Source organism: Coregonus lavaretus (assembly GCF_964263955.1).
Source record: "Coregonus lavaretus genome assembly, contig: HAP1_SCAFFOLD_79, whole genome shotgun sequence".
In the NCBI taxonomy this organism is placed as follows: domain Eukaryota; kingdom Metazoa; phylum Chordata; class Actinopteri; order Salmoniformes; family Salmonidae; genus Coregonus; species Coregonus lavaretus.
The window spans coordinates 1430741-1574919 of NW_028157882.1; the positions used below are offsets into that span (position 1 = coordinate 1430741).

General features: G+C 42.7%; 3 protein-coding genes, 1 long non-coding RNA gene and 1 pseudogene across 5 annotated transcripts; 1 reads left to right on the top strand and 4 right to left on the bottom strand.

The window, feature by feature from the left end:
• Window positions 1-7090: 7090 nt before the first annotated feature.
• Window positions 7091-7549, top strand: LOC311124723. Its single transcript, XR_014612809.1, has 2 exons — window positions 7091-7246; window positions 7330-7549. It is a non-coding gene; the product is annotated as an uncharacterized lncRNA (long non-coding RNA).
• Window positions 7550-23475: 15926 nt separating this feature from the next.
• Window positions 23476-41838, bottom strand: LOC311124716 (myosin heavy chain, fast skeletal muscle-like; annotated as a pseudogene). Its single transcript has 39 exons — window positions 41623-41838; window positions 41126-41272; window positions 39423-39579; window positions 39074-39101; window positions 38520-38634; window positions 38330-38422; window positions 38098-38158; window positions 37583-37681; window positions 37293-37396; window positions 36732-36870; window positions 36299-36417; window positions 35997-36146; window positions 35732-35902; window positions 35200-35503; window positions 34457-34521; window positions 34276-34363; window positions 34042-34159; window positions 33526-33649; window positions 32949-33085; window positions 32082-32337; window positions 31615-31857; window positions 31090-31266; window positions 30848-30993; window positions 30589-30679; window positions 29590-29979; window positions 29342-29468; window positions 28723-28841; window positions 28381-28577; window positions 28059-28242; window positions 27776-27941; window positions 27336-27460; window positions 26823-27131; window positions 26388-26591; window positions 26118-26243; window positions 25809-25979; window positions 24439-24543; window positions 24247-24342; window positions 23795-23926; window positions 23476-23496 (listed from the first exon to the last, which is right to left on the bottom strand). The product of its transcript is annotated as a myosin heavy chain, fast skeletal muscle-like (transcript).
• Window positions 41839-58952: 17114 nt separating this feature from the next.
• On the bottom strand, window positions 58953-69490 carry LOC311124687 (uncharacterized protein). The gene is made up of 3 exons (XM_084198791.1): window positions 69441-69490; window positions 68537-68936; window positions 58953-61574 (listed from the first exon to the last, which is right to left on the bottom strand). Exons 2-3 carry the CDS (start codon window positions 68928-68930, stop codon window positions 60310-60312), a joined length of 1659 nt encoding a protein of 552 aa, XP_084054917.1. The 5' UTR covers window positions 68931-68936; window positions 69441-69490; the 3' UTR covers window positions 58953-60309.
• A 20766-nt stretch (window positions 69491-90256) lies between these two features.
• On the bottom strand, window positions 90257-98922 carry LOC311124688 (uncharacterized protein). The gene is made up of 3 exons (XM_084198792.1): window positions 98848-98922; window positions 97940-98339; window positions 90257-92505 (listed from the first exon to the last, which is right to left on the bottom strand). Exons 2-3 carry the CDS (start codon window positions 98331-98333, stop codon window positions 91241-91243), a joined length of 1659 nt encoding a protein of 552 aa, XP_084054918.1. The 5' UTR covers window positions 98334-98339; window positions 98848-98922; the 3' UTR covers window positions 90257-91240.
• A 17279-nt stretch (window positions 98923-116201) lies between these two features.
• On the bottom strand, window positions 116202-129594 carry LOC311124698 (uncharacterized protein). Its single transcript, XM_084198801.1, has 3 exons — window positions 129525-129594; window positions 128259-128820; window positions 116202-117894 (listed from the first exon to the last, which is right to left on the bottom strand). The coding sequence occupies exons 2-3, from the start codon at window positions 128806-128808 to the stop codon at window positions 116606-116608; spliced, it is 1839 nt and encodes a 612-aa protein (XP_084054927.1). The 5' UTR covers window positions 128809-128820; window positions 129525-129594; the 3' UTR covers window positions 116202-116605.
• Window positions 129595-144179: the final 14585 nt, after the last annotated feature.

The window sequence follows — 144179 nt, forward strand, 5'->3', positions numbered from 1 at the left end:
ACTCCAATCACTGGTAAAGATTAGTTACATTGTTACATCAGCATAGCTAACGGTTAGTTAGCTAACTCCAATCACTGGTAAAGATTAGTGACATTGTTACATCATTATAGCTAACAGTTAGCTCGCTAACTCCAATCAGGTAAAGAAGAGTTACATTGTTACATCAGCATAGCTAACAGCTAGCTAGCTAACTCCAATCAGGTAAATACTAGTGACATTGTTAAATCAGTATAGCTAACAGTTAGCCAGCTAACTCCAATCACTGGTAAAGACTAGTTACATTGTTACATCAGCATTGCTAACAGTTCGCTAGATAACTCCAATTACTGGTAAAGATTAGTTACATTGCTACATCAGCATAGCTAAAAGTTAGCTAGCTAACTCCAATCACTGGTAAAGACTAGTTACATTGTTACATCAGCATAGCTAACAGTTAGCTAGCTAACTCCAATCACTGGTAAAGACTAGTTACATTGTTACATCCCCATAGTTAACAGTTAGCTAGCTAACTCCAATCACTGGTAAAGACTAGTTACATTATTACATCAGCATAGCTAACAGTTAGCTAGCTAACTCCAATCACTGGTAAAGACTAGTTACATTGTTACATCAGCATAGCTAACAGTTAGTTAGCTAACTCCAATCACTGGTAAAGATTAGTTACATTGTTACATCAGCATAGCTAACGGTTAGTTAGCTAACTCCAATCACTGGTAAAGATTAGTGACATTGTTACATCATTATAGCTAACAGTTAGCTCGCTAACTCCAATCAGGTAAAGAAGAGTTACATTGTTACATCAGCATAGCTAACAGCTAGCTAGCTAACTCCAATCAGGTAAATACTAGTGACATTGTTAAATCAGTATAGCTAACAGTTAGCCAGCTAACTCCAATCACTGGTAAAGACTACCGTATTGGTCCGAATATAAGACGACCCTGATTATAAGACGACCCCCCGTTTTTCAACACAAACATTTAGAAAAACAGATTTGCAGACTAGATTTGCCGAACAAAGAACTTCATTTTATTTTAAAATAACAATATTAAAAACACAGTGAATTAAACACAAAGGCAAACTATGTACAGTATGATTCAAAATTAATATCAAGCAATAATAAAGCAACATTTTTAAATAACAGAGAAAATACAGGCCACACATTTAACTAAACTTAACAAAAATTCGCCAAACTTCTCCTCCGATGTCTCTCTATCCCTCACACACGTCCTCTGCCCCGCTGTGTTCGCTCTCGCTGTCATCGCTCCCCAGCTGCTCCGCTTCCACCGGCTCCTCCCAAAGCACGTCGTCCTCGCTGCCGTCCAATGCATTTGAGATGCAACATTTTTTAAAGCCATCGATGATGCTCTGTGAGGGAATAGCATCCCATGCATGCAGGATCCATTCACACAGTAGACGGACTGACGGCTTCTGTATTTTCCCGGTCGGTGTGAGTGCGTGGTTGCCAGACAGGAGCCACTCTGTGTATTTTTTTCGCAGGTTATCCTTGAAAGGCTTGTTCACAACTACGTCCAACACCTGTAGCTGGCTTGTCATTCCCCCTGGTATGATCACAAGATCCCCGTTCATTGCTCGCACCTGACTTTTCACGGGCTCAGTCAGATGTCCGCGGAACGCATCCAGAACGAGCATGTTCCTCCTCTTCCTCAGTCCCCCGTAGCGTGCGCCCCACACAACCTTTAGCCAGTCCACTACAAGCCCCGACTCCATCCAGCCCTTCTCCTGGGCGCGCACAATAATGCCAGCTGGCATTGGGTCCTTTGGCACAGTCTTACGCTTAAGAATGACATACGGGGGGAGTTTGCTGCCACCAGCGAGACATGTCAACATGACAGTGACGCGGCTCTTCTCGTTGCCCGTTGATTTCACCAACACAGACTTTTCTCCCTTTCTATTGACAGTCACCGATGTTGGCATGTCGAAATAAACGGGTGTCTGATCAGCATTGCCGATCTGATCCAGCGGGTAGGAGTGCTTCTTCCTCAGGTTGATAACAAAGCGCTGAAACGAAAGCAGCTTCTCTCCGAAGTCTGACGGCAGGCGTTGGGCCAAACTCGTTCTCCGTCTAAGTGACAGTCCATTACGCCGCATCATCCTACGACACCAGCCGAGGCTGGCTTTAAATCCAGTGATGTTGAGCTCTCTGGCGATTTCCAGGGCCTTAACCTGGATGACAGCTCTGGTAATGGGCATTCCCTCACTTCTTTTTTCCCTGACATATTCAAAAACCCTCCGGTCAACCTCAATGAAACGACCACTTTGAGGACCACGGAAGGATTTTCGCTGACTGTTAGCATCTTTTAGACGTTGTTTTTCTGCTCGCCATCTTCTTACATTACACTCAGTGACCCCGAATGTCTTGGCAGCTTGGCAGTTGTTAGATGACTCTGCCTTATTGACAACCATTATTTTGAAATTGGCATCATAGCTCCTCCGCTGTTGTTTATTGACCTGGCCCACTTTTGAGCCACTTGTCTCTAAATGGTCAGCCTGTCTTTCCATCTTTAAACACCGGTAACGGGCTGGTTGTTAAGGACGCCTCTTCCCTCCGTCCGGAACGAATTTTTGGCGCCATCTGTGCCCGCGAATGTGTATTGACATTTAAAGGGAGCGCCGAAGAAGAGAAACTGCGCTCTGAATACTAGACCCCGAATATAAGACGACCCGACTTTTTTGGACCTATTTCGAGGGGAAAAAAGGCCGTCTTATATTCGGACCAATACGGTAGTTACATTGTTACATCAGCATTGCTAACAGTTAGCTAGATAACTCCAATTACTGGTAAATATTAGTTACATTGCTACATCAGCATAGCTAAAAGTTAGCTAGCTAACTCCAATCACTGGTAAAGACTAGTTACATTGTTACATCAGCATAGCTAACAGTTAGCTAGCTAACTCCAATCACTGGTAAAGACTAGTTACATTGTTACATCAGCATAGTTAACAGTTAGCTAGCTAACTCCAATCACTGGTAAAGACTAGTTACATTGTTACATCAGCATAGCTAACAGTTAGCTAGCTAACTCCAATCACTGGTAAAGACTAGTTACATTGTTACAACAGGGACATGTTTCTCTAAACTCCAAACTTACTCTGGGCAGAAGTTACCCTCTGGGATAAAACTGACCTTAGATCAGTGGCAGAGGAATATGTACACCTGTCATACCCAACTAGACAACTGTGATTTTTGAGTTTACAGCCATGGGTCTCCTCACAATGCAGTGAACACTGTATCGAGATCAGGGCTGGGGTCATTTCAGGTAAATTCAGGAAGTGAACTAAAATTATTTGTCATTTAAAAGTATTGTGAAACATTTGAATTTCAGTTTACTTCCTGAATTAACTGAATTGTATTTCTAACATACCGAACCTGATTTCAATAAATTAATTGCTAAATTAAAGATGATGTTTAGTATGATGAGTTTCTCAAACAAACTGTATTAGGACGTTTTCTATATGACTGACTGGTATAGGATTTCTGCTGCCAACATGGCGAATCGGCAAGAATAATGCATTGAGGAGATGGAGAGGAGGAATCCAGGTTTAGGGTATTTATTAAACACATTTGAACACTAACCCAGAGCACATGGTTAGAGGGTTTGGAATGGAGTTTCATTAAGGTTTGGGGTTTCAGAGTTGGAGGTTGAAAGGCTGGTAGGGAGGTTAGGTTGTGGAAGGATGTGGTGGTCTGGAAGGGATTCAAGAGGGAAACATATTAGGAACACATCAACATAAAGGTGAATGAATGACCTGGTAGTGCCAGGTGACCAGGTAAAGGGAATGGATGTAACATATAGCTACACATTTAGGAGACTACCAAGATAAACCTAAGAAAGGAGCAATAGCATTTAGCATAAACTGAGGGCATGAATGTAAGAATTAACATATATACATACATCTATCTGTGTCATTATAGCATCTGTGACAGCATGCACAGCGCCATTGAGGCTATATCTATTTTAAAGTATCAGTTGTATTATTCTTCATTGGCTGATGGCTCCCAACTCATAGGAATCCCCACCCAGTTGACTACTTTAAAATGGTGGAAGCTCTCAATGGCAATGTCCATGCTAAAACAGGTTACATCCATGATGAGTCCTCTATCTATCTCTATGACAACAGGCACAACTGAAATGCCACATGCGTCCACTTATATCAGGGCGTTCTCAACAACCTCACCATTACCAAACTTTTATTAGATCAAATAAGCCTTACGTAGCAAATGATCAATTCCATGTTTTGTTGACCAAATCCAACACTCTCTCATTGACCTCCATTCAAAAATGATTCACATTGTGGGCTTATGTTCATGGGCATATTTTGAGAGGAGTAAAACCTCTCACTTCGCCACTTCCTCTCTGATTTAGCTGAACCCACTGTGTTAGAGCTGGGGTGGAACAAGAGCCTGCACGCCATGTGGATGGGCTGTCCAGAACAGGAGTTGCAGGCCCCTTATATACTGTTATTAACTAACAGATGTCATTAAGCAGTTGAGTAAAACTGTTATTGTACATTTTAAATGTATTTTAGCAGGGCCTTGGGAGGAGCGGACTCTTGATCCAATACATTTAAGGGTGCTTTAAATGACCGCAAAGTAGTTTTATCACCACAGGCAGGAGTTTGCCTGAGACACCCCAGAGCCTTTGCTCACATCAGTATTTTTTTTCTCCATGATTCAACTCATTAAAATGTCACAGCCAGTAAAAATCTAAATCTGGAAATGAAATGTCACATGCTATGGCATGGATCCACAAAACAACCAATCTTGGCTCAGTTAATACAGATATTATTTCCCAGATCACATATCTTGCTTTAAATATATTACGACGTCAGCAATGTGAGAACCTCATGGTCGACTAAGAAGGTCAAAATAATGTACTGGCCTTTATCGGATCTCTCTGTGGTCCACAGTATAGGTATGAGATCTTCACCTTTCAGCATGCAGTGTAAAGTTAATGGTGGGCTAAATGTAATTGTCATCTAATACATTTACAAGGATAAACACTTGGATCAAATGGGGAGCTGTTGTGTTTTTCAGCAAGCTTTACAGATCTTTGGACAAACAAATAGTCAAAAGGATTACCCTGGCCATGATCCGAAACTAGGTGTCAGAAATACATGCAGCCTGAAGTCGTTTAGGATTGGTTTATGACCCTCCGTCATAGAGATGGTATTAAACAGAGTTAAATAGCAGAGTTACAAGAAGCGTGCCAAAGCAACAGATCATTTCCAAGTCCAATATGGCCATGTTCAGAAACGGGTGTGTCAGAAATACATGCAGCTTCCATAGCAACATATCTAAAGTAATTTGGCTTTGCTTTATTGGCAGATATGATGCCATTTGAGCTGTGCACCAGAGGATATGGCCATATACGAAACAGACTGCTTCTTTTTGGACAGCTTTATTTTTAGACTTTCAAATATAAAAACACAGAGGTTGCAGGAAGACACAGTCAAGGACAAGAAAAGTAAAGTCCATAACAGAGAACATGCTAGCTGTACCACTAGAGATCCTGGTTCGAATCCAGGCTCTATCGTAGCCGGCCGCAACCGGGAGACCGCACAATTGGCACAGTGTCATCCAGGGTAGGGGAGGGAATGGATGGCAGGGATGTAGCTCAGTTGGTAGAGCATGGCGTTTGCAACGCCAGGGTTGTGGGTTCGTTTCCCACGGGGGGCCAGTATGAAAAAATTTAATAAAAATGTATGCACTCACTAACTGTAAGTCGCTCTGGATAAGAGCTTAAATGACCAAAAAAAGAACGTCAATAAAACTGGGAATCCCACACCCTCCCTTCAGCTGCAGCTGTTGGAACACAAGCGTCTCTGGGGGAGCAGGGAACTCGTCCTAGCCAAGCCTTTTAGAACAGAAAGGACAAGTGACCGCCCAATCCACTAGATGGCCCCACCAATGATCAATGTTTAGAAATGAAAGACTTCACATTCAGTCACACAATTGGAAAACTGATTTAAATCATGGGAAAAATGGAGTGTTCCTGTCAGCCTGTGAATGAGTTGAATAGAAGGTTGTCCAGTTTAACTGCTGCTTTGATAATAGCCTTGACCTCTATGGCAGCTGTTATATCTGGGATGACTGAAGACCTGATGATAGGAGCCTCTGCTTTATAGTCCTGCAATTTATCCCACAGACAGCACCATGTACCAAAAAGTCATAATACTGTATGTCAAACAGTCATAATAACAGTCACCTTTAATATCAATAATATTAAATGTAATTTGTTGGATCAGAATCAGGGTTGTGTTCATTAGGCACCCCGTAACAAAATATTAAGAAGCCGGCAGCCACCGGCTTTGATCAATGCTCAATGTTAAATTCAAGTCTTTCTACCATCACATCTAAGCCAATATGACAACAATTTAAATGTAACTTCGCCAATCAACTTGAATGGAAGTACACAACGCACCCCCACCTCTCGTCATGTTCCGTTCAGCCTTTACTGAATGTTCCAACTTCAATTAGTTATTCTCAATTATGCTTTAAGATACAAATGTCAAATATATGTCAACAATCCTTCTTCCAAAGGACCCATCTGTGGATTAAATGTCATGAAAATCTATATTTGTTCAAGTTTCAGGAGGAATAGCTTTATAATAGCTACAATAATGTGGCATACAAGACTGTGACTTTCTAGCTAATTTTCCTTTCTCAATTAGATCATGTTCCCTCTTTCAGAACCTATTCATAATCCACTTCCCTGCCGGTGACAAGCATATCCATAACATGATGCTGCCACCACGATACTTTAAAATACAAAAGGAATCAACATCATTGCATTTACTCCATATTACCGGCCTGTATGACCAGTGGTGTAAAGTATTTAAGTAAAAATACTTTAAAGTACTATTTAAGTAGTTTTATGGGGGTTATCTGCGCTTTACTTTCACTACATTCCTAAAGTAAATATTGTACTTTTTACTCCATACCTTTTCCTTGACACCCAAAAGTACTCGTTACATTTTTAAATGCTTAGCAGGACAGAAATATTGTCAAATTCACGCACTTATCAATAGAACTGTTAGGCCTACTGCTGCTAGGTAGCTCTCTCTGCTCTTCCCCTCCCCTCTGTTTGTCCTTGATTGCAGGAGTGAAGTCTGGTGTGCGGGAGTCAGGGTTCCAGCTGCAGCTCATTCACCATAATCACCTCAGCCCTTTAAGACCCGGTCAAACTTGCCACTCATCGTCAGATCATAGTCAAGACAACCATGTTAGTCTCGCTGCCGACTCAACCTGTCTGTTTTCGCTCTTGTGTTTTTGGCCTGTCTATTTACTTTTTCTCCTGTGCCACAGATATTTGGAACCTGACTCCTGCCTCCGCTTCACTCCTGCCACCACCATCCTGCTCTCCACTATCGGACCTCTCCTTTGGACTCACCACGGACACTAGGACATTACGGTACCACACCTGCCCTGACCTGGATCTGTTACCCTCCCTGTAACCTGGACTTGCTCTTCCCCATTTATTGGAAACCTGGACTATTGAACATTATAATAAACCTGTTAAAACTTCTCTGGCTTGGTGTACTTGTCTGCATTTGGGTTCTATCCAGTTAAATCATAACAAGAACATCCCTGGTCATCCCTACTGCCTCTGATCTGGCAGAGTCACAAAACACACCTGCTTCGTTTGTAAATTATGTCTGAGTGTGCCCCTGGCTATCTGTAAATATATATATATATATATATATATACACAGTGGGGAGAACAAGTCTTTGATACACTGCCGATTTTGCAGGTTTTCCTACTTACAAAGCATGTAGAGGTCTGTCATTTTTATCATAGGTACACTTCAGACGGAATCTAAAACAAAAATCCAGAAAATCACATTGAATGATTTTTAAGTAATTCATTTGCGTTTTATTGCATGACATAAGTATTTGACACATCAGAAAAGCAGAACTTAATATTTGGTACAGAAACCTTTGTTTGCAATTACAGATATCATACGTTTCCTGTAGGTCTTGACCAGGTTTGCACACACTGCAGCAGGGATTTTGGCCCACTCCTCCATACCTTCTCCAGATCCTTCAGGTTTCGGAGATGTCGCTGGGCAATACGGACTTTCAGCTCCCTCCAAAGATTTTCTATTGGGTTCAGGTCTGGAGACTGGCTAGGCCACTCCAGGACCTTGAGATGCTTTTTACGGAGCCACTCCTTAGTTGCCCTGGCTGTGTGTTTCGGGTCGTTGTCATGCTGGAAGACCCAGCCATGACCCATCTTCAATGCTCTTACTGAGGGAAGGAGGTTGTTGGCCAAGATCTCGCGATACATGGCCCCATCCATCCTCCCCTCAATATGGTGCAGTCATCCTGTCCCCTTTGCAGAAAAGCATCCCCAAAGAATGATGTTTCCACCTCCATGCTTCACGGTTGAGATGGTGTTCTTGGGGTTGTACTCATCCTTCTTCTTCCTCCAAACACGGCGAGTGGAGTTTAGACCAAAAAGCTATATTTTTGTCTCATCAGACCACATGACCTTCTCCCATTCCTCCTCTGGATCATCCAGATGGTCATTGGCAAACTTCAGACGGGCCTGGACATGCGCTGGCTTGAGCAGGGGGACTTACGTGCTCTGCAGGATTTTAATCCATGACGGAGTAGTGTGTTACTAATGGTTTTCTTTGAGACTGTGGTCCCAGCTCTCTTCAGGTCATTGACCAGGTCCTGCCGTGTAGTTCTGGGCTGATCCCTCACCTTCCTCATGATCATTGATGCCCCACGAGGTGAGATCTTGCATGGAGCCCCAGACCGAGGGTGATTGACAGTCATCTTGAACTTCTTCCATTTTCTAATAATTGCGCCAACAGTTGTTGCCTTCTCATCAAGCTGCTTGCCTATTGTCCTGTAGCCCATCCCAGCCTTGTGCAGGTCTACAATTTTATCCCTGATGTCCTTACACAGCTCTCTGGTCTTGGCCATTGTGGAGAGGTTGGAGTCTGTTTGATTGAGTGTGTGGACATGTGTCTTTTAAACAGTTAACGAGTTCAAACAGGTGCAGTTAATACAGGTAATGAGTGGAGAACAGGAGGGCTTCTTAAAGAAAAACTAACAGGTCTGTGAGAGCCGGAATTCTTACTGGTTGGTAGGTGATCAAATACTCATGTCATGCAATAAAACGCAAATTAATTACTTAAAAATCATACAATGTGATTTTCTGGATTTTTGTGTACCTATGATAACAATTACAGACCTCTACATGCTTTGTAAGTAGGAAAACCTGCAAAATCGTCAGTGTATCAAATACTTGTTCTCCCCACTGTATATATATATATACAGTGGGGGAAAAAAAGTATTTAGTCAGCCACCAATTGTGCAAGTTCTCCCACTTAAAAAGATGAGAGAGGCCTGTAATTTTCATCATAGGTACACGTCAACTATGACAGACAAAATGAGAAAAAAAAATCCAGAAAATCACATTGTAGGATTTTTAATGAATTTATTAGCAAATTATGGTGGAAAATAAGTATTTGGTCAATAACAAAAGTGTCTCAATACTTTGTTATATACCCTTTGTTGGCAATGACATGGGTCAAACGTTTTCTGTAAGTCTTCACAAGGTTTTCACACACTGTTGCTGGTATTTTGGCCCATTCCTCCATGCAGATCTCCTCTAGAGCAGTGATGTTTTGGGGCTGTCGCTGGGCAACACGGACTTTCAACTCCCTCCAAAGATTTTCTATGGGGTTGAGATCTGGAGACTGGCTAGGCCACTCCAGGACCTTGAAATGCTTCTTACGAAGCCACTCCTTCGTTGCCCGGGCGGTGTTTGGGATCATTGTCATGCTGTAAGACCCAGCCACATTTCATCTTCAATGCCCTTGCTGATGGAAGGAGGTTTTCACTCAAAATCTCACGATGCATGGCCCCATTCATTCTTTCCTTTACACGGATCAGTCGTCCTAGTCCCTTTGCAGAAAAACAGCCCCAAAGCATGATGTTTCCACCCCCATGCTTCACAGTAGGTATGGTGTTCTTTGGATGCAACTCAGCATTCTTTGTACTCCAAACACGACGAGTTGAGTTTTTACCAAAAAGTTATATTTTGGTTTCATCTGACCATATGACATTCTCCCAATCCTCTTCTGGATCATCCAAATGCACTCTAGACAACTTCAGACGGGCCTGGACATGTACTGGCTTAAGAAGGGGGACACGTCTGGCACTGCAGGATTTGAGTCCCTGGTGGCGTAGTGTGTTACTGATGGTAGGCTTTGTTACTTTGGTCCCAGCTCTCTGCAGGTCATTCACTAGGTCCCCCCGTGTGGTTCTGGGATTTTTGCTCACCGTTCTTGTGATCATTTTGACCCCACGGGGTGAGATCTTGCGTGGAGCCCCAGATCGAGGGAGATTATCAGTGGTCTTGTATGTCTTCCATTTCCTAATAATTGCTCCCACAGTTGATTTCTTCAAACCAAGCTGCTTACCTATTGCAGATTCAGTCTTCCCAGCCTGGTGCAGGTCTACAATTTTGTTTCTGGTGTCCTTTGACAGCTCTTTGGTCTTGGCCATAGTGGAGTTTGGAGTGTGACTGTTTGAGGTTGTGGACAGGTGTCTTTTATACTGATAACAAGTTCAAACAGGTGCCATTAAAACAGGTAACGAGTGGAGGACAGAGGAGCCTCTTAAAGAAGAAGTTACAGGTCTGTGAGAGCCAGAAATCTTGCTTGTTTGTAGGTGACCAAATACTTATTTTCCACCATAATTTGCAAATAAATTCATAAAATATCCTACAATGTGATTTTCAGGATTTTTTTTCCTCAATTTGTCTGTCATAGTTGACGTGTACCTATGATGAAAATTACAGGCCTCTATCATCTTTTTAAGTGGGAGAACTTGCACAATTGGTGGCTGACTAAATACTTTTTTCCGCCACTGTATATATATATATATATATATATATATACAGTTGAAGTCGGAATTTTACATACACTTAGGTTGGAGTCATTAAAACTCGTTTTTCAACCACTCCACAAAATGTATTGTTAACAAACTATGGCTTTGGCAAGTCGGTTAGGACATCTACTTTGTGCATACAGATTATTTCACTTATAATTCACTGTATCACAATTCCAGTGGGTCAAAGTTTACATACACTAAGTTAACTGTGCCTTTAAACAACTTGGAAATGTCCAGAAAATGATGTCATGGCGTTAGAAGCTTCTGATAGCCTAATTGACATCATTTGAGTCAGCTGTGGATGTATTTCAAGGCCTACCTTCAAACTCAGTGCCTCTTTGCTTGACATCATGGGAAAATCAAAGGAAATCAGCCAAAACCTCAGAAAAAAATGGTAAACCTCCACAAGTCTGGTTCATCCTTGGGAGCAATTTCCAAATGCCTAAAGGTACCACGTTCATCTGTACAAACAATAGTATGCAAGTATAAACACCATGGAACCACGTAGCCATCGTTCCGCTCAGGAAGGAGACGCATTCTGTCTCCTAGAGATGAACGTACTTTGGTGCGAAAAGTTCAAATCAATCCCAGAACAACAGTAAAGGACCTTGTATAGATGCTGGAGGAAACAGGTACAAAAGTATCTATATCCACAGTAAAACAAGTCCTATGTCGACATAACCTGAAAGGCCGCTCAGCAAGGAAGAAGCCACTGCTCCAAAACCGCCATAAAAAAGCCAGACTACGGTTTGCAACTGCACATGGGGACAAAGATCGTACTTTTTGGTCTGATGAAACAAAAATAGAACTGTTTGGCCATAATGACCATTGTTATCTTTGGATGAAAAAGGGTGAGCCTTGCAAGACGAAGAACACCATCCCAACAGTGAAGCACAGGGGTGCTTTGCTGCAGGAGGGACTGGTGCACTTCACAAAATAGATGGCATCAAGTCAAGGTATTGGAGTGGCCATCACAAATCCCTGACCTCAATCCTGTGGAAAATTTGTGGGCAGAACTGAAAAAGTGTGTGAGAGCAAGGAGGCCTACAAACATGACTCAGCTCTGTCAGGAGGAATGGGCCAAAATTCACCCAACATATTGTGGGAAGCTTGTGGAAGGCTACCCGAAACGTTTGTCCCAAGTTAAACAATTTAAAGGCAATGGTACCAAATACTAATTGAGTTTATGTAAACTTCTGACCCACTGGGAATGTGATGAAATAAATAAAAGCTGAAATAAATAATTCTCTCTACTATTATTCTGCCATTTCACATTTTTTAAAGTGGTGATCCTAACTGACCTAAGACAGGGAATTTTTACTAGGGTTAAATGTCAGGAATTGTGGAAAACTGAGTTTAAATGTATTTGGCTAAGTTGCATGTAAACTTCCGACTTCAACTATACATGGTGCCGTCTGGTTTGCTTAAAATAAGACATTTGAAATGATTAATACTTTTACTTTTGATACTTAAGTATATTTTAGAAATTACATTTAATCCACTCCAAATAATCAATTATGTTTGCAACAAGGCTGTTAAGTAGTACTGCAAGACAATATTTTTGGCATATATAAAAAACTACAAAGTTGGGTCAAATCCAATCCAACACAACAAAGAGTGAAACACTTTTCAAGTATAGTGGTGGCAGCATCATCTTATGGGTATGCTTGCCGTTGGCAGGGAGTGGGCAGTTTGTCAGGATTCAATGAAATTTGAAAGGAGCAAAGCCCAGGTAAAAAGTTAACAGCCTCAGTCTTCTGAAAACCCTGGGATAGTTTTATTTTTCAGCGAGACAATTACACAAATGTTTTTGCCAAAGATGCCAAAATGGATTTCGTAGAGGTGTCTCAGTCCTGACTTAAATTTGCTTAAAAATCAGAAACAAGGCTTGAATATTGCAATCCATCAATGATTCCCAACAAAATATATTGAGCTTGAGCAATGTTAACAAAAACAATGGATATATGTAACCCTAAGAGTTGTGCAAAGTTGGTAAAATCTTATTCACAGCTGTAATGGCTGCTAAATGTGCTTCCACCAAATATTAACTCAAATTATGATATTTCAGTTATTTTTTCTTAATTTTGTAAGTTTTATAACCTTTTCACTTAGTAAATGTTAAGTAGGTTGTGTAGATCTGTGGGAAAAATAATACAATTTAATATTGTTTCTGTTTAAAATTTAAGACAGCAAAATGTGAAAAATAAGTTAAAGGGGTGTCACGATCGTCGTATTGAACAGACCAAGGCGCAGCGTGATGAACGAACATGTTTAACTTTATTATCTTTAGTGATAATAGAACACAATCAACAAAACAAGAAACGACTCGTGAAGTCCACGGTAACAATGACCGAACACGGAACAAAAACCCACAAACACAAAGTGAAACACAGACAGTTAAATATGGCTCCCAATCAGAGACAACCAGCCAACAGCTGACACTCGTTGCCTCTGATTGGGAGTCACTCAGTCAAACATAGAAAATGACGAACTAGAACCCCCAACATAGAAAATAAACACATAGAATGAACACACCCTGGCTCAACAAATAGAGTCCCAGAGCCAGGGTGTGACAGTACCCCCCCCCTAAAGGCGCGGACTGCGACCGCGCCTAAATACGAGCAAAACAGGGGAGGGCTGGGTGGGCATTCCTCCTCGGCGGCGGTTCTGGCTCCGGGCTTGCCCACCACCCTCCAACAAACCCCCCATAGCACCCCTGGTCCGGTCTGGCCCCGCTGGCTGGAGCTGGACTGGACGTAGCAGGAGCGGTAGGCTTCAGCTCCTTAGTGGAGCAGTTGAGCGGTACCTGAATTGGCACCGATGACCCAGGCACGGGTTGTGCCGGACTGACGACGCGCACCTCTGGCTTGGTGCGTGGAGCAGCAACTGGCCGGACCGGGCTGACGATGCGCACCCTTGGCTTGGTGCGTGTTGCAGCAACGGGCCGGACCGGGCTGACGATGCGCACCCCTGGCTTGGTGCGTGGAGCCGGAACGGGCCTCACCGGACTGACGACTCGCACCTCTGGCTTGGTGCGTGGAGCCGGAACGGGCCTCACCGGACTGACGACTCGCACCCCTGGCTTGGTGCGTGGAGCCGGAACGGACCGGACCGGGCTGACGATGCGCACCCCTGGCTTGGTGCGTGGAGCCGGAACGGGCCTCACCGGACTGACGACTCGCATCCCTGGCTTGGTGCGAGTGGCAGGAACGGGCCTCACCGGACTGACGACTCGCACCCCTGGCTTGGTGCGAGTGGCAGGAACGGGTTGGACCAGGCTGACGACTCGCACCGTAGGCTTGGTGCGAGGGGCAGGAACAGGCTGGACCAGGCTGACGACTCGCACCGTAGGCTTGGTGCGAGGGGCAGGAACAGGCTGGACCAGGCTGACGACTCGCACCGTAGGCTTGGTGCGAGGGGCAGGAACAGGCTGGACCGGGCTGGCGACGCACACCGTAGGCTTGGTGCGAGTGGCAGGAACAGGCCGGGCCGGGCTGGTGACGCACACCGTAGGCTTGGTGCAAGGGGCAGAAACAGGCCGGGCTGGGCTGGCGGCGTGCACCTTACACTTAGTGCGGGAAGCAGGAACGGGCCGGACCGGACTGGTGACGCACACCACTTGCTTGGTGTGAGGAGCGGGACTGGGTTTCGTCATAACCCCCCACTCCCTCAGCTGCCTACCGAGTTCCTCTCGCCGTGCCTCATTTCTCACCCTTTCCCTTATCGCCTCCAAATGCTCCATCCTCTGCAACACTACCTCCTGCTCCCTCGTCGCCCCTGCCGTGTGCCCCCCCCCCCTAAAACATTTTTGGGGTTGCCTCTCGCCTGTCCGACGTTGACCCTGCTGACGCCGCTGCTCCTCTCTCCGTCGCCTCTCCACCGTCTCAATCCATGGCCGGCGATCCATCCCGGCCAGGATTTCCTCCCAGGTCCAGGACCCTTTCCCGTCCAATATCTCCTCCCATGTCCAGGCTGCCTGTTCCTGGACACGCTGCTTGGTCCTGGTACGGTGGGTTTTTCTGTCACGAACGTCAGGGAGAGACCAATGCGCAGCGTGTTGAAAGAACATGTTAACTTTATTTAATAAAGCACGAACGAAAACAACAAACGACTCGTGAAGTCCACGGTAACAATGACCGAACACGGAACAAAAACACACAAACACAAAGTGAAACACAGACAGTTAAATATGGCTCCCAATCAGAGACAACCAGCCAACAGCTGACACTCGTTGCCTCTGATTGGGAGTCACTCAGTCAAACATAGAAAATGACGAACTAGAACCCCCAACATAGAAAATAAACACATAGAATGAACACACCCTGGCTCAACAAATAGAGTCCCAGAGCCAGGGTGTGACAAGGGGGCATTCAGGGCACAGAGAGCAGTGCTGCCTATCTTTAGATCCTATCAGTATCGACACGTGCCTCAACAATGCACTTTACAAATATTTTCTCTTCGTGGTGTTTAGGGAAACGCATGTTACATCTTCGGCCGTTGTAAGAAAGATGCATTGTTAAAACACTCCTAAGCAGACATCGTGACGTATTTCATTACCCATTAAGTCATCTTCACAAAGTCTTGCACCGCCACTGAATGGAGAAGTGTAGTGTTTGTAACGCAAGATGGAGGAGAGCCTGTCTCTCATCAGAGATCGCATTTATTTAGGGAGATAGCAAAATATAACCTTTTAATTCAAGACAGGATCAATATATTGTTTCAGATGATAATAAAACATGTTTTGTTTAGTTACTTTTTCATCAACTTGTTTCTCTAATTTTATTGCAAGTCAAACTAGCTTGCAGTGCAGAGTAGCTAGCTAGCTAAAGGCTAGGTTGAAGGTAACATTGTAGCTAGCAACCTCCACCTAACAATTATAATCAAAACAAACATCATCACCATCACAATAAACTTCAACGGGAGGCAACAGTCATAATATAATTGGCTTAAAAGCCAATGTGTATTATTTAACACTACTATTAAAATACTAACTTATAGGAATGGGTAATTGTTTACAAGTTGCTAGCTATCTCATAAAGCCATCACCGAAAACCACATATTTTAATCTTCTCTGTATTGGTAACTTCCTGTTACTGGACTGCAGACGACCTAAAGTTAGAAAAATGCCAACGTATGCAGTGTCCGTCTCGCAACGGAACCTTGAACCACAAGGGGGCGTGGTGTTTTCACTCTGTTGTGGAAGTCTCAATTGAAATGCATGACATCCAGCGCAACGACACGGCTTATGGGTAATGTGAACGAGGCTTAAGTTCCTGTGAACGAGGCTTAAGTTCCATCGCTATTGATTACCGCTGGAATCCGTGTAGCGAAACAATGTAAGCTTGTGAGACTTCCAGATGGTTGTACAACCTTAAGTAACCTATGCAGTGGCATGCAAAAAAAGGCCCTTTGCGTAGCCTCTTCTAGCCTTGGCGTTTATTCCCCTTTATTGGAGAATAGCTATACTACATGTTGTTTGGATATTTGCTATACACGTTTTTTTTTTATATTTGCAATACACACCTACGTATTTATTTGGACAGTGAAGCTAAGATGTTTAATTTGGCTCTATACTCCAGCATTTTGGATTTGAGATCAAACAAAACTGCGGCAACAGTACAGAATGTCACCTTTTATTTGAGGGTATTTTCATACATATCTGTTTTACCGTTTAGAAATTGTCATGGAAATTAACATCAGGGACACCTGAAGTCAATCTTAAATGAATCTTGTTCTCTTATATACTACTTACACAGACAAGTTATATTTGCATGATTTAGCTTATTCATTATTCATAATTAATTCATCATTAACGTTTGGTTCATGCATGTGACCGACCAATAGCTGAGACCTTGAAACTGAGACACCCCTTTCGGTCATCAAAACAATGTTCTGGGCGTACGGACAAATTGCTTATACTGATAGTAAGGATTCCTCCCAGGCACGATCAATCAGTCCTTTGCATGAGCCCAGTCGAATTGGTTATTAGAAAAGCTCAAACATAAAATGTTCCTTCACAAAATGAAAGGACTTTATGTATCGAGTCCTTCCATTTGAAGGTGTCACTTACAGTATATGTGTATTAAAGTAGTCAAAAGTTTAGTGCTTGGTTCTATATTCCTAGCATGCAATGACTACATCAAGCGTGGGACTCTACAAATTTATAGGATGCATTTGCAGTTTGTTTTAGTTTATATTGTGCCCAATATAAATGAATGGTAAATAATGTGTTGTTTCATTTTGGAGTAACTTATTGTAAATAATAGAATATGTTTCTGAACACTTCTACAGTAATGTGGATGCTACCATGATTACAGATCATCCTGAACAAATCGTGAATAATTGTGAGTGTGAAATTTACAGAGGCACAAAGATCATACCCCCAAAACATGCCAACCTCTCACCATTACCAATAACAGGGGATCCCCAAGACATGCTAACCTCTCACGATTACCAATAACAGGGGATCCCCAAGATGGAGTCTTACCCCGCTACTGAACGGACAAGTGTAGTGTTTGTAATGCAAGATGGAGGAGAGCAGGTCTCTCATCAGAGATGGCTTTTATATTGGGAGATAGCAAAATTGATATTTTAGGATGAATTTAAATGGTACAAAGATCATACCCCTCACCATTACCAATAACATGGGACATGCTAACCTCTCACCATTACCAATAACAGGACCCCCAAAACACGCTAACCTCTCACCATTACCAATAACAGGGGATCCCCAAGACATGCTAACCTCTCACCATTACCAATAACAGGGGACCCCGAAGGAATGCTAACCTCTCACCATTACCAATAACAGGGGATCCCCAAGACATGCTAACCTCTCATCATTACCAATAACAGGGGATCCCCAAGACCTGCTAACCTCTCACCACTACCAATAACAGGGGATCCCCAAGACATGCTAACCTCTCACCATCACCAATAACAGGGGATCCCCAAGACATGCTAACCTCTCACCATCACCAATAACAGGGGATCCCCAAGACATGCTAGGGTCTATAAGGGTTTAAGCTCTGGTACTATTCAGCACTTTCACTTAATAATATGTTCATTTGTTAAAAACATTCTACATGTAAAAGGTATTTGATTGCTTGATTGACAATCTAATTCATCATTAATTACTATATAATTGCTTTAACATTTAAATTTTTACTCCAATGCTGTGATCATTACCATATGTCATGTGTTACACACAGTTACTGTTCCACATGTTAACTGTTCCACATATATTAATTGTTCCACATAGTTGTATAGTTTGGTCAGACAGCCTACTTTCCAATCCCCGTCCTCCACACCTGCTACACCTGTAAAGGCCCTTTCTCACCAAGTCAAACACAACTCAGTTGGTGTGAAAAGGCCTTAGTAACCTGTTAAACTATTAGCAGTTGTTTTGAGCCCTGTACAGGGCCCGTTGAGTTTGAACTTTGACAGTAGTAGCTTCTGTCCTCCTCTGGGTACATTGACTTCAATACAAAACCTAGGAGGCTCTTGGTTCTCACCCCCTTCCATAGACTTACACAGTAATTATGGCAACTTCCGGAGGACTTCCTCCAATCTATCAGAGCTCTTGCAGCATGAACTGACATGTTATACACCCAATCAAAGAATCAGATAATTAATTTAGTACTGAAAGCATACGCCACAGCTAGCTAGCACTGCAGTGCATACAATGTGGTGAGTAGTTGACTCAAAGAGAGAGAAAGACAATAGTTGAACAGTTAACAAATTAATTTCTTCCAAAATTAAGAAGAGAGAGAGAGGGAGAGATAGCTATATTTGGTTGTAAAAATGTTTTGTTTTACTTTCACTTAGCTAGCAAATGCAGCTAGCTAGTTTTGCCTACTCAAACACCCGGCTCAAACAGAGAGGGATGTTATGTTAGCTAGCTGGCTATGGTTTTTGGTTTTATTAATTTATTGCCACCGGGGCCCGCCGGTGTAACTGCTAAACTGCTTTCTGACTGTACACTGTACTGCATGATTGTAGCAGGTTTACTAACGTGTTAGTTCTAGTAGACAATGATGTAGGCTGTGTGTAGCGGTTAGTAGTCATCATGAGGGTTTGCCTTGGAAAGGTTTTTTCGCCTGGTCATAGACAGCTGATGTGTTGTGCACTGAAGTCCACAAGCGAAGGGAAAAGGTGAGAGGAGGAGAGCGCGTAGATAGTTGCGAGAATGAATTCTATATACAACAAGCAAAGTGATCGTTCTGTTTTTAAGTGGCTGCTATGAAAGTGAACTGTTTGCGTGTGATCAGGGGTGTGTTCATTCCGTCGATTCTGTTGAAAAACGTTTCTTAAACGGAAGCAAATGAATGGAGGGGGAAAGTGAGCAGCAGCTACATAGAAAATGTACGTAGAGAATCCCGCACAGAAGCTTCGGTGTGGCTTGTGATTTGGACGGAGTCAGGCACAGGAGGGTAAATCACAGAATAAAGGTTTATTCCGTATACATGTCGATACAAAGTACAAGAAGCTCCACCGAGCTCATATAACCTCCACAATAAACAATCACACACAGAGACAAGGGGGCAGCGGGAACACTTATACAGGTACTGATGAGGTGGATCTGTAGCTAGTACAATCAAAACAGGCCCAAACGGTAGAGGGTGAATTCCATATAGCTAGTTAGCACAAACTACTTTATAGAGTGGTTTTCTAAAGTTGTTCGCTACCTAGCTAGTACAAGCTATATTACATCAGGGGTTGGAACTGGTTCGGTGAACAGAACCGAAAACTGGAAAATAAATAAATGTTTTGAGGAACAGAAAACAGAACCGGGAACGGCAGTGATCTATAATGTTCTTCAATAGAACTGTTATTTTAAAAGCATGAGAACCCGTTAATAACGTTATTTTACTTTCCAGGCATTTTTTTTTAACAGTCTGTTGGTGAACCCATAATTAGGAGAGGGAGTACAAACCACCGACGCTTAGACAGAGAGGAATTTGCTTTAAGCAAAAGGCAGTTTATTAAAACAGAGATAGCTGGTACTACTCAAGCTACATGCATGGACCCAACCAATTGCCTCTTAAGGAGACAGTTGAGAAGGGCCCTTAAAAAGAGTTTACATCATTACTTTATACAATGTAACATAAAGGAAGGGGTCCTTCTTCTAGTCCCTTGATTGGTTCCCGAGGCGTAGGAGGCGGGTCTGCTCTGTCCAGAGCAGAAGCCCCATTGGTGCACGGCAGAGTCCTCTGGCCTTGGCACCCGACCAGTAGACAGGGGAGTGGAGAATGAGTGTGCATCCACAGTGAAATGTCTGTGTGTGTCAAAGAACTTGTGAGGCATGAGAATGAGTGTGCGTGCAAGTGAAATATTGGTGTGTGTCAAGGGAAGGTGGTGGGGAGTATCTGGTGGTTTATGGCCGGAGAGGGGGTGTTGTCCTATTATCGCATTCCTAGGCCAGATTAGGCCATCTGGTGTTCTGTTCTTTGTTCGCTACTAAAATGTTATGCACAGACAACTAACACACTGTTAGTATCAGACACATGACACAGAACATTTATCGCAAACAAGCTCCTAACACAATTTGTCTTGCACAACCTCTTGCTCAGATCAATCTATAACATTTTATATTTACTACGACAAGTCCCACAGAAAACACAACAAAGTAGGCTTCCCGAGTGGCGCAGCGGTCTAAGGCACTGCATCGCATTGTTTGAGGCTTCACTATAGCCCCAGGTTCGATCCTAGGCTGTGTCACAGCCGGCTGTGACCGGGAGACTCATGAGGCAGTGCACAATTGGCCCAGTGTGGTTAGGGTTTGGCAGGCCTGGATTTCCTTGTCTCACCGCGCTCTAGCAACTCCTCGTGGTGGGCTGGGTGCCTGCACGCTGACTCTGTCGCCAGTTGTGCGGTGTTTCCTCCGACACATTGGTGCGGCTGGCTTCCGGGTTAAGCGAGCAGTGTGTCAAGAAGCAGTACAGCTTGGCAGGGTTGTGTTTCGGAGGACGTATGGCTCTCGACCTTCACCTCTCCCGAGTCCGTAGGGAGTTGCAGCGATGGGACAAGACTGTAACTACCACTTGGATATCACGAAATAGGGGTAAAAGTAACAATAAAATAAAAAGTATAAATAAAAAACCGAACAAAGTGCCCATGCAAAGCCCTCACTCTGTCACTCAGAAACGTCTTCCAGTGTCTGCCTGCCAGTTGAACATGTTTGCCTGTGTGTGCATGTAGGCTACCTGTCCTCCGTAGCATAGGCTACTGTAACTGATGTTACAAGCGTGATTCAGAAGACAGGGAGAGAGATTTTTGTATAACTGAAGAATTGATTAACTTTTTCAATGCTAGTTAAGGATACTATAGTTATCATGTTTCACGTTGGATTTAATAACTACAAAAAGGAAATCTGGTGCCGCTCTGCACACACAAGTTTGTTAGCTAACTAGCTCTGGTCCAGCGTTAAGCCAACTCTCGGAAGTTCAAAGACATTCAAAGTTCCTTCGAAGAAGCTGCTCCTCCGTAGGTATAATTCTGTGGGCCAAATTCAGATAATGCATGTCATTATAAGATGCTCAGTGCTTCCAGCCAAGCCTCCTCCTCCACCCTCTCTCCCAAACTGTACAATTTCAGTCGCATCTAAAGGGCTAAATGTAAAAAAAACGTTTGATTTCAGGTTAAAAAAGGAACAGAATGAAAATAATGGTGGTACAGTATTGAGGTGGGTAAGTTGAGTTACCGTTGTTTCCTAGAACCCATACACAAAATTCATAATTTGACCAAATCATTAGGAAGAGCTCATCATTTCATGGAGTCTGTGAAGGTAGAAACCACATGGAAAAAGTGGTAAGTAAGTTATGTCCGAAAAAAACAGATTTTCACCAAGTTAAATTAATAGAAATGTTAGGTTTCATGATGGTTGTATCTAAACCAAAGTAGATCATTTTAAGATTGTTCTATAAATCAGTTGGGGACTCTATAAGCTTCTATATGAGGTCTTAAACCTGGCATGAAAGTGCATCCTTGTAGCTGTGTGGGCTAATATAGTCAAAATGTTTGCCTTGGGGTAAGTTGAGCCAATGGCCATGTTTCACCTGTCTTTGTGATTGTCTCCACCCCCCACCAGGTGTCGCCCATCTTCCCCATTATCCCCAGTGTATTTATACCTGTGTTCTCTGTTTATATGTTGCCAGTTGGTTTTGTTTCAAAAAGCCGACCAGCAGTTTCCCCCTTGCGCCTGTCTTTGTCAAGTTCCTGTTTTGACCATTCTGCCTGATCCTGCCTGCCTGCCGGCCGGCTGTTCTGTACCTTGTCACACCACCCTGGATTTTTGACCTCTGCCTGCCCTGACCCTGAGACTGCCTGCCGCTCTGTACCTTTTGGACTCTGATCTGGATTACTGACCTCTGCCTGCCCTTGACTTGTCGTTGGCCTGCCCCCTGTTTTTGTAATAAACTTTTGTTACTTCAACGCTGTCTGGACCTGGGACTTCTCCTGAAACATGACCGTAATAATATCTGTAATAATGTGAATTTCACCACTAGTAGGCAGGAGAGGAACTCTAATCATTATGGGGGTGTATAGCTGCCAGAAATCTATTGGAAATGCAAATTGGCTAATGATAAATCAATATCACTTTTGTCATTTCTTTTCCCATTTATTTGCACACATCGGTTCAACCAAGAACTAAAATGTGTTATTTTGTCAGATGATCGATAACCATTTTTTAAAATGAAGTCTGTCCATGAGAGGTTAATGTGCACATAATCTGTGACAAAATTCAAATGCAAATATCCTGTTGATTCCTGATGTCACGATCGTTGAGGAACGGGTCAGACCAAGGTGCAGCGTACATATATATTAGTGAAGATAAACACTTGACAAAGCAACGAAAACGTGGAGTCCTCTGGGCTATAATCACAACAAGCCTATCAGGAACACAAACTAGATCCCACAACTAAGGGAGGCAACATGGCTGCCTAAGGATGATCCCCAATCAGAGACAACGAGGGACAGCTGCCTCTGATTGGGAGCCACACCCTGCCAAATATAGAAATACAATACATAGAGTTTCATACCCTGACCAAACTACCTAGAGAATAACAGTCTCTCCAGGTCAGGGCGTGACACCTGAGAACCTTTCTCTGACAAGCGTTCCTTTTTAAACTGTTACCATGGTTATGCATATGCTTCTCATTTATTTTTTATTTTAGAAACGTTTAAATTTGGGCCTGTCCATATTGGCCAAATCCTCCAAGTGTAAAGAATTAAAACTATAATTTTGATGTTCTGGATGGTCAGTCTGTACATCCATAGCTCAGTCTATGAATTTGAGAGAGGTTACATTTCTCCCTCAGCTGATGTGACCACATTGTTGTTGTTGGAATCCCAGATTGCTCCATTAATTAAAGTACAATATTTGTATGGTATGAAAAAGCTGTTTGCTTTTTCATAAGTAATAAGTCCACAGTCACGAAGGAAGTGTATGTAGGTCTACATGTTTTTAATCAATGCTCAACATTTCACCATGAAAATCATATTTTATGCAACACAGGAAAATGATAAGACTTGGTCTTGTTTATTCAGCAACTTCTTTGCCCTGTAAGAAGAAAGAATGGATCAGTATTAATAACAGACATGCTAAATATATGAACACTTGGAAAGAATATAATGGATCAAGCATTTTCAAGCTCAGTGCTCAGCTTGGATTTCAATTTTGAGGTACTAACTTGAAATAATGTTTTTTGTTATTGTTGCCCTACCTTAAAATGTTATTCTCAGAGATCTTAAATACAGTTGAGTGAGTGTAAAAGGTCTGTGTTGACCTCTGTGAAGACTGAATCATAGGTGGTGTTTATGTGGTCATATTTGAACATGAGTCAGCAGCAGTTCTGTACCTTTCCAGTGTCACGGGTCTTGGCTCTGAGCTTGTTGACCTGAGTCTCAGCGATGTCAGCACGCTCCTCAGCCTCCTCCAGCTCATGCTGAACCTTCCTGAACTTAGACATGTGCTGGTTTGCTGCTTCCTCCTGGGTGAGGAAAATACAGGGAGAGCAGAACATCAGTATTTACACTTTAAAATTAAAATATACATTTTTAAAGGTATTTTCAACAAAGCAAATATTGGCTGATTTAGGACAGCAATGTATATAGGGAGATGGATGATACAGCAGAGAAAGTGAGTGGAGGAACAGGGGATCAAACCGCTGCCTCCAACCCTACCACTAGACCAGCCCCCAGTACAGCAATATGAAGTAGCAACACTTTTTCAACTAAACTGTATGGACATTAAGTTTTGTAGGGGGATTAAATTTTTCTCGAATTAATGCTTTCAGAATATTTCACTCACCGCTTCCTCAGCCTGCCTCTTGTAGGCCTTCACTTTCAACTGCAGCTTATCTACCAGGTCCTGAAGTCTGCTAACGTTCTTCTTATCCTCCTCAGTCTGTGGGAGAAGATCAAAGAATCAATGTCAATATAGTTTTATACACAAACCTGTCTGTGTTAGTGTCAAGTGAGTGAAGAAGGCACTTTCTCTTACCTGGTAAGTGAGCTCCTTGACTCTGCGCTCATACTTGCGGACTCCCTTGACTGCGTCTACACCTCTTCTCTGCTCGGCCTCCACCTCAGTCTCGAGCTCACGCACCTTTGTGGAATAAATAAACGTATTTGTTTGAGGTGGTGAAATCAGACGTAACAAATCTTTGTAACCCAGAGGTGTAGTGTTCTACCCAGTCAAGGAGGCACAATTGTTATCTGTCCCTATGTACTTTTAAACATTTAATTGAAGGGGTCTGTAATAATAACAACAACTTTTCATTATTTAGGTCAGTGGTTCCCAAAGGGGAATTTACATTTAAATGTGTTTATGAATATTTCTAGCAAGAACAGATTAAACTACCAGTGATCTGTGGACAAAGTTTAGAGAGTGCAATACAGTACAATGTAATATTAGTAATCCACAATTTACGTTCTTCACCCTTAGACGCACAACGTGGTTCTGGGAGGCTCACAGTGATATTGGTATCCACAGTACTCTATCCATGATCCATTTCTTCCAACTCAATTCTTCTTGTATTTCTATGTCCATTCTGGAAAGCTTTTCTAAGTGTATGGTGCAGTACCAGAATGGCCACTAGAGGCCCCTACTGCTTTTCTAAGTGTATGGTGCAGTACCAGAATGGCCACTAGAGGCCCCTACTTGCCTGAACTCATTCTTTACTTATAGATTTGTGTGTATTGTTGTGAATTGTTAGATACTACTGCACTGTTGGAGCTAGGAACACAAGCATTTCGCTACACCCGCAATAACATCTGCTAAATATGTGTATGTGACCAATAACATTTGAATAGATTTGCAGTTTAGAAGTCTTCCACGACAACTGTACAAGCCTGAATGAAGCAACTGGATAAATACTTTTTTATATATAAGGTCTTGGCTCCAATTCTTCTCAACACAACTACTTAAGTATAACAATTTCCCCAAATGTTTTGTATTGAATATAAATGCACCGTAATTTAAGCTTTAAAAATGTTCTCTCCGCCCCATGGCAAAATGTGTAGAATTACAGGAAATTAGCTTTAAAACTGTAGAATGTTGTTTCTGGTGCCAAAAGGTGACTTTAAAATGTTATTTCCCAGGGGCCGAGACTTGATTAGTCCAGCCACGCACTGCAGAAGTCATAGTAAAACTAAAGTAGGAGTTGTGTTCTGATATTATGAGGGGGTCCCTGATGAATTCTTTATCACAAAAGGGGTCCGCGAAGCAAAACTGTTTGGGAACTCCTGATCTAACTGGGTTATTGAGAGAAAAAGTCATTAAACAATGATCCTGTGTATTTTTATATGATCAAATACATTTCCAGCAATCTGTCTTTCAATCCACTCTAATCCATCCTGCTGTTAACTCACCCTGGACTCCAGTTTCTGGAGCTGCTTCTTGCCTCCCTTCATGGCCAGATTCTCAGCCTCATCCAGGCGGTGCTGGAGGTCCTTGACTGTGACCTCCAGGTTCTTCTTCATCCTCTCCAGGTGAGAGCTGGTGTCCTGCTCCTTCTTCAGCTCCTCAGCCATCATGGCCGCCTGGAAAAGTAGTTTGTTTAATTTATGCACCAATTGGCACCAATCATAACATTCCTCTGAGATCTTTGTTGTTCTTAACCAGCCCAGCTACAATTGGACCTTGGGGACAAATCAAGTTGATGTAATTCCAGGACTCACGTCAGTGATGGCCTTCTTGGCCTTCTCCTCTGCATTCCTGGCCTCCTGGACGATGTCGTCCACCTCTCCCTGCACCTGCACCAGGTCAGTCTCTAGCTTCTTCTTAGTGTTCAGAAGGCTGGTGTTCTGAAGGAGGAAACATGACGATTTGTTTGACTCACAAGTCACAAGGCTGAAATTATGAAAATCTAAAAGCAAGCAATGTCGAATTCCAGGTGTGTAAACAGTATGCTTGGTTGAGTTTCATTGGAAATGGCTTTTGACCCATACCTGGGAGTGCAGCAGTCCAACACGCTCGCTGGCGTCTACCAGCTCAGTCTCAGCCACTTTGCGGCCTCTCTCTGTCTGCTCCAGAGCAACTCTCAGCTCCTCGATTTCAGCCACCATCAGACCGTTTCTGCGCTCCACCATGGCTGCCTGTTCCTTCATGTCCTCTGCGGCGCGGACGGCATCATCAAGGTGCACTTGGGCATCCTGGATTTCACAATGACATTGGTTCATTAGGACTTGTAGTTTAAAGTTTCAAAGTTTTAGTGGAAGTAGGGGCGAAAGGATTGGTGATAGAAATGTTAATTGGAAAGAGTTTACCAAATATCTCAACCTTTAGTACATAGTACACTCTATTCAAGTCCTCTGTTCTATTATTTTTTACAGATTCACAAACAAATCCCTCTCCATGTTCAGATTTTTAAACATTCCCTTTACCTTGAGCTGTCCCTGGACATTCCTCAGCTGTTTCTGGGCCTCAGCGGCCTGCCTGTTGGAGTGGCTCAGCTGGATCTCCATCTCATTCAGGTCTCCCTCCATCTTCTTCTTCACCCTAAGGGCATCATTCCTGCTCCTGACCTCAGAGTCCAGGGTGCTCTGCATGGAGTCAACCACCCTCTGGCTGTTCCTCTTGATCTGCTCCATCTCCTCGTCCTTCTCAGCCAGCTTCCTGTCCACCTCACCCTTGATCTGGTTCAGCTCCAGCTGCACACGCAGAATCTTGGATTCCTCGTGCTCCAGTGTGCCCTGGACAAACAGAAGCAGTCAGGTGAATTGTTCAATATATTTGGATGTGTACAAGGAATTAAATATATATATATATATATATATATATATATATATATATATATATATATATATATATATGAACACCAAAGCAGGGAGCATTAGACTGTAGCTGGCATTGCTAGTGTAACACTGCTTTTCCCATCAAACAGCTGTAGTTTGTACCTCAGCCTCCTCCAGAGCGGTCTGGATCTCAGACTTCTCTGTCTCCACGGTCTTCTTGGCCTTCTCCAGCTCATGGATGCTCTTGCCAGTCTCTCCGATCTGCTCAGTCAGGTCAGAGATCTCCTCTGCACACACACACACACCGGTGCAGTTTAGACTTGGGAGATTTTCAGTGGATATCGCCAATGCATTGAAGTTGACATTGAATCATGATAACAGTTAATTAATTAACAGCACTTCATACGGTCTTACAAATCTAATTGCCCTCAACTTCCTTGGGTTGTTAAAAGCAATAGCAATTACATGTTCCATTTATATATTTTTATACTGCACATGAAAACTCTGAAATGGTTTAATAGTAGTTTTGATGATTACAGTTCCCTCCATTTTCAAAACACTAGTCAAACATGAGCCAAATAGAATTGCTGTCAAATGCTCACGTTGCAGGTTCTTGTTCTCTCTCTTCAGAGTCTCCAGATGATCCAGAGCCTCCTCGTAGGAGTTCTTCATCTTGAAGAGTTCAGTACTCATAGAGCGAGCCTCCTTCTGAGCTCCTTCCAGCTCAGCCTGACCCTCCTCATACTTCTGCTTCCACTCTGCCAGAACCTAGGGAAACACATGGGATTTTCATTAGAAGTCATAGATGAAAAGTTTTGAATCAGAAACATGCTACAATTATACTTCAATTGATTATGTAGCAGAAAATTAGGTTTTCATTTTTACCTTGTCAAAGTTCCTCTGCTTCTTGTCGAGGTTGGCGGCCAATGCGTTGGCTCTCTCAACGTCAATCATGAGGTCCTCCACCTCTCCCTGCAGCCTCTGCTTGGTCTTCTCCAGGGAGGCACACTTGGAGTTGGTCGCCTCAATGGTCTCCTCAGCCTCCTGCAGACGCTGGGCCAGCTTCTTCCTGTTGTACAACAGAGGGTGGTTTTTCGGTTTGAAACATATGTTACAATATATTTTGACGTAACATTTTCTCAGATCCCCCTACCCTCCTCACCATCCACACCCTATATTTGAGTTGTTGCTGTTGCGTGCGACTCACTTGGCCTCCTCCAGTTCCTCTGTGCGCTGGATGGCATCAGTTTCATACTTAGTCCTCCACTGAGCCACCTCACTGTTGGCCTTTGACATGCCGCGTTGCAGCTCTGCCTTGGCCTCCTGCTCCTCCTCAAACTGCTCCCTCAGGAGGTCACAGTCATGACGGGCAGACTGAACACCGTGGGCCAGTGCGTTTTTAGCCTGTGAGAGAGAAAGAGACCAAGAGAGATTCGAGAGATAGTCCAACTAATCATAGTAGAAGACTCTAAGGGTGGCATAGTCACCATCTAAATGAAGATATGGCTCTAAACTCTGTGGTCGGTGGAGTCCATTTTGGGTCCCTTACCTTGACCTCCTCCTCAATCGCCCTCTTCAGCTCCTCCACCTGCTGGGTGAAGGCCTGTTTTCCTCTGGTCAGCTGAGACACCAGGGCTTCCTTCTCCTCCAGCTGGCGGCCAAACTCTCCTGCAGGGATAGAGGGATATCTAGTTAATAGGGTCTCTGTTCTCTAAGATTGAAAATGTATTTGGAGGTATCATAGGGCAATGTTAGGTGGTGTCTCCCGAGTGGCGCAGTGGTCTAAGGCACTGCATTGCAGTGCTAGCTGTGCCACTAGAGATCCTGGTTCGAATCCAGTCGTAGCCGGCCGCGACCAGGAGATCCATGGGGCGGCGTACAATTGGTCCAGGGTAGGGGAGGGAATGGCCGGCAGGGATGTAGCTCAGTTGGTAGAGCATGGTGTTTGCAACGCCAGGGTTGTGGGTTTGATTCCCACGGGGGGCCAGTATAAAAAAATTATGTATGCACTCACTAACTGAAAGTCGCTCAGGATAAGAGCGTCTGCTAAATGACTAAAATGTAAAATGTGAATAGTACAGTAGAAATTATGTGGATACAGCCCCCAACACATGTTATTGTGTTCTACTGAAGGAAAGCATTGGGTTGTAGTTAATTGTTGATGGTACCATTTTCTGTCAGGAGTCTGGCCCTCTGTCCGCTGATGTCGTTGACCTGGCGAACATTCTCATCATTCTTAGTCTTGAGCTCGCTCAGCTGGTCCTCAAGTGTACGACACATCTTCTCCAGATTGCCCTGTTAGTGAAACATGTACCATCATTACTTCATATATGGGACTCCTGTTAACTTCAGTTCACTTGAATGGTAATGTAGTTGACACTCCTCAACAATGCTTGACCAAAACATCACTACTCACCTTAGCCTTGGCGACGGCCTCCATGTTGCTGGAGAGGTCATCAATCTCCATCTTGTACTCGCTCTTCTCCTTCTCCAGCTTCTGCTTGACGCGCTGCAGGTTGTCGATCTGCTCCCCGAGCTCAGCCACACTGTCGGCCTGCTTCTTTCGCAGAGCGGCGGCTGTGGCCTCGTGCTGCAGGGTGGACTCTTCAAGATCACGACGCAGCTTCTGGAACTCAGCCTCACGCTTCTTGTTCATCTCAATCTGAGCAGCAGTGGCGCCTCCGGCCTCCTCTAGCCTCTCGCTGATCTCCTCAAGTTCCCTGGAGAGATCGGCCCTCTGCTTCTCAACCTTAGCCCTGGCAGCACGCTCAGCCTCAATTTCCTCCTCCAGCTCCTCAATACGGGCCTAGAACAGGGGGCAGAAGCAGGGGGGATGAACACTACAATACAGTTGAAAAAATTGATTCTCAAAAAATAATAATAGTGCATTCAGAAAATATTCAGACACCTTTACTTTTTCCACATTTTAATACGTTACAGCTTTATTCTAAAATGTATTAATTTTTATTTTTTCCCTCATCATTCTACACACAACACCCCATAAAGACAAAACAAAAACAGGTTCTTTGATATTTTTTTTGCAAATGTATAAAAAAATAAAAATAACTGAAATAGCACATTTACATAAGTATTCATTCAGAACCTTTACTCATTACTTTGTTGAAGCACCTTTGGCAGTGATTACAGCCTCGAGTGTTCTTGGGTTGTTCGATCGGGTTCAAAAATGACTACTTAAAAAACGGAGATTCCTATTCTGTCACAAACGCCATAATGGCACAGACACAAAGATGAGTCCTCTATCTAACTCGATGGAAGCACCATCTTTACAATGGTAGGAAATGTCAGCAAGAAACACCTACCGAGCCATCAGAAGTCACATGGACAAATGTGTCCGTTTATTTCAGGAAATTATTCAGTGTGTCTGGAGCTTAGATCCTTATATCCTGTACTGTACCTGGAGTTCCTTGATCTTCTTCTGCAGCTGAGCTCCTAGAGACTGCTCATCCTCAATCTTGCTGAGGAGCTGAGTGGTCTCAAACTCCTTCCTAAAAAACACAAACACGTTGATTGCAGAGTTGGATTAGGTTTGAGAGTGTAAAAGGAGTCTAATACCATTCATGTTGCTTTTAAGAATCACATGCAAATGCTAATTCATAATTAATCAAGAACAACCATTATAGCAGCTGATACTGTAGTCATTTGTTTGTGTTTACTTCTTGATTTTCTCATCAGCCTGCTGCTTGTCATTCTCCAGGTCCATTATGGACTCCTGGGCCAGTTTCAGATCTCCCTCCAGCTTTCTCTTGGATCTCTCAAGGTCCATACGGAGCTTCTTCTCTTGCTCCAGAGAACCCTCAAGCTATAAGATAAAAACAAATATATTGTTAAAATCTAAACAAATGAAGATAATATCATCTCGCACACTATCATGGCCAAAATGTCAAACTCCACTCACGTCGTCCACTTGCTGTTCCAGCTTGGTCTTGGCCTTGGTCAGAGTGTTGACTTTGTCCTCCTCTGCCTGTAGGTCGTCCAGTGTCTGCTGGTGGGCCTCTTGGAGGGCTTTCTTCTCCTTGGTCAGCTTGGCAACACTCTCATCCATAGATGCCATCTCCTCTGTCAGGTTTTTAACCTGAAAATGGTCACAACATAATTATACTTCACCATAAAGGGGAGATTTAGTTTGTTATATATTGCATTCATTTAAATTAGAAATGTGTCAACAAGTACTGTACTATTGATTCAACACTAGATGGCAGTGTACACCATGCCTGTGTCCTGAGTGGAAGTCATAAATGAGTGGGGAGCAGAACATGCAATGAATGTGGTTGAGTACCCCGCAACTGAAATTCCACTGTTGTGTCTTAATTTTTCCTGCACCCACAATACAACTTGAATTCCATTATTGTTAAGCTATGTTTTGAGTTGATTATTGTTTGAATTATTGTTTGGTTAGACTGTCTATGGTAAGACACTCAACCTTGTTTTCAGTGGCGTGCTTCTCCTTCTCCACTTTGGCCAGGGTGAGCTCCAGGTCATCAATGTCCTTCTTCAGCTCAGAGCACTCATCCTCCAGCTTCCTCTTCTTGGCAGTCAACTCAGCATTGATCTCCTCCTCATCCTCCAGCCTCTCGGTCAGCTCTTTGAGTTTGGCCTCCAGCTGGATCTTGCTCTTGATGAGCCCCTCGCACCTTTCCTCAGCATCGTTCAGATTTTCTGAATCCTGGTTTCAGAGCAGGAGAAAAGATATGTGGCCTCACTTTGTGTATCAAAATATACACTTTAGTCAAAGAGGTCAGAGCAAATCAATAGAAATTCATGAAATATATACAGCATATTACATTGGCAATAGAAATGTTTGCCACATACTTTACAGTGTGTGTGTGTGTTCATGTGTGTATTCATTTGTGTGTAAATGTACCCATATGAGGGTTGTTGTTCACTCACAGATGCAACTTGGAGCGCCAGGTCATTCTTCTCCTGCACCAGGGACACCAACTTCTCCTCCAACTCCTTCTTCTTGGCCAGAGCCTTGGCCAGGTCTGTCTTCATCTTCTCATAGTTCTCCTTCATGTTGGCCAGCTCCTTCTCAGTCTCAGCGCTCTTCAGCAGGGGCTTGATCTTGTAATAGACCTTCATCCATGGCCAGTGTTTCACATTCATGAATGAGCGGACGTTGTACTGGATGGTGTAAATGGATTCTCTGGTCGACAGAAAGGATAGGGTGGCATGGTGAGTGACATGCTTAAAGCTACATTCAGGGATTAGAAGAACAACAAAATGGAACACCCTGAACTCTAGATGCAAGGATTAACAGGTCATGCATGTTAAGCTCATGAGGCATTTTATGTTCTTCAAGAATGAATAGGTAAATACCACACATTTAAAAGACAATTGAACAGCTTGCTAAATGCCAAACTGAAGCTATAAAGATATAATCCTTCATTGCTACATTTTGGATTTATAAATTAATTAACCCCAAATATAAGCTTGTTTTACTACAATGTTTGCAAACAATGTAAATGGAAACAAACACTGTATGGACTCAAAACAAGCTTAAAACTATCACCATATCTCTGTCTACCAATTAGAGAATAGTTGCAATGCTCCAGGCCCATCCCACAGCTTTATACCAAAACAGAGGCGGGGTTGCCACTTTGTTAATGTTTCAATTAAGGATTCTAGCTTTAATAGAGCATTATAAGATGTACTTTCTTATTCTGAACAACTCACAGCATATACAGCATGTCATCATAATGCATTAGATACAGGTGGTTGACAGAAAGCTTTGCCAAGATGTCCACTATTCCTCACCTCCTCTCCATCATCTTGCTAAACTCTCTCCTCATGAGGAATCCACGGCTGAGAGCCTGGAGCATGCCGACCAGAGAGGCCAGCTTCTCATCTCTCATCTCCTCCAGGACACCCAGAAGACCGGCTTTGAAGAACACCTGAGACACAGGTTAACATGGTCAATGGAACCACAGATGGTGACAGATAGAAAGAGTTGAATCAAAAGAGGGGAACAACTCCACTAGATAGTTTTGAACAACATTAACTTTGCAATGGTTACAAACTAACCATGGGATAGGATGTTTCTAAGTTGTTAGTTATTGTACAGTTGTAGATTAATAATGTCCACAGATACAGATAACTGCAGTCATACCCCTCTAACACAATGCACATGATAATGAGTTTAGTTTCTCTTCTATACTTGTATGACTTTGAAGACAAAAACACTACAATGTTTTTCCACCTTTCCTTTAGTTAAATGAAGAAGAAAGAACAAAAGGATGGATAGATCATCTGGAGAGATTTTATATGGTAAGGGTTTAAATGATAATTTAAGTAGTATTTTGTTGTCAGCTTTTGCTGGGGGTATTTGACTGACCTTGGTGTGTCCAAACTTGTAATCTTCGTGATTCACATCAATGGAACCAAGCAGCTTCTCAGAAGCCTTCTTGTTGTCCATGAACTGGCCCTCGGGGATGACACTTGCATTCAGTACTTTGTACCTGAATGAGGAGACAGTTTTAAAGTATGCCAAGCTGTAATAGGTTGGTTATACAGTGAGGTCATAATTATAATTATTACAGTGAGGTCACCCTTGATGAAGATTAGCAAAAAACACTAAACAAATCAAACAAAATTATATTATTTTAAATCTCTTTCTCTGAACAATTGTATTAGTATAAAATAATATAATTGTCACAAATGTTTGACCATACAATATAGTTCAGTATCTTTATTATACATTTGATACCAGTCTTTCCTGCTCATCTTAGCAAGAGTGCCAGTCATTTTGGACCTGACTGTATTACTTATAAGGGAAGACTATTCTGATGCTGGAAAACCCTTGGAGAAGATCTCTCTGTGATTTTGCGTATTTGTGTTTAAGTGCGTGTACCTCTGCTTGAAGTCAGCATAAAGGATTCTGCTGGGGAATCCCTTTCTGCAGATCCTGATACCCTCCAGTACACCATTACACCTGAGCTGGTGGATAACCAGGAAGTTCTCCATCAGACCTGGTAAAACAAACCAAGTCTCTTTTAATACTCATAAACAGGTTAAAGATTGAGATTGTTAAAGTCACTGATACTGTACTGATAAGATGTCATATTTAACTAAATATTTCTTGTACCTGGAGTCTTTGACTCGTTGGGGATCAGGCAGCGCACAAAGTGAGGATGAGTGCTCCTCAAGTTGGTCATCAGCTTATGTAAGTTCTCCTGTAAGAGGGTTACAAACCATTTTCTCAGACATCATTTATGATATTCAATGCACCTTTTGAAGGACTGAATACACACATTTCAAAAGCTCACCCTGAACTGGGAGGACACAGTCTGCATGGAACCACCCTTCTTCTTGCCTCCTTTCTTGCTTGTATCTGTTCAAATGGGGAAAAGTTCAAGATAACTAGAAAAGTACATTTCCTAGAGCGGGTGGAATAAATAGAATAATAATAAGAGTATGTAAGAAAATCTAGAGTGGTCTTGTCTTCAGCAAGCACATTAATTATAAACCAGAGAATCTCTGGTTAACTTATCACACTTATCTAGATGCAAATGCGACCAATGAGATTTGTGTAAAATAACACCTATTATATAATTAAATTAAAGTTGCACTATGCAGAAATCTCTCCGCCATTTCCTGGTTGCTAAAACCTATGTGAAAAAAATTAACTAGCATAGTTTAGAGAATCATTGTACCAGCTAAACCGCTGTGAAATATATTTTCATTAACCAAAAATATTGTTGTTTCAGCTGTTTGAAGCTGGTGTACAAAACTGAAAGTAAAAGATGCAAAAACAAAACTTAATCTATCGCTTCTTAGACTTGCTTTCAAGTAGAATGAGAGATCTACAACTCACATTTCTATGTGAATTTGGTGGGGCTGCCCAAAAAGTTACATATTGCCACTTTAACCGAGAGCATGAATAAATTAACCCAGTGATAAACCCTGAGAAAATTGTGATACAATTGTGATACATTCAAAGCTATTTTAAAGAAAATGTGGGTCTGAGTTGTAGCTAGTGCCTTGTTAAATATTTTGACCTGATACTTACCCTCTGGTGGGGCAGCGGGATACAGGGCAGCCAGGATTTTGACTCCAGACTTCCCGTATAACTGACAAACTGAGTCGTTCAGGGGGTCCTTGTTCTTCTCCAGCCAGCCAGTGATGTTGTAGTCCACAGTACCGGCGTAGTGCACCAGGGAGAAGTGGGCCTCTGCCTTGCCTTTGGCAGGCTTGGGCTTCTCAAACGCCTGTGTTTTTCCAAGATGCTGGGAGTACAGCTTGTCCTTGAAGGTAGTGTCTGAAGACTTGGGGAACATGCACTCCTCTTCAAGGATGGAGAAGATGCCCAATGGCTTTACGAAAAGAGATGTATATCAAGTTAGTGATATTTACATTTAGGATCACATTTATTCCTTTAGTAAACATGCTATTATAGGATTGTATTAATTTAGAGGCACATAATAGGAAACATATTGAGTTCTCAACAGTCAGATGCGTTGTCAAACTGTGATAATGTCTCACACAGCGCTCCCTATGAGCTTTGCTGTTGCGGTCCAATATAATCCTCACAGACAGTTTACCTTCTCAATAAGCTCAATGCAGGCAGCCAAGTCCATGCCGAAGTCAATGAAGGCCCAGACGATTCCCTCCTTCTTGTACTCCTCTTGCTCCAGGACGAACATGGTGTGGTTGAAAAACTGTTGCAGTTTCTCATTGGTGAAGTTGATGCACAGCTGCTCCATGCTGTTGTACTGTTGATGGAATTTTTTAAGAGATAATTTCATCATACAAGGCTGTAATCCATCTAAATCACAACTAATTGTCTTGTTCTGGTCTCATACTCACATCAAAGATCTCAAACCCGGCAATGTCAAGCACACCAATATAGAACTGCCTTGGCTGCTTGGTGTCCAACATTTCATTGATACGGATGACCATCCACAAGAACATCCTCTCATAGATAGACTTGGCCAGAGCGCTGACTGAGTTATTAACCTGCAATGATAACACCTCAAATTAATACAGGAGATATTGACCATGTCTAGTGATATGGTGATACGAGCTTGGGAAAAACAAAAGCAATGCACTTGTCCCCAAAATAATTCCGGTCCACAGAGAATGGTGGATGCTGTGTTTGGCCGCCTTACCTGAGCCACAGTCTGTCCCTTGGTCACATACTCGTTGCCGACCTTCACTCTGGGGTAGCACAGAGCCTTCAACATCTCAGCTGAGTTCAGGCCCAGCAGGTAGGCGATTTTATCAGCCACTGGAGAGAGAACCAACAACAACAGAATCAGAAACACAAGATCACTTGTTTTTAATGTCACACTGACAAAATAGTTTGTGAGTTAGGTTTTGATTCACTCACATCCATCATTTCAAATCATTTCTGGAGGTTGGAATTTGTTCTCTAGAAATGATCTCCTGCCTGACTTTCATGTGGCACTGTCTGTCTTACATGTTCTATTTCTATGTTTGGGACTGGGAATGGGACTAATGCTGTACATATTGTATATCTATGAGTGGGACTGGGAATGGGACTAATGCTGTACATATTGTATATCTATGAGTTGGACTCACCCTCTGTGCCGTCTGGCTCGGCCTGCTCCTCACGCTGCTTCTGCTTGAATTTCATGTTGCCATGGTGCACTACAGCTCCTGTCAGCTTGTAGATGCCAATCTTCTCATCGTTACTGAAGCCCAGGATTGTAATGGCATCCTGACATTAAAGAGGAAGTACAACAGTGATAAACTGAACGGTAGTTTTCTCAGTTACACTACAGTTCTGTGCTGCAGAACAATGGGATGGATAGATTTGACTGTCTTCTCTGTTCCACATGATAACGCTTGGCCAACACACTAGTAGATGACAGCACAAAAGGAGTTTTACACAGTTCCACAGGAAACTTAGTGGTGCTCTCTTGTGGATGTCTTACATGTATTAGCCTCAAGGCTAAGTGTAAAGGCATGAAGAGTTCCTTGAGGCACATGCCTACTAACACAAGGCATTAAGAATCAACCAAAAACATACATTAATATTCCCAGCTGCCACCAAGTTGGAATGTCACAGTGCATTCATTTGTGTATGGTGGTCATTACCATTCTATATCTAGAGTTTGGTTAACCCTTTGTTTGACTCACGTCTGTGGCATCCAGCTCTTCCTTGTCGTCGATGCTGGCCACAGCGATCTGACCCTGGCTGCACATGGGGAAGTCGTAGGGGTTGGTGGTGATGAGCGCCATTTCTGTTGACAAGAGAGAACGGCTTGTATATATAAACAGCATCAAAAGAGGGGACTGAGACTTGGCGCATCACTTGATAGATCTTTCCCAAAGATGTTAATAGTTGTAAAGGTATGGAGTATTAATATTTTTTATAAATTTCACAGATGGGGTGGGAAGAATTTCCCATGAACCTCTTCTTTTCGTACCAACTATCTCAGGTTTGTGGCCTGTCATCATCTGGAGAAGATGTGGTAGCCTCTCTCATCGGGCAGCTGGAAGGGACACTCTGGACTTCTCCAGCAGGTCTGAGAGAGAGAGAGGAGAGAGAGACAGAGACAGAGAGAGAGAGAGAGAGAGAGAGAGAGAGAGAGAGAGAGAGAGAGAGAGAGAGAGAGAGAGAGAGAGAGAGAGAGAGATTGAAAGAGAGAGATAGAGAGAGGTGAGAGAGAGAGAGAGAGAGAGAGAGAGAGAGAGAGAGAGAGAGAAAGAGAGAGAGAGAGAGAGAGAGAGAGAGAGCGATTGAAAGAGAGAGATAGAGAGAGTGAGAGAGAGAGAGAGAGAGAGAGAGAGAGTGAAAGAGTGAAAGAGAGAGAGAGAGAGAGAGAGAGAGAGAGAGAGAGAGAGAGAGAGAGAGAGAGAGAGAATTTGAATATGTGATCCCAAAAAAAGATTCTGTGAATTTAGGAAAGAAAGCATTGAGAAACAATCAAAACCAACTCACAGGTCTCAATGTCAGCTTTAGCCAGTTTACCACCTTGGAAGTGAATCCTGATGAATTTACCCTATAGTAGAGCATGGGGGTTAGAAATAGGTCAACAAATAAATCTAACATTTTACTTTGATAGACCCCTTTAAATGTTACAGTTTGTTGGACAAATATTGACATAACTATAGGGAACTATTAAAATTTTTCCAATATAAGGTCACTTCCACAGTATGCCCTTCATACTTACAAAGCGAGACGAGTTGTCGTTCCTCACTGTCTTGGCATTACCGTAAGCCTCCAGCAGAGGGTTAGCTGCAATGATCTGATCCTCAAGAGACCCCTGATTGAAACAAACACAAGTTGCTCAGAAACTGGTAAAGTAATTTTGTCTTGATTGCTTGAAATGTGTTAAAAAGGCAAACATGAGCACAACCTACCTGCATTTTGCTGGGGTCTGCTTCCTTCTTCTTCTCTCCTCCAGACACTGCAATGGTGGCGAAGTACTGGATGACACGCTTGGTGTTGACAGTCTTTCCTGCACCGGATTCTCCACTGGTTTATATGACAGAGAAAGAGGGAGTTTAGGTACATGTTTGAGTGTCAGATTGGCTTTCATTAAGAAAGCATAGAAAAATACACTGTTGACCTGTTTTCTAACATAAGAAAATCCTGTGTGGCTTATTTGGTAGAGCATGGTGCTTGCAATGCCGGGGTTGTGGGTTCAATTCCCACGGGGGAAAAGTATGAAAATGTATGCAGTCACTCTGGATTCTAAATGACAAAAATATAAATGAACTAATATTTATTACTAAGCCTAATCGTCATTTATTTTCATCCCATTGGGAACGGACATCAATTCAATGTCTGTTCTACGTTGGTTCAACGTAATTTCATTGAAATGACGTGGAAACAACGTTGATTTAACCAGTGTGTGCCCAGTGGGAAGAGATCCAACATATTTCTAAAAGTGACATTTTTGTAAACAACTTACGTAATCAGGACGGACTGGTTCTCCTTATCTGTAACCAAAAAACATATTGCTTATCATACTCAAGCAACATAGCAACATTATGGGGACATTATTTCATTCATGGCATCATCATGCATTTCATTTTGGAACATTTTCCATTCAATGGTAGTGAAAACAGATATTCCCAGCAAACTGTTATTACCTAGACTAGAAAACAGTAGATACCTCTCTAAAGCATATTTTCACTTCCATTCATCCATCCATCCATAAACACTTATGGACTTTGAGATCCATATGCAATCATGGACATCCATCCATCCAACCATCCACCCCTCCATCCATGCATCCATGCATCCATGAGAGCTCGTACCAATCAGCATGAACTGAAAGGCATTGTCAGAGACGGAGAAGATATGGGGTGGAGCCTCCACCCTCTTCTTCCCTCTGTAGGCGTTGACAACCTCTGCGTCGTACACGGGGAGCCACTTGTAGGGGTTCACCGTTGCACAGAAGAGTCCAGAGTAGGTCTGGATGAAAGTTATTAAATTAAATTAGGGGATTAATAAAGTCAGATGGACTTTTATCTGGATTTATGTGAGGATGTGGGTGTACTATGTATTGATTTGGTTTGGTTTCTACCATTAATTTATGTATAGTACTGTATGTGTGTATTTCTTCTGTTCATATACAGTACCAGTCAAAAGTTTGGACACACCTACTCATTCAAGTGTTTTTCTTGATTTTAACTATTTCCTACATTGTAGCATAATAGGGAAGACATCACAACTATGAAATAACACATATGGAATCATGTAGTAACCAAAAAAGCGTTAAACAAATCAAAATATATTTTATATTTGAGATTCTTCAAATAGCCACCCTTTGCCTTGATGACAGCTTTGCACACTCTTGGCATTCTCTCAACCAGCTTCACCTGGAATGCTTTTCCAACAGTCTTGAAGGAGTTTCCACATATGCTGAGCACTTGTTAGCTGCTTTTCCTTCACTCTGCGGTCCAACTCATCCCAAACCATCTCAATTGGGTTGAGGTCGGGGGATTGTAGAGGTCAGGTCATCTGATGCAGCACTCCATCACTCTCCTTCTTGGTCAAATAGCCCTTACAAAGCCTGGAGGTTTGTTGGGTCATTTTCCTTTTGAACAAATTATTGTCCCACTAAGCCCAAACCAGATGGGATGGCGTATCGCTGCAGAATGCTGTGGTAGCCATGCTGGTTAAATGTTCCTTGAATTCTAAATAAATCACAGACAGTGTCACCAGCAAAGCACCATCACACCTCCTCCATGCTTCACGGTGGGAACTACACAGGCGGAGATCATCCGTTCACCTATACTGCATCTCACAAAGACACAACGGTTGGAACCAAAAATCAGTGTTTCTTGGCACAAGCAAGTCTCTTCTTATTATTGGTTTCCTTTAGTAGTGGTTTCTTTGCAGCAATTTGACCATGAAGGCCTGATTCACTCGGTCTCCTATGAACAGTTGATGTTAAGATGTGTCTGTTACTTGAACTCTTTAAAGCACTTATTTGGGCTGCAATTTCTGAGGCTGGTAACTCTAATGAACTTATCCTCTGCAGCAGAGGTAACTCTGGGTCTACCTTTCCTGTGGCGGCCCTCATGAGAGCCAGTTTCATCAAAGCGCTTGATGGTTTTTACGACTGCACATGAAGAACTGTCGATGTGCCCTTGAGCAAGGCACTTAACCCTAATTGCTCCTGTAAGTCGCTCTGGATAAGAGCGTCTGCTAAATGACAAAAAAAAAAAGAACCTTTTCAAAGTTCTTCACATTTTCCGGATTGACTGACCTTCATGTCTTAAAGTAATGATGGACTGTCATTTCTCTTTGCTTATTTGAGCTGTTCTTGCTATAATATGGACTTGGTCTTTCACCAAATAGGGCTATCTTCTGTATACATAGTTTTTATGTCTTCACTATCATTCTACAATGTGAAAAATTGTAAAAATAAAGAAAAACCCTAGAATGAGCAGATGTGTCCAAAGTTTTCACTGGTACTGTATATGTGTGTGGTTTGTATGTGCAGGTTTCTTACATAGATCATCCATGCTGCATAACGCTCTTTGAGGTTATACAACACAGAGGCTTCATTCAGGTAGGTCATCATGGCCATGTCCTCAATCTTGTCATACTTAGGGGGGTTCATCTCGTAGATGTCTGCATCTTTGAACTCTTTTCCTTCCTGAAACAGTCAGAAATCTAGATTACATATAGATCAAAGTGGACATGACTGAATGCGTTTTGCTCATGACATCCAAGTTGAATCATTTAAATAATGCATATCCACATTTAATCAACTACTTTGTTATCTGCCACTGACAAATGACTGGTGATTCTTGACTAGTCAATACAAATGATGTGTTTTAAGGATATACACTGCTCACAAAAAAAACAATTAAATGATTCTTAATCTATCTTTTGTTAATTATGTCTTATTGCCTATTGGCATTTTTTCATATAACTTAGATGATTTTTGAATAAATAGAGTAATTGCACAAACTTGAACTTGAATACTTTTCAGATCAGGCTTACCTCCTTAGTGCCGTCAGGTTTGGTGACTGTTACAGTACACTTCCCATCGGCCCTGGCAGTGATCAGACCCTTAAGGTACAGCTCCGCCTTGTCTGTCACATAGCAGGAGTTCTTTGAATCAAAGGGCGTGGCTTGTGCCTCCATCCTCTCCTTCTCAGACTTACGGAGGTATATGGCAGCCTTGCCGTAGATTTCCATCTCAGCGTCCGTACTCATGGTGACGGATCACTAGGAAAGAGATGAAACATGATTGACTCTGTGGTGCTTCCTCCCCAGTCAACAGAGTTAGGTGAGCGGTATCTCTCAGAATATTCTCATCACTTTTTATGTGAAGACTCAAACCATGTCTCACCTTGTTTTTCCCCTCCTACAGATGAATGTGTACTTCTTAGAGGACCCTGTCAAACATTAGGGTGTTGTGAAAACACACAAGTCTAAAGCCCTATCATTTAGCACCCAAAGGGCTAGAAAACATTTAACTCAATCATTACTGCCATGTCAAATTCAACTACACGTGGAACTGATAACTTTTATTTCCCTAATGGCAACTCACTTTACTTCACATTCTGTCAATAATTCAAATATATACCCCTGAAAACCCAGTTACATTCTAGAGCACACCCTCAATTTACATACAAATGCAGGAGCACCACTTTTGACCGTAAATAGAAGTTACAGATTTGAATTAAAACGTTTAAAGTAAAACACATTTCAAAACTACATTTAAAACCAATACCACTTGATTACATATTGTCGAATCTTACAAGAGACATGCAGAACTCAATTCAAACAGTGCATTAAGCTAATGCCACTGAGTACAAAGATGAGACAAATGTAAAAAATTAAAGATGAGACAAATGTAAAAATCTAAGGAGGTGGAGAGGTCTTACCACAGAGGAAGAAGGTATCTGACTTATGGATGCTGGGGCCCCAGCCTCCTTATATCTGGTTGGAAGTGCCAACCAAGCAGAAGTTAATTATGGACCACTCTGGGGAAGGACATGGACTGTAGGAGAGACCTCCCCCCCAGACCTGTGTGTCTGTCCCTAACTAGCACCTCCCACTTCCAGGACCACCACACTCCCATTACATTACTTTTTAATGTCATATTTTTCTCTGAATTGAATTTCACTGAATTTTCATAAGAGAGATTTCATTACTAATAGTTATAACAATATCAGAAGTTTGATTTATCAAATGTATTCCAATGTTACTACCACTGACCCTCAAATACTGTAATGGAGTGAGTCCATGTTGCCCCACTACCACTAAAATAGTTTTCATGAATTCTAATTTGACCTTATTTAGTTCCATTTTAGTGGCATTAATCCTCATCAACAACTTTTTATATATGTTCACCTATTATGAATATTATTTAGCTTGTAAACACAAGACATCTGAACTGTCTCCTCACCTCACGCTTGTGACAGAGTTGGCCTTTACCTCGTGCTTTGCTTAGTTTGATTAATTACCCTGGTAGAACCATATTAAATAAAACTAGAACAGATTTTAGGCTTTCAATAACAGCTTATAAAACTGTTAAATCTAATGTGTATTTATGTACAATATGATCTAATGAAGATTCAGGAGGAGCTTTTATTTGTCTCACATTTCAGTTGGCTAAAATAGTCCAGTAGGATTCTTATGACTTACATAACACCATACCAGTATTTCAACCATCTTATCCATATTGCTGACAGCGATATAACTGCCTCAAACTTTAATTACACTCTGAAGTAAACCGCTTAGCAGCTGAGCTGGCTTCAATAAAACTGATATAAAATTAATTGGGAATAGTTACAATAAAGTAACAGATTCCTTTACATTTACATTAAATTTCAATGAATCCCATTAGGCAGGATTAGGCTGCAGATTGACGAGGGCGGCATTTTCTAAACCGACCAAGATGTACCTTCAACTACACATAAAACCTCACATAATTCTGCCCAAAAACCATGACAATTTCTCTCAACCAGTGGCATATGGGCTTTTTAGGTGAGCGTTGCTGGTCCATTCCCAGCGCGCCTCTCCGCGCCTCTAAAAATGTTTATCTAACATAAATCATGTAGCAGATAAAGGATATGGTAGAAAGAGCATGTGGCCTTTTCTGTAGCCTACAGGCTGGAGATAAAATGAATGACAATGTAATGAGACAGACACTTTTTACATCATGCAGGTTTCTCCGATCAAATAGCCTAACCTAAATGGCGCTCAAAATGATCTGTAATGTTAACAAACATATCCTATAAACAGGACTGTTCAAAGTAAAATGGACAATATGCAATGGACAATCACAGGAGTTTCACCCCATTGTCATGATCAGTTTTCAGTGGTTTGGACTAGCTGATCATAGCAAATAAGAAAATACTTTTGCATTTCCCGCTGTGTAAACACATTGCAAATAGGCTCATGATGACTCCTGATAAAGTTGGGTAGTTGATATTCAGAGCTTAAATAGCCAAATTGATTAGTCACAGGAACCAGGACTAATAAAGCCAATGTAACGGCCTGTTTTACAAACGGATGGGCATTTATAAAATCCTATTGCTGGCCGACATGGTAGGCTACATCCCAGCAAGCACGAGCCAACATCTTTTGGATGACTTTTTTTTGGTCCTGTCTGGATGTCGTTTTTTGGTGTTTTACAAACGGTAGACTTACTACTGTTGAAGTCGGGAGTTTACATACACATTAGCCAATTTAAACTCAGTTTTTCACAATTCCTGACATTTAATCCTAGTAACAATTCCCTGTCTTAGGTCAGTTAGGATCACCACTTTATTTTAAGCTCACACACGCTTTTTCAGTTCTGCCCACACATTTTCTATAGGATTGAGGTCAGGGCTTTGTGATGGCCACTCCAATACCTTGACTTTGTTGTCCTTAAGCCATTTCACAACTTTGGAAGTATGCTTGGGGTCACTGTCCATTTGGAAGACCCATTTGCAACCAAGCTTTAACTTCCTGACTGATGTCTTGAGATGTTGCTTCAATATATCTATATCATTTTCCTTCCTCATGATGCCATCTATTTTGTGAAGTGCACCAGTCCCTCCTGCAGCAAAGCACCCCCACAGCATGATGCTGCCACCCCCGTTCTTCCCGGTTGGGATGGTGTTCTTCGGTTTGCAAGCCTCGCCCTTTTCCCTCCAAACATAACGATGGTCATCATGGCCAAACTGTTCTATTTTTGTTTCATCAGACCAGAGGACATTTCTCCAAAAAGTACTATCTTTGTCCCCATGTGCAGTTGCAAACCGTAGTCTAGCTTTTTTATGGCGGTTTTGGAGCAGTGGCTTCTTCCTTGCTGAGCGGCCTTTCAGGTTATGTCGATATAGGACTCGTTTTACTGTGCATATAGATACTTTTGTACCTGTTTCCTTCTGCATCTTCACAAGGTCCTTTGCTGTTGTTCTGGGATTAATTTGCACTTTTCGCACCAAAGTCAGTTCAATGCCTCCTGTAGCTCAATTGGTAGAGCATGGCGCTTACAACGCCAGGGTTGTGGGTTCGATTCCCACGGGGGGCCAGTATGAACAATGTATGCATTCACTGACTGTAAGTCGTTCTAGATAAGAGCGTCTGCTAAGTGACTAAAATGTAAATGTACAAATGTTTAAAATAAATTTGTAGAGTGGTTGAAAAACTAGTTTTAATGACTCCAACCTAAGTGTATGTAAACTTCCTACTTCAACTGTACATATATGGGCATTCATAAAATTCAATTTCAGGCAACACTGTAGGCTACACCTCAGTAAGCAGGGACCGAAGTTTGATGGCTTTTGGTGCAGTTCCAGACTGGCCTTGATTTCCACATCCACAGACATTGGTTCCTGGTCTGCTCCGGAACAAATCTGAACCAATCATAGACGGCTCTGGTCTGCTCCGGACCAAATCTGAACCAATCATAGACGGCTCTGGTCTGCTCCGGACCAAATCGGAACCAATCATAGACGGCTCTGGTCTGCTCCGGACCAAATCGGAACCAATCATAGACGGCTCTGGTCTGCTCCGGAACAAATCGGAACCAATCATAGACGGCTCTGGTCTGCTCCGGAACAAATCTGAACCAATCATAGACGGCTCTGGTCTGCTCCGGAACAAATCTGAACCAATCATAGACGGCTATGGTCTGCTCCGGAACAAATCAATCATAGACGGCTATGTTTGGTTCAGATTTAGTCTGGTCTGGACCAGCCTTGATTTGGCCCAAACACAGACATCTATAAATTATTGGAGTTAGCTAACTAACTGTTAGCATAGCTAACAGTTAGTTAGCTAACTCCAATCAGGTAAAGACTAGTTACATTGTTACATCAGCATAGCTAACAGTTAGCTAGCTAACTCTAATCACTGGTAAAGACTAGTTACATTGTTACATCAGCATAGCTAACAGTTAGCTAGCTAACTCCAATCAGGTAAAGACTAGTTACATTGTTACATCAGCATAGCTAACAGTTAGCTAGCTAACTTCAATAAGGTAAAGACTAGTTACATTGTTACATCAGCATAGCTAACAGTTAGCTAGCTAACGCCAATCAGGTAAAGAGTAGTTACATTGTTACATCAGCATAGCTTACAGTTAGCTAGCTAACAGTTAACTACCTAACTCCTTAGCTGATTTATATAATCTACATTCACTATTTACTATAAAAACAAAGAAATGCATTGTGAAGAACAGGTATGACTGTCTGTCAGATAGAATAGGGAATCATGTCAGCTCTAGTCAATACATTTCTATCAGCAATGTTCAGAACATTTCACCTCACTGAATACACCCTGTTTGTTTGGGGTGCAGTGTCCACCCAGCACATCAGTGTCCACCCAGCACATCAGTGTCCTCCCATTACATCAGTGTCCACCCAGCACATCAGTGTCCACCCAGTACATCAGTGTCCACCCAGCACATCAGTGTCCACCCAGCACATCAGTGTCCACCCAGTACATCAGTGTCCACCCAGCACATCAGTGTCCACCCAGCACATCAGTATCCACCCAGTACATCAGTGTCCACCAAGTACATCAGTGTCCACCCAGTACATCAGTGTCCACCGAATACATCAGTGTCCACCCAGTACATCAGTGTCCACCCAGTACATCAGTAAAAGAAGCCCCATATGGGGGAGTTACTGGATACTGGCTGGCTATCTGGAAGGACCCCATCAAGGCCTTTTCATTTCTTGGACTGTGCTCTCGTCTTCACTGCAGCCAAGGTTTATTGTTTGGTATATCTGCCAACACAGCCTAATACTGGCACCGATGCCACTGTTATTAGACCAGATATTTACTTGCCGTGTTTGTGGGTGGAGAGAACATTCGCACCATGCAGACTAAACATGAATGATATTGATTTTAATGTGCAAAGATCTTGCGTGATATATGACTTGTGTTTTTTTTATTTGAGGGACATGTTTCTCTAAGCTCCAAACTTACTCTGGGCAGAAGTTACCCTCTGGGATAAAACGGACCTTAGATCCGTGACAGAGGAATATGTACAGCTGTCATACCCAACGAGACAACTGTGATTTTTGCCTCAAAGACCTCAACTGACTTTACAGCCATGGGTCTCCTCACAATGCAGTGAACACTGTATCGAGATCAGGGCTGGGGTCATTTCAGGAAGTGAACTAAAATTATAAGTCATTTAAAAGTATTGTGAAACATTTGAATTTCAGTTTACTTCCTGAATTAACTGAATTGTATTTCTAACATACTGAACCTGATTTCAAGAAATTAATCGCTAAATTAAAGATGATGTTTAGGATTATGAGTTTCTAAAACAAACTGTATTAGGACGTTTTCTATATGACTGACTGGTTTAGGATTGTTGCTGCCAACATGGCGAATCGGCAAGAATAATGCATTGAGGAGATGGAGAGGAAGAATCCAGATTTAGGGTGTTTATTAAACACATTTGAACACTAACCCAGAGCACATGGGGAGAGGGTTTGGAATGGATTTTCATTAAGGTTTGGGGTTTAAGAGTTGGAGCTTGTAAAGCTGGTAGGAAGGTTAAGTTGTGGAAGGATGTGGTGGTCTGGAAGGGAAACAAGAGGGAAACATATCAGGAACACAGGTGAATGAATGACCAGGTAGTACCAGGTGACCAGGTAAAGGGAATGGACGTAACATATAGCTACACATTTAGGAGACTACCAGGATAAACATAAGAAAGGAGCAATAGCATTTAGCATAAACTGAGGGCATGAATGTAAGAATTAACATATATACATACATCTATCTGTGTCATTATAGCATCTGTGACAGCATGCACAGCGTCATTGAGGCTAAATCTATTTTAAAGTATCAGTTGTATTATTCTTCATTGGCTGACGGCTCCCAACTCATAGGAATCCCCACCCAGTTGACTATTTTAAAATGGTGGAAGCTCTCAATGGCAATGTCCATGTTAAAACAGGTTACATCCATGATGAGTCCTCTATCTATCTCTATGACAACAGGCACAACTGAAATGCCACATGCGTCCACTTATATCAGGGCGTTCTCAACAACCTAACCATTACAAAACTTTTATTAGATCAAATAAGCCTTAAGTAGCAAATGATCAATTCCATTTTTTGTTGACCAAATTCAACACTCTCTCATTGTGGACTTATGTTCGTGGGCATATTTTGAGAGGAGTAAAACCTCTCACTTCGCCACTTCCTCTCTGATTTAGCTGAACCCACTGTGTTAGAGCTGGGGTGGAACAAGAGCCTGCACGCCATGTGGATGGGCTGTCCAGAACAGGAGTTGCAGGCCCCTTATATACTGTTATTAACTGACAAATGTCATTAAGCACTTGAGTAAACTCTCATTATAAATCTGTTATTGACATTTTAAATGTATTTTAGCAGGGCCTTGGGAGGATCGGATAGTAACTCTTGATCCAATACATTTTAAGGGTGCTTTAAATGATCGCAAAGTAGTTTTATCACCACAGGCAGGAGTTTGCCTGAGACACCCCAGAGCCTTTGCTCACATCAGCATTTTTTTCCTCCATGACTCAATCCATTAAAATGTCACAGCCAGTAAAAATCTAAATCTGGAAATGAAATGTCACATGCTGTGGCATGGATCCACAAAACAACCAATCTTGGCTCAGTTAATACAGATCTTATTTCCCAGATCACATATCTCGCTTTAAATATATTACGGTGTCAGCAATGTGAGGACCTCATGGTTGACTAATAAGGTCAGAATAATGTGCTGGCCTGTATCGGATCTCTCTGTGTTCCACAGCATACAGTGGGGAAAAAAGTATTTAGTCAGCCACCAATTGTGCAAGTTCTCCCACTTAAAAAGATGAGAGAGGCCTGTAATTTTCATCATAGGTACACGTCAACTATGACAGACAAAATGAATTTATTTGCAAATGATGGTGGAAAATAAGTATTTGGTCAATAACAAAAGTGTCTCAATACTTTGTTATATACCCTTTGTTGGCAATGACATAGGTCAAACGTTTTCTGTAAGGTTTTCACACACTGTTGCTGGTATTTTGGCCCATTCCTCCATGCAGATCTCCTCTAGAGCAGTGATGTTTTGGGGCTGTCGCTGGGCAACACGGACTTTCAACTCCCTCCAAAGATTTTCTATGGGGTTGAGATCTGGAGACTGGCTAGGCCACTCCAGGACCTTGAAATGCTTCTTACGAAGCCACTCCTTCGTTGCCCGGGCGGTGTGTTTGGGATCATTGTCATGCTGAAAGACCCAGCCACATTTCATCTTCAATGCCCTTGCTGATGGAAGGAGGTTTTCACTCAAAATCTCACGATACATGGCCCCATTCATTCTTTCCTTTACACGGATTAGCCGTCCTGGTCCCTTTGCAGAAAAACAGCCCCAAGCATGATGTTTCCACCCCCATGCTTCACAATAGGTATGGTGTTCTTTGGATGCAACTCAGCATTCTTTGTCCTCCAAACACGACGAGTTGAGTTTTTACCAAAAAGTTCTATTTTGGTTTCATCTGACCATATGACATTCTCCCAATCCTCTTCTGGATCATCCAAATGCACTCTAGCAAACTTCAGACGGGCCTGGACATGTACTGGCTTAAGCAGGGGGACACGTCTGGCACTGCAGGATTTGAGTCCCTGGTGGCGTAGTGTGTTACTGATGGTAGGCTTTGTTACTTTGGTCCCAGCTCTCTGCAGGTCATTCACTAGGTCCCCCCGTGTGGTTCTGGGATTTTTGCTCACCGTTCTTGTGATCATTTTGACCCCACGGGGTCAGATCTTGCGTGGAGCCCCAGATCGAGGGAGATTATCAGTGGTCTTGTATGTCTTCCATTTCCTAATAATTGCTCCCACAGTTGATTTATTCAAACCAAGCTGCATACCTATTGCAGATTCAGTCTTCCCAGCCTGGTGCAGATCTACAATTTTGTTTCTGGTGTCCTTTGACAGCTCTTTGGTCTTGGCCATAGTGGAGTTTGGAGTGTGACTGTTTGAGGTTGTGGACAGGTGTCTTTTATACTGATAACAAGTTCAAACAGGTGCCATTAATACAGGTAACGAGTGGAGGACAGAGGAGCCTCTTAAAGAAGGAGGTACAGGTCTTCACCTTTCAGCATGCAGTGTGAAGTTAATGGAGGGTTAAATTTAATATTAATCTAATACATTTACAAGGATAAACACTTGGATCAAATGTGGAGCTGTTGTGTTTTTCAGCTTTAAAGATCTTAAGACAAACAACTCCAAAATGATTACCCCCTGCCAGTGACCTTTTCCAAACATGGCCATGTTCCAAACTGGGTGTCAGAAATACATGCAGCCTAAAGCTGTTTTGGATTGCTTTATTACCCTCCGTCAGAGATGGTATCAAACCACATCTGCTGAGCGGTTCTTGAAACTCCAATTTGTTCCCATACAGTCGATAGCAGAGTTACAAGAAGCCTGCAAAAGCAACAGATCATTTCCAAGTCCAATATGGCCATGTTCAGAAACGGGTGTGTCAGAAATACATCCAGCTTCCACAGCAACATATCTAAAGTAATTTGTTTTTGCTTTATTGGCAGATCTGATGCCATTTGAGCCGTGCACCAGAGGATATGACCATATACGAAACAGACTAATACCTGATATGGCCATTATTAAACAGACCAGTCAAATACCTGCTTCTTTTTGGACAGCTTTATTTTTAGACTTTCAAATGTCACCCCAACATAGATTGCAGAAAGACACAGTCAAGGACAAGAAAAGTAAAGTCCATAACAGAGAACATCAATAAAACTGGGAATCCCACACCCTCCCTTCAGCTGCAGCTGTTGGAACACAAGCGTCTCTGGGGGAGCAGGGGACTCGTCCTAGCTATTGGAAGACTGATTTAAATAATGGGGAAAATGGAGTGTTCCTGTCTGCCTGTGAATGAGTTGAATAGAAGGTTGTCCAGTTTAACTGCTGCTTTGGTAATAGCCTTGACCTCTATGGCAGCTGTTATATCTGGGATGACTGAAGACCTGATGATAGGAGCCTCTGCTTTATACTCCTGCAAATTGTCCCACTAACAGGGTCATATACCAAAAAGTCATAATATGTCAAACAGTCATAATAACAGTCAACTTTAATATCACAATCATCTCAATAATGTTAAATGTAATTTGTTGGATCAGAATCAGGGTTGTGTTCATTAGGCAAACCGTATCATAACATTAAGAAGCCGTCAGCCACCGGCTTCTTAAATAAGCATTGATCAATGCTCAATGTTAAAGTTATTTCTACCATCACACCTAAGCCAATATGACAAGAATGTCGATGTAACTTCAACAATCAACTTGATTGGAGGAAAACAACACCCTCCCCACCTCTCGTCATGTTCCGTTCAGCCTTTACTGAATGTTCCAACTTCAATTAGTTATTCTCAATTATGCTTTAAGATACAAACGTTAAATATATGTCAACAATCCTTCCTCCAAAGGACCCATCTGTGGATTAAATGTCATGAAAATCTATATTTGTTCAAGTTTCAGGAGGAATAGCTTTATAATAGCTACAATAATGTGGCATACAAGACTGTGACTTTCTAGCTAATTTTCCTTTCTCAAGTAGTTCATGTTCCCTCTTTCAGAACCTATTCATAATCCACTTCCCTGCCGGTGACAAGCATATCCATAACATGATGCTGCCACCACGATACTTTAAAATACAAAAGGGATCAACATCATTGCATTCACTCCATATTACCGGCCTGTATGACCAGCGGTGTAAAGTATTTAAGTAAAAATACTTTAAAGTACTACTTAAGTAGTTTTGGGGGGGGTTTCTGCACTTTACTTCACTATTTATATTTTTGACAACTTTTACTTTTACTTCACTACATTCCTAAAGTAAATATTGTACTTTTTACTCCATACCTTTTCCTTGACACCCAAAAGTACTCGTTACATTTTAAATGCTTAGCAGGACAGAAAAATTGTCAAATTCACGCATTTATCAACAGAACATCCCATGTCATCCCTACTGCCTCTGATCTGGCGGACTCACTAAACACACATGCTTCATTTGTAAATGATGTCTGAGTGTGCCCCTGGCTATCTGTAAATTAATATATTTATATGGTGGTCTGCTTAATATAAGACATTTGAAATGATTTATACTTTTACTTTTGACACTTAAGTATATTTTAGCAATTACATTTACTTTTGATACTGAAGTATATTTTAAACCAAATACTTTTACTCAAGCAGAATTCTACTGGGTGACTTTTACTTCAGTCATTTTCTATTAAGGTATTTTTACTTTTACACAAATATGACAATTGGGTACTTTTTCACCACCTGTGTGTGACAAAGTGAAAAGAAAGAAAAGTGTATTAAAAAAATTCACTCCAAATAATCAATTCTGTTTGCAACAAGGCTGTTAAGTATTACTGCAAGACAATACTTTTGGCATAAATATAAAACTACAAAGTTGGGTCAAATCCAATCCAACACAACAAAGAGTGAAACACTATTTTCAAGTATTGTTGTGGCAGCATCATGTTATGGGTATGCTTGCAGTTGGCAGGGAGTGGGGATTTTGTCAGGATCCAATTAAATATGAAAGGAGCAAAGCCCAGGTAAAAGGTTATAGGAAAACCAGCCTCAGTCTTCTGAAAACCCTGGGATAATTTTATTTTTCAGCGAGACAATTACACAAATGTTTTTGCCAAAGACGTCCAAATGGATTTCGTAGAGGTGTTGAGTGTTCCTGAATGGTCCAGTCTCAGTCCTGACTTAAATTTGCTTAAAAATCAGAAACAAGGCTTAAATATTGCAATCCATCAATGATTCCCAAACAAATATATTGAGCTTGAGCAATGTTGACAAAAACAATGGATATGTGTAGCCCTTAGAGTTGTGCAAAGTTGGTAAAATCTTATTCCAAATGATTCACAGCTGTAAGGGCTGCCAAATGTTCTTCCACCAAGTATTAACTCAAATTATGTTATTTCAGTTATTTTTTCTTAATTTGCTAAATTATAGAACCTTTTCACTTAGTAAATGTTAAGTAGGTTGTGTAGATCTGTAGGAAAAATAATACAATCAAATAATTTTTCAGATTAAATTTTAAGGCAGCAAAATGTGAAAATAAAAGTTAAAGGGGGCATTCAGGGCACAGAGAGCAGTGCTGCCTATCTTTAGATCCTATCAGTGTTGACACGTGCCTCAACGATACACTTTTCAAATGTTTTCTCTTCGTGGTGTTTAGGGAAAAGCATGTTACATCTTTGGCCGTTGTAAGAAAGATGCATTGTTAAAACACTCCTAAGCAGACATCGTGACGTATTTCATTACCTATATCAATGGACAAGTCTAGTGTTTGTAACGCAAGATGGAGGAGAGCCTGTCTCTCATCAGAGATCACATTTATTTGGGGAGATAGCAAAATATGACCTTTTCATTCAAGACAGGATAAATATATTGTTTCAGGTGATAATAAAACATGTTTTGTATAGTTACTTTTTCATCAACTTGTTTCTCTAATTTTATTGCAAGTCAAGTTAGCTTGCAGTGCAGAGCAGCTATCTAGCTAAAGGCTAGGCTAGGTTGAAGGTAACATTGTAGCTAGCAACCTCCACCTAACAATTATAATCAAAACAAACATCATCACCATCACAACGGAAGGCAACAGTCATAATATAATACGCTTAACTGCCAATGTGTATTATTTAACACTACTATTAAAATACACCTGAAGTCAATCTTAAATGAATCAAGTTCTCTTATATACTACTTACACAGACAAGTTATATTTGCATGATTTAGCTTATACATTATTCATCATTAATTCATCATTAACGTTTGGTTCATGCATGTGACCGACCAATACCTGAGACCTTGAAACTGAGACACCCCTTTCGGTCATCAAAACAATGTTCTGGGCGTACAGACAAATTGCTTATACTGATAGTAAGGATTCCTCCCAGGCATGATCAATCAGTCACTTGCATGAGCCCAGTCAAATTGGTTATTAGAAAAGCACAAACATAAAATGTTCCTTCACAAAATGAAAGCACTTTATGTATCGAGTCCTTCCATTTGAAGGTGTCACTTACAGTATATGTGTATTAAAGTAGTCAAAAGTTTAGTGCTTGGTTCTATATTCCTAGCATGCAATGACTACATCAAGCGTGGGACTCTACAAATTTATAGGATGCATTTGCAGTTCGTTTTAGTTTTGCTTCAGATTATGTTGTGCCCAATATAAATGAATGGTAAATAATGTGTTGTTTCATTTTGGAGTCACTAATTGTAAATATAGAATATGTTTCTGAACCCTTCTACATTAATGAGGATGCTACCATGGTTACAGATCATGCTGAACAAATCGTGAATAATGGTGAGTGTGACATTTACAGAGGCACAAAGATCATACCCCCAAACATGCCAACCTCTCACCATTACCAATAACAGGGGATCCCCAAGACGTGCTAACCTCTCACGATTACCAATAACAGGTTATCCCCAAAACATGCTAACCTCTCCTAATTACCAATAGCAGGGGACCTCCAATATATGCTAACCTTTGACCATTACCAATAACAGGGGATCCCCAATACATGCTAACCTCTCACAATTACCAATAGCAGGTGACCTCCAAAATATGCTAACCTCTCACCATTACCAATAATAGGAGATCCCCAAGACATGCTAACGTCTCACCATTATCAATTACAGGGGACCTCCAAGACATTCTAACCTCTCACCATTACCAATAACAGGGGATCCCCAAGACATTATAACCTCTCACCATCACCAATAACAGGGGACCCCAAGATATGCTAACCTCTCACTTTTACCAATAACAGGGGATCCCCAAGAGATGCTAACCTCTCATCATTACCAATAACAGGGGACATGCTAACTTCTCACCATTACCAATAACAGGTGACCTCCAAGATATGCTAACCTTTGACCATTACCAATAACAGGGGATCCCCAATACATGCTAACCTCTCACAATTACCAATAGCAGGGGACCTCCAAGATATGCTAACCTCTCACCATTACCAATAACAGGGGATCCCCAAACTATGCTAAGCTCTCACCATTACCAATAACAGGGGATCCCCAAGACATGCTAACCTCTCACCATTACCAATAATAGGAGATCCCCAAGACATGCTAACGTCTCACCATTACCAATTACAGGGGACCTCCAAGACATGCTAACCTCTCACCATTACCAATAACAGGGGAACCCCAAGACATGCTAACCTCTCACCATTACTAATAACATGGGATCCCCAAGACATGCTAATCTCTCACCATTACCAATAACAGGGGACCACCAAGACATGCTTACCTTCCACCATCACCAATAGCAGGGGACATGCTAACCTCTCACCATTACCAATAACAGGGGATCCCCAAGACACGCTAACCTCTCACCATTACCAATAACAGGGGATCCCCAAGACATGCTAACCTCTCACCATTACCAATAACAGGGGATCCCCAAGACATACTAGGGTCTATAAGGGTTTAAGCTCTGGTACTATTCAGCACTTTCACTTAATAATATGTTCATTTGTTAAAAACATTCTACATGTAAAAGGTATTTGATTGATTGATTGACAATGTAATTCATCATTAATTACTATATAATTGCTTTAAACATTTTTACTCCATTTCTGTGATCATTACCATATGTCATGTGTTACACACAGTTACTGTTCCACATGTTATCTGTTCCACATATTAACTTTTCCACAGAGTTGTGTAGTTTGGTCAGACAGCCTACTTTCCAATCCCCGTCCTCCACACCTACTACACCTGTAAAGGCCCTTTCTCACCAAGTCAAACACAACTCAGTTGGTGTGAAAAGGCCTTAGTAACCTGTTAAACTATTAGCAGTTGTTTTGAGCCCTGTACAGGGCCCGTTGAGTTTGAACTTTGACAGTAGTAGCTTCTGTCCTCCTCTGGGTACATTGACTTCAATATAAAACCTAGGAGGCTCTTGGTTCTCACCCCCTTCCATAGACTTACACAGTAATTATGACAACTTCCGGAGGACTTCCTCCAATCTATCAGAGCTCTTGCAGCATGAACTGACATGTTATACACCCAATCAAAGGATCAGATAATTAATTTAGTACTGAAAGCATACGCCACAGCTAGCTAGCACTGCAGTGCATAAAATGTGGTGAGTAGTTGACTCAAAGAGAGAGAAACACAATAGTTGAACAGTTAACAAATTAATTTCTTCCAAAATTAAGAAGAGAGAGAGAGGGAGAGATAGCTGTATCTGGTTGTACATTTTTTTTGTTTTACTTTCACTTAGCTAGCAAATGCAGCTAGCTAGTTTTGCCTACTCAAACACCCGGCTCAAACAGAGAGGGATGTTATGTTAGCTAGCTGGCTATGGCTTTTGGTTTTATTAATTTATTGCCACCGGGGCCCGCCGGTGTAACTGCTACACTGCTTTCTGACTGTACACTGTACTGCATGATTGTAGCGGGTTTACTAACACGTTAGTTCTAGTAGGCAATGATGTAGGCTCTGTGCGACTTACAGTCATGCGTGCATACATTTTTTTTTGTGTATGGGTGGTCCCGGGGATCGAACCCACTACCTTGGCGTTACAAGCGCCGTGCTCTACCAGCTGAGCTACAGAGGACCACCTCTCTCTTTTTAAGTGGCTGCTATGAAAGTGAACTGTTTGCGTGTGATCAGGGGTGTGTTCATTCCGTAGATTCTGTTGAAAAACGTTTCTTAAACGGAAGCAAATGGAACGAAACGGGGATGAACATACCTTTGTCCAATAGAAACTCTAATTTGCAATTGTTGGACTAATGAGTAATGATTACACCATAGATCAGCTAGATGCAGGCAAGTGTGCAATGCGGTATTGAATGTGTCACTGTCTGTCACCTTGATTACTCTGAATTATCTATACCTGTGCACCTATGTTTTAAACTTTCATTCAGAGGCCAGGTTGTAGCAACCTCATGACGCGTATAGTGAACATTTTTGTATCATGTAGCAGCCTAAACCTATCGAGGTTACATTGATCTGGGTGAATGGAATATGAATGACAGTCATCCAATATGCTGTAATAGAAATAAAGCCATGCTTATAAAAAATTATCATCCTTATCTTAAACAGCACTGACCGCCACTGCCTTAGAGTGTACAGTGGGGGGAAAAAGTATTTAGTCAGCCACCAATTGTGCAAGTTCTCCCACTTAAAAAGATGAGAGAGGCCTGTAATTTTCATCATAGGTACACATCAACTATGACAGACAAATGGAGAGAAAAAAAATCCAGAAAATCACATTGTAGGATTTTTAATGAATTTATTTGCAAATTATGGTGGAAAATAAGTATTTGGTCACCTACAAACAAGCAAGATTTCTGGCTCTCACAGACATGTAACTTCTTCTTTAAGAGGCTCCTCTGTCCTCCACTCGTTACCTGTATTAATGGCACCTGTTTGAACTTGTTATCAGTATAAAAGACACCTGTCCACATCCTCAAACAGTCACACTCCAAACTCCACTATGGCCAAGACCAAAGAGCTGTCAAAGGACACCAGAAACAAAATTGTAGACCTGCACCAGGCTGGGAAGACTGAATCTGCAATAGGTAAGTAGCTTGGTTTGAAGAAATCAACTGTGGGAGCAATTATTAGGAAATGGAAGACATACAAGACCACTGATAATCTCCCTCGATCTGGGGCTCCACGCAAGATCTCACCCTGGTGGGGTTAAAATGATCACAAGAACGGTGAGCAAAAATCCCAGAACCACACGGGGGGACCTAATGAATGACCTGCAGAGAGCTGGGACCAAAGTAACAAAGCCTACCATCAGTAACACACTACGCCGCCAGGGACTTTCAGTGCTGGATGTGTCCCCCCGTCTGAAGTTTGCTAGAGTGCATTTGGATGATCCAGAAGAGGATTGGGAGAATGTCATATGGTCAGATGAAACCAAAATATAACTTTTTGGTAAAAACTCAACTCGTCGTGTTTGGAGGACAAAGAATGCTGAGTTGCATCCAAAGAACACCATACCTACTGTGAAGCATGGGGGTGGAAACATCATGCTTTGGGGCTGTTTTTCTGGAAAGGGACCAGGACGACTGGTCCGTGTAAAGGAAAGAATGAATGGGGCCATGTATCGTGAGATTTTGATTGAAAACCTCCTTCCATCAGCAAGGGCATTGAATATGAAACATGGCTGGGTCTTTCAGCATGACAATTATCCCAAGCACACCGCCCGGGCAACGAAGGAGTGGCTTCGTAAGAAGCATTTCAAGGTCCTGGAGTGGCCTAGCCAGTCTCCAGATCTCAACCCCATAGAAAATCTTTGGAGGGAGTTGAAAGTCTGTGTTGCCCAGCTACAGCCCCAAAACATCACTGCTCTAGAGGAGATCTGCATGGAGGAATAGGCCAAAATACCAGCAACAGTGTGTGAAAACCTTGTGAAGACTTACAGAAACGTTTGACCTGTGTCATTGCCAACAAAGGGTATATAACAAAGTATTGAGAAACTTTTGTTATTGACCAAATACTTATTTTCCACCATAATTTGCAAATAAATTCATAAAAAATCCTACAATGTGATTTTCTGGAATTGTTTTCCTCATTTTGACTGTCATAGTTGACGTGTACCTATGATGAAAATTACAGGCCTCTCTCATCTTTTTAAGTGGGAGAACCTGCACAATTGGTGGCTGACTAAATACTTTTTTCCCCCACTGTATATTATACTTACAGTATAGCCTACCTGTAAAGCACCAGAAATAAAGAACCTTCAACCCTCCATAATAAAGTGAGACAGGAGACTGAGCTTAGTAATTGAAATACAATATGTTTATTCATTTTTGGTTATTTTCTGCCATTTAGAAGTTTTTGTTGCATATATTTGTGACTAAATTACATTTTATTATTTTAGCTTTAGGAAGAAAAAAAAGATTATAGAAATCCAACTAGAAGATATTAGCTATGGATATGATGTCTGATTACTGAGGATTCTCTATGGACAGATATTAGCTATGGATATTATGTCTGTGATTACTGAGGATTCTCTATGGACAGATATTAGCTATGGATATGATGTCTGTGATTACTGAGGATTCTCTATGGACTGATATTAGCTATGGATATGATGTCTGATTACTGAGGATTCTCTATGGACAGATATTAGCTACGTATATGATGTCTGTGATTACTGAAGATTCTCTATGGACAGATATTAGCTATGGATATTATGTCTGTGATTACTGAGGATTCTCTATGGAACAATATTAGCTATGGATATGATGTCTGTGATTACTGAGGATTCTCTATGGACAGATATTAGCTACGTATATGATGTCTGTGATTACTGTGGATTCTCTATGGACTGATATTAGCTATGGATATGATGTCTGTAATTACTGAGGATTCTCTATGGACTGATATTAGCTATGGATATGATGTCTGTAATTACTGAGGATTCTCTATGGACAGATATTAGCTATGGATATGATGTCTGTGATTACTGAGGATTCTCTATGGACTGATATTAGCTATGGATATGATGTCTGTAATTACTGAGGATTCTCTATGGACAGATATTAGCTACGGATTCCACAACGGCAAATACAACTTCACTGAATTGTCCGTTGTGGGCGCGTCCTCTAGAAAATCAACTGGATGTCTGCTGAAGGTCTGCTGTTATAGAAGTATTGCATTCCAAAACAGACAGCTGTTTAGTGGAAATACTGACAATGACAAACCATGTCCCCTAATCACCAATAAAACAGATACAGTTTCTGTAAAACCGCCTTTTCTCTGCAGTGCTGCCTTTTTGGTGATTCCTGAAATAGTGATATGTTCACAATAAACCGTTATCATCATACCAGCTTTATTTCAATAAACAATATTGAAACGCCAGAACATGGTAAGGCTTCTCTCTGGTGCGAGTTAGCTGGTGTTTCTTTATGTCTCCTACGCGACTGAACCGTTTCCTCATACAGAGCAGTGGTACGGTTTCTCAACTGTGAGAGTTAAATGGTGTGTCTTCAAATTTGATGACTGACTGAAGCTTTCCACAAAGGGAGCAGGTTCCACACTCCTTTGCATTTATTTAACCAGGTAAGTTATTGTTAGTCATAATTAGTTGGTATTTTTTGTTATTAATATAAACTGGTGAAACTTTACCCACATTGATAGCAGAGTTAAGGCTTCTCCCCTATGTGAGCAAGCTGGTGTCTTCAGATCTGATGACACAGCTTTTCTCCTGTGTGAGTTCTCTGATGTTTCTTCAAAGTTGATGATTGACTGAAACTCTTCCCACACTGGGAGCAGCGGTGAGGCTTCTCTCCTGTGTGAGTTATCTGATGTGTCTTCAGAGTTGATGAATGACTGAAACTCTTCCCACACTGGGAGCAGTGGAACGGCTTCTCTCCTGTGTGAGTTATCTGGTGTGTCTTCAGGGTTGATGATTGTCCGAAACTCTTCCCACACTGGGAGCACTGGAATGCCTTTTCTCCCGTGTGAATTAGCTGGTGTTTCTTTAGGAAATATAAACTGGTGAAACTATCCCCACATTGAGAGCAGTGGTAAGGCTTATCTTCTATGTGAGTTATCTGGTGTGCCTTCAGTTGATATAACCTGGTGAAACGCTTCCCACATTGAGAGCAGTGATAAGGCTTCTCTCCTGTGTGAGTCAGCTGGTGTTTTTTCAGTGTTGATAACTGACTGAAACTCTTTCCACATTGGGCGCAGTGGAACGGCTTCTCTCCTGTGTGAGTTCTCTGGTGTGACTTTAAGTCTTTTGGATGACTGAAATCCTTCCCACATTGAGAGCAGTGGTATGGCTTCTCTCCTGTGTGAATTAACTGGTGTGTCTTTAGGTGGTGTAACTGACTGAAACTCTTTCCACAATGAGAGCAGCAGTAAGGCTTCTCTACTGTGTGGGTTAACTGGTGTCTCTTTAGGTTTCCTACCAGACTGAAATTCTTTCCACATTGAGAGCAGTGGTAAGGCTTCTCCCCTGTGTGCGTTATCTGGTGTGTCGTCAGGCTGTGTAACCAACTGAAACTCTTTCCACACTGAGTACAATGGTAAGGCTTCTGTCCTGTGTGAGTTCTCTGGTGTGTCTTTAGCTGGTTCGACTGACTGAAACCCTTCCCACAAACAGAGCAGTGGTATGGCTTCTCTCCTGTGTGAGTTCTCTGGTGCGTCTTTAGTTTGCTTGGTGTTTGAAATCTCTTCCCACATTGACCACATAGATACATCTTCCTTTTTTGAGTATGTTTTGATTTGAGGTGAGTTGGACAAATAAAACTGCCTCTGCAATCTGAGCAGGGGTGGGGCCTACAAGTGTGCCTTCTCAACTCCTCTGGCTCATAGAAACTAGTGAAGCAGTCCATGCAATGGTGATGTTTCTGTCTTGAGTTCCTCTGTCTGTGTTGTTTATGGTTTCCTGATGCTGTGGAACTGGGCTCACTGTCTGAACCTGGGTTGGAGGTCTCTCCTGTGGTAATATGAACAGATATGGGGTTAGAATCAGGAACAGCATTGAAACGGTCTTTAAAATACTTGTTTAAAGGCCCAATGCAGCTGTTTTAATATCAATATCAAATAATTTACTGGGTAACAATTAGGTACCTTACTTTAATACACTGAACAAAAATATAAAACGCAACATGCAACAAATTCAAAGGTTTTACTTCGTTTCAGTTCATAAGGAAATCAGTCAACTGAAAAAAATTCATCAGGCCATAATATATGGATTTCACATGACTCGGAATAAAGATATGCATCTGTTGGTCACAGATACCTTTAAAAAAAAAAAAAGGTAGGGCCGTGAATCAGAAAACCAGTCAGTATCTGGTGTGACCAGAATTTGCCTCACGCAGCGCGACATCTCCTTCGCATAGAGTTAATTAGGCTGTTCAAATCAAATCAAATGTTATTGGTCACATATACATATTTCGCAGATGTTATTGCGGGTGTAGCGAAATGCTTTTGTGTTCCTAGCTCCAACAGTGCAGTAGTATCTAATAATTCACAACAACACACACAAATCTAAAAGTAAAATAATGGAATTAAGAAATATATAAATATTAGGACGAGGAATGTCGGGAGAAGCATTTACAAATACAGTAGAATAGAATAAAGTATATACAGTGAGGGAAAAAAGTATTTGATCCCCTGCTGATTTTGTACGTTTGCCCACTGACAAAGAAATTATCAGTCTATAATTTTAATGGTAGGTTTATTTGAACAGTGAGAGACAGAATAACAAAAAAGAAAAAGAAAAACGCATGTCAAAAATGTTATAAAATGATTTGCATTTTAATTAGGGAAATAAGTATTTGACCCCCTCTCAATCAGAAAGATTTCTGGCTCCCAGATGTCTTTTATACAGGTAACGAGCTGAGATTAGGAGCACACTCTTAAAGGGAGTGCTCCTAATCTCAGCTTGTTACCTGTATAAAAGACACCTGTCCACAGAAGCAATCAATCAATCAGATTCCAAACTCTCCACCATGGCCAAGACCAAAGAGCTCTCCAAGGATGTCAGGGACAAGATTGCAGACCTACACAAGGCTGGAATGGGCTACAAGACCATCGCCAAGCAGCTTGGTGAGAAGGTGACAACAGTTGGTGCGATTATTTGCAAATGGAAGAAACACAAAAGAACTGTCAATCTCCCTCGACGTGGGGCTCCATGCAAGATCTCACCTCATGGAGTTGCAATGATCATGAGAACTTTGAGGAATCAGCCCAGAACTACACGGGAGGATCTTGTCAATGATCTCAAGGCAGCTGGGACCATAGTCACCAAGAAAACCATTGGTAACACACTACGCTGTGAAGGACTGAAATCCTGCAGCGCCCGCAAGGTCCCCCTGCTCAAGAAAGCACATATACAGGACCGTCTGAAGTTTGCCAATGAACATCTGAATGATTCAGAGGAGAACTGGGTGAAAGTGTTGTGGTCAGATGAGACCAAAATGGAGCTCTTTGGCATCAACTCAACTCGCCGTGTTTGGAGGAGGAGGAATGCTGCCTATGACCCCAAGAACACCATCCCCACCGTCAAACATGGAGGTGGAAACATTATGCTTTGGGGGTGTTTTTCTGCTAAGGGGACAGGACAACTTCACCGCATCAAAGGGACTATGGACAGGGCCATGTACTGTCAAATCTTGGGTGAGAACCTCCTTCCCTCAGCCAGGGCATTGAAAATGGGTCGTGGATGGGTATTCCAGCATGACAATGACCCAAAACACACGGCCAAGGCAACAAAGGAGTGGCTCAAGAAGGAGCACATTAAGGTCCTGGAGTGGCCTAGCCAGTCTCCAGACCTTAATCCCATAGAAAATCTGTGGAGGGAGCTGAAGGTTCAAGTTGCCAAACGTCAGCCTCGAAACCTTAATGACTTGGAGAAGATCTGCAAAACAGGAGTGGAACAAAATCCCTCCTGAGATGTGTGCAAACCTGGTGGCCAACTACAAGAAACATCTGACCTTTGTGATTGCCAACAAGGGTTTTGCCACCAAGTACTAAGTCATGTTTTGCAGAGGGGTCAAATACTTATTTCCCTCATTAAAATGCAAATCAATTTATAACATTTTTGACATGCGTTTTTCTGGATTATTTTGTTGTTATTCTGTCTCTCACTGTTCAAATAAACCTACCATTAAAATTATAGACTGATCATGACTTTGTCAGTGGGCAAACATACAAAATCAGCAGGGGATCAAATACTTTTTTCCCCCACTGTACATATGAAATGAGTAACGCAGTATGGAAACATGATTAAAGTGACTAGTGTTCCATTATTAAATTGACCAGTGATTCCATGTCTATGTATATAGGGCAGCAGCCTCTAAGGTGCAGGGTTGAGTAACCGGGTGGTAGCCGGCTAGTGATGGCTATTTAATAGTCTGATGGCCTTGAGATAGAAGCTGTTTTTCAGTCTCTCGGTCCCAGCTTTGATGCACCTGTACTGACCTCGGCTTCTGGATGGCAGCGGGGTGAACCGGCCATGGCTCGTGTGGTTGATGTCCTTGATTATCTTTTTGGCCTTCCTGTGACATTGGGTGCTGTAGGTGTCCTGGAGGGCAGGCAGTGTGCCCCCGGTGATGCATTGTGCAGACCGCACCACCCTCTGGAGAGCCCTGCGGTTGTGGGCGGTGCTGTTGCTGTACCAGGCGGTGATACAGCCCGACAGGATGCTCTCAATTGTGCATCTGTAAAAGTTTGTGAGGGTCTTAGGGACCAAGACTAAATTATTCAGCCTCCTTAGGTTGAAGAGGCACTGTTGCGCCTCCTTCACCACACTACCTTGTTAATTGTACGTAGCTTATGCCTGCCCATACCATAACCTCACCGCCACCATGGGGCACTCTGTTCACAACATTGACATCAGCAAACCGCTCGCCCACACGACGCCGGTACAGTTGAAACCGGGATTCATACGTGAAGAGCACACTTTTCCAGCGTGCAAGTGGCCATCGAAGGTGAGCATTTGCACACTGAAGTCGGTTACGACACCGAACTGCAGTCAGGTCAAGACCCTGGTGAGGACGATGAGCATGTAGATGAGCTTCCCTGAATCGATTTCTGACAGTTTGTGCAGAATTCTTCAGTTGTGCAAACCCACAGTTTCATCAGCTGTCTGGGTGGCTGGTCTCAGATGATCCCGCAGGTGAAGAAGCCGGATGTGGAGGTCCTGTGCTGGCGTGGTTACACATGGTCTGCAGTGGTGAGGCCGGTTGGACCTACTGCCAAATACTCTAAAACAACGTTGGAGGCGGCTTATGGTAGAGAAATTAACATTAAATAATCTGGAAACAACTCTGGTGGACATTACTGCAGTCAGCTTGCCAACAGCATGCTCCCTCAAAACTTGAGACATCTGTAGCATTGAGTTGTGTGACGAAAGTGCACATTTTAGAGTGGCCTTTTATTGTCCCCAGCACAAGGTGCACTGTGTAATGATAATGCTGTTTAATCAGCTTCTTGATATGCCACACCTGTCAGGTGGATGGAATATATCTTGGCAAAGGAGAAATGCTCACTAACAGGGATGTAAACAAATTTGTGCCCTAAACTTCAGATAAATAAGCTTTTTGTGCATATGAAACATTTCTGGGATCTTTTATTTCAGCTCATGAAACATGTGACCAACACTTTACATGTTGCGTTTATATTTTTATTCAGTGTAGATTTCCATTAAAATGGGAACAAAATTGCTTTTTAGCAAAAATAACTTTCTCCAGCAAGAATTTTGTCACAATTTACCACATGGTGATATCACCATGGAAAGCTTAAACTCCAGTCCACGCAAGTCTGCTGATTAGAAGGTTCTGTGTAAATTGTATTTTCAACCAGCAACTATCAGGAAATAACTGATTAAAAATCATTATTTTACAGAGTTAGTGTCATCAGCTGTCGTACAATATGATATAAAACATTTTTGCACTTTGTCTTTAAAGCTAGAATCCTTAATTAAACAATAACAAAGGATCACCCCATCTCTGTTTTGGTAAAAATTCTGAGGGATGGGCTTTGAGATATGTAACCACTCTCAAATGAAGACAGATAGTGGTAGGCTACACAAGTTCACAGAACAGGACCGCCTAGTGCTGATGTACGTAGCGCGTAAAATTAATCTGTCCTCGGTTGCAACACTCACTACTGAGTTCCAAACTGCTTCTGGAACAATGATCACCATGCGCAATAACAAGTGTCGGCTGGGGTGGTGTAAAGCCTGCCGCCATTGGACTCTGGAGCAGTGGAAACTTGTTCTCTGGAGTGATGAATCACGCTTCACCATCTGGCAGTCCGATGGACAAATCTGGGTTTGGCAAATGCCAGGAAAACGCTATCTGCCCGAATGCATAGTGCCAACTGTAAAGTTTAGTGGAGGAGAAATAATGGCCTGGGGCTGTTTTTCATGGTTCCAGTGAAGATAAATCTTAATGCTACAGCATACAATTACATTCTAGACAATTCTGTGCTTCCAACTTTGTGGCAATAGTTTGGGGAAGGCACTTCCCTGTTTCAGCATGACAATGCCCCTGTGCACAAAGCGAGGTCCATACAGAAATGGTTTGTCGAGATCGGTGTGGAAGAACTTGACTGGCCTGCACAGAGCCCTGACCTCAACCCCATCGAACACCTTTGGGATGAATTGGAACGCCGACTGCGAGCCCGGCCTAATCGCCCAACATCAGCGCCCAACCTCACTACTGCTCGTGGCTGAATGGAAGCAAGTACCCGCAGCAATGTTCCAACATCTAGTGGAAAGCCTTCTCAGAAGAGTGGAGGCTGTTATAGCAGCAAAGGGGGGACCAACTCCATATTAATGCCCATGATTTTGGAATGAGATGTTCAGACGAGCAGGTGTCCACATACACTACATGACAAAAAAGTATTTCAAGGCACTCTCAGCAGACCACTTGAAACCCCTTTATTCATCGGCTACTGGGCTACTGGCCAGGATAAAAAGATGCTCCTATCCGATGCTGCTAAACCAGCCATGATTTAGGAGGAGGGTAGGCTATGCTTGGTTTTTAATCAAATTAAACAAAATGGGGGAAAACCAATCATTTTTTGATGTTCCTAAATATGAGATTCACCAGCACAAATTGAACATCTCTCTTCCATGGGCACTGTGTGTCATGGCTGGATAGGCTGCGCTTCCGCTCTCCAAATCAACTGCGTTACCTAGAAGACCTGCTGTTTGTGGGTCTTAAACGTTCCCTTTAGCGCTGCATGAAACTGTCCATTTTGCATGTGTTTTTAAAGGACACGCCTCAAATAGTCACCCCTCCCACCTTAGCGCAAGTGAGCTGATGTTAGACAGGTACACTACCGTTCAAAAGCTTGGGGTCCCTTAGAAATGTCCTTGTTTTCCAAAGAAAATCACTTTTTTTGTCCATTAAAATAACATCAAATTGATCCGAAATACAGTGTAGACATTGTTAATGTTGTAAATGGCTATTGTAGATGGAAACGGCTGATTTCTTATGGATTATCTACATAGGCGTACAGAGGCCCATTATCAGCAACCATCAGTCCTGTGTTCCAATGGCACGTTGTGTTTGCTAATCCAAGTTTATCATTTTAAAAGGCTAATTGATCATTAGAAAACACTTTTGCAATTATGTTAGCACAGCTGAAAACTGGCCTTCTTGAAACTGGTTGAGTATCTGGAGCGTCAGCAATTGTGGGTTCAATTACAGGATCAAAATGGCCAGAAACAAATACGTTTGTTCTGAAACCCATCAGTCTATTCTTGTTCTGAGAAATGAAGGCTATTCCATGCGAGAAATTGCCAAGAAACTGAAGATCTTGTACAACGCTGTGTACTACTCCCTTCACAGAACAGCGCAAACTGGCTCTAACCAGAATAGAAAGAGGAGTGGGAGGCCCCGGTGCACAACTGAGCAAGAGGACAAATACATGAGTGTCTAGTTTGAGAAACAGACGCCTCACAGGTCCTCAACTGGCAGCTTCATTAAATAGTATCCGCAAAACACCAGTCTCAACGTCAACAGTGAAGAGGCGACTCTGGGATGCTGACCTAGGCAGAGTTGCAAAGAAAAAGTCAAGTGTCTGTGTTCTTTTGCCCATCTTAATCTTTTCTTTTTATTGGCCAGTCTGAGATTTGAGTCTGAGGCTTTTTCTTTGCAACTCTGCCTAGAAGGTCAGCATCCCGGAGTTTCCAGCTATAATAGCCATTTACAACATTAACAATGTCTACACTGTATTTCTGATCAATTTGATGTTATTTTAATGGACAAAAAAATTGCTTTTCTTTCAAAAACAAGGACATTTCTATGTGACCCCAAACTTTGGAACGGTAGTGTACATTGCCGAACCTGGTGTTAGGTCTGGAAAATGTCAGTGCTCATGTTTTTACATGACGAAATTCCAAACTAACGTGTGTTTGACACTTGGGCCTCCTAACCACCAGCTGAAAACAGAACCCAGAATGTTAAAGCCCCCATGCAGTACTTTACATCATCACTGTATGTCTAATATATCACTGCGTGTGTATATTTCATGAAAATAACTCCAAATATATTTTTTATCATTTATTTCACTTAGCCTCCTTTAGCCATTGAAATGCTCAGTCTGATCTTGTGGGCATATTGATACAAATGAACATATATTTACATACACAGCCCTGAATGGTGGATAGGATCGTCTAGACTCGAGAGCCTACCCCGCTAACCCCTTCAAAGTGATCTGGGCCAAAAACTCCATCCCAACTGAACAGGCTGAAATTCCAGGAATTATTTTCGAAACAGGAACATCCCGTTTTTTAACTGCACTGCCCCTTTAAAATTAGGTGAAACCATGTTACTCTTCAGAAAAAGGCACCAGATTGGTGGAAAGACCCAACAATAGTTATGGAATCCCCTGTGTCTGACAATGCACCAACCTCTCTCCATCCTAAACAACTTAACTTACCTGGGTCAGTGTTACCATCTACTTCTTCCTCCTCTTCCCAGTTCTCCACTTCTGTGACTGCTCTCTCCTCCACCTCCTCTTTGAATGCTCTTTCCTCTGCCTCCTCTTTGAATGTTCTCACCTCCACCTCCTCTTTGAATGCTCTCTCCTCCACCTCCTCTTTGAATGCTCTCTCCTCCACTTCTTCTTTGAACGCTCTCTCCTCCACCTCCTCTTTAATCCCTAGCTCCTCTTCTTTGACTTCTCTCTCCTCCTCTTCCTCTTTGACTATCACATTGAGTTCCAGTGGTTGACTACAGTCCTCCAGCTTCACTAAGACCATCTCTGGACCCCACTGTGAGCTTCTCTGTGCTGGAAGACCACAGTAAGAAACCGGGGACTTGGGTTCAGACATGGAAGGCTATACATGGATTCAAAAGAGGCACAAACAAAATCGTAAGGTGAGTTTCACAAACAGGGTGAGTTTCACAAAATACTGGAACAGCTTAGCTAATAAAGGAATAGAACGAAATATTCCATCCACTAGGAATCTACTAATAAATGTAGCTAGCATTGCTTTGGCGATGGTACAGCTTGCGTTAGCAATATTGAGCTAGTTGGGTTAGATTTAGCTTACTGACTAATTTTACTGTCACCTTTCTCACTAGGATGAAACGATCTAGCTAGATAGCCAAATTACCAACAAGAAGTTCGTTTGAAGCAATGTTTTGAAGATAAACAAACTTGCTTGGTATGATAGACAGATAGCTAGTTAGCTTGGCTAGCCGTTTTAATTGCCAATAAGCAAGCTAGCTAACGTTAGCTCAAATGGCTATTGTTTACACATGATGACGTAGACAAATAATCCGACTACTAATGGTTATTCATGGAAACGTTACAGAATTGTTAGAAATCTTGATTTTACCTTGACACCTGACTTTGAATTGGCAGCTCTTGTTGTTCTAGCTAACGTAACTTCTTATTCGGTGGGGTTTTCTTCTTCTTCGATGAGGTTTAACGGCAGTTGGCAGCCAATAAATGTTGCACTACCGCCACCTATTAGATTGGAGTATAACGCCTATATACAACAAATACCCTACCATCTACTACCACACTCACAAAAATTTTTTAAAAAAACATTCTGATAATTATAACTACCATACTCCACTATTTAAATATATGTATTCCTACTTCAGGCCAACAGCCTGAAGGGATGGGACACCACCACTTAACACACCCTTTAACTCTTCTGATGTCAAGTCTCGCACACCCAAATAACTCTCTGCAGCTGCCACCACAACCTCTATTTTCTGCGACTTACATTCCACCCCTGCAGTACAGTTGATAACCATTGCTATAAATGACAAAAATCCAATCTTACTGGAACATATATCAGTTGTTGGTTTATCCCTCTGTACTGGTACATCTCTACTACTCACACCGTTCTTCTCAGGATCCCTCCCCCTTGACCCATCTTCCTCAACGTTCTTCATTGCCTCAGCATATGACAACTTCTGCACTACTCTAACCCTGAAAACCTCAACCTGCCTCTTTCGCACCGGACATTTCGGATCCCCAGCCCCATGGGCACCCCTACAATTAACACATACCAATACATTTACATTTTACATTTTAGTCATTTAGCAGACGCTCTTATCCAGAGCGACTTACAGTTAAGTGAGTGCATACATTTTCATACTGGCCCCCCGTGGGAATCGAACCCACAACCCTGGCGTTGCAAACGCCATGCTCTACCAACTGAGCTACATCCCTTTCCCCAATGCTACACATTCCTTTGTCTCATGCCCTTCTGCACACCTAGGAACCTCCCTGCTACACACTGCTGCCACATGCCCATAAGTTTGACACCTGTAACAACGTAATGTATTCGGCACAAAAGCTCGTACCGGATAACTTACATATCACTTTGTCGGGCAAAGACTCAACATCAAAACTCAAAAGAACAGACAACGACTCTTCTGTTTCCTCACTCACATCACCCTGTCTGCGTCGCACCAAACGACGAGCATCACAAACACCGGGAATCTTCCCCTTCAGTTGGTCAGCTTTCACATTTACCGCTACCCCAGTAATCACTCCTTTCAATCAAATCAAATCAAATCAAATTTTATTGGTCACATGCGCCGAATACAACAGGTGCAGACATTACAGTGAAATGCTTACTTACAGCCCTTAACCAACAGTGCATTTATTTTTAAAAATAAAACAACAACAAAAAAAGTGTTGAGAGAAAAAAGAGCAGAAGTAAAATAAAATAACAGTAGGGAGGCTATATATACAGGGGGGTACCGGTGCAGAGTCAATGTGCGGGGGCACCGGCTAGTTGAGGTAGTTGAAGTAATATGTACATGTGGGTAGAGTTAAAGTGACTATGCATAAATAATTAACAGAGTAGCAGCAGCGTAAAAAGGGTGGGGTGGGGGGGGGCAGTGCAAATAGTCCGGGTAGCCATGATTAGCTGTTCAGGAGTCTTATGGCTTGGGGGTAGAAGCTGTTGAGAAGTCTTTTGGACCTAGACTTGGCACTCCGGTACCGCTTTCCGTGCGGTAGCAGAGAGAACAGTCTATGACTAGGGTGGCTGGAGTCTTTGACAATTTTGAGGGCCTTCCTCTGACACCGCCTGGTATAGAGGTCCTGGATGGCAGGAAGCTTGGCCCCAGTGATGTACTGGGCCGTACGCACTACCCTCTGTAGTGCCTTGCGGTCGGAGGCCAAGCAGTTGCCATACCAGGCGGTGATGCAACCAGTCAGGATGCTCTCGATGGTGCAGCTGTAGAATTTTTTGAGGATCTGAGGACCCATGCCAAATCTTTTCAGTCTCCTGAGGGGGAATAGGCTTTGTCGTGCCCTCTTCACGACTGTCTTGGTGTATTTGGACCATGATAGTTCGTTGGTGATGTGGACACCAAGGAACTTGAAGCTCTCAACCTGTTCCACTACAGCCCCGTCGATGAGAATGGGGGCGTGCTCAGTCCTCTTTTTTTCCCTGTAGTCCACAATCATCTCCTTTGTCTTGGTCACATTGAGGGAGAGGTTGTTGTCCTGGCACCACACGGCCAGGTCTCTGACCTCCTCCCTATAGGCTGTCTCATCGTTGTCGGTGATTAGGCCTACCACTGTTGTGTCGTCGGCAAACTTAATGATGGTGTTGGAGTCGTGCCTGGCCATGCAGTCATGGGTGAACAGAGAGTACAGGAGGGGACTGAGCACGCACCCCTGAGGGGCCCCCGTGTTGAGGATCAGTGTGGCAGATGTGTTGTTACCTACCCTTACCACCTGGGGGCGGCCCGTCAGGAAGTCCAGGATCCAGTTGCAGAGGGAGGTGTTTAGTCCCAGGATCCTTAGCTTAGTGATGAGCTTAGAGGGCACTATGGTGTTGAATGCTGAGCTGTAGTCAATGAATAGCATTCTCACGTAGGTGTTCCTCTTGTCCAGGTGGGAAAGGGCAGTGTGGAGTGCAATAGAGATTGCATCATCTGTGGATCTGTTGGGGCGGTATGCAAATTGGAGTGGGTCTAGGGTTTCTGGGATAATGCTGTTGATGTGAGCCATGACCAGCCTTTCAAAGCACTTCATGGCTACAGACGTCAGTGCTACGGGTCGGTAGTCATTTAGGCAGGTTATCTTAGAGTCCTTGGGCACGGGGACTATGGTGGTCTGCTTGAAACATGTTGGTATTACAGACTCAGTCAGGGACATGTTGAAAATGTCAGTGAAGACACTTGCCAGTTGGTCAGCACATGCTCGGAGTACACGTCCTGGTAATCCGTCTGGCCCTGCGGCCTTGTGAATGTTGACCTGCTTAAAAGTCTTACTCACATCGGCTACGGAGAGCGTGATCACATAGTCATCCGGAACAGCTGGTGCTCTCATGCATGCTTCAGTGTTGCTTGCCTCGAAGCGAGCATAGAAGTGGTTTAGCTCGTCTGGTAGGCTTGTGTCACTGGGCAGCTCGCGGCTGTGCTTCCCTTTGTAGTCTGTAATAGTTTTCAAGCCCTGCCACATCCGACGAGCGTCAGAGCCAGTGTAGTACGATTCAATCTTAGTCCTGTATTGACTCTTTGCCTGTTTGATGGTTCGTCGGAGGGCATAGCGGGATTTCTTATAAGCGTCCAGGTTAGAGTCCCATTCCTTGAAAGTGGCAGCTCTACGGCGCCCTTTTCTTGAGAGCCGAAACAATTCACAATTCTTTCCCCCATTTGTTTAACTCTGAGCGCCTTCCCCCTCTGACCAGCAGAAACACAAACAATTATCACTAGACCACTTCTGGTTACCGATTCCAAATACATTTAAACTCAGTTTTCAGGTCTGTAGTTATAATGGGGGTTGCACTCACAGGTTATACACTAGGACAACCTGTAGACACACTAGTTATACACACTAGTTATACACACTGGTTATACACACTGGTTATACACACACTAGTTATACTAGTGTAGTCACACTCACTCAGGTAACATTATCACACAGTGTCTAACCCAACTCGGTTTTCACCCACCCTGAAACCACAAATGAATCAGCCAAAAGGCAAGGGTCCACTTTTTCCAAAAACTTCACTCCTACTGTCACAGACTCATCTTTATCCTGACCCTCGGTGCAAGCCTCGGGCTCCGAGAATTTCACCACACCTACCACCTCCAATACTTCGCCCTCATTCACTTCCATTTCTCCCCCTGTCTTCAACTCACTCTGTTTACACTTTCTACAATTCTTCTTTAACAAACTATCTCCCTTTTGTATTCCATTTTTAACTGACTCAAGCTCACCCTCTTCCTCTCTCTCTCTTAGACCTCCTCTGCCTCTCTTTTTCCCTCCATTCCTCCTCTGTATTCCAAGTATATCTCTCCTTATGATAGTACCGCACCTCTCCTGACATACATCTAGTTCTTGCCTTGTCTAGGGACAACATTTCTCCTCCAACTCCCCCTACTCTTCCAATTTCCCCCACGTCCAACACTTCCAATACGTCATGTGACGCGCATCAATGTGGCCCAATCCAATTTTCGTCAGCCAACTGTCCCAGCTATTGTCAATCTGGATAGCTAGCTAGCGAAATTTGCCCTTTTTGTCTTGTTTAAGCATATGTAAGCTTCCACTTGGTTGCCAGGTCACGAAGAAAAAGGACCAATCAGGTCCGGTGGGGTTTACTTTTACTTTTACGTCTTCTTCTTCTTTTCTTCTTCTATGATATAACGGCGGTCCGCAAACAATCGTTTAAGTGCATACCGCCACCTACTGTGCTGGAATGTATGATCAATCATGATCTGCCGAATTCTGTACTACCATGAAAATACAATTCAAAAATAGATAAATCCCTAACTTCTACCAATATAATGTTGCATCACCGCCACAAACTGGACCGGAGAATAAATCCATTAAACTTTTTTATAGAAAAATAAAAATGTACCCTGCCAACATGGAAACCATGATGTATTTGATACCATTCCGCTAATTCCTCTCCAGTCATTACCACGAACCCGTTCCCCCCAATTAAGGTGCCACCAACTTCCTGTGAACCCTACACTCCTGTGAACTTAAAAAAACACCCCATTCCACTAATGTAACTTTATGTAATCCTACACCAGGCTGGCGACCTGAATGGGACACTACTATTCAACGCCCCCTGTAACTCTTCAGAAGTCAAATCTCGTAATCCCAAGTACTTCTCTGCGGCTGCCACCACAACACCTATTTTCTGTGTTACGTTCCATACCTGAGGTACAGTTGATAACCCTAGCAATGAACACTAAAAAGCCAAACTTAGCCAACTTTACTGAAACACGTCACTCTGTACTGGTAAAATTATACTACTCACCGGGGGCCTCATTCATAACCCTTGCATACATTTAACCCTAAATATCTGCGTGCGCATTTCTGAAAAATCTGCGCACATACAAAAATATTGAGATATAAAACTTGGCACACGCCATACATACGCATGTTTCCCGTTATATATAAATCAAACCTGTTGTAAAACGTTGTGAGCATTATAACGCTGCCTGAAAACGCCCATTGTTTACCTTTTATGGTGACAATAACGCCCTTATTTGTTGTAGACCTACAGTGCATTCGGAAAGTATTCAGACTCCTTGACTTTTTCCACCTTTTTTTACGTTACAGCCTTATTCTAAAATTGATTAAATATTTTTTTTCCCTCATCAATCTACACACAATACCCCATAATAACAAAGCAAAAACAAACTGGTTTTTAGAAATGTTTGCTAATTTATAAAAAATAAAAATCAGAAATACCTTATTTGCATAAGTATTCAGACCCTTTGCTATGAGACTCGAAATTGAGCTCAGGTGCATCCTGTTTCCATTGATCATCCTTGATGTTTCTACAACTTGATTGGAGTCCACCTGTGGTCAATTCAATTGATTGGACATGATTTGGAAAGGCACACACCTGTCTATATAAGGTCCCACAGTTGACAGTGCATGTCAGAGCAAAACCCAAGCCATGGCGTTGAAGGAATTGTCCGTAGAGCTCCGAAACAGGATTGTGTCAAAGGCACAGATCTAGGGAAGGGTACCAAAAAATTTCTGCAGCATTGAAGGTCCCCAAAAACACAGTGGCCTCCATCATTCTTAAATGGAAGAAGTTTGGAACCAACAAGACTCTTCCTAGCTGGCCGCCCGGCGAAACTGAGCAATCGGGGGAGAAGGGCCTTGGTCAGGGAGGTGACCAAAAACCCGATGGTCACTATGACAGAGCTCCATAGTTCCTCTGTGGAGATGGGAGAACCTTCCAGAAGGACAACCATCTCTGCAGCACTCCACCAATCAGGCCTTTATGGTAGAGTGGCCAGACGGAAGTCACTCCTCAGTAAAAGGCACATGACAGCCCGCTTGGAGTTTGCCAAAAGACACCTAAAGGACTCTCAGAGCACGAGAAACAAGATTATCTGGTCTGATGAAACCAAGATTGAGCTCTTTGGCCTGAATGGCAAGCATCACGTCTGGAGGAAACCTGGCACCATCCCTACGGTGAAGCATGGGGGTGACAGTATCATGCTGTGGGGATGTTTTTCAGTGGCAGGGACTGGGAGACTAGTCAGGATCGAGGGAAAGACGAACAGAGGAAAGTACAGCGAGATCCTTGATGAAAACCTGCTCCAGAGCTCTCAGGACCTCAGACTGGGGCGAAGGTTCACCTTTCAACAGGACAATGACCCTAAGCACACAGCCAAGACAACGCAGGAGTGGCTTCGGGACAAGTCTCTGAATGTCCTTGAGTGGCCCAGCCAGAGCCCGGACTTGAACCCGATCGAACATCTCTGGAGAGACCTGAAAATAGCTGTGCAGCGATGCTCCTCATCCAACCTGACAGAGCTTGAGAGGATCTGCAGAGAAGAATGGGAGAAACTCCCCAAATACAGGTGTGCCAAGCTTGTAACGTCATACCCAAGATGATTTGAGGCTGTAATCGCTGCCAAAGGTGCTTCAACAAAGTACAGAGTAAAGGGTCTGAATGCTTATGTAAATGAGATATTTCAGTTTATTTTATTTTAGACATTTGCATAAATCTCTAAAAACCTGTTTATGCTTCATCATTATGGGGTATTGTGTGTAGAAGTTACACCGGTGGCAATAAATTAATACAACCAAAAGCTTACCTTGACTTGGAAGAGTTTCAGTGTTGGCGGTGTCCCCGAGTGGCGCAGTCGCAGTGCTAGCTGTGCCACTAGAGATCCTGGTTCGAATCCAGGCTCTGTCGTAGCCGGCCGCGACCGGGAGACCCATGGGGCGGCGCACAATTGGCCCAGCGTCGTCCAGGGTAGGGGAGGGAATGGCCGGCAGGGATGTAGCTCAGTTGGCATGGCGTTTGCAACGCCAGGGTTGTGGGTTCGATTCCCATGGGGGGGCCAGTATGAAAAAATATATATAAAATAATAATGTATGCACTCACTAACTGTAAGTCGCTCTGGATAAGAGCGTCTGTAAAAATGTAAAATGGATAGCCCATAGCCAGCTAGCTAACATAGCATCCCTCTCTGTTTGAGCCGGGTGTTTAAGTAGGCTAAACTAGCTAGCTGCATTTGCTAACTAGGTGAAAGTGAAAGTTTAAAAAAATACAACCAAATATAGCTAGCTCTCTCTCACTTCTCCTTAATTTTGGAGGATTTTAATTTTTTTTAAACTGTTCAACTATTGGCTTTCTCTCTCTTTGAGTGAACTATTCACCACGTTTTATGCACTGCAGTGCTAGCTAGCTGTAGCTTATGCTTTCAGTAGTAGATTCATTCTCTGATCCTTTGATTGGGTGGACAATATGTCAGTTCATGCTGCAAGAGCTCTGGTAGGTTGGAGGACGTCCTCCTGAAGTTGTCATAATTACTGTGTAGGTCTATGGAAGGGGGTGCGAACCATAAGTCTCCAAGGTTTTGTATTGAAGTCAATGTACCCAGAGGAGGACGGAAGCTAGCTGTCCTCTGTCTACACCATGGTGCTACCCTACAGAGTGCTGCTGAGGCTACTCATTGCAAAACAGTGTGTTTTAATCAATTATTTGGTGACATAAATATATTTAGTATAGTTTTATCTAAAAAGGATAACTTTTTTTATGTTTCACTATGTTGATTTTTATTAAATTCACTGATGAGGATGATCCTCCCCTTCCTCCTCTGAGGAAGTATAACAGTATAAAAAACAGCAAAAACAAAATCTGGATAAACACACAAAATATACATTACCTGTATATACAACAACTTGCCATGACATTCTTAACATGATCTTTAGTACACACACTTAACCAATAGGTCCCATTAGGGGCTGATTTCCTTTGTTTCCAAGGTTACATTATACACAGAGAGGACCACACTTACATTTGAGGGTCTGTCCGTCTGCAAATCATGAACCGCCAGTGAGCAATTTGATTCTCCATCAGAGTCCATTATACAATTGCACACATTTTCACCTAGGTAGACAGACATTACCCCATATACACTAGGCTGCAGTCAATGAGCTTTCTATTGGGATGGGTGGGGGACAGATATTATTTTCACAAGGGCTTCTATAACTACCTTTCCAAGTTTGGTTATGATAAGCAAAAAATGTCATAAGGTATGGTCGTCGAGGTGGGGAATTGTAAAACCACAGTGCTGGGAGCATGGACAAAGTCTAATTTACACCGGCTGGGACACTCAATAAAGGGAGCCCTTCACCTACCCCCAACAGGAAGTGTTCGGGGAGATGCCATTCGCCACCATCTGTGCTGTGGAAAGGAATGAGTTCATAGTGTCTTCGAAGTCTCGTTTTCCTCTGGCAACTTTACCGGCTTCTTCTGGGCCTCCACTCCGGGCCTGCAGTGGCCAGTGGGATATTACTGGGTACAGTCCCTCGATCCTTCTAGGTCATTACCGGCCAGCAGGAGGCAGACGTCGGTCCCCACTATCGTGGTGAGACCGACCCAGAAGCAGGTCCTTTCGCGGTCACCGATCCTCCTCACCATTCTGATATCCTGGTTCTGGCACCTTCCTGCAGTGGGACGCGTGTATCCACGTATCTCCTTCTGCTACCTTGACAGCAGAGGACGTGGTCAGGAGCACCTGGTATGGTCCCTTCCACCTGGGGTCTTTCCAACTTTTTCTTTGAAGAACCTTGACCACAATGAAATCTTCTGGTCTTAAGAACACCGTTAAGAGATATGCAAAAAAGCCAGCAGGTATTCCTCCATTCCCTGAAGGGTTAACCTATTTTGAAGGGAAAGGAGTGTTAGTGATTATCATGGGGCGTCCAGTCACAGTGTGAGACCTACCTCTCATGCTCATCAGTGCCAACAGGAGTGCTCTTACCCAGGTCAGACTTGTCGCAGGAGAGCTTTGGTCACAGTACACGCTGTGGCTCTTCGACACAGGAACGCCTCGACCCACTTGGAAAACATATCAACAATAACCAAACAATATGTGTTTCCTTCACATGGGGTTAATTCAATGAAGTCCATCATCAAATGTTCAAAAGATCCTTCTGGACTTGGTCGGGACACAAGGGTTATAGAAATATCACGTCCTTTATTGTCTGTCATACAAATAACACATTTTTTACAAAAAAATTCAGCAAAAACAGTAAATCCCACAGTACTCCAATATCTATTTACAAGATCTACCATCCCTCCTTTTGACACATGGTCTTGACCGTGTGACAACTTTGCGAGGAATTGGAAAGTACAATGGGTCTGCTCAAATCATCCAGCCACACTCCCGAGGTGTCCATATGACAATGTCCAGTCCACCTACGTTTCTCTGATGTATCAGCCGTTGCCTGCAAAGCAACAATATCATTAATAGAGAAATGGTTAGTGGAAACAGGAACTGCTGCCATCTGTAAAAGGGGGGAAACAGAAGAGGAAGCAGCTAGTTTCGCTGCCCGGTCTGCTTTAGCATTCCCTTGAGAAATGCTATCTTTACTGCTGGTATGAGCCTGACACTTCACCACAGCAACAGAGGATGGTAACAATATTGCTTTTAGCAATGATGCAACTAACTGTCCATGAGCAATTCTCTTATCATAAGAGGTTAGAAACCCATGGTTCTTCCACAGTGTCCCAAAATCGTGCACCACCCCAAAAGCATACCTACTGTCAATGTAAATATTTACTGATTTAAGCCATGAAGTTCCGCTGCTTGTGCAGACAGGTGTTGTGGGAGACGTGCACTTTCCACAGTCTCTAAAGCGGTGACAACAGCATACCCTACTAAAGGATCACCCTTGTCATTCACCTGTGCAGATCCATCAACAAAAAAAAAATCTAAATCTGGATTATTGAGTGGTACATCCTTCAAAATCAAGTCTGGGACTACAGTCAATTTCTATGGTCAGCTCACAGTCATGTTCTTCACCGGCATCTGGCTGTAGGGAGAAGGGTAGACGGGTTAAGTCACAGTCATGTTCTTCACCGGCATCTGGCTGTAGGGAGAAGGGTAGACGGGTCAAGTCACAGTCATGTTCTTCACCGGCATCTGGCTGTAGGGAGAAGGGTAGACGGGTCAAGTCACAGTCATGTTCTTCACCGGCATCTGGCTGTAGGGAGAAGGGTAGACGGGTTAAGTCACAGTCATGTTCTTCACCGGCATCTGGCTGTAGGGAGAAGGGTAGACGGGTCAAGTCACAGTCATGTTCTTCACCGGCACCTGGCTGTAGGGAGAAGGGTAGACGGGTCAAGAGTGGCACAGCGTTTCAAGGAGACATGTGACATGGTTAGGAGGATGTTCTGATAATCCAGTAATCTAGCAGGCGTAAAATGCACAGATTTAGCCCGTGTAATAATTGCGTGCACTGCATGGGGCACATGTACAATCAATTCGGTTCATTGCTACAATATCAGAACATGCCAACACCGCCTCAGTAGCAGCCGCCACAGAGCGGAGACAGGGAACCCCACCTCTTATCACTGTATCCAAACGCTTAGAGTAATATCCCACTGGCCTACACTCTACCCCATGATAGCGTGTCAGCACTGCTGACATGAAACCATGATTTTCAGAACCTAACAGATGAAATGGTTTGGTGTGGTCAGGCAAACCCAGGCAGGGTGTTGACATCAATGCCTGCTTAAGTTTAACCAAAGCAGAACCTCAGGTGACCATTCCACCACGCCAGACATTTCCATCTTTTTTCCCATAGATGCAATCTTGCAAAGGTTGTACTGTTTCCGCATAACCCAGCTACTCCTATTATAATTTTTTCTATATTTAACTAAACAACAGCTACATGGTTGAACTTGAGAGAGAATGGTCACAAGTGATGCTTGAGCATTATACAGCATTATTAACCAATCTTAAATCTTGCACGAATCTGAATTCCCCCTGAGGGTTTTCTCACTGGGAGGATTGGGGTGTTACAAGGTGATTTTGGGCATGGTATAACCCGCCTCCACTAATGCTGTATGTACTGGAATGAAGCCTTTTCTGCTTCTCTGTGTGACGAGTTCTGAGGATACGAAGAGGCAGGACGCAGACACAGGAATCAACAATGTAAAGGTTTACTTAACACTGAGCAAGAGAACAACAAAGAGTGAGTACCTGACATGACACTAACAATCACACACAACACAACACTGAACAGTCCAGGGCTATATAGGGGTGGTGATGAGATGATGAGGTGCAGGTGCGCTGGAGGCAATTAGGGTGCGTTGGGTTTCCATTCCGGTGTTGCCGAGGTGGTGCGCTCAGACCGGTGGCTCAGTAGACCGGCGGCTCAGTAGACCGGCGGCTCAGTAGACCGGCAGCTCAGTAGACCGGAGGCTCAGTAGACCGGAGGCTCAGTAGACCGGTGGCTCAGTAGACCGGCGAATCAGAGCGCCGGAGGGGAGTAAATGGGAGGAGACGTGACACTCTGCTCAAGGGATGCTGGGCCTTGTACGGCCTGTGAGTACTTTTTGGCACAACCACCACGGGCGTTGCTCCAATCATTTTGCCAATGTCCGTCTTCCCCTTGGCCCATACTTTGTCTGGCACTTCCTTTAGCCATGGAATGGTGTCATTTGTTTCAGCCACCACCATTACTTTTTCTGTGGGAAGGGGTGGTTTCCTTCTTCCTGCTCTCGCTGCTGTCCAATAGGCCACGCCACCCAATCAGTTGCTTCCATAGCACCTTTCATCCAAGGCCCAGCATCTTCCCACTTCATGTCTTTGGTTATTTGACAGACTGCAGTGGGGGACAGCACCATGCACTTCATACAGCTCTCTCTGTGCATCTGTGAGTAGGACCGCTGCTGCGGTTAATGATTCACCATAGGATATGCCATCAATTCTCAGTTCCGTTTTTTTCTGGGAGCTTTGTCCAGCGTATATCATAGCCTTGGTCTTCTTCAATGGATGGAACTGATGTTGTGCAGTGAAGGTGTTTTGGAACCTCCCAGTCCTTCTGATGTGGGGAGGTAAGAGACATCCCTCTGAGTTCTCCTTCCACGTCTGCATCTTCCAAATGTCAGGCTTAGTAGGACTGTGCCATACATGGGAACATTCCACTTGTTGGTGACTGAATGGAGACGCCCCCTGGGTCACAGGAGATGTGAATATTCATTTTGCACATGAGGTCTCTTCCAAGCAGATTTATTGGGTATGATGATGAAGAAAGGAATCGATGTCTCCACTTGCCAGTTCCCCATGCTACGGGGAGGGGATATGTGAGGGGTTCAATAGAGGGGATACCCGATGCGGCAACAGTTTACATTGTTCTTTTTGAGGGGATAAGTTTCAGGGCTGATTTCTTCAGGACAGAGACTGCTGCACGCTGCACCAGTGTCTACTAGGAATGGAATTTTTTTCTCCCAGTATCTCAATGTCAATTAGTGGATTTTCTGTTTAGAGAGTAGTTAGTTGTAACATCTGTAGGGGTGTTTCCTCTTCTTCATCTTCTGTTTCTGCCTCGTCCTATTGTTGGTCTCCGAAAGGGTCATTTACCCTCACGTTTCTGGGGGGTGCATTCCACTCCTCTCTGTCTTCATTTTCTTGGCAGTCTTTGGCGAAAATGTCCTGGTTTACCACAGTTATAACACTTCCAACCGTTTCTTTCCGGGGGTCCAGAGTCCCCCCCCCCCCCACCCCCTCCACCCCCTCTTCTTCCTCTTCCTCCTCATCCTCCTCTTCCTCAACCCCTTCCTCGATCTCTTCCTCAACCTCTTCCTCAACCTCCGCCTCCGCTGTAGTACATCAGCTGAGCCAATGGCAATTTAGCCCCAGCTTTTCTAGTCTTGGCATGTATCAGTCTCTCTGGTTGGGTGATATTTGGTTTCCCATCAGCCAATGGCTTCATTTCCCTATACGGGTTACAGCTGTTTGTAGGTCTTGGCGTAAGCCAGTGACAACAGCATGACGACACAGCAGACTGGTATATGATTCCTGGTCAGGGGCGAGACCTGAATGTTGTAGGATTATTCTTGGTAATCTTCAACGGTCTGCTCGGTTTTCATTGTTGCAGAGTGGATTTTCTGCCAGTCTGTGTGTTTTGGGAAAGCTGCTTTCACATTGTTGAACACTGCAGAAAGCTGATTTTCACAACCATCTCTTGCTGCGTTGCTGTCCCAGTCTGCTTTGCACTGGGACCACTTGAATTTCAGACAGCGGCAGAGTATTTCTTCAATTTCTCTGGTTGTTTGATTGTACATTGTTATTGTAACCTGTATTTCTTCTTCAAATTTCACTGCATCTTTAGCAGGATCAGTGACATCTTTTACTATTGCCTTGACTTCATCCACATCCCACAAAGTATTTCCACTGTTATGGGTGGTCCTCCCTGTGGGTTGGGGTATTGTATGAGGGGCATATCCAATACTCCCTCTTGTGTGGCTGGTGAAAAGGGTGGCATGGGGGTCAGCGGCTGTCCGTCATGGTCCACATAATCTTCAAAGCGTGCTGGTGGAGTTCTGTGTCGCTGTGGCATTGCAAGATCCAATCCAGTCAACAAGTAATTATGGGATTTGTAATCACTTCGCCTCTTCCTCTCTGATTTAGCTGAACACGCTGTGATAGAGCTGGGAAGGAATAAAAGCATGCACACCATGTGGATGGGCTGTCCAGAACAGGAGTTGTAGGCCCCTGATATACTGTTATTAACTGACAGATGTCATTAAGCAGTTGAGTAAACTGTCATTATAAAACTGTTTTGTACATGTGACGTATTTTAGCAGGTCCCTGGAAGGATTGGATAGTAACTCTTGATCCAATACATTTTAAGGGTTCTTTAAACAACTCAGTCTGTGATCGCAAAGTAGTTTTATCACCACAGACAGGAGTTTGGCTGAGACACCACAGCGCCTTGGCTCACGTCAGAATTATTTTCGTGATTCAATCCATTCAAATGTCACAGCCAGTAAAAATCTAAATCTGGATATGAAATGTCACATGCTGTGGCATGGATACACAAAACAACCAATCTTGGCTCGGTTAATTCAGATCTTATTCCCAGATCACATATCTTGCTGTAAATCTATTACGGTGTCAGCAATGTGAGGACCTCATGGTTGACTAATAAGGTCAGAATAATGTGCTGGACTGTATCGGATCTCTCTGTGTTCCACAGAATAGGTATGAGGTCTTCACCTTTCAGCATGCAGTGTGAAGTTAATGGAGGGTTAAATGTAATATTAATCTAATACATTTACAAGGATAAACACTTGTATCAAATGGGGAGCTGTTGTGTTTTTCAGCTTTACAGATCTTAAGACAAACAAGTCCAAAAGTATTACTCCCTGTTAGTGACCTTTTCCAACAATGGCCATGATCCAAACTGGGTGTCAGAAATACATGCAGCCTGAAGTCCTTTGGGATCTCTTCATGACCCTCCGTCATAGAGATGGTATCAAACCACATCTGCTGAGGTGTTCTTGAAACTCCAATTTTATCACATGCAGTCGATGGCAGAGCTACAAGAAGCGAACCAAAGCAACAGATCATTTACAAGTCCAACATGGCCATGTTCAGAAACGGGTGTGTCAGAAATACATCCAGCTTCCACAGCAACATATCTAAAGTAATTTGTTTTTGCTTTATTGGCAGATCTGATGCCATTTGAGCCGTGCACCAGAGGATATGACCATATATGGAACAGACTTATACCTGATATGGCCATTATTAAACAGACCAGTCAAATACCTGCTTCTTTTTGGACATCTTTATTTTTTAGACCTTCAAATGTCACCCCAACATAGATTGCAGAAAGACACAGTCAAGGACAAGAAAAGTAAAGTCCATAACAGAGAACATCAATAAAACTGTGAATCCCACACCCTCCCTTCAGCTGCAGCTGTTGGAACACAAGCGTCTCTGGGGGAGCAGGGGACTCGTCCTAGCCAAGCCTTTTGGAAGAGAAAGGACAAGTGACCGCCCAATCCACTAGATGGCCCCACCAATGATCAATGTTTAGAAATGAAAGACTTCACATTCAGTCGCACAATTGGAAGACTGATTTAAATCATGGGAAAAATGGAAAGTGTTCCTGTCTGCCTGTGAATGAGTTGAATAGAAGGTTGTCCAGTTTAACTGCTGTTTTGATAATAGCCATGACCTCTATGGCAGCTGATATATCTGGGATGACTGAAGACCTGATGATAGGAGCCTCTGCTTTATACTCCTGCAAATTGTCCCACTAACAGGGTCATATACCAAAAAGTCATAATATGTCAAACAGTCATAATAACAGTCAACTTTAATATCACAATCATCTCAATAATGTTAAATGTAATTTGTTGGATCAGAATCAGGGTTGTGTTCATTAGGCAAACCGTATCATAACATTAAGAAGCCGTCAGCCACCGGCTTCTTAAATAAGCATTGATCAATGCTCAATGTTAAAGTTATTTCTACCATCACACCTAAGCCAATATGACAAGAATGTCGATGTAACTTCAACAATCAACTTGATTGGAGGAAAACAACACCCTCCCCACCTCTCGTCATGTTCCGTTCAGCCTTTACTGAATGTTCCAACTTCAATTAGTTATTCTCAATTATGCTTTAAGATACAAACGTTAAATATATGTCAACAATCCTTCCTCCAAAGGACCCATCTGTGGATTAAATGTCATGAAAATCTATATTTGTTCAAGTTTCATGAGGAATAGCTTTCTAATAGCTTCATTAATGTGGCATACAAGACTGTGACTTTCTAGCAAACATTCCTTTCTCAAGTAGTTAATGTTTCCTCTTTCAGAACCTGTTCATAATCCACTTCCCTGCCGGTGACAAGCATATCCATAACATGATGCTGCCACCACGATACTTTAAAATACAAAAGGGATCAACATCATTGCATTCACTCCATATTACCGGCCTGTTTGACCAGCGGTGTAAAGTATTTAAGTAAAAATACTTTAAAGTACTACTTAAGTAGTTTTATGGGGGTTATCTGCGCTTTACTTCACTATTTATATTTTTGACAACTTTTACTTCACTACATTCCTAAAGAAAATATTGTACTTTTTACTCCATACATTTTCCTTGACACCCAAACGTACTCGTTACATTTTAAATGCTTAGCAGGAAAGGAAAATTGTCCAATTCACGCACTTATCAACAGAACATCCCTGGTCATCCCTACTGCCTCTGATCTGGCGGACTCACTAAACACACATGCTTCGTTTGTAAATGATGTCTGAGTGTGCCCCTGGCTATCTGTAAATTAATATATTTATATGGTGGTCTGCTTAATATAAGACATTTGAAATGATTTATACTTTTACTTTTGACACTTAAGTATATTTTAGCAATTAGATTTACTTTTGATACTGAAGTATATTTTAAACTAAATACTTTTACTCAAGCAGAATTTTACTGGGTGACTTTTACTTCAGTCATTTTCTATTAAGGTATTTTTACTTTTACACAAATATGACAATTGGGTACTTTTTCACCACCTGTGTGTGACAAAGTGAAAAGAAAGAAAAGTGTATTAAAAAAATCCACTACAAATAATCAATTCTGTTTGCAACAAGGCTGTTAAGTAGTACTGCAAGACAATACTTTTGGCATAAATATAAAACTACAAAGTTGGGTCAAATCCAATCCAACACAACAAAGAGTGAAACACTATTTTCAAGTATTGTTGTGGCAGCATCATGTTATGGGTATGCTTGCAGTTGGCAGGGAGTGGGGAGTTTGTCAGGATCCAATTCAATATGAAAGGAGCAAAGCCCAGGTAAAAGGTTATAGGAAAACCAGCCTCAGTCTTCTGAAAACCCTGGGATAATTTTATTTTTCAGCGAGACAATTACACAAATGTTTTTGCCAAAGACGTCAAAATGGATTTTCCTAGAGGTGTTGAGTGTTCCTGAATGGTCTTGTCTCAGTCCTGACTTACATTTGCTTAAAAATCAGAAACAAGGCTTAAATATTGCAATCCATCAATGATTCCCAAACAAATATATTGAGCTGAGCAATGTTGACAAAAACAATGGATATGTGTAGCCCTTAGAGTTGTGCAAAGTTGGTAAAATCTTATTCCAAATGATTCACAGCTGTAAGGGCTGCCAAATGTTCTTCCACCAAGTATTAACTCAAATTATGATATTTCAGTTATTTTTTCTTAATTTGCTAAATTATAGAACCTTTTCTCACTTAGTAAATGTTAAGTAGGTTGTGTAGATCTGTAGGAAAAATAATACAATCAAATAATTTTTCAGATTAAAGTTTAAGGCAGCAAAATGTGAAAAAAAAGTTAAAGGGGTGTCAATGGCTGAGGTGAATGTGGTGTGGGAGTCAGGCGCAGGACACCGAAGCTTAGTCCAACAAAGTTTACTAGTGCAACACAAGGCACAATACAAATGAACGGCCTCAACAAAACCAGAGGCGAGCGATTACGCAAACTCTGCGTAAACTACAAAAACAACAAACAGAGAAAACACGCAGCACTAACGGACAGGCGAATAACAACACACAAACTAACCAACACAAAACAGGCAACTTATAGGACACATAATCAGACACAAACGGACACAGGTGCAATAGACAGACAAAAGCAATCAAACACTGAAACATCTAACGGTGGCAGCTAGTACTCCGGGGACGGCGAACGCCGAAGCCTGCCCGAGCAAGGAGGAGGAGCAGCCTCGGCAGAATCCGTGACAAGGGGGCATTCAGGGCACAGAGAGCAGTGCTGCCTATCTTTAGATCCTGTCAGTATCGACACGTGCCTCAACAACGCACTTTTCAAATGTTTTCTCTTCGTGGTGTTTAGGGAAAAGCATGTTACATCTTTGGCCGTTGTAAGAAAGATGCATTGTTAAAACACTCCTAAGCAGACATCGTGACGTATTTCATTACCTATATCAATGGACAAGTCTAGTGTTTGTAATGCAAGATGGAGGAGAGCCTGTCTCTCATCAGAGATCACATTTATTTGGGGAGATAGCAAAATATGACCTTTTCATTCAAGACAGGAAAAATATATTGTTTCAGGTGATAATAAAACATCTTTTGTATAGTTACTTTTTCATCAACTTGTTTCTCTAATTTTATTGCAAGTCAAGTTAGCTTGCAGTGCAGAGCAGCTAGCTAGCTAAAGGCTAGGCTAGGTTGAAGGTAACATTGTAGCTAGCAACCTCCACCTAACAATTATAATCAAAACAAACATCATCACCATCACAACGGGAGGCAACAGTCATAATATAATACACTTAACTGCCAATGTGTATTATTTAACACTATTAAAATACACCTGAAGTCAATCTTAAATGAATCAAGTTCTCTTATATACTACTTACACAGACAAGTTATATTTGCATGATTTAGCTTATACATTATTCATAATTAATTCATAATTAACATTTGGTTCATGCATGTGACCGACCAATACCTGAGACCTTGAAACTGAGACACCTCTTTCAGTCATCAAAACAATGTTCTGGGCATACGGACAAATTGCTTATACTGATAGTAAGGATTCCTCCCAGGCACGATCAATCAGTCACTTGCATGAGCCCAGTCAAATTGGTTATTAGAAAAGCACAAACATAAAATGTTCCTTCACAAAATGAAAGCACTTTATGTATCGAGTCCTTCCATTTGAAGGTGTCACTTACAGTATATGTGTATTAAAGTAGTCAAAAGTTTAGTGCTTGGTTCTATATTCCTAGCATGCAATGACTACATCAAGCGTGGGACTCTACAAACTTATAGGATGCATTTGCAGTTTGTTTTAGTTTTGCTTCAGATTATGTTGTGCCCAATATAAATGAATGGTAAATAATGTGTTGTTTCATTTTGGAGTCACTAATTGTAAATATAGAATATGTTTCTGAACCCTTCTACATTAATGTGGATGCTACCATGGTTACAGATCATGCTGAACAAATCGTGAATAATGGTGAGTGTGAAATTTACAGAGGCACAAAGATCATACCCCCAAAACATGCCAACCTCTCACCATTACCAATAACAGGGGACCCCCAAAACATGCTAACCTCTCACAATTACCAATAACAGGTTATCCCCAAGACATGCTAACCTCTCACCATTACCAATAACAGGAGATCCCCAACACATGCTAACCTCTCCTAATTACCAATAGCAGGGGACCTCCAATATACAGTGGGGGAAAAAAGTATTTAGTCAGCCACCAATTGTGCAAGTTCTCCTACTTAAAAAGACGAGAGAGGCCTGTAATTTTCATCATAGGTACACGTCAACTATGACAGACAAAATGAGGAAAAAATTTCCAGAAAATCACATTGTAGGATTTTTAATGAATTTATTTGCAAATTATGGTGGAAAATAAGTATTTGGTCAATAACAAACGTTTCTCAATACTTTGTTATATACCCTTTGTTGGCAATGACACAGGTCAAACGTTTTCTGTAAGTCTTCACAAAGTTTTCACACACTGTTGCTGGTATTTTGGCCCATTCCTCCATGCAGATCTCCTCTAGAGCAGTGATGTTTTGGGGCTGTCGCTGGGCAACACAGACTTTCAACTCCCTCCAAAGATTTTCTATGGGGTTGAGATCTGGAGACTGGCTAGAACACTCCAGGACCTTGAAATGCTTCTTACGAAGCCACTCCTTCGTTGCCCGGGCAGTGTGTTTGGGATCATTGTCATGCTGAAAGACCCAGCCACGTTTCATCTTCAATGCCCTTGCTGATGGAAGGAGGTTTTCACTCAAAATCTCACGTTACATGGCCCCATTCATTCTTTCCTTTACACGGATCAGTCGTCCTGGTCCCTTTGCAGAAAAACAGCCCCAAAGCATGATGTTTCCACCCCCATGCTTCACAGTAGGTATGGTGTTCTTTGGATGCAACTCAGCATTCTTTGTCCTCCAAACACGACGAGTTGAGTTTTTACCAAAAAGTTCCATTTTGGTTTCATCTGACCATATGACATTCTCCCAATCCTCTTCTGGATCATCAAATGCACTCTAGCAAACTTCAGACGGGCCTGGACATGTACTGGCTTAAGCAGGGGGACACGTCTGGCACTGCAGGATTTTACTCCCTGGCGGCGTAGTGTGTTACTGATGGTAGGCTTTGTTACTTTGGTCCCAGCTCTCTGCAGGTCATTCACTAGGTCCCCCCGTGTGGTTCTGGGATTTTTGCTCACCGTTCTTGTGATCATTTTGACCCCACGGGGTGAGATCTTGCGTGGAGCCCCAGATCGAGGGAGATTATCAGTGGTCTTGTATGTCTTCCATTTCCTAATAATTGCTCCCACAGTTGATTTCTTCAAACCAAGCTGCTTACCTATTGCAGATTCAGTCTTCCCAGCCTGGTGCAGATCTACAATTTTGTTTCTGGTGTCCTTTGACAGCTCTTTGGTCTTGGCCATAGTGGAGTTTGGAGTGTGACTGTTTGAGGTTGTGGACAGGTGTCTTTTATACTGATAACAAGTTCAAACAGGTGCCATTAATACAGGTAACGAGTGGAGGACAGAGGAGCCTCTTAAAGAAGAAGTTACAGGTCTGTGAGAGCCAGAAATCTTGCTTGTTTGTAGGTGACCAAATACTTATTTTCCACCATAATTTGCAAATAAATTCATTAAAAATCCTACAATGTGATTTTCTGGAATTTTTTTCCTCATTTTGACTGTCATAGTTGACGTGTACCTATGATGAAAATTACAGGCCTCTCTCATCTTTTTAAGTGGGAGAACCTGCACAATTGGTGGCTGACTAAATACTTTTTTCCCCCACTGTATATTATACTTACAGTATAGCCTACCTGTAAAGCACCAGAAATAAAGAACCTTCAACCCTCCATAATAAAGTGAGACAGGAGACTGAGCTTAGTAATTGAAATACAATATGTTTATTCATTTTTGGTTATTTTCTGCCATTTAGAAGTTTTTGTTGCATATATTTGTGACTAAATTACATTTTATTATTTTAGCTTTAGGAAGAAAAAAAAGATTATAGAAATCCAACTAGAAGATATTAGCTATGGATATGATGTCTGTGATTACTGAGGATTCTCTATGGACCGATATTAGCTATGGATATGATGTCTGTGATTACTGAGGATTCTCTATGGACAGATATTAGCTACGTATATGATGTCTGTGATTACTGAGGATTCTCTATGGAAAGATATTAGCTATGGATATGATGTCTGATTACTGAGGATTCTCTATGGACAGATATTAGCTACCGATTCCACAATGGCAAATACAACTTCACTGAATTGTCCGTTGTGGGCGCGTCCTCTAGAAAATCAACTGGATGTCTGCTGAAGGTCTGCTGTTATAGAAGTATTGCATTCCAAAACAGACAGCTGTTTAGTGGAAATACTGACAATGACAAACCATGTCCCCTAATCACCAATAAAATCAATACAGTTTCTGTAAAACCGCCTTTTCTCTGCAGTGCTGCCTTTTTGGTGATTCCTGAAATAGTGATATGTTCACAATAAACCGTTATCATCATACCAGCTTTATTTCAATAAACAATATTGAAACTCCAGAACATGGTAAGGCTTCTCTCTGGTGCGAGTTAGCTGGTGTTTCTTTATGTCTCCTACGCGACTGAACCTTTTCCTCACACAGAGCAGTGGTACGGTTTCTCAACTGTGAGAGTTAAATGGTGTGACAGAAGCACACAGGGAGCAGGTGCCACACTCCTTTGCAAGTCACCCCCCCCCCCTTGTTATTTAACCAGGTAAGTTATTGTTAGTCATAATTAGTTGGTATTTTTTGTTATTAATATAAACTGGTGAAACTTTCCCCACATTGATAGCAGAGTTAAGGCTTCTCCCCTATGTGAATAAGCTAGTGTCTTCAGATATGATGACACAGATTTTCTCCTGTGTGTGTTCTCTGATGTTTCTTCAAAGTTGATGATTGACTGAAACTCTTCCCACACTGGGAGCAGCGGTGAGGCTTCTCTCCTGTGTGAGTTATCTGATGTGTCTTCATAGTTGATGAATGACTGAAACTCTTCCCACACTGGGAGCAGTGGAACGGCTTTTCTCCTGTGTGAGTTATCTGGTGTGTCTTCAGGGTTGATGATTGTCCGAAACTCTTCCCACACTGGGAGCACTGGAATGCCTTTTCTCCCGTGTGAATTAGCTGGTGTTTCTTTAGGAAATATAAACTGGTAAAACTATCCCCACATTGAGAGCAGTGGTAAGGCTTATCTTCTATGTGAGTTATCTGGTGTGCCTTCAGTTGATATAACCTGGTGAAACGCTTCCCACATTGAGAGCAGTGATAAGGCTTCTCTCCTGTGTGAGTCAGCTGGTGTTTTTTCAGTGTTGATAACTGACTGAAACTCTTTCCACATTGGGTGCAGTGAAACGGCTTCTCTCCTGTGTGAGTTCTCTGGTGTGACTTTAAGTCTTTTGAATGACTGAAATCCTTCCCACATTGAGAGCAGTGGTATGGCTTCTCTCCTGTGTGAATTAACTGGTGTGTCTTTAGGTGGTGTAACTGACTGAAACTCTTTCCACAATGAGAGCAGCGGTAAGGCTTCTCTACTGTGTGGGTTAACTGGTGTCTCTTTAGGTTTCCTACCAGACTGAAATGCTTTCCACATTGAGAGCAGTGGTAAGGCTTCTCCCCTGTGTGCGTTATCTGGTGTGTTGTCAGGCTGTGTAACCAACTGAAACTCTTTCCACACTGAGTACAATGGTAAGGCTTCTGTCCTGTGTGAGTTCTCTGGTGTGTCTTTAGTTGGTTCGACTGACTGAAACCCTTCCCACAAACAGAGCAGTGGTATGGCTTCTCTCCTGTGTGAGTTCTCTGGTGCGTCTTTAGTTTGCTTGGTGTTTGAAATCTCTTCCCACATTGACCACATAGATACATCTTCCTTTTTTGAGTATGTTTTGATTTGAGGTGAGTTGGACAAATAAAACTGCCTCTGCAATCTGAGCAGGGGTGGGGCCTACAAGTGTGCCTTCTCAACTCCTCTGGCTCATAGAAACTAGTGAAGCAGTCCATGCAGTGGTGATGTTTCTGTCTTGAGTTCCTCTGTCTGTGTTGTTTATGGTTTCCTGATGCTGTGGAACTGGGCTCACTGTCTGAACCTGGGTTGGAGCTCTCTCCTGTGGGAATATGAACAGATATGGCGGGGTTAGAATCAGGAACAGCATTGAAACGGTCTTTAAAATACTTGTTTAAAGGCCCAATGCAGCTGTTTTAATATCAATATCAAATAATTTACTGGGTAACAATTAGGTACCTTACTTTAATACACTGAACAAAAATATAAAACGCAACAAGCAACAAATTCAAAGGTTTTACTTCGTTTCAGTTCATAAGGAAATCAGTCAACTGAAAAAAATTCATCAGGCCGTAATATATGGATTTCACATGACTCGGAATAAAGATATGCATCTGTTGGTCACAGATACCTTAAAAAAAAAAAAAGGTAGGGCCGTGAATCAGAAAACCAGTCAGTATCTGGTGTGACCAGAATTTGCCTCACGCAGCGCGACATCTCCTTCGCATAGAGTTAATTAGGCTGTTCAAATCAAATCAAATGTTATTGGTCACATATACATATTTCGCAGATGTTATTGCGGGTGTAGCGAAATGCTTTTGTGTTCCTAGCTCCAACAGTGCAGTAGTATCTAATAATTCACAACAACACACACAAATCTAAAAGTAAAATAATGGAATTAAGAAATATATAAATATTAGGACGAGGAATGTCGGAGAAGCATTTACAAATACAGTAGAATAGAATAAAGTATATACATATGAAATGAGTAACGCAGTATGGAAACATGATTAAAGTGACTAGTGTTCCATTATTAAATTGACCAGTGATTTCATGTCTATGTATATAGGGCAGCAGCCTCTAAGGTGCAGGGTTGAGTAACCGGGTGGTAGCCGGCTAGTGATGGCTATTTAATAGTCTGATGGCCTTGAGATAGAAGCTGTTTTTCAGTCTCTCGGTCCCAGCTTTGATGCACCTGTACTGACCTCGGCTTCTGGATGGCAGCGGGGTGAACCGGCCATGGCTCGGGTGGTTGATGTCCTTGATGATCTTTTTGGCCTTCCTGTGACATTGGGTGCTGTAGGTGTCCTGGAGGGCAGGCAGTGTGCCCCCGGTGATACATTGTGCAGACCGCACCACCCTCTGGAGAGCCCTGCGGTTGTGGGCGGTGCTGTTGCTGTACCAGGCGGTGATACAGCCCGACAGGATGCTCTCAATTGTGCATCTGTAAAAGTTTGTGAGGGTCTTAGGGACCAAGACTAATTTATTCAGCCTCCTTAGGTTGAAGAGGCACTGTTGCGCCTCCTTCACCACACTATCTTGTTAATTGTACGTAGCTTATGCCTGCCCATACCATAACCTCACCGCCACCATGGGGCACTCTGTTCACAACATTGACATCAGCAAACCGCTCGCCCACACGACGCCGGTACAGTTGAAACCGGGATTCATATGTGAAGAGCACACTTTTCCAGCGTGCAAGTGGCCATCGAAGGTGAGCATTTGCACACTGAAGTCGGTTACGACACCGAACTGCAGTCAGGTCAAGACCCTGGTGAGGACGATGAGCATGTAGATGAGCTTCCCTGAATCGATTTCTGACAGTTTGTGCAGAATTCTTCAGTTGTGCAAACCCACAGTTTCATCAGCTGTCTGGGTGGCTGGTCTCAGATGATCCCGCAGGTGAAGAAGCCGGATGTGGAGGTCCTGTGCTGGCGTGGTTACACATGGTCTGCAGTTGTGAGGCCGGTTGGACATACTGCCAAATACTCTAAAACAACGTTGGAGGCGTCTTATGGTAGAGAAATTAACATTAAATAATCTGGAAACAACTCTGGTGGACATTACTGCAGTCAGCATGCCAACTGCATGCTCCCTCAAAACTTGAGACATCTGTAGCATTGAGTTGTGTGACGAAAGTGCACATTTTAGAGTGGCCTTTTATTGTCCCCAGCACAAGGTGCACTGTGTAATGATAATGCTGTTTAATCAGCTTCTTGATATGCCACACCTGTCAGGTGGATGGAATATATCTTGGCAAAGGAGAAATGCTCACTAACAGGGATGTAAACAAATTTGTGCCCTAAACTTCAGATAAATAAGCTTTTTGTGCATATGAAACATTTCTGGGATCTTTTATTTCAGCTCATGAAACATGTGACCAACACTTTACATGTTGCGTTTATATTTTTATTCAGTGTAGATTTCCATTAAAATGGGAACAAAATTGTATTTTAGCAAAAATAACTTTCTCCAGCAAGAATTTTGTCACAATTTACCACATGGTGATATCACCATGGAAAGCTTAAACTCCAGTCCACGCAAGTCTGCTGATTAGAAGGTTCTGTGTAAATTGTATTTTCAACCAGCAACTATCAGGAAATAACTGATTAAAAATCATTATTTTACAGAGTTAGTTTCATCAGCTGTCGTACAATATGATATAAAACATTTTTGCACTTTGTCTTTAAAGCTAGAATCCTTAATTAAACAATAACAAAGAACCACCCCATCTCTGTTTTGGTAAAAATCTGAGGGATGGGCTTTGAGATATGTAACCACTCTCAAATGAAGACAGATAGTGGTAGGCTACACAAGTTCACAGAACAGGACCGCCGAGTGCTGATGTACGTAGCGCGTAAAATTAATCTGTCCTCGGTTGCAACACTCACTACTGAGTTCCAAACTGCTTCTGGAACAATGTCAGCACAATAACTGTTAGTCGGGAGCTTCATGAAATGGGTTTGCATGGCCGAGCAGCCGCACACAAGCCTAAGATCACCATGCGCAATAACAAGTGTCGGCTGGAGTGGTGTAAAGTTCGCCGCCATTGGACTCTGGAGCAGTGGAGACGTGTTCTCTGGAGTGATGAATCACGCTTCACCATCTGGCAGTCCGATGGACAAATCTGGGTTTGGCAAATGCCAGGAAAACGCTATCTGCCCGAATGCATAGTGCCAACTGTAAAGTTTAGTGGAGGAGAAATAATGGCCTGGGGCTGTTTTCCATGGTTCCAGTGAAGATAAATCTTAATGCTACAGAATACAATTACATTCTAGACAATTCTGTGCTTCCAACTTTGTGGCAATAGTTTGGGGAAGGCACTTCCCTGTTTCAGCATGACAATGCCCCCGTGCACAAAGCGAGGTCCATACAGAAATGGTTTGTCGATATCGGTGTGGAAGAACTTGACTGGCCTGCACAGAGCCCTGACCTCAACCCCATCGAACACCTTTGGGATGAATTGGAACGCCGACTGCGAGCCCGGCCTAATCGCCCAACATCAGCGCCCAACCTCACTACTGCTCGTGGCTGAATGGAAGCAAGTCCCTGCAGCAATGTTCCAACATCTAGTGGAAAGCCTTCTCAGAAGAGTGGAGGCTGTTATAGCAGCAAAGGGGGGACCAACTCCATATTAATGCCCATGATTTTGGAATGAGATGTTCAGACGAGCAGGTGTCCACATACACTACATGACAAAAAAGTATTTCAAGGCACTCTCAGCAGACCACTTGAAACCCCTTTATTCATCGGCTACTGGGCTACTGGCCAGGATAAAAAGATGCTCCTATCCGATGCTGCTAAACCAGCCATGATTTAGGAGGAGGGTAGGCTATGCTTGGTTTTTAATCAAATTAAACAAAATGGGGGAAAACCAATCATTTTTTGATGTTCCTAAATATGAGATTCACCAGCACAAATTGAACATCGCTCTTCCATGGGCATTGTGTGTCATGGCTGGATAGGCTGCGCTTCCGCTCTCCAAATCAACTGCGTTACCTAGAAGACCTGCTGTTTGTGGGTCATAAACGTTCCCTTTAGTGCTGCATGAAACTGTCCATTTTGCATGTGTTTTTAAAGGACACGCCTCAAATATTGTCACCCCTCCCACCTTAGCGCAAGTGAGCTGATGTTAGACAGGTACACTACCGTTCCAAAGCTTGGGGTCCCTTAGAAATGTCCTTGTTTTCCAAAGAAAATCACTTTTTTTGTCCATTAAAATAACATCAAATTGATCCGAAATACAGTGTAGACATTGTTAATGTTGTAAATGGCTATTGTAGATGGAAACGGCTGATTTCTTATGGATTATCTACATAGGCGTACAGAGGCCCATTATCAGCAACCATCAGTCCTGTGTTCCAATGGCACGTTGTGTTTGCTAATCCAAGTTTATCATTTTAAAAGGCTAATTGATCATTAGAAAACCCTTTTGCAATTATGTTAGCACAGCTGAAAACTGGCCTTCTTGAAACTGGTTGAGTATCTGGAGCATCAGCAATTGTGGGTTCAATTACAGGATCAAAATGGCCAGAAACAAATAAGTTTCTTCTGAAACCCATCAGTCTATTCTTGTTCTGAGAAATGAAGGCTATTCCATGCGAGAAATTGCCAAGAAACTGAAGATCTCGTACAACGCTGTGTACTACTCCCTTCACAGAACAGCGCAAACTGGCTCTAACCAGAATAGAAAGAGGAGTGGGAGGCCCCGGTGCACAACTGAGCAAGAGGACAAATACATTAGAGTGTCTAGTTTGAGAAACAGACGCCTCACAGGTCCTCAACTGGCAGCTTCATTAAATAGTATCCGCAAAACACCAGTCTCAACGTCAACAGTGAAGAGGCGACTCTGGGATGCTGACCTAGGCAGAGTTGCAAAGAAAAAGTCAAGTGTCTGTGTTCTTTTGCCCATCTTAATCTTTTCTTTTTATTGGCCAGTCTGAGATTTGAGTCTGAGGCTTTTTCTTTGCAACTCTGCCTAGAAGGTCAGCATCCCGGAGTTTCCAGCTATAATAGCCATTTACAACATTAACAATGTCTACACTGTATTTCTGATCAATTTGATGTTATTTTAATGGACGAAAAAATTGCTTTTCTTTCAAAAACAAGGACATTTCTATGTGACCCCAAACTTTGGAACGGTAGTGTACATTGCCGAACCTGGTGTTAGGTCTGGAAAATGTCAGTGCTCATGTTTTTACATGACGAAATTCCAAACTAACGTGTGTTTGACACTTGGGCCTCCTAACCACCAGCTGAAAACAGAGCCCAGAATGTAAAAGCCCCCATGCAGTACTTTTAAATCATCACTGTATGTCTAATAAATCACTGCGTGTGTTTATTTCATGAAAATAACTCCAAATATATTTTTTATCATTTATTTCACTTAGCCTCCTTTAGCCATTGAAATGCTCAGTCTGATCTTGTGGGCATGTTGATACAAATGAAAATATATTTACATACACAGCCCTGAATGGTGGATAGGATCGTCTAGACTCGAGAGCCTACCCCGCTAACCCCTTCAAAGTGATCTGGGCCAAAAACTCCATCCCAACTGAACAGGCTGAAATTCCAGGAATTCTTTTCAAAACAGGAACATCCCGTTTTTTAACTGCACTGCCCCTTTAAAATTAGGTGAAACCAAGTTACTCTTCAGAAAAAGGCACCAGATTGGTGGAAAGACCCAACAATAGTTCTGGAATCCCCTGTGTCTGACAATGCACCAACCTCTCTCCATCCTAAACAACTTAACTTACCTGGGTCAGTGTTACCATCTACTTCTTCCTCCTCTTCCCTGTTGTCCACTTCTGTGACTGCTCTCTCCTCCACCTCCTCTTTGAATGCGCTTTCCTCTGCCTCCTCTTTGAATGTTCTCACCTCCACCTCCTCTTTGAATGCTCTCTCCTCCCTCTCCTCTTTGAATGCTCTCTCCTCCACTTCTTCTTTGAACGCTCTCTCCTCCACCTCCTCTTTAATCCCTAGCTCCTCTTCTTTGACTTCTCTCTCCTCCTCTTCCTCTTTGACTATCACATTGAGTTCCAGTGGTTGACTACAGTCCTCCAGCTTCACTAAGACCATCTCTGGACCCCACTGTGAGCTTCTCTGTGCTGGAAGACCACAGTAAGAAACCGGGGACTTGGGTTCAGACATGGAAGGCTATACATGGATTCAAAAGAGGCACAAACAAAATCGTAAGGTGAGTTTCACAAACAGGGTGAGTTTCACAAAATACTGGAACAGCTTAGCTAATAAAGGAATAGAACGAAATATTCCATCCACTAGGAATCTACTAATAAATGTAGCTAGCTAGCATTGCTTTGGCGATGGTACAGCTTGCGTTAGCAATATTGAGCTAGTTGGGTTAGATTTATCTTACTGACTAATTTTACTGTCACCTTTCTCACTAGGATGAAACGATCTAGCTAGATAGCCAAATTACCAACAAGAAGTTCGTTTGAAGCAATGTTTTGAAGATAAACAAACTTGCTTGGTATGATAGACAGATAGCTAGTTAGCTTGGCTAGCCGTTTTAATTGCCAATAAGCAAGCTAGCTAACGTTAGCTCAAATGGCTATTGTTTACACATGATGACGTAGACAAATAATCCGACTACTAATGGTTATTCATGGTAACGTTACAGAATTGTTAGAAATCTTGATTTTACCTTGACACCTGACTTTGAATTGGCAGCTCTTGTTGTTCTAGCTAACGTAACTTATTATTCGGTTGTGTTTTCTTCTTCTTCGATGAGGTTTAACGGCAGTTGGCAGCCAATAAATGTTGCACTACCGCCACCTATTAGATTGGAGTATAACGCCTTTATACAACAAATACCCTACCATCTAATACCACACTCAAAAAAAAACAAAAAAAAAACATTCTGATAATTATAACTACCATACTCCACTATTTAAATATATGTATTCCTACTTCAGGCCAACAGCCTGAAGGGATGGGACACCACCACTTAACACACCCTTTAACTCTTCTGATGTCAAGTCTCGCACACCCAAATAACTCTCTGCAGCTGCCACCACAACCTCTATTTTCTGCGACTTACATTCCACCCCTGCAGTACAGTTGATAACCATTGCTATAAATGCCAAAAATCCAATCTTACTGGAACATATATCAGTTGTTGGTTTATCCCTCTGTACTGGTACATCTCTACTACTCACACCGTTCTTCTCAGGATCCCTCCCCCTTGACCCATCTTCCTCAATGTTCTTCATTGCCTCAGCATATGACAACTTCTGCACTACTCTAACCCTGAAAACCTCAATCTGCCTCTTTCGCACCGGACATTTCGGATCCCCAGCCCCATGGGCACCCCTACAATTAACACATACCAATACATTTACATTTTACATTTTAGTCATTTAGCAGACGCTCTTATCCAGAGCGACTTACAGTTAAGTGAGTGCATACATTTTCATACTGGCCCCCCGTGGGAATCGAACCCACAACCCTGGCGTTGCAAACGCCATGCTCTACCAACTGAGCTACATCCCTTTCCCCAATGCTACACATTCCTTTGTCTCATGCCCTTCTGCACACCTAGGAACCTCCCTGCTACACACTGCTGCCACATGCCCATAAGTTTGACACCTGTAACAACGTAATGTATTCGGCACAAAAGCTCGTACCGGATAACTTACATATCACTTTGTCGGGCAAAGACTCAACATCAAAACTCAAAAGAACAGACAACGACTCTTCTGTTTCCTCACTCACGTCACCCTGTCTGCGTCGCACCAAACGACGAGCATCACAAACACCGGGAATCTTCCCCTTCAGTTGGTCAGCTTTCACATTTACCGCTACCCCAGTAATCAATCCTTTCAATGGCGCCCTTTTCTTGAGAGCCGAAACAATTCACAATTCTTTCCCCCATTTGTTTAACTCTGAGTGCCTTCCCCCTCTGACCAGCAGAAACACAAACAATTATCACTAGACCACTTCTGGTTACCGATTCCAAATAGATTTAAACTCAGTTTTCAGGTCTGTAGTTATGATGGGGGTTGCACTCACAGGTTATACACTAGGACAACCTGTAGACACACTAGTTATACACACTAGTTATACACACTAGTTATACACACTGGTTATACACACTGGTTATACACACACTAGTTATACTAGTGTAGTCACACTCACTCAGGTAACATTATCACACAGTGTCTAACCCAACTCGGTTTTCACACACCCTGAAACCACAAATGAATCAGCCAAAAGGCAAGGGTCCACTTTTTCCAAAAACTTCACTCCTACTGTCACAGACTCATCTTTATCCTGACCCTCGGTGCAAGCCTCGGGCTCCGAGAACTTCACCACACCTACCACCTCCGATACTTCGCCCTCATACACTTCCATTTCTCCAACTCACTCTGTTTACACTTTCTACAATTCTTCTTTAACAAACGATCTCCCTTTTGTATTCCACTTTTAACTGACTCAAGCTCACCCTCTTCCTCTCTCTCTCTCTTAGACCTCCTCTGCCTCTCTTTTTCCCTCCATTCCTCCTCTGTATTCCAAGTATATCTCTCCTTATGATAGTACCGCACCTCTCCTGACATACATCTAGTTCTTGCCTTGTCTAGGGACAACATTTCTCCTCCAACTCCCCCTACTCTTCCAATTTCCCCCACGTCCAATACGATAAACTGTGCTGATTTCTTCGTTATGTAGACCCTCAAACACTTAAGTCAGACATGTTTGTTTTCATGTGACGCGCATCAATGTGGCCCAATCCAATTTGTCAGCCAACTGTCCCAGCTATTGTCAATCTGGATAGCTAGCTAGCGAAATGTCCCCCTTTTGTCTTGTTTAAGCATATGTAAGCTTCCACTTGGTTGCCAGGTCACGAAGAAAAAGGACCAATCAGGTCCGGTGGGGTTTACTTTTACTTTTACTTCTTCTTCTTATTTTCTTCTTCTTCATCTATGATATAACGGCGGTCCGCAAACAATCGTTTAAGTGCATGCCGCCACCTACTGTGCTGGAATGTATGATCAATCATGATCTGCCGAATTCTGTACTACCATGAAAATACAATTAAAAAATAGATAAATCCCTAACTTCTACCAATATAATGTTGCATTACCGCCACCAACTGGACCGGAAAATAAATCCATTATACTTTTTGATAGAAAAATAAAATGTACCCTGCCAACATGGAAACCATGTGTTTGATGTATTTGATACCATTCCGCTAATTCCTCTCCAGTCATTACCACGAACCCATTCTCCCCAATTAAGGTGCCACCAACTTCCTGTGAACCCTACACTCCTGTGAACCAAAAAAAACACCCCATTCCACTAAAATGTAACTTTATGTAATCCTACACCAGGCTGGCGACCTGGATGGGACACTACTATTCAACGCCCCCTGTAACTCTTCTGAAGTCAAATCTCGTAATCCCAAGTACTTCTCTGCGGCTGCCACCACAACACCTATTTTCTGTGTTACGTTCCATACCTGAGGTACAGTTGATAACCCTAGCAATGAACACTAAAAAGCCAAACTTAGCCAACTTTACTGAAACACGTCACTCTGTACTGGTAAAATTATACTACTCACCGGGGGCCTCATTCATAACCCTTGCATACATTTAACCCTAAATATCTGCATGCGCATTTCTGAAAAATCTGCGAACATACAAAAATATTGAGATATAAAACTTGGCACACGTCATTCATACGCATGTTTCCCGTTATATATTAATCAAACCTGTTGTAAAACGTTGTGAGCATTATAACGCTGCCTGAAAACGCCCATTGTTTACCTTTTATGGTGACAATAACGCCCTTATTTGCTGTAGACCTACATTGCATTCGGAAAGTATTCAGACTCCTTGACTTTTTCCACCTTTTTTTACGTTACAGCCTTATTCTAAAATGGATTAAATAAATTTTTTCCCTCATCAATCTACACACAATACCCCATAATAACAAAGCAAAAACAAACTGGTTTTTAGAAATGTTTGCTAATTTATAAAAAATAAAAATCAGAAATACCTTATTTGCATAAGTATTCAGACCCTTTGCTATGAGACCCGAAATTGAGCTCAGGTGCATCCTGTTTCCATTGATCATCCTTGATGTTTCTACAACTTGATTGGAGTCCACCTGTGGGCAATTCAATTGATTGGACATGATTTGGAAAGGCACACACCTGTCTATATAAGGTCCCACAGTTGACAGTGCATGTCAGAGCAAAACCCAAGCCATGGCGTTGAAGGAATTGTCCGTAGAGCTCCGAAACAGGATTGTGTCAAAGGCACAGATCTAGGGAAGGGTACCAAAAAATGTCTGCAGCATTGAAGGTCCCCAAAAACACAGTGGCCTCCATCATTCTTAAATGGAAGAAGTTTGGAACCAACAAGACTCTTCCTAGAGCTGGCCGCCCGGCGAAACTGAGCAATCGGGGGAGAAGGGCCTTGGTCAGGGAGGTGACCAAGAACCCGATGGTCACTATGACAGAGCTCCAGAGTTCCTGGAGATGGGAGAACCTTCCAGAAGGACAACCATATCTGCAGCACTCCACCAATTAGGCCTTTATGGTAGAGTGGCCAGACGGAAGTCACTCCTCAGTAAAAGGCACATGACAGCCCGCTTGGAGTTTGCCAAAAGACACCTAAAGGACTCTCAGAGCACGAGAAACAGGATTCTCTGGTCTGATGAAACCAAGATTGAGCTCTTTGGCCTGAATGGCAAGCGTCACGTCTGGAGGAAACCTGGCACCATCCCTACGGTGAAGCATGGGGGTGGCAGTATCATGCTGTGGGGATGTTTTTCAGTGGCAGGGACTGGGAGACTAGTCAGGATCGAGGGAAAGACGAACAGAGGAAAGTACAGAGATCCTTGATGAAAACCTGCTCCAGAGCTCTCAGGACCTCAGACTGGGGCGAAGGTTCACCTTTCAACAGGACAATGACCCTAAGCACACAGCCAAGACAACGCAGGAGTGGCTTCGGGACAAGTCTCTGAATGTCCTTGAGTGGCCCAGCCAGAGCCCGGACTTGAACCCGATCGAACATCTCTGGAGAGACCTGAAAATAGCTGTGCAGCGACGCTCCTCATCCAACCTGACAGAGCTTGAGAGGTTCTGCAGAGAAGAATGGGAGAAACTCCCCAAATACAGGTGTGCCAAGCTTGTAACGTCATACCCAAGAAGATTTGAGGCTGTAATCGCTGCCAAAGGTGCTTCAACAAAGTACAGAGTAAAGGGTCTGAATGCTTATGTAAATGAGATATTTCTGTTTATTTTATTTTAAACATTTGCATAAATCTCTAAAAACCTGTTTTGGCTTTGTCATTATGGGGTATTGTGTGTAGCAGTTACACCGGCGGGCCCCGGTGGCAATAAATTAATACAACCAAAAGCTTACCTTGACTTGGAAGAGTTTCAGCGTTGGATAGCCATAGCCAGCTAGCTAACATAGCATCCCTCTCTGTTTGAGCCGGGTGTTTGAGTAGGCTAAACTAGCTAGCTGCATTTGCTAACTAGGTGAAAGTGAAAGTTTAAAAAAATACAACCAAATATAGCTATCTCTCTCTCTCTCTCTCTCTCTCTCTCTCTCTCTCTCTCTCTCTCTCTCTCTCTCTCTCTCTCTCTCTCTCTCTCTCTCTCTCTCTCTCTCTCTCTCTCACTTCTCCTTAATTTTGGAGGATTTTAATTTGTTTAAAACTGTTCAACTATTGTCTCTCTCTTTTTGAGTGAACTATTCACCACGTTTTATGCACTGCAGTGCTAGCTAGCTGTAGCTTATGCTTTCAGTAGTAGATTCATTCTCTGATCCTTTGATTGGGTGGACAATATGTCAGTTCATGCTGCAAGAGCTCTGTTAGGTTGGAGGACGTCCTCCTGAAGTTGTCATAATTACTGTGTAGGTCTATGGAAGGGGGTGCGAACCATAAGCCTCCTAGGTTTTGTATTGAAGTCAATGTACCCAGAGGAGGACGGAAGCTAGCTGTCCTCCGTCTACACCATGGTGCTACCCTAGAGTGCTGCTGAGGCTACTGTAGACCTTCATTGCAAAACAGTGTGTTTTAATCAATTATTTGGTGACATAAATATATTTAGTATAGTTTTATCTAAAAAGGATAACTTTTTTAATGTTTCACTATGTTGATTTTTATTAAATTCACTGAGGAGGATGGTCCTCCCCTTCCTCCTCTGAGGAAGTATAACAGTATAAAAAACAGCAAAAAAAAGTTCAGGATAAACACACAAAATATACATTGCCTGTATATACAACAACCTGCCATGAAATTCTTAACATGATCATTAGTACACACACTTAACCAATAGGTCCCACTAGGGGCTGATTTCCTTTGTTTCCAAGGTTACATTATACACAGAGAGGACCACACTTACATTTGAGGGTCTGTCCGTCTGCAAATCATGAACCGCCAGTGAGCAATTTGATTCTCCATCAGAGTCCATTATACAATTGCACACATTTTCACCTAGGTAGACAGACATTACCCCATATACACTAGGCTGCAGTCAATGAGCTTTCTATTGGGATGGGTGGGGGACAGATATTATTTTCACAAGGGCTTCTATAACTACCTTTCCAAGTTTGGTTATGATAAGCAAAAAATGTCATACGGTATGGTCGTCGAGGTGGGGAATTGTAAAACCACAGTGCTGGGAGCATGGACAAAGTCTAATTTACACCGGCTGGGACACCCAATAAAGGGAGCCCTTCACCTACCCCCAACAGGAAGTGTTCGGGGAGATGCCATTCGCCACCATCTGTGCTGTGGAAAGGAATGAGTTCATAGTGTTTTCGAAGTCTCGTTTCTCCTCTGGCAACTTTACCGGCTTCTTCTGGGTCTCCACTCCGGGCCTGCAGTGGCCAGTGGGATATTACTGGCGACGGTCCCTCGATCCTTCTAGGTCATTACCGGCCAGCAGGAGGCAGACGTCGGTCCCCACTATCGTGGTGAGACCGATCCAGAAGCAGGTCTTTTCGCGGTCACCGATCCTCCTCACCATTCTGATATCCTGGTTCTGGCACCTTCCTGCAGTGGGACGCGTGTATCCACGTATCTCCTTCTGCTACCTTGACAGCAGAGGACGTGGTCAGGAGCACCTGGTATGGTCCCTTCCACCTGGGGTCTTTCCAACTTTTTCTTTGAAGAACCTTGACCACAATGAAATCTTCTGGTCTTAAGAACACCGTTAAGAGATATGCAGAAAGCCAGCAGGTATTCCTCCATTCCCTGAAGGGTTAACCTATTTTGAAGGGAAAGGAGTGTTAGTGATTATCATGGGGCGTCCAGTCACAGTGTGAGACCTACCTCTCATGCTCATCAGTGCCAACAGGAGTGCTCTTACCCAGGTCAGACTTGTCGCAGGAGAGCTTTGGTCACAGTACACGCTGTGGCTCTTCGACACAGGAACGCCTCAACGCACTTGGAAAACATATCAACAATAACCAAACAATATTTGTTTCCTTCACATGGGGTTAATTCAATGAAGTCCATCATCAAATGTTCAAAAGGTCCTTCTGGACTTGGTCGGGACACAAGGGTTATAGAAATATCACGTCCTTTATTGTCTGTCATACAAATAACACATTTTTTACAAAAAAATTCAGCAAAAACAGTAAATCCCACAGTACTCCAATATCTATTTACAAGATCTACCATCCCTCCTTTTGACACATGGTCTTCACCGTGTGACAACTTTGCGAGGAATTGGAAAGTACAATGGGTCTGCTCAAATCATCCAGCCACACTCCCGAGGTGTCCATATGACAATGTCCAGTCCACCTACGTTTCTCTGATGTATCAGCCGTTGCCTGCAAAGCAACAATATCATTAATAGAGAAATGGTTAGTGGAAACAGGAACTGCTGCCATCTGTAAAAGGGGGGAAACAGAAGAGGAAGCAGCTAGTTTCGCTGCCCGGTCTGCTTTAGCATTCCCTTGAGAAATGCTATCTTTACTGCTGGTATGAGCCTGACACTTCACCACAGCAACAGAGGATGGTAACAATATTGCTTTTAGCAATGATGCAACTAACTGTCCATGAGCAATTGTCTTATCATAAGAGGTTAGAAACCCATGGTTCTTCCACAGTGTCCCAAAATCGTGCACCACCCCAAAAGCATACCTACTGTCAATGTAAATATTTACTGATTTAAGCCATGAAGTTCCGCTGCTTGTGCAGACAGGTGTTGTGGGAGACGTGCACTTTCCACAGTCTCTAAAGCGGTGACAACAGCATACCCTACTAAAGGATCACCCTTGTCATTCCGCTGTGCAGATCCATCAACAAAAAAAAAATCTAAATCTGGATTATTGAGTGGTACATCCTTCAAATCAAGTCTGGGACTACAGTCAATTTCTATGGTCAGCTCACAGTCATGTTCTTCACCGGCATCTGGCTGTAGGGAGAAGGGTAGACGGGTTAAGTCACAGTCATGTTCTTCACCGGCATCTGGCTGTAGGGAGAAGGGTAGACGGGTTAAGTCACAGTCATGTTCTTCACCGGCACCTGGCTGTAGGGAGAAGGGTAGACGGGTTAAGTCACAGTCATGTTCTTCACCGGCATCTGGCTGTAGGGAGAAGGGTAGACGGGTTAAGTCACAGTCATGTTCTTCACCGGCATCTGGCTGTAGGGAGAAGGGTAGACGGGTCAAGTCACAGTCATGTTCTTCACCGGCATCTGGCTGTAGGGAGAAGGGTAGACGGGTTAAGTCACAGTCATGTTCTTCACCGGCATCTGGCTGTAGGGAGAAGGGTAGACGGGTTAAGTCACAGTCATGTTCTTCACCGGCATCTGGCTGTAGGGAGAAGGGTAGACGGGTTAAGTCACAGTCATGTTCTTCACCGGCACCTGGCTGTAGGGAGAAGGGTAGACGGGTTAAGAGTGGCACAGCGTTTCAAGGAGACATGTGACATGGTTAGGAGGATGTTCTGATAATCCAGTAATCTAGCAGGCGTAAAATGCACCGTTTTAGCCCGTGTAATAATTGCGTGCACTGCATGGGGCACATGTACAATCAATTCGGTTCATTGCTACAATATCAGAACATGCCAACACCGCCTCAGTAGCAGCCGCCACAGAGCGGAGACAGGGAACCCCACCTCTTATCACTGTATCCAAACGCTTAGAGTAATATCCCACTGGCCTACACTCTACCCCATGATACCGTGTCAGCACTGCTGACATGAAACCATGATTTTCAGAACCTAACAGATGAAATGGTTTGGTGTGGTCAGGCAAACCCAGGCAGGGTGTTGACATCAATGCCTGCTTAAGTTTAACCAAATCAGAACCTCAGGTGACCATTCCACCACGCCAGACATTTCCATCTTTTTTCCCATAGATGCAATCTTGCAAAGGTTGTACTGTTTCCGCATAACCCAGCTACTCCTATTATAATTTGTTCTATATTTAACTAAACAACAGCTACATGGTTGAACTTGAGAGAGAATGGTCACAAGTGATGCTTGAGCATTATACAGCATTATTAACCAATCTTAAATCTTGCACGAATCTGAATTCCCCCTGAGGGTTTTCTCACTGGGAGGATTGGGGTGTTACAAGGTGATTTTGGGCATGGTATAACCCGCCTCCACTAATGCTGTATGTACTGGAATGAAGCCTTTTCTGCTTCTCTGTGTGACGAGTTCTGAGGATACGAAGAGGCAGGACGCAGACACAGGAATCAACAATGTAAAGGTTTACTTAACACTGAGCAAGAGAACAACAAAGAGTGAGTACCTGACATGACACTAACAATCACACACAACACAACACTGAACAGTCCAGGGCTATATAGGGGTGGTGATGAGATGATGAGGTGCAGGTGCGCTGGAGGCAATTAGGGTGCGTTGGGTTTCCATTCCGGTGTTGCCGAGGTGGTGCGCTCAGACCGGTGGCTCAGTAGACCGGCGGCTCAGTAGACCGGCGGCTCAGTAGACCGGCGGCTCAGTAGACCGGCGGCTCAGTAGACCGGCAGCTCAGTAGACCGGTGGCTCAGTAGACCGGCAGCTCAGTAGACCGGCGGCTCAGTAGACCGGAGGCTCAGTAGACCGGAGGCTCAGTAGACCGGTGGCTCAGTAGACCGGCGAATCAGAGCGCCGGAGGGGAGTAAATGGGAGGAGACGTGACACTCTGCTCAAGGGATGCTGGGCCTTGTACGGCCTGTGAGTACTTTTTGGCACAACCACCACGGGCGTTGCTCCAATCATTTTGCCAATGTCCGTCTTCCCCTTGGCCCATACTTTGTCTGGCACTTCCTTTAGCCATGGAATGGTGTCATTTGTTTCAGCCACCACCATTACTTTTTCTGTGGGAAGGGGTGGTTTCCTTCTTCCTGCTCTCGCTGCTGTCCAATAGGCCACGCCACCCAATCAGTTGCTTCCATAGCACCTTTCATCCAAGGCCCAGCATCTTCCCACTTCATGTCTTTGGTTATTTGACAGACTGCAGTGGGGGACAGCACCATGCACTTCATACAGCTCTCTCTGTGCATCTGTGAGTAGGACCGCTGCTGCGGTTAATGATTCACCATAGGATATGCCATCAATTCTCAGTTCCGTTTTTTTCTGGGAGCTTTGTCCAGCGTATATCATAGCCTTGGTCTTCTTCAATGGATGGAACTGATGTTGTGCAGTGAAGGTGTTTTGGAACCTCCCAGTCCTTCTGATGTGGGGAGGTAAGAGACATCCCTCTGAGTTCTCCTTCCACGTCTGCATCTTCCAAATGTCAGGCTTAGTAGGACTGTGCCATACATGGGAACATTCCACTTGTTGGTGACTGAATGGAGACGCCCCCTGGGTCACAGGAGATGTGAATATTCATTTTGCACATGAGGTCTCTTCCAAGTAGATTTATTGGGTATGATGATGAAGAAAGGAATCGATGTCTCCACTTGCCAGTTCCCCATGCTACGGGGAGGGGATATGTGAGGGGTTCAATAGAGGGGATACCCGATGCGGCAACAGTTTACATTGTTCTTTTTGAGGGGATAAGTTTCAGGGCTGATTTCTTCAGGACAGAGACTGCTGCACGCTGCACCAGTGTCTACTAGGAATGGAATTTTTTTCTCCCAGTATCTCAATGTCAATTAGTGGATTTTCTGTTGAGAGAGTAGTTAGTTGTAACATCTGTAGGGGTGTTTCCTCTTCTTCATCTTCTGTTTCTGCCTCGTCCTATTGTTGGTCTCCGAAAGGGTCATTTACCCTCACGTTTCTGGGGGGTGCATTCCACTCCTCTCTGTCTTCATTTTCTTGGCAGTCTTTGGCGAAAATGTCCTGGTTTACCACAGTTATAACACTTCCAACCGTTTCTTTCCGGGGGTCCAGAGTCCCCCCCCCCCCCCCACCCCCTCCACCCCCTCTTCTTCCTCTTCCTCCTCTTCCTCAACCCCTTCCTCGATCTCTTCCTCAACCTCTTCCTCAACCTCCGCCTCCGCTGTAGTACATCAGCTGAGCCAATGGCAATTTAGCCCCAGCTTTTCTAGTCTTGGCATGTATCAGTCTCTCTGGTTGGGTGATATGTGGTTTCCCATCAGCCAATGGCTTCATTTCCCTATACAGGTTACAGCTGTTTGTAGGTCTTGGCGTAAGCCAGTGACAACAGCATGACGACACAGCAGACTGGTATATGATTCCTGGTCAGGGGCGAGACCTGAATGTTGTAGGATTATTCTTGGTAATCTTCAACGGTCTGCTCGGTTTTCATTGTTGCAGAGTGGATTTTCTGCCAGTCTGTGTGTTTTGGGAAAGCTGCTTTCACATTGTTGAACACTGCAGAAAGCTGATTTTCACAACCATCTCTTGCTGCGTTGCTGTCCCAGTCTGCTTTGCACTGGGACCACTTGAATTTCAGACAGCGGCAGAGTATTTCTTCAATTTCTCTGGTTGTTTGATTGTACATTGTTATTGTAACCTGTATTTCTTCTTCAAATTTCACTGCATCTTTAGCAGGATCAGTGACATCTTTTACTATTGCCTTGACTTCATCCACATCCCACAAAGTATTTCCACTGTTATGGGTGGTCCTCCCTGTGGGTTGGGGTATTGGATGAGGGGCATATCCAATACTCCCTCTTGTGTGGCTGGTGAAAAGGGTGGCATGGGGGTCAGCGGCTGTCCGTCATGGTCCACATAATCTTCAAAGCGTGCTGGTGGAGTTCTGTGTCGCTGTGGCCTTGCAAGATCCAATCCAGTCAACGAGTAATTATGGGATTTGTAATCACTTCGCCTCTTCCTCTCTGATTTAGCTGAACACGCTGTGTTAGCGCTGGGATGGAATAAAAGCCTGCACACCATGTGGATGGGCTGTCCAGAATAGGAGTTGCAGGCCCCTGATATACTGTTATTAACTGACATATGTCATTAAGCAGTTGAGTAAACTGTCATTATAAAACTGTTTTGTACATGTGACGTATTTTAGCAGGTCCCTGGAAGGATTGGATAGTAACTCTTGATCCAATACATTTTAAGGGTTCTTTAAACAACTCAGTCTGTGATCGCAAAGTAGTTTTATCACCACAGACAGGAGTTTGGCTGAGACACCACAGCGCCTTGGCTCACGTCAGAATTATTTTCGTGATTCAATCCATTCAAATGTCACAGCCAGTAAAAATCTAAATCTGGATATGAAATGTCACATGCTGTGGCATGGATACACAAAACAACCAATCTTGGCTCAGTTAATTCAGATCTAATTTCCCAGGTCACATATCTTGCTGTAAATCTATTACGGTGTCAGCAATGTGAGGACCTCATGGTTGACTAATAAGGTCAGAATAATGTGCTGGACTGTATCGGATCTCTCTGTGTTCCACAGTATAGGTATGAGGTCTTCACCTTTCAGCATGCAGTGTGAAGTTAATGGAGGCCTAAATGTAATATTAATCTAATACATTTACAAGGATAAACACTTTGATCAAATTGGGAGTTGTTGTGTTTTTCAGCTTTACAGATCTTTGGACAAACAAGTAGTCCAAATTATTACCCCCTGCCAGTGACCTTTTCCAACAATGGCCATGATCCAAACTGGGTGTCAGAAATACATGCAGCCTGAAGTCCTTTGGGATTGCTTCATGACCCTCCGTCATAGAGATGGTATCAAACCACATCTGCTGAGGTGTTCTTGAAACTCCAATTTTATCACATGCAGTTGATGGCAGAGTTACAAGAAGCGAACCAAAGCAACAGATCATTTACAAGCCGACTATGGCAATGTTCAGAAACGGGTGTGTCAGAAATACATCCAGCTTCTACAGCAACATATCTAAAGTAATTTGCCTTTGGTTTATTGGCAGATCTGATGCCATTTGAGCCGTGCACCAGAGGATATGACCATATATGGAACAGACTTATACCTGTTATAGACATTATTAAACGGACCAGTCAAATACCTGCTTTTTTTTGGACAGCTTCATTTTTAGACTTTCAAATGTAAAACCAACAGAGATTGCAGGAACACACAGTCAAGGACAAGAAAAGTGAAGTCCATAACAGAGAACATCAATAAAACTGGGAATCCCACACCCTCCCTTCAGCTGCAGCTGTTGGGGGAGCAGGAGACTCGTCCTAGCCAAGCCTTTTGGAAGAGAAAGGAAATGTGACCGCCCAATCCACTAGATGACCTCACCAATGATTTAGAAATAAAATACTTCACATTCAGTCGCACAATTGGAAGACTGATTTAAATCATGGGGAAAATGGGAAGTGTTCCTGTCAGCCAGTGAATGTGTTGAATAGAAGGTGTTGAATAGAAGGTTGTCCAGTTTAACTGCTGCTTTGGTAATAGCCTTGACCTCTATGGCAGCTGTTATATCTGGGATGACTGAAGACCTGATGATAGGAGCCTCTGCTTTATACTCCTGCAATTTATCCCACAGACAGGGCCATGTACCAAAAAGTCATAATACGTCAAACAGTCAACTTTAATTTCGCAATTATCTCAATAATGTTGTATGTAATTTGTTGGATCAGAATCAGGGTTGTGTTCATTAAGCAAACCGTATCAAAACATTAAGAAGCCGGCGGCCACCGGCTTCTTAAGTAGGCTTTGATCAATGCTCTATGTTAAATTCAAGTCTTTCTACCATCACATCTAAGCCAATATGACAACAATTTAAATGTAACTTCGCCAATCAACTTGAATGGAAGTACACAACACACCCCCGCCTCTCGTCATGTTCCGTTCAGCCTTTACTGAATGTTCCAACTTCAATTAGTTATTCTCAATTATGCTTTAAGATACAAATGTCAAATATATGTCAACAATCCTTCCTCCAAAGGACCCTTTTATGGATTAAATGTCATGAAAATCAATTTTTGTTAAATTTTCGAGAGGAATCACCCCAATAGCTTTCTAATAGCTACATTCATGTGGCATACAGACTGTGACTTTCTAGCAAACATTCCTTTCTCAAGTAGTTAATGTTTCCTCTTTCAGAACCTGTTCATAATCCACTTCCCTGCCGGTGACAAGCATACCCATAACATGATGCTGCCACCACAATACTTTAAAATACAAAAGGGATCAACATTATGGGTAATGTGAACAAGGCTTAGATTCCATTGTTCTTGGGAAACCAGGCCCAGACTGATTACCGCTGGAATCCGTGTACCGAAACAGAATGTAAACTCGCAAGACTTCCGGATGGTTGTACGAGGTTAAGTAACCTTTGTAATGGCAGGCAAAAAAATACGCATACATATCTGTTTTACAATTTAGAAATGGAAGCACTTTATGTATCTAGTCCTCCCATTTGAAGGTGTCATGAGTATTTGGACAAAATCACTTATGTGTATTAAAGTAGTCAAAGGTTTAGTACTTGGTCCTATATTACTAGCATGCAAAGACTACATCAAGCATGTGACTCTACAAACTTGTTGGATGCATTTGCAGTTTGTTTTAGTTGTGTTTCTGATTATTTTGTGCCCAACAGAAATAAATGGCAAATAATGTATTGTTTAATTTTGGAGTCACTTTTATTGTAAATAAGAATAGAATATGTTTCTAAACACTTTTACATTAATGTGGATGCTACCATGGTTACAGATCATGCTGAACAAATCGTGAATAATGGTGAGTGAAAATTACAGAGCCACAAAGATCATACCCTCAAAACATGCTAACCTCTCACCATTACCAATAACAGGGGATCCCCAAGACAAAGTCTTACCCTGCTACTGAACGGACAAGTATAGTGTTTGTAACGCAAGATGTAGAGGAGCCTGTCTCTCATCAGAGATGGCATTTCTTTTGGGAGATAGCAAAACATGAACTTTTCATTCGAGACAAGATAAATATAAATGGTACAAAGATCATAGCCCCAAGACATGCTAACCTCTCACCATTACCAATAACAGGGGATCCCCAAGACATGCTAACCTCTCACCATTACCAATAACAGGGGATCCCCAAGACATGCTAACCTCTCACCATTACCAATAACAGGGGATCCCCAAGACATGCTAGGGTCTATAAGGGTTTAAGGCCTGGTACTATTCAGCACTTTCACTTAACAATATGTTCATTTGTATAAAATATTTTTGATTGATTGATGATCTAATTCATCATTAATTACTATATAATTGCTTTAACCTTTACATTTTTACTCCATTACTGTGATCATTACCATATGTCATGTGTTACTTGCGGTTACTGTTCCACATGTTATCTGTTCCACATATTAACTGTTCCACATGTTATCTGTTCCACATATTAAATGTTGTAGTAGCCTAAACCTATCGATGTTACATTGATCTGGGTGAATGGAATATGAATGACAGTCATCCAATATGCTGTAATAGAAATAAGGCCATGCTCATAAAAAATAATAATCCTCATCTTAAACAGCACCGACCGCCATTGCCTTAGAGTGTATATTATACTTACAGTATAGCCTACCTGTAAAGCACCAGAAATAAAGAACCTTCAACCCTCCATAATAAAGTGAGACAGGAGACTGAGCTTAGTAATTGAAATACAATATGTTTATTCATTTTTGGTTATTTTCTGCCATTTAGAAGTTTTTGTTGCAGATATTTGTGACTAAATTACATTTTATTTTTTTAACTTTAGGAAGAAAAAAAAGATTATAGAAATCCAACTAGAAGATATTAGCTATGGATATGATGTCTGTGATTACTGAGGATTCTCTATGGACAGATATTAGCAATGGATTCCATAACGGCAAATGCAAATACAACTTCACTGAATTGTCCGTTGTGGCCGCGTCCTCTGGAAAATCATCTGGATGTCTGCTGCTGAAGGTCTGCTGTTATAGAAGTATTGCATTCCCAAACAGACAGCTGTTTAGTGGAAATACTGACAATGACAAACCATGTCCCCTAATCACCAATTAAATCAATACAGTTTCTGTAAAACTGCATTTTCTCTGCAGTGCTGCCTTTTTGGTGATTCCTGAAATATTGATATGTTCACAATAAACCGTTATCATCAAACCAGCTTTATTTCAATAAACAATATTCAAACAACTCCAGAACATGTTTCAAGCAGACCACCATAGTCCCCGTGCCCAAGAACTCTAAGATAACCTGCCTAAATGACTACCGACCCGTAGCACTGACGTCTGTAGCCATGAAGTGCTTTGAAAGACTGGTCATGGCTCACATCAACAGCATAATCCCAGAAACCCTAGACCCACTAAATTTGCATACCGCCCCAACAGATCCACAGATGATGCAATCTCTATCGCACTCCACACTGCCCTCTCCCACCTGGACAAGAGGAACACCTACGTGAGAATGCTATTCATTGACTACAGCTCAGCATTCAACACCATAGTGCCCTCTAAGCTCATCACTAAGCTAAGGATCCTGGGACTAAACACCTCCCTCTGCAACTGGATCCTGGACTTCCTGACGGGCCGCCCCCAGGTGGTAAGGGTAGGTAACAACACATCTGCCACACTGATCCTCAACACGGGGGCCCCTCAGGGGTGCGTGCTCAGTCCCCTCCTGTACTCTCTGTTCACCCATGACTGCATGGCCAGGCACGACTCCAACACCATCATTAAGTTTGCCGACGACACAACAGTGGTAGGCCTGATCACCGACAACGATGAGACAGCCTATAGGGAGGAGGTCAGAGATCTGGCCGTGTGGTGCCAGGACAACAACCTCTCCCTCAACGTGACCAAGACAAAGGAGATGATTGTGGACTACAGGAAAAAAAAGAGGACTGAGCACGCCCCCATTCTCATCGACGGGGCTGTAGTGGAACAGGTTGAGAGCTTCAAGTTCCTTGGTGTCCACATCACCAACGAACTATCATGGTCCAAACACACCAAGACAGTCGTGAAGAGGGCACGACAAAGCCTATTCCCCCTCAGGAGACTAAAAAGATTTGGCATGGGTCCTCAGATCCTCAAAAGATTCGACAGCTGCACCATCGAGAGCATCCTGACTGGTTGCATCACCGCCTGGTATGGCAACTGCTTGGCCTCTGACCGCAAGGCACTATAGAGGGTAGTGCGTACGGCCCAGTACATCACTGGGGCAAAGCTCCCTGCCATCCAGGACCTCTATACCAGGCGGTGTCAGAGGAAGGCCCTCAAAATTGTCAAAGACTCCAGCCACCCTAGTCATAGACTGTTCTCTCTGCTACCGCACGGCAAGCGGTACCGGAGTGCCAAGTCTAGGTCCAAAAGACTTCTCAACAGCTTCTACCCCCAAGCCATAAGACTCCTGAACAGCTAATCATGGCTACCCGGACTATTTGCACTGCCCCCCCACCCCATCCTTTTTACACTGCTGCTACTCTGTTAAGTATTTATGCATAGTCACTTTAACTCTACCCACATGTACATATTACCTCAACTACCTCAACTAGCCGGTGCCCCCGCACATTGACTCTGCAACGGTACCCCCCTGTATATATAGCCTCCCTACTGTCACTTTATTTTACTGTATATATAGCCTCCCTACTGTCACTTTATTTTACTTCTGCTCTTTTTTTCTCAACACTTTTTTTGTTGTTGTTTTATTCTTACTTTTTTTGTTTAAAATAAATGCACTGTTGGTTAAGGGCTGTAAGTAAGCATTTCACTGTAATGTCTGCACCTGTTGTATTCGGCGCATGTGACCAATAAAATTTGATTTGATTTGATTTGAACATGGTAAGGCTTCTCTCCAGTACGAGTAAGCTGGTGTTTCTTTACGTCTCCTATGTGACTGAACCTATTCCTCAAACAGAGCAGTGGTACGGTTACTCTACTGTGCGAGTTAAATGGTGTCTACAAATTTGATGACTGACTGAAGCTTTCCACACAGGAAGCAGGTACCACACTCCTTTGCAAGTTATTTTTCCCCCCCTTTATTTAACCAGGTAAGTTTTTGTTAGTTATAATTAGTTGGTGTTTTTTGGAAATATTAACTGGTGAAACTATCCCCACATTGATAGTAGAGTTAAGGCTTCTCCCCTGTGAGCAAGCTGGTGTCTTCAGATCTGATGACACAGCTTTTCTCCTGATGTTTCTTCAAAGTTGATGATTGACTGAAACTCTTCCCACAATGAAAGCAGTTGTATGGCTTCTCTCCTGTGTGAATTAACTGGTGTGTCTTTAGGTGGTGTAACTGACTGACACTCTTCCCACAATACGAACAGCAGTAAGGCTTCTCTACTGTGTGGGTTAGCTGGTGTCTCTTTAGGTTTCCCACCAGACTGAAACTATTTCCACACTGAGCGCAGTGGTAAGGTTTCTCTCCTGTGTGCGTTATCTGATGTTTCTTCAAAGTTGATGAATGACCAAAATTCTTCCCACACTGATGGCATGGGAACTTCTTCTCCCCTGTGTGAGTTATCTGATGTTTCTTCAGCGTTGATGACTGGCTGAAACTCTTCCCACACTGGGAGCAGTGGAACAGCTTTCCTCCAGTGTGAATTAGCTGGTGTGCCTTCAGTTCACATAACCTGGTGAAACTCTTCCCACATTGAGAGCAGAGGTAAGGCTTCTCTCCTGTGTGAGTTAGATTGTGTTTTTTCAGAGTTGATAACTGACTGAAACTTGTTCCACATTGGGAGCAGTGGTAAGGCTTCTCTCCTGTGTGAGTTCTCTGGTGTGAATTTAAGTCTCTTGGATGTCTGAAATCCTTCCCACACTGACAGCAGTGGTATGGCTTCTCTCCTGTGTGAATTAACTGGTGTGTATTTAGGTTGGCTAACTGACGGAAACTCTTCCCACAATGAGAGCAGAGGTATGGCTTCTCTCCTGTGTGAGTTAGGTGGTGTTTTCTCAGAGTTGATAACTGACTGAAACGTGTTCCACATTGGGAGCAGTGGTAAGGCTTCTCTCCTGTGTGAGTTCTCTGGTGTGTCTTTAGTTGGTCTGAATGACTGCAACCCTTCCCACAAACAGAGCAGTGGTATGGCTTCTCTCCTGTATGAGTTATCTGGTGCGTCTTGAGTTTGCTTGGTGTTTCACATATCTTCCCACATTGACCACACGGGTATGTCGTAATCCTTTTTTGAGTCTGTTTTGATTTGAGGTGAGTTGGACATAAAATGCTGCCTCTGCAATCTGAGCAGGGGTGGGGCCTACAAGTGTGCCTTCTCAACTCCTCTGGCTCATAGAAACTAGTGAAGCAGTCCATGCAATGGTGATTTTTCTGTCTTGAGTTCCTCTGTCTGTGTTGTTTATGGTTTCCTGATGCTGTGGAACTGGGCTCACTGTCTGAACCTGGGTTGGAGCTCTCTCCTGTGGGAATATGAACAGATATGGGGTTAGAATCAGGAAAAACATTGAAATGGTCTTTATAAGACTTGTTTAAAAGGCCCAATGCAGCCGTTCATAATATCAATATCAAATAATTTATTGGGTAACATTTAGGTACCTTACTTTAATCCACTTAACAAAAATATAAATGCAACAATTTCAAAAATTGAAAAACATTCATTAGGCCCTAATCTATGGATTTCACATGACTGGAAATACAGATACCTTTTAAAAAAGGTAGGGGCATGGATCAGAAAACCAGTCAGTATCTGGTGTGACCACCATTTGCCCAACTTCCCATAAAGTTGATTAGGCTGTTGATTGTGGCCTGTGGAACGTTGTCCCACTCCTCTTCAATGGCTGTGCGAAGTTGCTGGATATTGGCGGGAACTGGAACACGCTGTCATACATGTCGATCCAGAGCATCCCAAAACATGCTCAATGGGTGACATGTCTGGTGAGTATGCAGGCCATGGAAGAACTGGGACATTTTCAGCATCCAGGAATTGTGTACAGATCCTTGCATTATGAGGTGATGGCGGTGGATGAATGGCACGATAATGGGCCTCAGGATCACGTCACGGTATCTCTGTGCATTCATATTGCCATCGATAAAATGCAATCGTGTTCATTGTCCGTAGCTTATACCTGCCCATACCATAACCCCACCGCCATCATTGGCACTCTGTTCACAAAGTTTACATCAGCAAAGCGCTCGCCCACACGACGCCATACACGCTTTCTGCCATCTGTCCATTACAGTTCAAACCAGGATTAATCCGTGAAGAGCACACTTCTCCAGCATGCCAGAGGCCATTGAAGATGAGCATTTGCCCACTGAAGTCGGTTACGACGTCGAACTGCAGTCAGGTCAAGACCTTGGTGAGGATGACGAGCACGCAGATGAGCTTCACTGAGACGGTTTCTGACAGTTCGTGCAGAAATTCTTCAGTTGTGCAAACCCACAGTTTCATCAGCTGCCCAGGTGGCTGGTCTCAGACAATCCCGCAGGTGAAGAAGCCGGATGTGGAGGTCCTGTGCTGGCGTGGTTACACGTGGTCTGCGGTTGTGAGGCCGGTTGAACGTACTGCCAAATTCTTTAAAACTATGTTGGAGGCGGCTTATGGAGGAGAAATGAACATTAAAATATCTGGCAACAGCTCTGGTGGACATTCGTGCAGTCAACATGCCAATTGCACGCTCCCACCAAACTTGAGACATCTGTTGCATTACCATGGAAAGCCTAAACTCCCACCCATGCAAGCCTGCTGATTAGAAGGTCCTGTGGAAATTGTATTTTCAACCAGCAACTATCAGGAAATAACTGATTAGAAATCACACGTTTCCAGTGTTAGTTTCATCAGCAGTGGTACAACATTATATAAAACACAGGAAAAACATAATTTTGCCTACACTCTTTACAGCTAGAATCCTAGAATCCTCAATTAAACCAATGACAAAGAACCACCAGATCTATGATTCGGTACAAATCTGAGGGATGGGCTTTGAGAAATGTAACCACTCTCAAATTAATAGACAGATCTAAAGATGCAAGGCCTGACCATCCATGATATCAACATGATAGTTTCATCCATGTTTTGCGCCTATACAGTGTTTGGTTACAAACATTGGAGTAAAACAAGCTTATATGTTGGTTCTGATGGAGAACGACCGTTGAACTACAGTGAAGGAAAAAAGTATTTGATCCCTTGCTGATTTTGTACATTTGCCCACTGACAAAGACATGATCAGTCTATAATTTTAATGGTAGGTTTATTTGAACAGTGAGAGACAGAATAACAACAAAAATATCCAGAAAAACGCATGTCAAAAATGTTATAAATTTATTTGCATTTTAAATGAGGGAAATAAGTATTTGACCCCTCTGCAAAACATGACTTAGTACTTGGTGGCAAAACCCTTGTTGGCAATCACAGAGGTCAGACGTTTCTTGTAGTTGGCCACCAGGTTTGCACACATCTCAGGATGGATTTTGTCCCACTCCTCTTTGCAGATCTTCTCCAAGTCATTAAGGTTTCGAGGCTGACGTTTGGCAACTCGAACCTTCAGCTCCCTCCACAGATGTTCTATGGGATTAAGGTCTGGAGACTGGCTAGGCCACTCCAGGACCTTAATGTGCTTCTTCTTGAGCCTCTCCTTTGATGCCTTGGCCGTGTGTTTTGGGTCATTGTCATGCTGGAATACCCATCCACGACCCATTTTCAATGCCCTGGCTGAGGGAAGGAGGTTCTCACCCAAGATTTGATGGTACATGGCCCCGTCCATCGTCCCTTTGATGCGGTGAAGTTGTCCTGTACCCTTAGCAGAAAAACAACCCCAAAGCATAATGTTTCCACCTCCATGTTTGACGGTGGGGATGGTGTTCTTGGGGTCATAGGCAGCATTCCTCCTCCTCCAAACACGGCGAGTTGAGTTGATGCCAAAGAGCTCGATTTTGGTCTCATCTGACCACAACACTTTCACCCAGTTCTCTGAATCATTCAGATGTTCATTGGCAAACTTCAGACGGGCCTGTATATGTGCTTTCTTGAGCAGGGGGACCTTGCGAGCGCTGCAGGATTTCAGTCCTTCACGGCGTAGTGTGTTACCAATTGTTTTTCTGTTTTCTTGGTGACTATGGTCCCAGCTGCCTTGAGATCATTGACAAGATCCTCCCGTGTAGTTCTGGGCTGATTCTTCACCGTTCTCATGATCATTGCAACTCCACGAGGTGAGATCTTGCAAGGATCCCCAGGCCGAGGGAGATTGACAGTTATTTTGTGTTTCTTCCATTTGCGAATAATCGCACCAACTGTTGTCACCTTCTCACCAAGCTGCTTGTGATGGTCTTGTAGCCCATTCCAGCCTTGTGTAGGTCTACAATCTTGTCCCTGACATCCTTGGAGAGCTCTTTGGTCTTGGCCATGGTGGAGAGTTATGAATCTGATTGATTGATTGCTTCTGTGGACAGGTGTCTTTTATACAGGTAACAAACTGAGATTAGGAGCACTCCCTTTAAGAGTGTGCTCCTAATCTCAGCTCGTTACCTGTATAAAAGACACCTGGGAGCCCAAAATCTTTCTGATTGAGAGGGGGTCAAATACTTATTTCCCTCATTAAAATGCAAATCAATTTATAACATTTTTGACATGCGTTTTTCTGGATTTTTTTGTTGTTATTCTGTCTCTCACTGTTCAAATAAACCTACCATTAAAATTATAGACTGATCATGTCTTTGTCAGTGGGCAAATGTACAAAATCAGCAGGGGATCAAATACTTTTTTCCCTCACTGTACACTCATGAGCCATTTCTAAGTTATATTCTTCAAGAATCAATGAGTATATATCATTAATTTCAAAGTCCAAAAATGGATGTAGCAACTAAGGATTGTAGATTCAAGAATGTCTACTTCCACTTTATCCCTGAAAGACATAAAGGTTGGAGAGGTTGGAGCAGGGGACTTCCATACTATGGTGCCTGTGGAGCAATTGTTGTGGAGGGGTTAAGTGTCTTACTCAAGGTAACAACCGCGGGTGATGACATCTAGGATTTTATACCATCAACCTTCCAGTTGACAGCTCACATATTTTCCAGCCAGAGTTTTGAAATCCCCTGTTGCCACCAATGCACCAACTTCTCTCCAGGACCTGGAATTCAAACGGGCAATCCTTTGGTTGGTGGCTCACCTCTCTAACCGTTAGGCTACCTGCCGCCCCTTTAAACAAACACAACAGGGTCGTTCCAGGAAAAGTGTGTATTTAGCGTCACTTTGATATTTTAAGTAGAGATTGTGCACCAATATTGCATTTTAAAAGCTTGTTATACTAAATTAAGTGCCCTTTAATACAGACCACAGAGAACTCAATAAATCTGAAGTGCCTAAATTTAGCATTTTGACATTACATTTACATTTTAGTCATTTAGCAGACGCTCTTATCCAGAGCGACTTACAGGAGCAATTAGGGTTAAGTGCCTTGCATAAGGGCACAGACAGATTTTTCACCTAGTCGGCTCTGGGATTAGAACCAGCGACCTTTCGGTTACTGGCACAACGCTCCTACCCACTAAGCTACCTGCCACCCTGACATGTCACTCTTGTGCACCCTCAGTGACTTCTAGGAAGATTTTAACCCATCTAACACCAAAATGTTTCAATATTTTAACCATCATTGTAAAGCCCTAGTGATTTTGTTGCTTTGAGAAAGTCATTTCTGAAGATTATTATTTATTTCATGTGATTAGTGATTCGTTGCCGTCTGTCCCTCAGAGGGTGATCAACCAACGTGAGTCGAGGTGCAACCTAAAAAACTAACCATCATTGAAAAGGAAAAGACATAACACTGGCACTTCCCTTTGAGTGATTATTCTGATGAAGGCCGAAACGTTTATCTTTAACCTTGCTTAAATAAAACAGCTCACCTGCTTTTAAATATTTTATCAAAAGAAACATTGACCATGTAATACAGTGGGGAGAACAAGTATTTGATACACTGCAGATTTTGCAGGTTTTCCTACTTACAAAGCATGTCTGTAATTTTTATCATAGGTACACTTCAACAGTGAGAGACAGAATCTAAAACAAAAATCCAGAAAATCACATTGTATGATTATTAAGTAATTAATTTGCATTTTATTGCATGACATAAGTATTTGATCACCTACCAACCAGTAAGAATTCCAGCTCTCACAGACCTGTTCGTTTTTCTTTAAGAAGCCCTCCTGTTCTCCACTCATTACCTGTATTAACTTCACCTGTTTGAACTCGTTACCTGTATAAAAGACACCTGTCCACATTCAATCAAACAGACTCCAACCTCTCCACAATGGCCAAGACCAGAGAGCTGTGTAAGGACATCAGGGATAAAATTGTAGACCTGCACAAGGCTGGGATGGGCTACAGGACAATAGGCAAGCAGCTTGGTGAGAAGGCAACAACTGTTGGCGCAATTATTAGAAAATGGAAGAAGTTCAAGATGACGGTCAATCACCCTCGGTCTGGGGCTCCATGCAAGATACTCACCTTGTGGGGCATCAATGATCATGAGGAAGGTGATGGATCAGCCCAGAACTACATGGCAGGACCTGGTCAATGACCTGAAGAGAGCTGGGACCACAGTCTCAAAGAAAACCATTAGTAACACACTACGCCGTCATGGATTAAAATCCTGCAGCGCACGCAAGGTCCCCCTGCTCAAGCCAGCGCATGTCCAGGCCCGTCTTAAGTTTGCCAATGACCATCTGGATGATCCAGAGGAGGAATGGGAGAAGGTCATGTGGTCTGATGAGACAGAAATAGAGCTTTTTGGTCTAAACTCCACTCGCCGTGTTTGGAGGAAGAAGAAGGATGAGTACAACCCCAAGAACACCATCCCAACCGTGAAGCATGGAGGTGGAAACATCATTCTTTGGGGATGCTTTTCTGCAAAGGGGACAGGACGACTGCACCGTATTGAGGGGAGGATGGATGGGGCCATGTATCGCGAGATCTTGGCCAACAACCTTCTTCCCTCAGTAAGAGCATTGAAGATGGGTCGTGGCTGGGTCTTCCAGCATGACAACGACCCGAAACACACAGCCAGGGCAACTAAGGAGTGGCTCCGTAAGAAGCATCTCAAGGTCCTGGAGTGGCCTAGCCAGTCTCCAGACCTGAACCCAATAGAAAATCTTTGGAGGGAGCTGAAAGTCTGTATTGCCCAGCGACAGCCCCGAAACCTGAAGGATCTGGAGAAGGTCTGTATGGAGGTGTGGGCCAAAATCCCTGCTGCAGTGTGTGCAAACCTGGTCAAGACCTACAGGAAACGTATGATCTCTGTAATTGCAAACAAAGGTTTCTGTACCAAATATTAAGTTCTGCTTTTCTGATGTATCAAATACTTATGTCATACAAGAAAATGCAAATTAATTACTTAAAAATCATACAATGTGATTTTCTGGATTTTTGTTTTAGATTCCGTCTCACAGTTGAAGTGTACCTATGATAAAAATTACAGACCTCTACATGCTTTGTAAGTAGGAAAACCTGCAAAATCGGCAGTGTATCAAATACTTGTTCTCCCCACTGTAGTTAAATCATAGTGTAAAAGCAGGTGAGCTGGTTCTACTCTTTTTGGCCATTTTCTGGTGTTTTGTGGTGGAAAACAGTGGTTGAGCACAACACGTCAACCCTGTTACCCATACAGTGCCGTGAAAAAGTATTGGCCCTCTTTCTGATATTCTCTATTTTTGCATATTTTTTATACTGAATGTTATCAGATCTTCAACCAAAACCTAATATCAGATAAAGGGCACCTGAGTTTACAAATAAATAAAATAAGTATCTCATTTTTGGGGTTATGTAATAACAAAGATATGCAACACCCAATTCCCCTGTGTGAAAAAGTAATTGCCCCGTTACACTCAATAACTGCTTGTGCCATCTTTTAGCTGCAATGACTGCCCCAAATCCTTCCTGTAGTTGTTGATCAGTCTCTCACGTTGCTGTCAGAAATATTTTTGTTATTTTCAGAACCGGAATTATGGGCCCAGTAGCTTGTGGTGGAGCGAAAGAGCTGGGTTTTGATGAATAAACAAGTTGTGGGTTTCCAAGGCTTGGCCCCTCACTGGCCAATCAGTAAGTGCTCCATGGCCAAATATGTGGTTGCTTCAAGTTGTGTAGTTAAGGTCTTTTATCTATTGCGTTGTCATCAACTCCAATTAGAATGTTAGTCCGTCATAGCCTAGTTCGTTAAATAGCCTGCCCCATATTTGCTAAATATGTTGAACATGTTTGCAGTCCACATTGTTCTTATTGCATTGCTTCAATATGGAAATGCATTGTTAAACATAGGCTATAGCACTCACACTGATATAGTGGCTAGGTCTACTGTAAATTGCAGTCTGGACATGGACATGCCAAACATAGTCAATAAGCAAGATTAAATTCACTAGGCTATTGATGAGGCCTAAAAAGACAATGTAAAACTCTAATCAAATTCTAATCAAAATAGGCTGTTACAGGCACCATAATTGTTCCCTGTGCGTTTTTATTTTATTTTACCTTTATTTAACTAGGCAAGTCAGTTAAGAACAAATTCTTATTTACAATGACGGCCTACACCGGCCACACTCGGATGACGCTGGGCCAATTGTGCGCCGCCCTATTGGACTCCAGGCTGTCTCACGGCCGGTTGTGATACAGCCTGGAATCGAACCAGGGGTTCTGTAGTGACGCCTCAAGCAATGAGATGCAGTGCCTTAGACCACTGAGACGCAGTGCCTTAGACCACTGAGACGCAGTGCCTTAGACCAATGAGACGCAGTGCCTTAGACCAATGAGACGCAGTGCCTTAGACCAATGAGACGCAGTGCCTTAGACCAATGAGACGCAGTGCCTTAGACCAATGAGACGCAGTGCCTTAGACCAATGAGACGCAGTGCCTTAGACCAATGAGATGCAGTGCCTTAGACCAATGAGATGCAGTGCCTTAGACCAATGAGATGCAGTGCCTTAGACCAATGAGATGCAGTGCCTTAGACCAATGAGATGCAGTGCCTTAGACCACTGAGATGCAGTGCCTTAGACCAATGAGATGCAGTGCCTTAGACCAATGAGATGCAGTGCCTTAGACCAATGAGATGCAGTGCCTTAGACCAATGAGATGCAGTGCCTTAGACCAATGAGATGCAGTGCCTTAGACCAATGAGATGCAGTGCCTTAGACCAATGAGATGCAGTGCCTTAGACCAATGAGATGCAGTGCCTTAGACCACTGAGATGCAGTGCCTTAGACCAATGAGATGCAGTGCCTTAGACCAATGAGATGCAGTGCCTTAGACCGCTGAGATGCAGTGCCTTAGACCAATGAGATGCAGTGCCTTAGACCAATGAGATGCAGTGCCTTAGACCAATGAGATGCAGTGCCTTAGACCAATGAGATGCAGTGCCTTAGACCAATGAGATGCAGTGCCTTAGACCAATGAGATGCAGTGCCTTAGACCAATGAGATGCAGTGCCTTAGACCACTGAGATGCAGTGCCTTAGACCACTGAGATGCAGTGCCTTAGACCACTGAGATGCAGTGCCTTAGACCACTGAGATGCAGTGCCTTAGACCGCTGAGATGCAGTGCCTTAGACCGCTGAGATGCAGTGCCTTAGACCGCTGAGATGCAGTGCCTTAGACCAATGAGATGCAGTGCCTTAGACCAATGAGATGCAGTGCCTTAGACCGCTGAGATGCAGTGCCTTAGACCGCTGAGATGCAGTGCCTTAGACCGCTGAGATGCAGTGCCTTAGACCGCTGAGATGCAGTGCCTTAGACCGCTGAGATGCAGTGCCTTAGACCAATGAGATGCAGTGCCTTAGACCAATGAGATGCAGTGCCTTAGACCAATGAGATGCAGTGCCTTAGACCAATGAGATGCAGTGCCTTAGACCACTGAGATGCAGTGCCTTAGACCACTGAGATGCAGTGCCTTAGACCACTGAGATGCAGTGCCTTAGACCACTGAGATGCAGTGCCTTAGACCGCTGAGATGCAGTGCCTTAGACCGCTGAGATGCAGTGCCTTAGACCAATGAGATGCAGTGCCTTAGACCAATGAGATGCAGTGCCTTAGACCACTGAGATGCAGTGCCTTAGACCAATGAGATGCAGTGCCTTAGACCACTGAGATGCAGTGCCTTAGACCACTGAGATGCAGTGCCTTAGACCGCTGCGCCACTCGGGAGCGTTTATACTGACAAGGCAACTTAGACTATGGAGGGTTTTACACACATCAAAACTTTTCACAGGAGCTGGATAAAGATCCAATATAAAGAAAGAAGGGAGAATGTCTACTCACCGTTATACTTCTTGCAAATGTAATGTTTTAGAAACATCATTCAACCATCTTATGATCATATTTGCACTTTTACATTGCATTCGAGCCATATACGTTCTCACCATAAACACATGGACGGTGAATCTTTCTAATAACTTTGTGTTGTAATCAAATTAAACGAAAATCTACTTTTTAAACCAACAACAATATTTCTAAACAGGATTGTGTCAGAAACATGAACTCATAAATCACTTCTCTGTGCACACACCTAAATGTCTTTACACATAACATTTGCACGTCTATACAAAATACTATTCTCCTATCAATAGTTTATGGCATTATAGGAGGATGGAATAGTTTGGAGAAGCGCCGTGACTTTGGTAATCGGACCAGGGGCGCTCTTTGACAATTGGGCTGGATAGCTTACTCAAAACAAGCAAAATGAAGCATGCTGGTATGTGAATTGTGAATAATGAAAAAACATTAAGGCAAATATTTCAAGGCAATCTCAGTAAACTATTTAAAACCTGTTTATTCAGGCTACTGGGCTACTGGCTAGGATAAAAAGATGCTCCTATCCGATGCTGCTAAACCAGCCATGATTTAGGAGGAGGGTAGGCTATGCTTGGTTTTTAATCAAATTAAACAAAATGGGGGGGAAACCAATCATTATTTGATGTTTCTAAATACGAGATTCACCACACAAAATGAACATCTCTCTTCCACGGGCACTGTGTGTCATGGCTGGATAGGCTGCGCTTCCGCTCTCAAAATGGTAACTGAGTTACCTTTAAGACCTGCCATTTGTGGGTCATAAACGTTCCCTTTAGTGCTGCATGAAACTGTCCATTTTGCCACCCCTCCCACCTCAGCGCAAGTCAGCTGACGTTAGACAGGTAAATTGCCGAACCTGGCGTTAGGGCTGGAAAATGCCAGTGCTCATGTTCTTCCGTGACGAAATTCCAAACTAACGTGTGTTTGACACTTGGGCCTTCTAACCGCCAGCTGAAAACAGAACCCAGAATGTTAAAGCCCTCATGCAGTATTTTTTAATTATCACTGTATGTCTATATAAATCACTGCGTGTGTTTATTTCATGAAATAACTCCAAATATATTTTTTATCATTGATTTCCCTGAGCCTCCTTTTGCCATTGAAATGCTCAGTCTGATCTTGTGGGCATGTTGATACAAATGAAAAGATATTTACATACACAGCCCTGATTGGCAGACAGAGCCAACCCCGCTTACCCCTTCAATGTAGGAGGATACATATGCATATAAAATATGACTGATCATTCATATCAGATTGTGATGCCATGATCTGGGCCAAAACCTCCATCCCACCTGAACAGGCTGAAAGTCCAGGAATTATTTTCAAAACAAGAACATCACCTTTTTAACTGCACTGCCCCTTTAACATTAGATGAAACCAAGTTACTCTTCAGAAAAAGGCACCAGATTGGTGGAAAGACCCAATAATAGTTATGGAATCCCATGTGGCTGCCAATGCACCTACCTCTCTCCATCCTACACAACTGAACTTACCTGGGTCAGTGTTACCATCTACTTCTTCCTCCTCTTCCCTGTTGTCCACTTCTGTGACTGCTCTCTCCTCCACCTCATCTTTGAACAATCTCTCCTCTTTGAATGCTCTCTCCTCCACCTCCTCTTTGAATGCTCTCTCCTCCACCTCTTCTTTGAATGCTCTCTCCTCCACCTCTTCTTTGAATGCTCTCTCCTCCACCTCTTCCTTGAATGCTCTCTCCTCCACCTCTTCTTTGAATGCTCTCTCCTCCACCTCTTCTTTGAATGCTCTCTCCTCCACCTCTTCTTTGAATGCTCTCTCCTCCACCTCTTCTTTGAACGCTCTCTCCTCCACCTCTTCTTTGAATGCTCTCTCCTCCACCTCCTCTTTAATCCCTAGCTCCTCTTCTTTGACTTCTCTCTCTTCCTCCTCTTCCTCTTTGACTATCACATTGAGTTCCAGTGGTTGACTACAGTCCTCCAGCTTCACTAAGACCATCTCTGGACCCCACTGTGAGCTTCTCTGTGCTGGAAGACCACAGTAAGAACCTGGGGACTTGGGTTCAGACATGGAAGGCTATAACTGGATTCAAAAGAGGCACCAAAAAATTTATGTAAGGTGAGTTAAACAAAATACTGGAACAACTTAGTTACTAAAGGAATATCACCAAATATTCCATCCACTAATACATTTAGCTAGCTAGCATTGCTTTAGCTATCGTACAGCTAGCGTTAGCTATGTTGAGCTAGTTGGGTTAGCTTTAGCTTACTGACACATTTTACTGTCACCTTTCTCACTAGGATGAAATAATCTAGCTAGATAGCCAAATTACCAGCAAGAAGTTCGTTTGAAGCAATGGCGAACCAAAATGACATTTTATTTGTAATCTCTACATGACCAGTTAGCTAATGATTAGCTACTGAAATTAAATTAACTAGCCAGCCTTCGATAACAAACGGCCTAGCTAACTAGCCATGCTAACTTACTAGCTAAGGGCTGCCAATATATTTATGCCATTTTAAAGATGGAAAATTCACACATCACATAGTTGACATTGCTGTCTTAATAACACATAACGGTATCATTCACAACAGCGTCGTTAAGATAACCTTGCTTGGTATGTCAGATAGCTAGTTAGCTCGGGTAGCTATTTTAATGGCCAGTAAGCAAGCTAGCTAACGTTAGCTCAAATGGCTATTGTTTACACATGATGACGTGAACAAATAATCCGACTACTAATGTTTATTCATGGGAGTTACAGAATATGTTAGAAATCTTGATTTTACCTTGACACTTGACTTTGAATTAGCAGCTCATGTTGTTCTAGGTAGCGTAACTTCTTCTTCTTCTTTGGTTGGATTTAACGGCGGTTGGCATCCAATATAATGTTGCATTACCGCCTCCAACTGGACCGGAGAATAAAACCATTATACTTTGTGATAGGAAAATACAAATTACCCTGCCGACTATTGTTGATGTTAATGTGTTGATGATCTCCGTCTCCATAGCCAGAATGATTTGGCAGTGTATGGTTTCCTGTTATATTCATCAGAGCTGTAGGGAGGGAGATGTCTGTAAATCCAAAAAATACTAATTATACAGATGATTAACAAAACATGCACATGACAGTATTCATACCTTGGTTTTTGTGGTGAATGTGAATGAAAAAAACTGTTTTGATAATGGTTTTCATACACACACCTTGTCCATAATGTAGAGTCCTATGGGATATTCATTGACGAGGTAAGGAAGGAGGATGGTTAATGTGATCTGCATAACATACAAATACCAATTGACATATCTTTGTATGCCTCCTTGTCTGTATACCTGCAGACACAGACACGAAAGTGAGCAGTTCAGTCATCTGCAGCCAATACAGCTAGCCTTCAACATATTCTTATAGCCTACATATTCTTACCTCTTTGTTGATTGATATCCATTGAATTGTGTCCATTTTCTGTTTTAGAAAGATTTGCACAGATATGAAAAGATAGATGGTATCATCATAAAACAATATCAATGTAGATCATACAAGGGACAAACTTTACCTTAAATTGAGGAGATCTTTAAATTTTTCAGTTTGGTGCCTGCACCTGCTGTCCTTTCAAATTCAAATCCAAATATTTCTGTTGGGTGGTTAGGTTCCTACAAGAACCCCCACTAACTAAGGAGGTTCATCGATGAACCCCACCTCTTATGGGGTTCTTGGAATAACCTGTTGGGGGCCATTTTCAGTACCAAGAACCCTAAGGTTCTTCGAAGAACTTTGAGGATCTTAGAAGAACCGTTGCTGAACCCTTAAATATTTTAGTGCATTCAACACCCCCTGTAACTCTTCTGCAGTAAAATCATGTAATCCCAAGTACTTATTTGCGGCTGCCACCACAACACCTATTTTCTGTGTTATGTTCCATACCTGAGGTACAGTTGATAACCCTAGCAATGAACACTAAAAAGCCAAACTTAGCCAACCTTACTGAAGGACGTCACTCTGTCCTGGTAAATATACTACTCACCGGGGGCCTCATTCATAACCGTTGCATAAATGTAACACTAAATATCTGCATGTGTGGTTTGACAGATCTGCGCACATACCAAAATATTGAAATGTATAAACTTTCCACACGCCATACATACGCATGTTTCCCGTTATATATCAATCAGACCTGTTGTAAAACTGTGCGCACCTGAACGAGCATTATAACTCGGCTTGAAAAACGCCCATCGTTCACCTTTTATGGTGACAATAACGCCCTTATTTGCTGTAGACCTATACTTTGGAAGTATTGGAATTAGGCCAAGGCAGTAAAGGAAATAGCATTGGCGAAGTTGATCAAATGCCTTTGGAGGTTTTGGCACAAATGCCTTTGGAGGTGTTGGCAGAATGTTTTCTTTTGCAGTGACATTTGCTATAGGCTATCTGACCGTTTCTGAAATAAATAAACAATTGCAAATGGTTGTGGACCTGTAAACAGATAGTTTGAATGCGTTTTTTCCCAAACGTAAATACGCTGCTTTGCCTACGAAATCTGAAACATTGTCTACTTGAACAAAAAATGTACACTACAGTAGGCCTACATACAGTGGTACACACATCAATGCAAAAGATCAACTGTCTGTTCACCTGTTAAATTCTACTGTATGTTATAGACAGAGCACCCTTTCAGATGCAAAGAGCAAAAACTAGAAATTATAATAGTCTATCTAATAGGCCTAATTAAATGAGAGATGTGTATGGTAATTTGTTGTATGGCTACTTGGGGAATATGAACTCATCATGGCCAGAAAAGGTGAGGAATTTATTCTGCAATGTTTATGATATTTGTATAATCTATTATGTTTATAAATTAAATATTGTCTACTCGATACATTTTACATTACAGTATTCAAACGTAGGCTATAAACGTCAATGGAAAAGGTGAACCGTCTGTTTTGCCGTTAAACTTCGGATCTGAGCTATATAGAGCAAAATACTTTTTTCTACTATTCTATTTCCTACTGTGAAGTAGGTCCAATTAAATGAGAGATGGGACGAATGGTAGGTAGCCTATTCTAACTTGTTGTAGGCCTATAGGCTATTTCACGAGTATGAAATCATGACAGTCAGTGAATGTAAGGACTTATTATTTAATGTTCATGGAAATTAAATAAATACCAGTATTGCAATGCAATACTTTAACCACTAGAAACGGTGTGTACGGATAGTTTGCGGGGAGTAAATCACATTCTCATGCCAAGTTCTTTTTAAAAAATGTTATTCAAACTTTTGCGTGAAAACTGGTCCACACACATTTTAGGGTCTATTTTGTACATATGAACGGTTTATAAATGAGACCCTGGGAGCCTCTTAGGATCCCTCACCCATCTTCCTCTATTTTCTACAGTGCCTCAGCAAAAGGCAACCTTCTCCACAACTCTGACCCTGGCAACCTCAACCTGCATCTCTTGCACTGGACACTTCTGATCCCCAGCAACATGGCCACCCCTACAGTTTACACACACCACTTCTTTCACTGATATTGCACACTCCTTTGACTCACCCCTCCTGTACACTTCTCACATATTGGAATCTTCCTCCTACACACTGCTGCAACATGACCATACACTTGGCACCTGAAACACCGTAGTGGGGGTCGGCACAAAAGCTCATACATGATAACTGATAAACTGAACAAAAATATAAACACAACATGCAACAATTTCATTGATTTTAATGAGTTACAGTTCATATGAGGAAATCAGTCAATTACATTCAATTCATTAGGCCCTAATCTATGGATTTCAAATGACTGGGAATACAAATATGCATCTCTTGGTCAAAGATACCTTTAAAAAAAATTGGCCTTTCGTAATTTTCAACAAACACCTTCATTTCAGCAAAGCTTTATTGTAGTCCTGGACTAAAAAGCAAAATGAATGGAAAGTCTCCATTGAAAATTCTGTTCAGTCCAGGATTAGGCTTAATCTGTGTTTGGTAAACCACCCTTCAAATTAGTCAAGTTTGTCAGGCATATGTGTCTTTGATAGGTTTAAATACCGTATGGCGTACGCAGCTTTGTGTGTTCTGTACATTTTTGTCTGTCATTATATACTAACATAATCTTGTCCACCAGCCAGAATATACAGAGGATCAACAACATTGCATTCACTCCACATTACTGGCCTGTATGATAAAGTGAAAAGAAGTAAGCCTGTGTAAAAAATTATAATAATACATCCACTCAAAATCATCAATTCCGTTTTTCAACAAGGCCGTTAAGTAATACTGCAGGTCAAAAGGGTCATTTGTTTGCCATGTCTTGCAGGCTTGGGTCAAATCCAATATAACACAACACAGAGTGAAACCCTCTGTATTTTAAAGTAGTGTGGTGGCAGGATCATGTTTTATGAGTATGCTTGTCACCGGCAGGCACTGGGGAGTTTGTCAGGATAAAAATAAATATGAATGGAGCAAAGCCCTGAAAAAAAAGGTTTGAATTTTGCTGTTATTCAAAGATTCAAGGTCAAATAGGAGGTGCTTTCATTTGTCCTGTTTCACATATGTACAGCATGTGGTGTGAATTATTTTTGTTGTTGTTGCATATCCCATGCCGCCTGAGACACCCTGAAAGAGTGGGGTCACGGCCAGGGATCAGCCATTATTGATGGCGACCCTGGAGCAATTACGGTTACGTGCCTTGCTCTAGGACAGATTTTTCACCTAGACAGTTCTGGATTTGAACTAGCAACCTTTCGGTAACCGCCATCTTATTACATTTGCAATCGCAACAAATAATCTGCTCAGACCCAAACCAAGGATCATCAAAAGCTGTGCTATAAATTCTCGGACAACCCAAAGATACCTAGATGCCCTTCCAGACGCCTTCCACTTTACCAAGGACGTAGGAGTAAAAACAAAATATATAATCGGTTGACCACCTAGCTGAGGATCTACATTTAACCTTGCATAATACTCTAGATGCAGTCGCACCCCGAAAAACTAAATACATTTGTCACAAGAAATGTTCTTGCAGAAAATTGGAACAGAAATGGCGCTCCACCAAACTGGAAGTCTTCCGACTAGCTTGGAAATACAGTCCCATGCAATATCAAAGAGCCCTCACTGCTGCTTGATCATCCTATTTTTCCAACCTAATTGAGGAGAATAAGAACAATCCAAAATGTATTTTTGATACTGTCCCAAAGCGAACTAAAAAGCAGCATTCCCCAAGAGAGAATGCCTTTCACTTCAGCAGTGATGAATTCATGAACTTATTTGATGAAAAGATCATGATCATTAGAAAGCAAATTACGGACTCGTCTTTGAATCTGCGTATTTCTCCAAAGCTCAGCTGTCCTGAGTCTGCACAAAACTGCCAGGACCTGGGATCAATGGAGACACTCAAGATTTGTAATCCTATATCTCTTGACACATTCATGAAAATAGTCATGGCCTCTAAACCTTCAAGCTGCATACTGGACCCTATTCCAACTAAACTACTGAAAGAGCTACTTCCTGTGCTTGGCCCTCCTATGTTGAACATAATAAATGGCTCCCTATCCACCGGATGTGTACCAAGCTCACTAAAAGTGGCAGTAAAAGCCTCTCTTGAAAAAGCCAAACCTTGACCCAGAAAATATAAAAAACTATAGGCTGTGGGAAATTATTCTCTTATATTTTAGATGTGCTGTTAGCTTAATAAGAAAGCATTAATGATTAAACATAATAGGTTTGTGCTGTACTGATATAGACTGTTTAACATAACAAGCTGTGATTAATGTGAGGAACTATTAGGGGGTAGGCCGAGACAGACTTGTGTCTCACATACACACTGCCTCTTTGTTAGACCGCTCAAGGACATGTGTACTGCAAAAGTGCTGACTCTCTGGACAAGTTGCAAAACAACTAAACACCTGGCAACAGTGAAGCGCCAAGGGTCTGGGACCAGCCTGTGCGCCAACGATAGGCTGAGTAAGTCTAAACCACGCTCAGTCTCTACTCTGATAGGCCAGCAGGGAGCGGGAACTATCTCTGTCAGAGTATTTGGAGAAGAACTTAGAACAATGGATCAGTTCTCTGTCTGCCCTGCGTGGTATTTCAGTGGACCCGTATATACGAACATCATATTTACCATTGAAGTGTTTTGCATTAATTAAAATACTAGTGTATTATAGAAGACGTGTATTGAACTATTTTTGTTCCCAATACCAGATTTGAATTGAATGCACTAAAATATTTAAGGGTTCAGCAACGGTTCTACTAAAATCCTCAAAGTTCTTCGAAGAACCTTAGGGTTCTTGGCACTGAAAATGGCCTATATCGAATCTCCCATTCCTCTCAAACATTTTGAAAAAGCTGTTGCGCAGCAACTCACTGCCTTCCTGAAGACAAGTCATGTATACGAAACGCTTCAGTCTGGTTCTGGAACCCATTGTAGCACTGAGACTGCACTCGTGAAGGTGGTAAATTACCTTTTAATGGCGTCAGACTTCATCTATCCTCGTGCTCCTAGACCTTAGTGCTGGTTTTAAATATATACAGTGGGGAGAACAAGTATTTGATACACTGACGATTTGCAGGTTTTCCAATTTACAAAGCATGTAGAGGTCTGAACATTTTAATCATAGGTACGCTTCAACTGTGAGAGACGGAATCTACAACAAAAATCCAGAAAATCACATTGTATGATTTTTAAGTAATTAATTTGCATTTTATTGCATGACATAAATATTTGATCACCTACCAACTAGTAAGAATTCCGGCTCTCACAGACCTGTTAGTTTTTCTTTAAGAAGCCCTCCTGTTCTCCACTCATTACCTGTATTAACTGCACCTGTTTGAACTCGTTACCTGTATAAAAGACACCTGTCCACATTCAATCAAACAGACTCCAACCTCTCCACAATGGCCAAGACCAGAGAGCTGTGTAAGGACATCATGGATACAATTGTAGACCTGCACAAGGCTGGGATGGGCTACAGGACAATAGGCAAGCAGCTTGGTGAGAAGGCAACAACTGTTGGTGCAATTATTAGAAAAAGGAAGAAGTTCAAGATGACGGTCAATCACCCTCGGTCTGGGGCTCCATGCAAGATCTCACCTCGTGGGGCATCAATGATCATGAGGAAGGTGAGGGATCAGCCCAGAACTACACGGCGGGACCTGGTCAATGACCTGAAGAGAGCTGGGACCACAGTCTCAAAGAAAACCATTAGTAACACCCTACGCCGTCATGGATTAAAATCCTGCAGCGCACGCAAGGTCCCCCTGCTCAAGCCAGCGCATGTCCAGGCCCGTCTGAAGTTTGCCAATGACCATCTGGATGATCCAGAGGAGGAATGGGAGAAGGTCATGTGGTCTGATGAGACAGAAATAGAGCTTTTTGGTCTAAACTCCACTCGCCGTGTTTGGAGGAAGAAGAAGGATGAGTACAACCCCAAGAACACCATCTCAACCGTGAAGCATGGAGGTGGAAACATCATTCTTTGGGGATGCTTTTCTGCAAAGGGGACAGGACGACTGCACTGTATTGAGGGGAGGATGGATGGGGCCATGTATCGCGAGATCTTGGCCAACAACCTCCTTCCCTCAGTAAGAGCATTGAAGATGGGTCGTGGCTGGGTCTTCCAGCATGACAACGACCCGAAACACACAGCCAGGTCAACTAATGAGTGGCTCCATAAGAAGCATCTCAAGGTCCTGGAGTGGCCTAGCCAACCCATTAGAACATTTTTGGAGGGAGCTGAAAGTCTGTATTGCCCAGCGACAGCCCCGAAACCTGAAGGATCTGGAGAAGGTCTGTATGGAGGAGTGGGCCAAAATCCCTGCTGCAGTGTGTGCAAGCCTGGTCAAGACCTACAGGAAACGTATGATCTCTGTAATTGCAAACAAAGGTTTCTGTACCAAATATTAAGTTCTGCTTTTCTGATGTATCAAATACTTATGTCATGCAATAAAATGCAAATTAATTACTTAAAAATCATACAATGTGATTTTCTGGATTTTTGTTGTAGATTCCGTCTCTCACAGTTGAAGTGTACCTATGATTAAAATTACAGACCTCTACATGCTTTGTAAGTAGGAAAACCTGCAAAATCAGCAGTGTATCAAATACTTGTTCTCCCCACTGTATATATTTAAAACCAGCACTAAGGTATAGGTCTGTATATATATATATATATAAAATAAAAAACTTTTTACCCCTTTTTCGTGATATCCAATTGGTAGTTACAGTCTTGTCCTATCGCTGCAACTCCCGTACAGACTCAGGAGAGGCGAAGGTCGAGAGCCATGCGTCCTCCGAAACACGACTCTGCCAAGCCACACTGCTTCTTAACACACTGCTCGCTTAACCCGGAAGCCAGCTGCACCAACGTGTTGGAGGAAACACCATTCAACTGGCGACCAGGGTCAGCCTGGAGGCACCCGGCCCGCCACAAGGAGTAGCTAGGGCGCGATGAGACAAGTAAAGCCCCCTGGCCAAACCCTCCCCTAACCCAGACATCGCAGGGCCAATTGTGCGATGTCCTGTGGACTCCCAGCCACAGCCAATTGTGGCACAGCCCGGGAATGAACCCGGGTCTGTAGTCTCCACCTCCTCTTTGACTGCCCTCTCCTCCACCTCCTCTTTGACAAATTATTTACTCCACTTGTTTGTAGGTGGAGAGAACATTCACATCATGCAGACTGAACATGTATGATATTGATTTTAATGTGCAAAGATCCTGCGTGATATATGACTGTATGGAGATCAGGGCTGGGGTCATTTCAGGTCAATTCAGAAAGTGAACTAAAATAATTTCTTATTTAAAACAATTGTGAAAAATTCGAATTTCAGTTTACTTCCTGAATTAACTGAATTGTATTTCTAACATACTGATCCTGATTTCAAGAAATTAATCGCTAAATTAAAGATGATGTTTAGGATTATGAGTTTCTAAAACAAACTGTATTAGGACGTTTTCTATATGACTGACTGGTTTAGGATTGTTGCTGCCAACATGGCGCATCGGCAAGAATAATGCATTGAGGAGATGGAGAGGAAGAATCCAGATTTAGGGTATTTATTAAACACATTTGAACACTAACCCAGAGCACATGGGGAGAGGGTTTGGAATGGATTTTCATTAAGGTTTGGGGTTTAAGAGTTGGAGCTTGTAAAGCTGGTAGGAAGGTTAGGTTGTGGAAGGATGTGGTGGTCTGGAAGGGAAACAAGAGGGAAACATATTAGGAACACATCAACATAATAACAGTCAACTTTAATATCGCAGTTATCTCAATAATGTTCTATGGAATTTTTTGGATTGTGTTCATTAGGCACAGTGTAGCAAAACATTAAGAAGCTGGCAGCCACTGGCTTTTTAAGTAGGCATTGATCAATGCTCACTGTTAAATTCAAGTATTTTTGTTCAAGTTTCATGAGGAATAGCTTTCTAATAGCTACATTAATGTGGCATACAAGACTGTGACTTTCTAGCTAACATTCCTTTCTAAAGTAGTTAATGTTTCCTCTTTCAGAACCTATTCATAATCCACTTCCCTGCCAGTGATAAGCATACCCATTACATGATGCTGCCACCACAATATTTTAAAATACAAAAGGGATCAACATCATTGCATTCACTCCATATTATTGTTTGCAACAAGGCCATTTAATAATACTGCAAGACAATACATTTTGACTTCAGTCATTTTCTATTAAGATATCTTTACTTTTACTCAAATATGACAATTGGGTACTTTTTCACCACCTGTGTGTGACAAAGTGAAAAGAAAGAAACGTGTATTAAAAAATCCACTCCAAATAATCAATTCTGTTTGCAACAAGGCTGTTAAGTAGTTCTGCAAGACAATATTTTTTGCCATAAATAAAAAACTACAAATTTGGGTCAAATCCAATCCAACACAACAAAGAGTGAAACACTATTTTCAAATATTGTGGTGGCAGCATCATGTTATGGGTATGCTTGCCGTTGGCAGGGAGTGGGGAGTTTGTCAGGATCCAATTAAATATGAAAGGAGCAAAGCCCAGGTAAAAAGTTTGAGGAAAACCAGCCTCAGTCTTCTGAAAACCCTGGGATAGTTTTATTTTTCAGCGAGACAATTACACAAATGTTTTTGCCAAAGACGCCAAAATGGATTTTCCTAGAGGTGTTGAGTGTTCCTGAATGGTTTAGTCTCAGTCCTGACTTAAATTTGCTTAAAAATCAGAAACAAGGTTTGAATATTGCAATCCATCAATGATTCCCAACCAAATATATTGAGCTGAGCAATGTTGACAAAAACAATGGATCTATGTAGCCCTTAGAGTTGTGCAAAGTTGGTAAAATCTTATTCCAGATGATTCACAGCTGTAATGGCTGCCAAATGTGCTTCCACCAAGTATTAACTCAGGGGGGTGGAGACTTATCCTATTATGATATTTAAGGATTATTTTTATTAATTTGGAATATATTCTAACCTTCTTTCACTTTGAAAATGTGGAGTAGGTTGTGTAGATCTGTAGGAAAAATTATCAAATGTAATAATTTTTCTGATTTCATTTTAAGGCAGCAAAATGTGTTAAAGGGGGAAGTCAGAGCACAGAGAGCAGTGCTGCCTTTCTTTAGATCCTATCAGTATCGACACATGCCTCAACAACGTTTTCTCTGCGTGGTGTTTAGGGAAGCGCATGTTAGAACACTCCTAAGCCGACATCGTGACGTATTTCATTACGCAGTACGTCATCTTCACAAAGTCTTGCACCACAAGACAATAACAGGGGACATGCTAACCTCTCACCATCACCAATAACAGGTTATCCCCAAGACATGCTAACCTCTCACCATTACCAATAACAGGGGATCCCCAAGACATGCTAACCTCTCACCATTACCAATAACAGGGGATCCCCAAGACATGCTAACCTCTCACCATTACCAATAACAGGGGATCCCCAAGACATGCTAACCTCTCACCATTACCAATAACAGGGGATCCCCAAGACATGCTAACCTCTCACCATTAACAATAACAGGGGACATGCTAACCTCTCACCATTACCAGTAACAGGGGATCCCCAAGACATGCTAACCTCTCACCATTAACAATAACAGGGGACATGCTAACCTCTCACCATTACCAATAACAGGGGATCCCCAAGACATGCTAATCTCTCACCATTACCAATAACAGGGGATCCCCAAGACATGCTAACCTCTCACCATTACCAATAACAGGGGATCCCCAAGACATGCTAACCTCTCACCATTAACAATAACAGGGGACATGCAAACCTCTCACCATTAACAATAACAGGGGACATGCTAACCTCTCACCATTACCAATAACAGGGGATCCCCAAGACATGCTAACCTTTCATCATTACCAATAACAGGGGATCCCCAAGACAAAGTCTTGCCCCGCTACTGAACGGACAAGTGTAGTGTTTGTAATGCAAGATGGAGAGGAGCCTGTCTCTCATCAGAGATGGCATTTATTTTGGGAGATAGCAAAACATAAACTTTTCATTCGAGACAGGATAAATATAAATGGTACAAAGATCATGGTCCTCTGTAGCTCAGCTGGTAGAGCACGGCGCTTGTAACGCCAAGGTAGTGGGTTCGATCCCCGGGACCACCCATACACAAAAAAATGTATGCACGCATGACTGTAAGTCGCTTTGGATAAAAGCGTCTGCTAAATGGCATAGTATTTATTATTTATCATAGCCCCAAGACATGCTAACCTCTCACCATTAACAATGTTGTGGAAATTCTACACAGGGACACTCGCAGTCAATCTTAAATGAATCATTGTTTATTAACAGCAAGCTGGAGAGGTCACAGTCAAACTTAGATGCATAAAGTACCGGTCTGAAGTGAGCTCTTCAAGGGCGTTCCTTACATAGAGCCTTATATACGGCTACATAAAAACCTACATAAACATGATTCATTGGATTGGTTCCTAAATGTGACTGGCTGCCTCCTATCTTAACTTAAATAACATATTCTGGGCGTTCTGCCAGATGGTCCTAAAGAGGGGGTCATGACACCCCCCCCCCCCTTGTGACTAACTTATATTAATTTTTTTTAACTTGAGGAAAAAGAAAAAGAAAGAAAAAAAAAGAGATTTATAGAAATCCAACTAGAAGATATTAGCTATGGATATGATGTCTGTGATTACTGAGGATTCTCTATGGACAGATATTAGCTATGGATATGATGTCTGTTTACTGAGGATTCTCTATGGACAGATATTAGCTATGGATTCCACAACGCCAAATACAACTTCACTGAATTGTCCGTTGTGGGCGCGTCCTCTAGAAAATCATCTGGATGTCTGCTGCTGAAGGTCTGCTGTTATAGAAGTATTGCATTCCAAAACCAATAAAATCAATACAGTTTCTGTAAAACTGCCTTTTCTCTCCAATGCTGCCTTTTTGGTGATTCCTGAAATAGGGATATGTTCACAATAAACCGTTATCATCAAACTGGCTTTATTTCAATAAACAATATTAAAACAACTCCAGAACATGGTAAAGCTTCTCTCCAGTGCGAGTAAGCTGGTGTATCTTTATGTCTCTATGCGAACCTTTTCCTCACACAGAGCAGTGGTACAGCTTCTCTACTATTGATACTATTCTCCCGAGTGGCGGAGTGGTCTAAGGCTGTGTCACTAGAGATCCTGGTTCGAATCAAGGCTCTGTCGTAGCCGGCCGTGTCCGGGAGACCCATGGGGAGGCGCACAATTGGCCCAGCGTCGTCCAGGGTAGGGGAGGGAATGGCCGGCAGGGATGTAGCTCAGTTGGTAGAGCATGGCGTTTGCAACGCCAGGGTTGTGGGTTCGATTCCCACGGGAGGCCAGTATGAAAAAAAGAATAATAATGTATGCACTCACTAACTGTAAGTCGCTCTGGATAAGAGCGTCTGCTAAATGACTAAAATGTCAAATGTATTGGTACAACCTCTTCAAATTTGATGACTGACTGAAGCTTTCCACACAGGGAGCAGGTTCCACACTCCTTTGCAAGTTAATTTTTTCCACCTTTACTTAACCAAGTAAGTTATTGTTAGTCATAATTAGTTGGTGTTTTTGGAATTATAAACTGGTGAAACTATCCCCACATTGAGAGCAGAGGTAAGGCTTCTCCCCTATGTGAAGAAGCTAGTGTCTTCAGATCTGATGACGATTTTCTCCTGTGTGAGTTCTCTGATGTTTCTTCAAAGTTGATGATTGACTGAAACTCTTCCCACACTTGGAGCAGTGGAATGGCTTTTTTCCTGTGTGAATTAGCTGGTGTTTCTTTAGGAAATATAAACTTGTGAAACTATCCCCACATTGAGAGCAGAGGTAAGGCTTCTCTACTGTGTGGGTTAGCTGGTGTCTCTTTAGGTTTCCTACCAGACTGAAACTCTTGCCACACTGAGAGCAGAGGTGAGGCTTATCTCCTGTGTGAGTTATCTGGTGTGACTTTAAGTGTCTTGGATGTCTGAAATCCTTCCCACACTGAGAGCAGTGGTATGGCTTCTCTCCTGTGTGAATTAACTGGTGTGTATTTAGGTTGGCTAACTGACGGAAACCCTTCCCACAATAAGAGCAGAGGTAAGGCTTCTCTCCTGTGTGAGTTAGGTTGTGTGTCTTTAGTTGGTGTAACCTATTGACACTCTTCCCACAATGAGAGCAGTGGTAAGGCTTCTCTACTGTGTGGGTTAGCTGGTGTCTCTTTAGGTTTCCTACCAGACTGAAACTCTTCCCACACTGAGAGCAGAGGTGAGGCTTATCTCCTGTGTGAGTTATCTGATGTGTCTTCAGAGTTGATAAATGACCGAAACTCTTCTCACATTGACGGCAGTGGAACGGCTTCTCTCCTGTGTGAATTATCTGGTGTGTCTTCAGAGTTGATGACTGACTGAAACTCTTCCCGCACTGGGAGCAGTGGAATGGATTTTTTCCTGTGTGAATAAGCTGGTGTTTCTTTAGGAAATATAAACTGGTGAAACTATCCCCACATTGAGAGCAGTGGTAAGGCTTCTCTTCTGTGTGAGTTATCTGGTGTGCCTTCAGTTCACATAACCTGGTGAAATGCTTCCCACAAACAGAGCAGTGGTATGGCTTCTCTCCTGTGTGAGTTCTCTGGTGCGTCTTCAGTTTGCTTGGTGTTTGACATCTCGTCCCACATTGACCACACGGGTATGTCGTCATCCTTTTTTGAGTCTGTTTTGATTTGAAGTGAGTTGGACAAATAAAACTGCCTATGCAATCTGAGCAGGGGCGGGGTCTACAAGTGTGCCTTCTCAACTCCTCTGGCTCATAGAAACTAGTGAAGCAGTCCATGCAGTGGTGATGTTTCTGTCTTGAGTTCCTCTGTCTGTGTTGTTTATGGTTTCCTGATGCTGTGGAACTGGGCTCACTGTCTGAACCTGGGTTGGAGGTCTCTCCTGTGGGAAATATTAACAGATATGGCGGGGTTAGAATCAGGAAAAGCATTGAAATGGTCTTTAAAATAATTGTTTAAAGGCCCAATGCAGCTGTTTTTAATATCAATATCAAATAATTTATTGGGTAACAATTAGGTACCTTACTTTAATACACTGAACAAAAATATAAAACGCAACATGCAACAATTTCAAAAATTATACTCATGAATTTAAAAACGTTCATTAGGCCCTAATCTATGGATTTCACATGACTGGAAATACAGATATGCCTCTGTTGGCCACAGATACCTAAAAAAAAAAGTAAGAGCGTGGATCAGAAAACCAGTCAGTAAGTGACCATTTGCCTCATGCAGCGCGACATATCCTTCGCATAGAGTTGATTAAGCTGTTGATTGTGGCCTGTGGAACGTTGTCCTACTCCTCTTCAATGGCTTAGGGTCGTTGTCCTGTTGGAAGGTGAACATTTGGAGCAGGTTTTCATTAATGATCTCTCTGTACTTTGCTCGATTCATTTACATTTTTACATTTTAGTCATTTAGCAGATGCTCTTATCCAGAGCGACTTACAGTTTATTAGTGAGTGCATACATTTTTCATATTGGCCCCTCGTGGGAATCAAATCAAATCAAATTTTATTGGCCACATGCGCCGAATACAACAGGTGCAGACATTACAGTGAAATGCTTACTTACAGCCCTTAACCAACAGTGCATTAAAAATAAAACAACAACAAAAAAAGTGTTGAGAAAAAAAGAGCAGAAGTAAAATAAAATAACAGTAGGGAGGCTATATATACAGGGGGGTACCGGTGCAGAGTCAATGTGCGGGGGCACCGGCCAGTTGAGTTAGTTGAAGTAATATGTACATGTGGGTAGAGTTAAAGTGACTATGCATAAATAATTAACAGTGATGTACTGGGCCGTACGCACTACCCTCTGTAGTGCCTTGCGGTCGGAGGCCAAGCAGTTGCCATACCAGGCGGTGATGCAACCGGTCAGGATGCTCTCGATGGTGCAGCTGTAGAATTTTTTTAGGATCTGAGGA

Coding starts and splice junctions, on each gene's coding strand:
- LOC311124687 (XM_084198791.1), bottom strand. CDS start 68,930: ATGTCTGAACCCAAGTCCCCGGTTTCTTACTGTGGTCTTCCAGCACAG. Junction 61,575..68,536: donor AGATGGTAACACTGACCCAG/GTAAGTTAAGTT, acceptor ATATTACCACAG/GAGAGACCTCCAACCCAGGT.
- LOC311124698 (XM_084198801.1), bottom strand. CDS start 128,808: ATGTCTGAACCCAAGTCCCCAGGTTCTTACTGTGGTCTTCCAGCACAG. Junction 117,895..128,258: donor AGATGGTAACACTGACCCAG/GTAAGTTCAGTT, acceptor ATATTCCCACAG/GAGAGAGCTCCAACCCAGGT.
- LOC311124688 (XM_084198792.1), bottom strand. CDS start 98,333: ATGTCTGAACCCAAGTCCCCGGTTTCTTACTGTGGTCTTCCAGCACAG. Junction 92,506..97,939: donor AGATGGTAACACTGACCCAG/GTAAGTTAAGTT, acceptor ATATTCCCACAG/GAGAGAGCTCCAACCCAGGT.